Below are 121896 nucleotides of genomic sequence, written 5' to 3' on the forward strand. Positions count from 1 at the left end.
ACATACACTGGATAGTGCCCACCAAACAATGCCTGAGGATCTTTGCACTGAAAAATGAATGGGCAGTGGGGGCAAGGGGATTTAGAAAGTATAGTATTCAAAGAAAGGGACTTCAATTTAGTTTAAAGCAATACTGTGGCTTTGTTGAGAAGAAAAGTCCTTCCCATTCTTGTACTATTGGTTTATCAGATTCTTGCTAGAGTAGGTCTTTCTCCATGTTTTCCCTGACTGTCTAAAATACAGAACATTAACCCTAAAGAGGATTGAGCACAGTTCGATATCAGAAAATATCATCCTTGCTGGGAACATGCTGGGAACATGTGGGTGAATGCATTCCTACTCATAAATTTAGAAATACAGAGTCTAGACTGAGGCCTGCTTTTCACTGAATTGATTGATTGATTGGTTGGTTATGTGCCATCAAGTTATTTTCATCTCCTAGCAACCATATAGATGGATTTTCTCCATGACAATCTATCCCTGACCTGTTTTTCAACTCTGCCAATGGTGCACTCATTGTAACTGAGTCCATACTTGTTGCTGGTCATCCTTTTCTTATCTTTCCTTCCACCTTTCCCAGCATTAGAATCTTTTCTAGAGAGCTGGGTCTTCACATAATGTGTCTGAAGTAGGATAATTTGAACCTGGTCATCTGTGCCTTGAGTGAGAACTCCAGGTTGATTTGTTTGATGATCAGTTTGTTTTCTTGGCTGTCTTCTCCAACACCAAAGTTCAAAGGTATCAATACTCTTCCTCTACTTCTTCTTTAAAGTCCAGTTTTCACTTCCATAGAGCATCACGTGGGAATACCATGGCTTGCACGATTCTGATCTTTATAGGTATAGACAGATCACGGCATTTGAATATCTTTTCCAAGGCCTTCATGGCTGCTCTACCAAGTGCTAGTCTGCGGTGTATTTCTTGACTGCTTGTTCATTAAATTTCATGGAATGGGGAGTGAAATTCTCACTGAGCCATAGCAATAAATCTATATCTGGGCAGTTTCATGTGAGACTACAGGAAGAACTAACGTAAATAAACAGTCCTTCATAACACACAAGGGAAAAAATATCCCTGAAGATTCAAAACGCCTCAGGGAAGAGAGACCTAGACTACCTTTCTCACTGACCTACAAGTTTTCTCCCTACGGAAAAATTGGGTGGAGAGGGATGTAGTTTATAGAGCATTCAGTCATGAAAGATGTTCTTCTGCAGTGATCCTGTCTAGACACACATTTATCACTTCAGAACTAATGAGTCTTGAGGGTTCAAAATAAATTCATTTGATTTGAAGCTAAACCAAAAGATATGATTTAGAAACAAAACTGGATACTAACTAAACCAAAACTAATGACATTATGAGAATTAGCTTCCATGTTTATATATTTAATTTGTATTCCAACTTTTTATTCAAGCAAGTACTCAAAGTAGCTAATTCAAATTGGGTTCACTTGCAATGCAATTTCTTATCTATAATCTGAACAAATAGATCAGGTTTTTATCTTTCCAGAGTTAGTATGTATTATGTAGTCATACTTACAACTAGTTTTTCAGAAATTGTGGAAGAGGAGGAATACATTATAGTCCTAATGTTTTTTCAGTAGTCTAACGGAAATGCATTCCTAGGGTCTTTTTGGAGTTTATGTGTGAATGGAAACATTCTTATGGGCGTAGCACCATATTACACACATAAAAGTCTGAATAGCTACCATAAATATAAACCTATGATTTCACTGGAACATCCTAGCTGACACTTGGCCACAAGGTAAACACTGCATCTAAAATTTTCAGCAGAAGTTATGGCTGCAGAGCATTTCAAAAACTGTTTTTAATAGACTTCACAATAATCATAAGAATTAACAAATAGAACATCCTATTGAACTACACAGGGAACGGTTTCCTTAATGAATTAGAAGTTAGGATCCAACAAAAATTAAATTTTACAGGTTTATATATATCTACTCAGAAGGAAGTCTGATGGAAATCTATGGGACCATATTTACTCTCAGATAAATATGAAGTGTTGCTTGAACCATATTTGCTTAAATTACAAATTATAAAATAAATATGCTTATCTCAAAAAATAAAGTATTTAATTTTAGCTGGATCATTTCTATTCACAAAAAGAAAACTTTAAAAATCTACAGGGATAACTTTGATAATCTGCTGCAAATCCAAACAAGGAAGACTCCTGTGTCACCTTAAAATGTTGCATGCTTGTTGTGGTATATGTTTTTGTAGATAGATACTATAAGGCATAATTAAAGGGAGAAAGATATTGCAAGTAGCAACATTTATCTTAGGTATACTTGAACTTTATGTAGAACAGACAGAGGAGCTATGGTCCACATGCCTTCAATCTCTCTTTCAGTCTTCTGATCATCCTTGTTGCCATTCTCTGAACCTGTCCTACCTTGTCTGAATCATTCTTAAAGTATGATGCCCCAAACAGAATACAATATCTGAAGAAGGGTCCAGGGTCCAGTGTTTTGGAAAATTCAGAAGTACAGAGCACATCACTGGGGAGAAAAGAAACAATGTTTATTGCAATGATTGTTGGATCCCCACTTTACAAGAAAGAGGAAACCCAAACAATGGGAAAGCCACGATTTTTATAGAAGTTGAGGGCTACAAGCAGGAAATCCTAGGGATCTGATTGGTTGGCAACTTTTGATGAAGCGAGGCAGTTCTTGTCCATGTACCTGGGTTTATTTCTACTGTTAGGCAAAACTCTGTTTTCAGGAGCAGCATCAGAGCTGGGGAAACCCCTTGTTAAAGGAGATGGAGTGTGGAGGTCATCAGCTGATGAAGGATGGAACCTTGGGGGTTTCTCTAGGTTGCAAGTTCCTTGTGAAGGTTGCCCTTGGGCAGTACTGTGAGCAGGTGAGTAAGGCTTCTATTCTTTGCATTTGATGGGATTGCAGAGTTCTTTGTCTGGGAGCAGGGAAGGTCAGTTTAGGTCTGATAGGATTAGGCAAAAAGAGGAGCTGGGTTTGACTCTGGTCATGTCCAAAAAAGAGGGAGGAAAAGTGTGCAGCCTCCATTTTGTTTGTGACATCTATTTTCTCCACCAGACTACTGAAGTGAAATACCATCTGACCGTTTAATGGAAATGTTGTTGCTATTGATTGATTGATTGATTGATTGATTGATTGCCATTAAGTCATTGTTGACTCTTAGCCACCACATAAGATAGATTTTAAGCTAAATCCAAAAATGTGAGAGAATTCTTGGAAGCTTGGTATTCAGACAAGGCAGCCATCAACAAACACATAGAGATAAACAACATCTACACACTATTCAAAAGAGACAGTAGAAAGGAAAACAAAAGACCAGAACATCTCCTCACCAGAAATCATCAACCAGATAAGCAGAGATTAAAACAAGACATACAATCAAGCAGTAAACAATAACCTAATCGAGGAACTACCAGAGGAAAAAAATAAAACAAAACAAAACCCATCCCCCCACCCCCACCAACACTGGCAGGGCATGCCACAGTATATAAACAGAGACCAAACCCCATTCCATTCTAGCAATGAAGTTGTTACCTAACTGGGTAATGAAACGTTTGCAAGAAAACAACCAAGCTCAGAGAACCCCAAGGACTCCAAAGATAGATTTTTTCCATGATGATCTGTCCCTAACCTGGTCTTTCCGGTCTTCCAGTGGTTCACCCATTGTCACTCTGAGTCTATCCACCTTGCTGCTGGTCTTCCTCTTCTTCTCTTTCCTTCCATCTTTCCCAGAATTAGAGCCTTTTCCACAGTTAGGCTTTTGCATAATGTGTCCGAAGTAGGATCATTTGAGCCTGTATTGCTACTACTGTTTTGTTATTACATGCATCTCAGTTCAGTGAGATATTTTCAAGGTACAATACATTAGTTGACAGCTAATTACCATAAGTCAATCAGTTCTTTAGTACAATTATTGAATAGAATACCAAGTATAGTTTTCTTTGCAAGTAAGTCACCGGTGGGTCATTCTTTCAACAGAATGTCCAAACCCACTGTTTTATATCACAGAAACATGCACCACAATGCTATGCTTTTCAAATCTAAACTGTATCCATCTGTCTCTCTTTCAAACTACAGAGTTATATATCCTACACTGGGTTGCAATATCCTCACCTGGGACTTAGGATATACTGTATACATATGTTTCTTTCTGATACTTTCCTAGCAACTGACAAGGCAAGTCATATATATTTTTACCTTATCTTATCCCTGTCTACTGAGAAATGTCCCAGAGAAGTCAATGGACTCTTAGCTATATCAAATCCTCAAAGGGGTTCATTTGTTCAAAGAAGCAGCAGGGTTGTCCTGTTGGCTTCACACCCATTATTCTTAAGCTCTCCAGGTTGGCCTTATTATATACTGATTATGTGAACAAGGCATGTGTGAAAAGGGTCTGCTATGTATGTTTCCTAATAAATAATTCAGATACTTGAAGAAAGAATTAGTGTGTGGACCCAAGGAGACTGACGTTTTGTAAAAAGAGAGAGCCTGTTAAATATGGTGGTAGTATCTGGCAGGCTTGTCTAGGCTCAGAATTAAGCAAGGTTGGACCTGGTTTGTACTTGGCTGGGGGACTTCCAGGGATAGTAAGGCTAAAGGCTACTGGGAAGTTGAAAAAACAATTCAGAGGAAATGTAAAAACAGCTTCCATATTGTGGCCAAGAAAACTATTTGAAAGCATCCTTGAAGTCCCAGGCAGTTGAGCTTGCCTTGAAGAAGAATTTACCTTTTTAAATGTCACAGCTTGAAGTCCACCTATTTAAAAATAAAACATGTTTTAAATATGTGGACTTCAAGTTGGATATTTAAATTGCGGGGAAGGAAAAACCAGTCTGATTGGAACTGTGGCATTCTGAGGAAGGTTAACCACTCTCCTTTACATCCATTCCCTGATTCAAGTTGCAATTAGCAGCTTTGGGAAGGTTTCAGCAATGGAAAGTTCAAAAAAATTTCAAGCAATTATGATTATTATTTAAATTTGTCTGCTGCCTGACTCCCAATGACTTTGGACAGCTACAGAGAAGAAACATTAAAAACAAGAAAAAATACAATGGTAGACAAAAATAAAGAGTGAGGATAGGAAGGGAAACAAAAAACCAGACAGGAATGAAAACACACAAACAAACCCACACAATGGGTTCAAAGAGGGCTTCACTCCCCTCACCAAAGGCCTGGGCAAAAAATCAGGTCTTCCATGCCCTTCAAAACATCAGCAAGGTGGGGGCTGTCTGGATCCTGGGGGGAACCTCATTCTAGAGGGCAGGCACTGCTACCGTGAAGGCGCGCTTCCAGGGTGGAAGCCGGAGCACGCCAAACCTGCCAGATCGAACTGGCTGGGCGGATACTTTGGGAGACAGGTGGTCCCTCAAGTAACCAGGCCCTAGGCCATGTAGAGCTTTATAGGTAACAACCAACACCTTGAATGGCAACCAGTGCAGCTCGCAAAGGAGGCATGCCCATTACTGCCCACACTACTGCATTCTGGTGGTCTTCAAGGGCAGCCCCATATAGAGCTCATTGCAGTAGATCTAGAAAGCAGCGTAGCTGGCATACCAGATGAAGCTGGGCAAAGGCCTTCCTGGCCACAGCTGCAGTCTAGTCATTAAGCAGGAGCTATGAGTCCAGGAAAATGCCCAGATTGCCCAACACCCTTGAATGGGGAAGTACAATCCCATCCAACATCAGAGATGGGATACTCCTAGATCTGGGTGGTCCAAACACCCACAGATACTCAGTCTTGGTAGATGGGTTGGTTCCTCCCCATCAAAAAACACACAGCCTTCAGGCACCAGGACAGAAACTTGACAGCCTCACTTGGCTGGCCCAGGTTCAAAGGATATATCAACATATTGATCATACCAAACTCCAAAAGAGCGGATGATCTCACCCAGTGGTTTCATGTATATGTTGAAAAGGAGGGGAGAGAGAAAAAATTCTGTGATACCCCACAAAGGTGAGGCCTAGGGAAATATCTCCACCCCCCAACCCCATCTGGTACTGGCCCTGGAGAAAGGAAAAGAACCACTATAAAATGGTGTCCCCAACCCGCAACCCATAGAGCCAGCTCAGAAGGATACCATGGCTGATGGTATTGAAAGCCACTGAGAGATCCAGGAGCACAAGGATGGAAGCACTTTCTCCATATTGGCTCCGCTACAGGTCATCTACAAGTCCGATTAAAGCTCTCTCAGCACTAAATCCCAGTCTGAAACCAGACTGGAACAGGTCTGAATAGTGATGATATTTCTATTTAAACTTTTAAAATAGTAGGACATATGAGGATGGATTTTCCCTTCCTTCCTTCCTTCCTTCCTTCCTTCCTTCCTTCCTTCCTTCCTTCCTTCCTTCCTTCCTTCCTTCCTTCCTTCCTGTTTATAAGGCTGCCCATCAGACCAGTGAAACCCAGTCCAGTGAAAGAACAACAACAAAAATCTATCATAAAACACAACAAAAACCTAAGTCAAGACTTCCTCTATAGAAATTTCAAAAGACACCTATTACATACTGTACATCCATGACACATCTCCAGGAACTAACGGCTGGCCCCAATATCTGGGGGAAGAGCCAGGTCTTCACAGCCTTCTGAAAGGCCAGTAGGATCAGGGCCATCCATAATCTGGGGAGAAGGAGAGCCTATTCTATACGGCGGGCACCAAAACAGAGAAAGCACACCTAGAAATAATATACTGCAAACATGAAGGGATCAAACTGCACAACAGATCCAAATGGCAACCACATTGAAGGCCTAGGGGTGTTTAGTTTCTTACAGTGCAACTCCTTTCCCCTTTCCCCTTTTGTCCATTGTTTGTGTTACATGCTGTAAACTTACAGACAGATCTCTTTGATTTTTTTCCACTTTAAAGTTCCTGATTCTTTTAGGTGTTTGATCAACACACTGTTGGGAGCTTAGGAAATAATCTTGGAATTCTGCAAAGTTGTGGGGATACACATTAGAATTGGGCCGCACATCTACTTGAGTTGATTTAATTTTGTGGGCCAGCCCCAAGCTTTGTAGGTTAAAAAAACAAGGCTTTTAAATTTTGCCAGGAATGCTATAGATAGTACAGACACATTGCGAGACCTCAAAGACCTACATATATGGGAAGTAGCCAACCAAACAACAATGAAAGATTGTATTATGTCATCCTTAATTTCGTTTGCATTGTTCTTGTTTTTACTGTAACGATTTACGGTCACAGTGAAGCTCAGAGTAAAAAGCCAAGGAGAGACATGTTGAATAAATAAAAATATGCTAACCATATAATTGCATTCTAGACATGCGGGGTTTTTAATTACCACTGTTGTGATGGAAAATCCTATCTTTGAGGTATAAGTGGGCAAGTGAGATTAGGGTATATTTGTGACTGAATGCGCACAGACATAAACAGAAGGACCACAGTTTGTATTCTACAATTGCTTATCACGAACAGACATGAGACAATGCTGAGGAATTTCTATTCCACCAAGCCCTCATCCACAGGTAGTTTCCTGCTTGTTTGCTCAAATTTTTTAATGTCCTGGCTTGGTTTTTTAAATAAATAAATAAATGTAATTATAATAATAATACAATCATAATAGATATAGAAAGGATGAAGTGAAAAGACAAGTCAAGGCCAGCATCCCTTTGTGCAGCTCAGAATGGTAGAAAGGGGAGATTTATTACCCCTGAGGAAAAGTTGATCTAAAGAAGTCACATCTTCTTTCAAGAACAATCAAGTCATGCCAGATAATGGATACAGGACTGAAAAGGTGTCAGAGAGAAAAAGAGAGAGAAAAATGTCTCCAAACCCAAGAAGCTAATAAGGAAATACCCAGTTGGGGCAGAAGTTAGAATCTGTTTTGAACTCCCTCTCATATTTAGGAAAAGTAACAAGACATATGTTCCTTTGGTGGAATGTAATTAACATTGCTTTCTTCCTGTTTTGAACTGTAATTCAGCAAGTAAATTGAGGCATATGAATGAGGTTATATCCCTAGCTATAGTTTATGCATTTCAAATAATCTATAAACTAGATTTGTAACAAAAGAAGGGAGGGGAGGAAATGCCCAACAGACGTCTCTTTCTCTTCCTGCTGAAGTCCATAGTCTGGGAAGGAAACATGCAGCCTCTAATGACAGTTGGCTAACTGGAAGAAATTGGTTTCTCCCTCAGTCTATAAATGTACTTTTAGGGAGGTTAAACAAGAGACCACAACATGCATAGGCTTTGTGTTGAGATCATTGGCTTGACATAAATTGGTAACCTAGACTATGATTGTGTATAATTGCAATGCTTCTACCAAAAGCTTGATTGATTCAGAAATACAGCTGCCCTGTTCCTGAAAGCTTATTTCATTCCAGTTTGCATGTACAGGAGGAAAAAGAAAGTATGGGTGTGGGAAGGTACATCAAGGATGGCTGATGTGTTGCTCCACTTTTAATGATAACTAAATTCTCACAAATGTATACAAAACTAGGTGTGGGTGTAAGAGCTAGTATTTCTTCTCATGAGGGCCTGTGTGATGCATCAGCGACACCATTCTCTGTTGAATTTTGACCTAGCTGTCATCTGACATGTCCTGCTGACCTCCAGCTCTGATTGCAGCAGAATTATTCAGTGTGGAATTACATTTGGAAAAAGTTCTAAGAAGCATCAATCTGTCCAAAAGTCAGCAGAGAGGGCCCTTATTAGAACTCATATCATATGGAGAATATAATTCCTGTGCTTTATCATTGTGCCTCCAGGTACAATTCAGAGGTCTATTTTTTACCCTCAAAATGGCCTATCTGAAGGGCAGTAATCCTTAATACAGGTAGTCCTCATTTAGTGACCACAATTGGGACTAGCAATTCAGTTGTTAAGTAAAGTGGTTGCTAAGTGAAATGTTCATCCTGTTTGAGCCACCATTAGCACAGTTTTTATAACATTCTAAGCAATAAAACATGGTTTAAAAACTACAATGGCTGGGTTCCCACAAGATGTTAAGTCGAAACTTAACAAACCACAATATGGGTTAGTGTAATAGGTGAAGTAACAAGGACAGCAGGAAGACCAAGAAGAGGGTCAAGACAGCTGCAATGCTGGTGTAGAGAACCACAAAGAAAGCCTTGGAGAAAATAAGAGATGGTTATGAAAACAAAAGCATGTTGTAAGGAAACAGAGAAAGTATTAGAAAGAAAGTCAGACCGGTTCCATATGATTCACTAAGGAATAAAAAGGACGGAAGGAAAAACCTATTCAGGCTTTCAACATTCTGTTGCTATAGCCCAGTATTTGTCAACCTCAATGACTTGGAGGTGTGGACTTCAGTTCCCAGAATTCTCCAGCCAGCATGCTGGCTGGGGAATTCTGGGAGTTGAAGTCCATACCTCTTCAAGCTGCTGAGGTTGACATACATTGCTGTAGCCCATATAGTTTAGTGTTAGTCAAACTTGTTGAGTGTTTCCTGACCTGGCCTTTGTTGAGCAGCTGACTGCTGAAACCTCTTCTTCATCCATAGCTTAACTTGTGAGACAAAAGCCATGATAATTTGTTTAATCAAATGTACAAAGCTGATTAATTCCTCTGACTGAATTACATCATGACAAACATCCTTCTGAAAATGAGTTTTATCTGTCTGGTCAATTGTATGGTAAAGATCATGTGTATTAACAGTTCATATGTTCTTCTTAGCTCTGTCCCCAATACCTGGAATCTATCAAGATATTGGGAACTGTAAATTTTTTTGATTATCAGGTTTGGATAAGAAAATTATCATACCATACTGGAAGGAAAAATATACACTGATCTGCTGGAAGGAAAAACATACACTGGATTATTGACATGTGTTCATATTGTCCATATTTAAATTAGGGAGTCTTCTTTCCCCCCTTCTCCCTTCCTCCCTCCCTTTTCTTTTTTCTTTTTGACAAAGGGACAAGGAAGATTTTTTAGCAATATGATAAAATTTTGGAGTTGTTTTTATAATATATTTTCCAGTTTCATTTCTTTCTTGTTTTCCTTAATGATCATGAGGATCACAATAATTTGAAGTTATATATTTTTAATACAATTGTACTATCCTTTTTTAGTTTGGCACCATAATGTTTTTAATGAAGATATGGAGTTACCTAGCACACCTAATGTCTAATTCTGGATGGATTCTTGATATTCTTGAGCCCACATCCTGTTATCGACTAACAAATGCAGTGGAAGGATTGGAAATCAGCTGTGTAAATTGATGAATAGATTCAGTCTTACCTGAATATTCTTTGTTCCCTTATAAAAGCTGCTAGTTTTTCTTTTTATTTTCCACCATGAGCAGCAGGGCAGTGCCTGTCAAAACAACATGTCACATTTCATCTTTTCATTTTTCCCTCTTCCTCCGCCAAACCCCTAGAAAAGGACATCCAGCAACTGGCAAAAGGACATCCATGACCAACAAAATAAGTATTTTCCCTTTGAAATCACTGTCGAAGACTCTTGGTATTCTGGCTTCTGTATTGCTATACCCTGCTATTGAGTCAAATGCCAAAGCCCTATTTTTGATTTATTCAGCCCAGCTTCTTGGCGCAGTCACAAGGTTGCTTTACAAAGTAAAGATCCAAGTTTCCCTTCCTAGGCTGGGGTGGACTCTACACCAGGGTTCCTCAACCTCAGCAACTTTAAGATGGGTGGACTTCAGCTCCCAGAATTCCCCAGCCAGCCATGCTGGCTGGAGAATTCTGGGAGTTGAAGTCCACCCATCTTAAAGTTGCTGAGGTTGAGGAACGCTGCTCTGTACTAATCCTCATGTGAACTGCACTGGACATGTCCAATCAACTGAAGCTCAGTATGTGTGTGTGTGTGTATATATACACACACATACACACATACATTTGTATCTATCATTGCTTAAAAACTTTTATTGCATTGGAATAGAAGAATGCAGACAAATCTTAGCTTCATGATCAATCAGCTGGCCACTTAGCCCTGCTGGAAATGTGTGTGGGGGTGTGGGGCTGGAGGGTGTCATAAAATCAAGATGGTGGTTGTGGCAGGGTGATTGCAGCCCCGGGCTGATGTTGCACTCACATCCAAAGGGAAGAAGTTTCAATCATGTACTGCAACCACGATGTTGACAGTTTTTATTTCCTCTGCCCCAGATGCCACTGTGGCCATGAATAGTGAAATAATACGGATTCATGTTTCTTTTTATTACTGTTATAATTATAGAATTTTATACAAGTTATATGTGATGGCGTTATGGTTTATGCGTCTTTATTCCAGACATGCATTTAGCTGTATGGCAGAATAATCTTGCCATCATTATGCTTCAAAAAGATCTATGTTTCTTTCCCTTTGATAAATCTAAACTCCTTAAGATCAAATAAATATCCAATAGTCCATATAAAAATGTCATGGAAATTGAATGCATCAAGTAAATATAGGTTTTCTGGAATGCAAAATGTGTATATTTTAAGTGAAAGATACCCATTTTGAGCTCAATCCCTGGTCACATCCAAGCCATTTTCTTGGCAGAAATACAATTCCATTGCCTTCTTTTGAATCCTGCCCACCTTTCCAGTCCAACTGGCAACTCTGAGATTCACTAGTAATCTCCAGTCCAAGTACTATAATATAATTGGTATATTATAACAATTACATTCTAACAATTCTCCCTACTGTCTGAGAAGATGAAACTGGCATGTTTGTTTTATGTACAAATACAGGTAGGGAAAAATCGAAAATGCCAGCATTTTCTACAAATGCCGTTGGACTGAGTCCCCTTGCTTGCCAACTCTAATTGTTTTCCTTTTTCACCTGACTGTTGATGTGGAAAGAAAAGTACATCCAGGTGTGAGCTTCTGAGCATAGACAAATATTTTTGTGGATGAACCTGTTTAAGTCTGGCAAACAGCAGCTTAATTAAAAGAGGTTTCAGAACAATGGAAGAGACAGCAAACTGTTCAAAAAGACACCCAGAGCTTTATTTAACTGTTCATTTTCTCCTAAAAACTAATGTAGGAAAATACACATAAATAAGCATAATTCGAAATTCTGCCTGATGCATTGTGAACATAATAATCATACGCTTCTCTTCAACCCTCTTGAGAAAATTTCAGCCCTCCACACACAGACAGCTTACTTTACCTTTCAACCCACATTAGAGGTAAAACTCCAGTGAGTGAGATTTATGCCAAACTTTTACAATGAACAAAGACAAGCCTATTTCAATTCAGAGAGAATAAAGCAGGTACTGAAAAGTTTGTGCGAACATGAATATAAGATAATATATATTCCACAGCTAGGATGAAACATTTTCAACTAGAATATTTCCATATTAACAGGTAATTTCTGAGATCTAGCAAAGTTGCATGAGTTAGCACTGACTTTTCAAATATATAATTGCTTACATTCCATATCAATGCCCCATCTGTTTAACGATTACAGCTATTCTTTGAGTTTTCGACAGATTGTAAATCCAAATTAGTTCCATTAGTGATACTATTTTGGAAATTGCAAGTAGATATTTACAAACTGATCTCTTTGTGAACTTAGGGGACTCAATAGATTTTTACCCCAAACTTGCATGGTAGGATTTCCATACCACTTGAATGAAAATCTGCAAGAAAACCTTTAGTATGCCAGAAATATAGATGCTATCATCCCAAAATCCAAAGTATTACAAACACAGTTGCCACAAAATCATTGCCTTCGAGTGAAAGGGCCTCCATGCAGCAAAAAAAAAAAAAAAAAAAAGTGGGATTGAAACATGAGAATGGACTAAAACACTTCAGATTTCTGGGAAAATAGGCATCTTTAAAAAAAAAAAATCCTGTAGAGGAAAAATGTTTAAAGACAGTTTGGATAGAATGTTTCTCCAAGATGTATTTAAAAACAAAATCAAAGACATCTCTCTCTCTCTCTCCCCCCTCCCTCTGGAATTAAATGGATCCATTTAAATACTTTTATACACATTTAATAAATACTTTTGTTCAAAAGCTGCAAATTGTTCAAAAGCTGTCATTTCCCCCCATACATTTGTGGAAACAACAAGCAGAATGTATATATTTGGGGAACTTCCCTACAAAACATGAAATATATTCAGTTTGTATAAAACTGCATATTTTGCCTAGAGATGTATGCAAGATATGTACAACAGGAAAAAGGGAGTAAGGAAGGAAGATGGATTTTCTAGCTTTTTCTTTTTTAATCTGCCTTGTTGATACATGTCTGTCTCTTTGACATGTCTGTCTCTCTCTCTTTCAACAGAGACAAAGATGGTTCTAAGTTTGAGACTGTTTTGATGGATTTTTCTTGCTACACTTTGTTGACTTACTGGTAGCCAAGGAACTATTGAGTGCTATCAGGGCAATTAAGAATGACAAGCTTATAATGATTTCTGGAAGTAAGTCCCCAGTAAGAGCTGTCTGTAAACATTACTGTGTGCTATTAAACTACTCTAGACTAGTTGACATCCATTAACTGGGTGGAAAGAGAAGCAGACAGGAGTGTAATCCAAATCTCCGGATAGGTTAGTGGTTTGGGGAGGTTGGCTGGATGGCCTCCAAGCTTTCAAGATGCAGATGAACCACAAGTGCATAAAGAACAAGAAAAGTCCTATGTCTCGTTGAGAAAGATGTGTTTGCAGCTAATCCTTCTGGAAGCTTCATTAATTAACCACCATCAAGCTAAACACCTTGAAGATGAAGTCTGGCACCATTCTCTTTGACCAAAATCTCGGTCTCGTTATATACTGGAGCCCTTTATTCAGACAGTGTTTAGAGTGTTTCCTTCCAACTAAGCCCAGGGATTTATTGTTCTCAATTGTTCTCAATTGTTACAATTTATGTTAATATTGTCTGACATATGAGTTTCTTTCTAAGTATATCAGGCTTGAACAAAGTTGCCTACTAACTGTATATGAGCTGATGATGTAAGGTTTAGGAAATGGGCCAGCCTCCATAACCAGACCTGAGGGGATGTATTTTTCAGTTTTCTTTTTCTCTTCCTTCCTTCCTTCCTTCCTTCCTTCCTTCCTTCCTTCCTTCCTTCCTTCCTTCCTTCCTTCCTTCCTTCCTTCCTTCCTCCCTCCCTCCCTCCCTCCCTCCCTCCCTCCCTCTCTCTCTCTCTCTCTCTCTCTCTCTTTCTTTCTTTCTTTCTTTCTTTCTTTCTTTCTTTCTTTCTTTCTTTCTTTCTTTCTTTCTTTCTTTCTTTCTCAGAAGGGAGACAATTCAAAACTAATTCTCCCTGAAATGGAAAAATCACCACAAAACAGTTAAGCAAATTAAAAAATGTATATAATGGGACACACAAACTTCAGGTACGAATCAATAAAAGAGGCATGGAAAACCCCAAGCTTTACACTTCCCAGCATCCCTCTCCACAGATCATATTGGCTGAAGCCACTGGCACTGTAGTTCAGCAATATCTAAATGATCATAAATTCCCCACTCTGAAAAAAACTTTCCAAAACTTAAAAAAAGTCCAAATATTTGGGGATAAAAGATTCTTTATATTGAAGTATAGAGATGTCAGGATCAGCATTGGACTTTGCTAGGGTGGAACTACAGTGGTACCTCTACTTACGAACTTAATCCGTTCCGTGACTCTGATCACAAGTCAAGTTGGTCGCAAGTCGAAGTAAATTTTCCCATAAAGTTCAATGTAATTACCGTTAATCCGTTCCGGCGTCTGCGGACCACGTGTCAGGGGCAGAAAAACGGCCACTGATCACGCGGCAGGGCGGAAAAACGGCCGCGGACCACGTGGCATGGGCGGAAAAATGGCCGCGGACCACGTGGAATGGGCAGAAAATGGCCACGGATCCAGTTTGTAAGTTGAGGCGAGTTCGTAAGTAGAGGTAAATTTTTGGGGCCGGAGCTGGTCGTATCTCGAAAAATTCGTAAGTAGGGGCATTTGTAAGTAAGGTACCACTGTACTTTGAAACCCTTGTCCTCATTCTGGTCACACTTGATTTCTGTCATTAGGGCACATAGAGCCATGACCTGGAATCTTGGAATTCAGTAAGTAGCACACATATGACTGATATGAAAACATCATACCAGTTCTTAAAGATGGAAGGATACAGAAATATGCATAATGGAGGAATGGATTGTGAAGAGTTTGCAAAAAGGGCTAAATATCTTTGATTAAGGAGGGAGCAATAACTTTTATGAAAGTCTGGAAATCCTTTATGGACTTTTTGCTGAAAATGGATAAAAATGAATTGGTGATTTTGGGATTTATTGATTAAAAAGAGTTGTTTGTGGGAAGAAGGAACCAAGATATGTAATTTGGGAGAGTGGAGATGGTAACTTTCATGCCTATAACTGCTGCAAAGGAGATCGCTTTTTAGATATATTTTTTTCCTTTTTTCTTTATCCTTTGCTGTCCTTCACTCTTCCTTTTATTCTTTTATTCTTTTTTCTTTTTTATGTTTTTCTGTTTAAGTTTCTGTACTTTTTAAAACTTGTGTAAAATTATATTTTTTTAAAAAAATGTGTGTGTGTGTGTGTATATGTATGTGTATGTATATATATATGTGTGTGTGTGTATGTGTGTATATATATATGTGTGTGTGTACGTATGTATGTGTGTGTGTACGTATGTATGTGTGTGTGTATGTATGTATATGTATATGTATGTATGTATATGTGTGTGTGTATGTATGTGTGTGTGTGTGTGTATATATACTGTATGTATGTATGTATGTGTATGTATGTGTGTGTGTGTGTGTGTGTGTGTATGTATGTATATATATATATATATATATATATATATATATATACCATCAACAGATAGCTGAGGTAGCTGACATTGGGAAATCCTACCAGTGGCTGGAAAGGCTTGACTGGAAGACAGCACTGAGGCACTGATCATAGCAGCACAAGAACAGGCACTAAGCACCAGATCCATAGAAGCAGGGGTCTACCTCACTAGACAGGACCCAAGGTGCAGATTGTGCAAAGAGGCCTCAGAGAGAGTCCAACACATAGTGGTGTGAGAAGGCAGGGAGAAGTGAGGGCCTCAAACGAACCATGTTTGCTCGGGGAGAGCGCTGTGCACCATGGGGCAGCCTTGGGGGGACGGCAGGAGGGAGGATGGGCAGAAGGCACACTCGCACCAGAGTGGAGAGGGACGGCAGGAGGGAGGAAAGACTGCAGGCAAGAGGCACGTTTGCTCCAGAGTGAAGAGAAACGGCAGGGGGCGGCTGTCGGGTCAAGTGGGGATTGGAATGTGTATTGCGCTGATTGGATTCGGAAAGTGGAATGTCTGCGGTTTTGCGGTTAATTAGCAGCGCTTCGGGGCGGTAAAAAAGGTGAGATTGTGAGCCAAGCCCTCGTAGGAGGGGGAGGACAGATAGGGGGTATAAAAACCTGTCAGACCTTGCTTCGGGGTTCCTCCATTGCTGCGGGAGGGACCCACCTTTGCAAACGTGCCCAATAAAAACTTCTGTCTACTGGATAACCGAACCCGTGTCTGTCGTTTTCTGACAAAATTGGCGAGCCAGCCAGGAGTCCTCGACGTGGACCGGACTGTGGGGAACTGGTGAGTAATCGGCCGTAACACCCCGTTGAGGTGTCTCCCGTTTTCCCCGGAGTCGGGTCCAGGACGGGACTCCAATCGCCAGTCAGACAGAAGTAAAGAGGAAGTCGGCCGACGAGGAGACCTCCGGGAGGTCTGGTGAGTACAGCCTACCCATAATCTCGGGGAGATTAGCGTGGTTACGAGGCGTTGGACGCCGCAAGGGGACAGAAGAGTCCGGGACCTTCTGTAAGGTGGGAAACGTAGTCAGGAAGGATGGGTAAGGCGCAGAGTAAGAGTGTAAGGCCAGGGGCCAATGGGAAAAACGCAGTAGGGGGAATCCCCACGGATTCTCCATTAGGACAATTGTTGCAACAATGGGAGACACCCTGGTTGTGTCCATTCACCAGGGGTCTGGAAAAACCGACCATGATAACTTTGTGCACTAAAGAATGGCCAAAATATCCACTAGTGGACCCCGAATTCCCCTACCATTGGGATACTCTTGGAATCCCCAGTAATTACTGGGTGACCCAACTAAAAAACTACATTGTGGAGCATAAAATGTTAACACAGGAACCCTATGTGGAAGTCTGGTTCCATGTTCATTGGGAGGGGCCTCGACCCAAGTTAGCCAAAATTTTTGTCCAAAAAGAACAGGAAGATGAGGAGGACCTCTGGCTGACTGGACCTCAATGGGGGCCGCCACCTCCTCCTCCTCCTCCTCTTCCTACCGCTTCCCTCCGGCGCCCCCACCCTATCCCGGGCTGCGGAAAGAGCTGGACCAGCTGAACCAAGACATTCAGAACTTGCCCTTTATTCTAAGGTCGGCCAGTGCCTTCCCCGTCCGGGAAGTCCCGAACGGAACGAATGCACAGGGGGTGACCGTCACCAGTTACGTAACGGTTCCCAGTTGAGGGAATTAAAAAAAAAGACCCTCCCTCGTATGCAAGAGAACGCCCATACCGCCGCCGAACAATTGGAACTTTTTCTCGGCCCGGTGGAATACTCCTGGGGGAACTGAATTACATTTTAGCCCACCTCTATACGCCAGAAGAGAGGGGCCAGATTTGGCGAGCTGCGCTCGGGGCTTGGGAGCAAAGGAATGCAAATGTCCCAAATGCCCCGGCCGCAGATACTAAATTCCCTCTGGCAGACCCAAATTGGGATCCCAATAATGCTGAACATCGGGAGAACATGAGAGGAGTTTCCCCCTGTACAACTAGGGGGGTCATGGTTCCCCAACCGGGACCCACGGGGAACCCTTGGTAAACATCACGGTGGGTCCCACTGGCGAGGAACAGCAGTTCCTCGTGGACACTGGAGCCTCTCGAACATCGCTGTGCCAACCGATCCCAGGGATTGCGAAAATCCCGGGGCACGTCGGTATCGGTGATGGGGGTGGGAGGCTCTCCGGTCAAGGCAGACGTACTGGAGGGAGTGAGACTGGAGTGGAATGGGAAGGAGGTAACTGCAGATGTGTTACTGATCCCACAGGCGAGAGTGAACTTGCTGGGAAGGGATCTAATGGGTAGTCTAGTAGTGGAGCTGTGGAATGTGGAACAGGCAGAAAGGATGTGTTTGTTGCGAGAGGCGGACGTGGAGGTTGTGAACCCTGAGGTATGGGCAGGGGGGGGGGCGGGTCGGTTTCGCATCGCCCCAATTAGCATCCCCTTGAAACCAGGGGTGACGGGTTTGCGGCAAGCCCAATACCCGCTGTCCCGGGATGGGAGGCGTGGGCTGAAGCAACAACTGAGATGGACGGTACTGCCCCAGGGGTACACCGAGAGCCCCCTCTTGTTTGGACAGGCATTGGAAGAGAAACTCCAGGGGTTCCGGGCCCCTGGGGGTTCTCGGGTGCTGCAGTATGTGGATGATTTGTTGGTGTCTGGAGAGAAGGAAGTAAAGGTGAGAGAAGATTCAGTGGCTTTATTGAACTGGTTGGCTGAAGAAGGATTGAAGGTGTCAAAAGGGAAGGTCCAATTTGTGGAAAGGGAGGTCAAGTATTTAGGACATGTACTCCGGAAGGGCGAGAAGTTGATTGATCCTTCTCGGATACAGGGGATAATGCAGTTGAAGCCCCCTCATACTAAAACGGAGGTGCGGCGGTTTCTGGGTCTAGTAGGATATTGCAGGCTATGGATAGATGAGTACATGAGCAAGGCTCAGTTTCTGTATGAGAAGTTGAAAGGATCATCTGACAGGGTAGAATGGACAGACAGGGACACAGAGAAGTGGGGGAATTACGAAGGAGCCTGGTGACGGCCCCGGCTCTGGCTCTACCGAACTTGGCCCCCCTTTCACCTATACGTTACAGCCCATGGGGGAACTGCCATTGGAGTGCTGACTCAGAGACAGGCTGGGAAATATCAACCAGTGGCCTTCCTGAGCAAAGCCCTAGAACCAGTGGTGAGGGGATGGCCGACTTGTGTGCAGGCAGTGGCTGCCGCTGCTGTGCTAGTGACAGAAGGGAAAAAACTCACTTTTGGGAGCCCCGTGATTGTCCATTCAACCCATCAGATCTTAAGTGTGCTTAGTCAGCAGGCGGCTGCTTGGATGACAGAAGGAAGGATGTTGAAATATGAGACAGTTCTCCGGATAAGTCCTGATGTGGTGGTAGGAACAGACAGGAATTTGAACCCAGCGGAGTTTCTTGCGGGGGAGCGGAAAGAATGGGAGCCGGCAGAGCACGAGTGCTCCACCCTGTTGCAGCTGCAAACAAAGACCCGGGAGGACCTGCAGGAGGTCCCGCTGGAGGAGGGTGAGGTCTGGTTTGTGGATGGGTCTAGCCGAGTAGAGCAGGGACAAAGGAAGTCAGGATATGCGATAGTGACGGCGGAGGGAGAGACAATAGAGAAGGGGGCACTACCAGCGGACTGGTCGGCTCAGCTGTGTGAAGTGCACGCTTTGAAACGGGCACTAGAGTTGGGAAAGGGAGTGTCCCTCACCGTCTACACAGACTCGCGATACGCCTGGGGAGTAGTGCACACTTTCGGGAAAATTTGGCTGGAACGGGGTTTACTCACAGCTGCTGGAAAGGGAAGGTTGCAGGGAGGAAGCAGGTCATTGGGTTACAATTGAGGGGACCCCAGTAGTGAGCCGTGCTGACATGAGGGGGATGGTGGAGAAACTGCACGAAGGGTCTCACGGGGGGTGCAGGCTTTGGTAGACACTGTAAAGCTGTGGGAAGGGCCAACGGGGTGTTGAACCAACATCTCACCAAACTGGGGCTGGAAACAGGGCTACCTTGGACAAAGACACTTCTGGTTGCCCTGCTTCGAATGCGGACAGCCCCTCGCAAGGATGTGGGGGTCTCCCCATTCGAGCTGATGATGGGAAGACCTTTCCTGGCTCCAATGGGAGAGCCTATCCCCGAGCTAAAGGATGCCTTCCTGAGAAAGTATCTCTTGGTACTGTCACAATCTCTCTTGTCTCTAAGAAAACAGGGACTCCTCACTCAACGGCCCCCTTGCTGAAAGACCAACACCCCCACAAGCCAGAGGATTGGGTCCTGATAAAGACGTGGAAGGATGAGAAGCTGAAGCCGTCTTGGGAGGGACCATACCAAGTTCTCCTGACAACTGAATCAGCGGTTCGGACCTGACAGGGGGGTTGGACCCACTACCATCGGGTTAAGCGAGCTCCCGACCCCCGACCATGGACTGCCCAACCGGGAGACGGACTCAAAGTAAAACTTAAAAGGAACTGAACTAAGGCAGGGGAGGAGATGACCAACATAAAGGCGTAGAATTGGCACAGACAGCTTTGATCACTGGGGATGATCCCCCGTGGGGGGGGATGTTCTATCATTTTGGGTCTTCTCCCACTCCAAGACCCTGGACTAATCAAAGGCAAATGGCTCTAAATCTCTTGGGGATAACCAATGCAACTCAATGTGTATATTTCAACAATACCCAGAACCGTACCCCCCCATTGCCCTCAAAAGGTCCTGCTTTCACTTGTGGAGGGGTCTATAATATACCTTACGCCTCAACCCCTCTATACCTACCTAAAGGTTTCTTTTTGTTATGTGGACATGAAGCTTACACCTATGTTCCAGCCTATAGTTCAGGGGGCCCTTGTGCCATAGGGCGCCTGACCTCTCTATATGCCCTGCCTCCAATGCAAGCGCCCCCATCAAAAGAAAAAAGAAAAAGGGAGCTGCCATCTGATTGTGAGAGTGATGTGACACTCTTGTCCGAAACAGAAGCCATGGCTCTGGCCCTCTCCTTAGTAGGGGTTCCTGCACTAAGTGGAAGGGCTTACCTGGGCCTAAGGAAGGTGGCCTGCCTCCTGGCTAAAAGTGTCAACCTTACATCCTCTCTCATTGCAGCCCTCACTGAAGAAGTCACTGAGATCAGGAGGGCGGTCATTCAAAATCGGATAGCTATAGACTATCTCCTATTAAGGGCAGGACAAGGCTGTGAATCTTTTCAAGGTCTTTGTTGCTTTAACCTAACCAACAATAAGAATTATGTTGAAGCAAAACTAGCCAAGTTGAAGACCTTAGCCTCTCGCATATCCGAGGATCCAGAGGGATGGAATTGGTCGTGGCTCACTAGTTGGTTACCTAACTTTGCTTGGTTAAAACAACTTTTTGTACTAGCCATTGGTTTCATTGCCTTACTGGTCCTAGTATGTTGCTTAATGCAATGTCTCCCTGCTTGTGGGAATTACCTGTCCCAGTGTGTGAAGCCCCGGGTCCGGGACGAGGGAGCAATCCTGTTAGCCAGGTTTGAGGCCCAACAGAGGCGTGAAAAGAAAAAGGGGGATTGTGAGAAGGCAGGGAGAAGTGAGGGCCTCAAACGAACCATGTTTGCTAGGGGAGAGCGCTGTGCACCATGGGGCAGCCTTGGGGGGGTGGCAGGAGGGAGGATGGGCAGAAGGCACACTCGCACCAGAGTGGAGAGGGACGGCAGGAGGGAGGAAAGACTGCAGGCAAGAGGCACGTTTGCTCCAGAGTGAAGAGAAACGGCAGGGGGCGGCTGTCGGGTCAAGTGGGGATTGGAATGTGTATTGCGCTGATTGGATTCGGAAAGTGGAATGTCTGCGGTTTTGCGGTTAATTAGCGGCGCTTCGGGGCGGTAAAAAAGGTGAGATTGTGAGCCAAGCCCTCGTAGGAGGGGGAGGACAGATAGGGGGTATAAAAACCTGTCAGACCTTGCTTCGGGGTTCCTCCATTGCTGCGGGAGGGACCCACCTTTGCAAACGTGCCCAATAAAAACTTCTGTCTACTGGATAACCGAACCCGTGTCTGTCGTTTTCTGACAGTGGCAAGGTGTAAGATGCAGGCAGGAACAGCATATACTGAACGACACAACCCAGTAGTTGGCATTGTGCACAGGAACATCTGCACAGTGTATGGGCCAGACCCTCCCAAGTCCAGATGGGAGATTCCACAGAAGGTCATGGAGAATAACAGGGCAAAGATCCTGTGGGACTTCCAGATCCAGATGGACAGGCAGGTCCTGGCCAATCAACCAGACATCGTGGTAGTAGACAAAGACCAGAAGTTAGGTGTAGCAGTGCTAAGTGACAGCAACATCAGGAAGAAGGAGCATGAGAAGCTGGAGAAGTACCAGGGCCTGAAGGAGGAACTAGAGAGGATGTGGAAAGTAAAGGCCAAAGTGGTCCCAGTGGTGGTAGGAGCACATGGGGCTGTGACTCCTAAGCTGGGAGAGTGGCTCCAACAGATCCCAGGAACAACATCAGAGCTTCTGTCCAGAAGAGTGCAGTGCTAGGAACAGCTAAGATACTGCACAGAACCCTCAAACTCCCAGGCCTCTGGTAGAGGACCTGAAATTGAGGAAGACATGTACCACCCATAGGGGTGAGAGGGGAATTTTTTTTTATTATAAATATATATAAAGAAAATATTATACCAGTTCTTTATGATCTTCACTGGCTCCCAGTTTGTTTCCAGTCCTCATTCAAGGTGCAAATGCTACCTCTAAAGCCCTTCATAGCTTGGGATTACAGAATTTGAGGAATTAGTTTTCACTAATTGTTTTTAAATTGCAATTGTAAACGCTTCAAGATTTATATTAATGGGACTTGGTATAGACATTTTAAAATCAATACATAAAATGATAAAAACGTTCTCTCTTGGCCTGATTTTAAGACTCATGTTTGATCTGGCCAGTCCAGAGAACTAATACTGCCTTCCAATGATCAACAATGACAGCATTTACATCTTTTTCTCTTCTGTGTTCAAAAGCAGGCTCTGACGCTTACATACATTGACCTGCTTCACACATTCCACTTCATCTTAATGTCGCTCACTTGTTGGTCAGCTAACTGTATGAGTGAGTCCAGCCACTGTGGTTAAGTAACTATAATTTAGAGTTTGGTGCAATGAAATAAATCAATTGTGGTTTCCTTAACAAATCATGTTTAAACAGATTTGGCTTAGAAGGATCAAACACATTACCATTCTATGTTCCTTATTTACAAAAATCATATCAAAATTATGTTGTAGAAGTCAGAAAGAAATCCACTGGAAGCCCTGAGTCCCTCTAACCAAAACGTCTTTATTTTGATTGGTGCTGGGTCTCCACAGGCCTCAGGCAGAGACGGGCTATTCTGCACCCCTCACCCAAATGTTTTTTAAAATTTCCCAGGGTTCCATTAGGAGCCTCCAGCATGCAAACTGTGGTTACTCGAGCTAAAATGGATCCCCTTTTCCAGGAGCTGCAAAATTTGCTGTTTGCTGGGATGAAATGTAGCTTCTAAATCTGATTTTGTGGGAAATATGTGTATATTCCTTCATAACCAAACAAAAGGATATTTTCTGTGCATTTCATGCCCCTTGCTCACTAGATCTAGATGTTGTTTCTCCTCTAACCCTTTCTTAAATCCCTAGATTGCAAAGAAAAAAGATTGGAATGGGGTATTTCTTTCAAATTGCCTGGATTGGGTTGGAACAAATCAATACATTCATTGGGTGAAGCTTTAAAGAGATTTATTTGGCTTACTTTAACACTTTCTAAAATCTTGGTAGAAACTCCACTGATGCTGGAGATCAACCACTGCATACAGTAGAACATTCTACTGCCCTCAGTGGAGTCATACTAATTTTTATCATCTGTTTCTTGGGCAACAAAAAATACAAAGGGTACAATGGAAATAGCTGACTTGGATTAAGAAGAAAACAGAAGATCTACCATTTCTTCTCCACTTGTACATGAATAAAATTTTGCCAATGTTACGTATCTCAGATCATGATTTGTATTCCACTGAATGTGCATTTGAAGCTGTAGCTGCTTGCTCAAGAAACAAGGGAGAAAAAGAGAGGAAGCCGAGTGAAGGAAAGTTGCTCTGAATTTTAGGAAAGGATAATAACAGAATTAGCTGTTGCAGGGTCCTTGTCCATTCCTGAGTTAGTGCTATGTCTTCTGACCTTATGACATGGGGATGTGAAATCTCACTTATCAGACAGCATTAAGCACTTATCATTCCAAGGTTTTCTTAATGCCCTGGTGGGTTTTTCAGGATTATAGGGAAGACAAATGGGAGGGCCTGGATTGGCTAGAAATGCAAATACAGACCTTGTTAATTCACAACAGCTGCTGGTTGCTTCACAGGAGGAAATTGTAAGATGGCAAGAAATGATAAAATAAAAGCAAGCTGTGGCTTCACTGGTGCAGACAGCTCCTCATCTCTGTGATTGCATCTGGCTAATTCAGAACACACTGGGACCTCCTTGGATCAAGTTGCACCAGGCTTGGCTAACTAACAGAGTATTTTAGGATTTTAAGTGGCCGTGAATAGCACAATCTGTGCTGGGCAGGCTAGATGAAATGATCTGAGGTAACATACAGATGAACAGGGATTTGGGGGCAGAACTCTGTCCATCCATCCTTGAGTTGGCAAGAAGCTAGACTGGCATGAAATTTGCTGTCCTAGTTGTCAGTCCTGATCCTGCCTTTTTGCATCTATTCCAATGGGTTTGTCCTGATTTTGGTTTGTGATTGTTGATTCGTCTAGCTTTGCTGCCCCCTCTCTTCACAGCCAGTGGGGAAAATTTTTCCAGAAGGAATAAGCCAGGCAAGTTTTTTCTAGGCTTCTTCCTTTATCCTTCATCCTGTACCCCACTCTGTCATAGCCCAAATTGAATAATTAATAAACATACATATCAGAGTCTTGAAAGAAGCTGAGTCATAAGCAACACTTATGTAGGATTTACCTCCTTTTCCTTTCCTTTCTTTTTTTTAAAAAATTTAATTATATTTTCAAAAAGAGTTAAAATACAGAAAAATCAAGAAAAAGAAAGAAAAGAAAGAAAAAAAAGACATAGAAAAGAAAGAGTAGCTTCTGACTTTCCTTGGTACAGGTATAAATGTAAAATATATTCACCTCTTACTCTAATATCTAAAAGTTTACATAATAAAAAATAGTTTTTAATCTAATATTCAAGGAAGTCCTAAAATCAATCTATTTCATTAATACATATAATTTGTATGAGATTTTTCTATAACATCAATCATCAAATCTCAAGATCAAAATTGCATTTTTTTGAGTGCCAAGCAAAAAATCTAAGAGTGGTTTCCAATTAGAAACAAAGCTAGACAGTGCCCTTCCTTTGAGCGAAGTAGTCAGTTTCGCCATCTCTGCAAATTCCATTAATTTCAATATCCATTCTTCAGCTGTAGGTATTTTGAGACCTTCCATTTTTGCCCATATAAAAGTCTCACTGCAGTTATCATATAAAGAACTAAATTTCCGTGTTGTCTTTCCAGTTTATCCATCATACCTAAAAGAAAAGTTGCTGGTTTCAATTACAGGTCTAATTTCAAAATCTTTTGAATCAAAATACATATCATATTCCAATATTTCTTAGCCTTTTCACAAGTCCACCATAAGTGATAAAATGTACCTTGACATTGATTACATTTCCAACAAACATTTGAAATTCCTTTACACATCTTTGACAATTTATCTGGTGTCATATACCAACAGTACATCATTTAATAAAAAATTTCTTTTAACGTAAAATCAAGAGTGAACTTTAATCCTTTATTCCACATAGTTTCCCACTGGTCTAACATTATGTTATATCCAATTTTTTTTGCCCATTTAAGCATACACTCTTTAACATATTCGTCTTCCAAATTCATCTTTAACAAAAGTTTATTATGCATTTTAGCAATAAAATGTTCATCATTAGTACACAAAGCATATTCAGACTCAGTTTTCTCAGTGGTAAATTCATAACTTCTTTTATCTCATTTAAATCTTTCCAACAACTGTGTATATGTGAACCATTGGCAAGCATAACCTTCCAATTCTAATTCTTCTCTCTTCTTCAGATTAGATTCTCCTTCATGATAAGAGAATTGCATATGTCAGTCATGGTTGCTCCTTTCCTTTCACGGGTAACAAATACTGAATTCCAGATTTGTCCTGTTGCCATGGGTGGGGGCAGGGTGGGGGCAGGGTGGGGGCTAGGTTGATCCCCTCATTCCACTATTAAGAATTTCACCTTAACTGGTAAGGCCCATAAAATTAATGCACCTCCAGTACAAGTGACTGACCAGTCTAGTACAACCTCATGATTCTGATGTCACTCATATGTTTATTGGCATATTGTATTATATGAGTAGATGTGTATGCTTGTGGCAAGGAGCTATCTGCATGCCCCTGACTGGAGTAGTCAGAGGAATACAAAATGAACCCCATGCTAAAAATATGCCGGTTTATATTCTGTGTACTGTAAATCTGAGGGACCATCAGCACTATGCTGTTACAGTATGTCCAGCTGTTTCAGGAGACAACAGTAGAACGAAGACCAGCAAGGTTTATGTTAGTTATGGCTGGATTGATTTACAAAGCTAGTAGGAATGAATGAATGAATGAGGCTAACTGGGAATAGGGGCAGAGGATAATGAAAGCACCAGTCTGAAATGGTCAGCAACTGCATCTTTGATCACTTGATCTTGACTCCTATATAATGGGGACTGTAACCTAACAGTTTGTACATACTTTGTTGTTGTTAGTGGATGTTACTGGCTTAAGATGTTCAGGTACATCCTGACCTGTACTGTTTTAACACTGGTACAGGTAAGGATGATCTAGGTTTGTTTCACTCATGGGCTGAGGCAAGATAAAGGTGCTATAATAGAGACATAGCAGAAAAATAAATATTGCCAGGGCATGGTTTTGTCATGGTTAGGTGTAAATGGGGAAAAGCCCACAAACATACATGTCTTCTTTTTATATGTCAGGGCATTCTGCAAACTGGATGTGAAGGACTGGGCTGCTTGTATGTTGAATTACACTAACTGAGTGTGGAATCTTGTCTTGTGAAATTCCTGACCTCTTCAAGGATGAAGAGATTCATAAATCCTCTAGGTTTTAGATAATTTTTTTTTAATCTCCATTTGTTGTCATTTCATTATTTAGCATTCCCTCCATTTAATTATTCTCATACTTACTTTTTTCTATTGAGAATCCTGGCATTCAAACAGATGAACTCCCATGTAAAACAAATAATTTTCTAGATCATGCCTATGCTGTTTCTTCTGCAGAAATTCTAAGGACCACTTTTTTTGGAAAGGAAAGGAAAATAAGTGCTTTTTAAAATGATGGTTCTTTGAAATGCACAAGAGTAAAATGGCTTCTTGCATGGTTTCACTCTGGAAGACATGAAAATAAAAATTATGGAAGAAAAATCATATTTTTCCAGGGTCCAGTTGCAGAAATGAACCATGTAACCAGTTTAATTTGTAAATGGGTATGGCTCATACATATCAAGTTCAGTCTTAGATGTTCAGCAAAAATAACAAAAAATTAATTGGCTAATGAAAATGAGAGGTTGACAAACTGTAATTAAGATATCTGGTGAGTGATCTTCAGTCTGTTGTAGAAGCCTTGGTAGTCACTTTTACTGACTAGAGTTAGCAAATTGTAACTTACCTCATCAATAATTATTTTTGAAATTTATTTATAGAATACTCATATGGATGCCCACCTACCAGAAAGAACTCTGGGTGACAAACAGAATAAAAGCACAGTACCCTAAAAACAAAAAGACTATTTCAAAAATAAACAACATTGAGGGAGTGGGGAGACAGTTGAGCCAAGGCCTAGGGGTAGGCTTTTCCCACCCCACACACCAGCACCGATTAGCACTGACCTTGGAGGAAGAAGAAAAATCACTGAAGAACTGTGCTTCCCAATCCCAGCCTTTTGGCTGGCCCAGAAGGATGCCATGTTTAATATTTGTGTATTATTCAGTGCGCTAGCCATTATGCTACTGTATATCATCCGAGGCCACATTATCTATTTTACAAGTTGATCAGGCAGTTTATTTATTTATTTATTAAATTTATCCCCGCCCATCTCCCCCCAAACTGTATAAATATACAGTTTATATAGTTTTTACCAGTTGTTGATTTTATTTCATTTGGTTCTGCTTCTGTATTATCCTACATTTAAAAAAAAAGATATCCACATTAAATGTTTAAATTATAAATATTTAAAAATGCATTTTAGTATTTCTCTCAAGGTGTGTTAAAAGTATTTTGAAATATACAGAGTCAAAAATTGCACTGCAGAATTTGGAAAAGCCTGATGGATAACTGTGTTTGCACCCATGCTTTAGTCTGGATGATAAAAAACCCTTAAGCAATCTTGCCTTGTTCGTGATCTCTGATTCACAATAGAATTGGGACATCACTGAGACTATAGGATGGCTTGTCTGGGATCATGACCATAGTATGTTTTATCACTTGATTTCTCAACCCTTGAAGATTCTTTATCAAAGTGTACAATAGATGACAAGATGCCCTTTCATTCAAGTGAATCCCCATCAGCTTCCCAGGAATAATAAAATCTTATTCTCCTTTGAGACTGGAAGGTTCCAGCCTCAGAAGGAGAAGTCTGATATTGGTGCCTCCTTCCTAGCCTCAGCAGCCCCTCTTTCTTGATGCTGGAGTTCCAAGAATCAGGGCCTTGGTATTAATGGGATAGGGGAGGATCTGAACCTGAAGAATTCAAAGCCCTGCACCACGCTTCTAACCCAGAGGAAAAGTGAGAAACTCCCTTTTGTTAGGATAGTAGGACTACCATAACTAAGCTGCAAAAATCCACCTGTGCCTCTTTGCTGCCTGCTAGTGGTCTCCTGGGCTTTTGCAGCTTAAATATGGTGCCCCTGTAGTAGGGAGATTAGTACAGGTGGCAGGGATGAATGTCACTCATTCTTGAGGAGCCTAGCAGGTGTAGAATTTTTTTGAACATAGCTTTGGAGCTCTTGAGCAGCACAATAAACAAAGCACCAGGTGAATTTCCCAAAGGAACGAATTCCAAGAGCAGCTCTGGCTATTACATAAGCATCTTCAGCTGGCTCTTCAGCTGAAAAAGCTCAGAGAGTAACTTATAGATCTGCCCTCAACTTTATCATTCAAAAGTAGAACACAAGGAGAAAGGGAGGGGGAAAAAGGGACCCTTAAACAATTGTTACAGTGAACTCCAAAAGCCATTCAGCAAGAGAACAAGGCAGAAGCATTTGGTCTCTTAACAGAGAGAGATAATTTCCCATCTCTCCCTCTATTCTGCAGAATGAGGCCAAGAGTCAGATGAGGAAGAACTGGAGGTTGCTGTTATTTTCTCAAATAACTCTTTTAGAATGACTTTATTTTCCTTCTGCTCTGCAGCCTGCAGGAATGGTTGCAGTCAGTGAAAGAAATGGAGCCAGGGATGTTGCTAGTGTAGTAATCTTCTTGGCTGAGCTGTCTGATGTTGCCTTAGGTGAGGTTGATAATATCTATGCTGGTCATTCTGGGAAATTTCAACATCCAGTTTATGCTCTTCTTACATTTGCATCTCCTTCACACTTTTTCACTCCAACATTGTGTTTCCTTTCCCTTCCAACTCTAGCATCCTTAATCTCATCCACACCATCAGAGACTCCAGGCTAATCTCCATCTCACCACAACCACTTTGACTTCTTCATCTCAAACTAAACTGCCTCCATTCTCCACAAAGAATACTGTAATTATGTGAGTAAGAAAGGCCAACCTGGATCTGTGAAACACCAGATCATAATAGCCAAGATGGACAAGAGGTGAAACTATATCTAGTAAACTACATGTAAGCATCTTTTCCACATCTTCAAGTCTCAGAAATTGAAACAGATTCCCCTAATTATGACCCAGTTGGTACTCTGGATATCTCCCCTGAAACTGCTGCAACTGTAGTATCAAATTCTACATGGATGTGAGTAATTTACAATTATGGAATCTTTACCAAGTCAGTACTTAGTATCCCCTTCACAGTTTGAAATTGTTCAGGTAGATGATATCTTTAATATTCAGTGGAGGAGAGCTATTAAACCCTTTTTGCTTTCCTCATTTCCTCATTCCTACATATGTAGATCAGTACTGTGCTCTCACTTGTACTTCAGGTGTTCAACTTTAGACTTGGACCATCTGGGTTGTAGCTGTCTTATTCATTTAATCACTCAAAGGTGCTCCAAGAATCAAAGGTCATTCTAGTTGCCAAAGAGATCATTTATGGAAATGTTGTTGATGACCCTTTCCATCTCCAGGTTGGAATATTGCCTTTCTTACACACATGATTACAATATTCTCCGTGGAGAATGGAGGTAGTTTCCTTCCATAAATATAATGAGAAAGTAGTATGACAAAAGGATCACAGAGCCACCATCAGCCCTGACCCCCTTTTTCTTGACCCAGTTGCAGAAACCAGGCCCAAGGAATGATCTGCTATATGAGTTAGGCCATTGATGAATAAAGTTCTAAGTTGAACTTGTTAAGGGAGATCTCAGCATGTATGCTGTAGTTTCTCCCAAGGGTGCCAGGGCTGGTGGTGGTTCTGTGATCCTTCTGTCATGGAGACTTGGCTAAGAAAGACTGGAACAGTTCTAGCAGCTGAATATATTAAGTATAGAGGAAGTGCTGGCAAAATGAAGATTGTGGGGACCTTGCAGGCAAGTGCAACAGGACATCTTTAGCTGGGACAGCAAAAGATGAGCCTTAGCAAGTCAGTTTGGGAAGAGGATGCAGAGCTGGGACCTTTAGGAGAGAACTGTTTCTTCTTTAAAATTCCTGTTCTAAATAGGAACAGCTAAGGATAACTTTAAGCTGTCTCGAGAGCGGGTATGACAGAAAGCAACACCATGAAAACATGGCTGAAAAAGTGTGACCAGGGCATGTTTGTGCCATGGTTAGAGACAAGTGAGGAAGAGCCCTGAGAGATGCTATTCTGATTGCCTATAATTCTGTTGCTTTGGCACACACTCTCTCAAGGAGAGGTAATTCCATTAACGATACTAAGGCCTTTCATATAGGAATAAATGCAGTCATGTAAGATGGAGTCTACCAAAAGGTGTTTGTTGAGGGCCCTTGGAACTTAGAAAGGACCCTGCATTGGACAATTATGTAGAATAAACCTTCTGGAACTTCTGTCAAAATGCCATGAAGAGCACGACTGCTCTGATTCATCCTTCCACCCCTGGTACAGGCTATGGTCTGGAGAGGAACCACACTGGGTTACCACCAAACAAACATCTAAAGGAAAAGAAGGAAAAACGCAACCCTTGCCCTGAACAAATTGTTTTTCCTTTAAGTGTGTCTACACACAACCACACTGCTTACAGCTCAGCTTTTGGATTTATGCAGACAGACAAAAATCAACATCACTTTGTTGGTGGGAGGAAGGAGGGTGTGTATATCGTAAAATAAATGAATGCATACCAAATTCTCAGCCAAGTCAACACTGATCACATTTTATTGGAGTAGGGCAGTGGAGTTTGTGGTAAAGATGAAAACTACGTTATCCCCCCATTGCCCTCCAGTAAAGCTTTTAATGTTCCACAAAGCCAGTAAGAAAAATAAAAACAGTCTGTCTGGGTCTAAAACCATGAGTGTCATCTGTAACACTATCCATTATGGAAGAGGTCCTTCTGCTTAGGAAACAGCAGGACTGTACGTAAGAATTCTAGCATATTCCATTGACAGAGGCTTGTTCAAAAAAGTTCATACTTCTGGCAGATGTCTTATGCAATTTTAACATGGATTTGTTGAGTCTAATCTGAAATCTTTAAACCAGTGCTTAAGTTCAAGCCTTTGCTTCATGAAAAGCCAGGCTACATCTTGTTGTGTTAACCATATGATTGCTTCTAACATAGGCATGAGGCATCTTCTAGTAGGCAAGAGTAACGCTTTTTCATTGTCCACTGTTATGCTATGGACCCTCTTTTCTTTCCTGGCACTGCAGCATAAGAGGACATATTTCTTTCTGGTTAAACCTTGGAGGACATCAGTTAGAAGAACCCAATTTGGAAAATCTAAATGATACCCCATTCCTGGGAAAGGATATGAGAACATTCAGAAGCAAGATTTTCCTGCGCATGTCCCAATTGCAATGAATGGGGTCTTTCACAGGTAGAGCACTGAAAATAGCTTAGACCCACTTAGTGAATCTGATACTCAAAACAAACTGTTGTCTTTCAGGGCAACACAGTTTTGAAATTAGATGTAATATTTAAGGAACCAGACATCAAAGTAGTATACAGAAAGAACTCTGTTCTTTCCATGATGCTCACCAAGTACTTTGGGCTAGTCATATCTCTGGACAAAAGTCATTTTTGAAATATAGTGTTGCCCGGAGAAAGAATCATGATGGAAAAGAGAAATATAAAGAGTTTCAAGGGCTCAAGAGAACCATTCATTCAAGACAGGTGTAAGGCGACTGAATGGATTTCATATATTTTGGATACTTACCGAATCCTTGATCATGGGTCATGCATTTGGGAAATTATTATCATCCAAAATGTTAGGAAAGCACTTGTTTTTCTATTCCTGATTTAGGATATGTTGTAACTCAAGCTTAGCCAAATAAGGTTGTAGCTGTTTAAGGGTTGCTTAATTACAAGTACAAATTCATCTTTCAATGCTTCCCTAAGAAAACCATCAGTCACAAAACTAGAATCTTGCTAGTAAAAATTAGCACTTTTTAAAAAAAATGCAGACTGGTGAGGAAATAGAGCAGAATAGATGTATGACTGAGTACATGTGAAACTGACATGGACTGGAAAAAGACTGATTCAGCTTTCCATACCCGTGTGCACTTTTCTAAATAGCTGGACTGAGATTGTGACACCGCTTGCTCCCACCAGGACTCTGATTAGAATTCCTGCCCCTGTCCCCCTTTTTTCACTTTAATAGGAGAAATACTAACTCAGTTTGAGTCTAGTAGGCCACCACTTGTAAACGATGGGATTCCTTTGAAGCTTTTGATGACATATCTCCAAAAGGAAAGAATACATAGCTTAGCTGAGATTTGGGTCTCCTGGTTTCCCTTACTCTACTTTCTTCTGATTTATTTCCTATGCGTCTAGTTGTGGATGGGGCGGGGTGTCTGCGATAACCATTAAAACAAGAACTAGACCACAATGACTAAGGATCAGCTGGTGTTGCACAAAACCATGAAACAGTCCTGCTGAGATTCTTTTCCATCAAGTGGGATTGAGTAAATAGTTCATCCTCTTTTGTCTGTTTATGGCTCATTTATTAACACATTCCATTCTTGCCCTGCAATCATTGTGCAAACCAGCACAATGCATAAACTTGCCATTTTGTTGAGCATTAATGGCATTAAAGAGGATTGCATTGTCTCTCATTAAAACACGGCACATTATTTTGTCAAACTGTGGCCCTGATTATTCACATTGCAACAGATGTCTGTCCTTGCCTCAACTCTCTGCAGCAAAATCTCATCTGTGAATTTTTTCAGAAAGCTAGAAAGATAGGAAGAAAAGGAGACTGTTGGGTTTGCCAACTGGTTAAAAATGGAAACCAGAAGTGGAGTGCAGGAGGGATGGCGATTAATGAAGTTGGCTGGTCACATGTGTCAGATAAAATCTAATTCAGTACAAAAAAGCTACTGATGATCATCCCTTTTTAATTTCCTATATACAGTTATACATCTACTGTGTAACTCTATTAAAATTGAACCCCTGTTAATCAACAACAGCTGTATTGATTGAGCTATTGATTAAGCCAATTATATTTATAGGTAACTGAGAATTAAGCTGATGTTGCTCTAAAATAAACCATTGTTATTAACATGATTGAGTTCTATTGAACTCAGTGGGACTGTGATGGAATGTATCTATGAGGAGGAAAGTGATGTGGGAGATCAAGGCTATCAGGAAGGACGGGGTGCATTCCAGGAGGGGAAAGGAGGCAAAAGACAACACAGTCCACAGGGGGAGCATGGGAGGAATAAGAGGTTCAGGGTTGCCACTCCCTAGAATCTCCCAGGGTATATCCCACTAGTTGCTGTAGTACATAGTTAGTTTGGCAAGATTCTGTCTATAAGGTGTAAGCAAATAAAGGAACTATATTCAGCTGGACTGTTTCATCATTGTTCTTGGGCTGGGCCTGACAGGGACTTAGTCCTAAATAATTATGCATAGGAACATGCTTTGAAGGAATCTGGACCCCTTGAAAGGAGAGGTGCACACCCCATTTAAATCCTGGATCATTCTGCCTCCCCAGTTTACCCCATCTTACATCCAGCCTAAGCAGAAGTGGGGACTAAATGCAGGAAAGGAAGCAGAGCAGAAAAGCAGTTGAGAGTGCTTCCAGACTAAGGGTTAGAGTTAGAAGCAATCATCCTCTTCATTCACAGAATTTCCCAGAGAGGTAGCAGTGGTCATAGTTTTATATAGTTTGAATTAATTTGTCCAGATTTTAAAGTTCTTCAACTTCAGAGGAGGAGGAGGAGGAGGAGGAGGAGGAGGAGGGGTGGGGGAAAGGATGTATCAACTGAGTAATCAAAAATGAAAAAGGAGAAAAAAGAGTGACAGAAAGAAAAGAGAAAGATAACAGTGTGAACAGGAACGGAGTTTTATTGCAGAAGATGCTTATTTCTGTTTGAGTTTTGAATCCAATTTGATAGTGGTTTTATTCTTTCCATTATAGCAAACCATCTTCCCAGCAGCTAACAAGGGAGCATCAGTACTCTGTTAGGAATGTCAAAGATTTTTTCTGCAGATTTTACAGATAAAGCATTCTTTTTTTCATTCTCAGCAGTTTGTAGCAGGGCAAATGCTAACAGAAGTGAAGTCTGGCTGGCATTCATCTGTGTAATCTTTTAAATCATTTTCATGTTGCTGACAGCAATGGAGAAAACACCCCAGGCTTATTCTTCTTCACTGCAACACTTTCTGGAGTGTCCAGTGCTTCCTGGAATCCAGAAAAAAGCAAGTGCCCCCATCACATTGTACATTTTACGCAGCATATAAGCTTTCCCTCTGTCCTTAAACAAACCAACACATTTATGCCTCAATATTTTATGCTCTATATTTTTAATGATTCTACAATTCTCAAGTTATGTTCAGCTTTAACCCACCTGTCATTTGCTTTCATTAGCCTGGTCTACCTTTATAAGACATATGGGCAATTCTTGCAATTATATGTAGTCAAAATTTGGTCTGGCAACCAGAAAAGTATTATTTTCATGTCCAAGCTGATTCCCACAGGAATGATCCTTGGATTCAGAAATAATAAATAATCACCTAGTATTAAAAGCTTAAGCTTAAAAGTTATGGATCAGTTGCTCTGAGGCATACCATTACATGCCAATATACATTTAAAATCTAGAAGAACATGATTTTTAGTTGTATCTCATTATTCACCCATTCCTGTTTTAGGAAGGAACATCTGGGCAAATATTTTATTTCACCAGGAACCAGAGAACTTGTAGGATTGTAACTGCTCTCTTATTACCCACTGTTCATCCTTAATTTATATTGTCAATATACTAAATTGGATGCAACTTTGTCAGACTAGGAATTAATGGGATGTTAGTCATGATTACCTCATGGGCTACTGATCTCACTGGATCCGCTCTGAGCAAGGCAAAATAGCAAAAAGCAAAGCACACATTTTTATTTAGCTGTTGCATAAATTACTATGATAGCTATATACGATGCTTGCCAAGTTATTTAGTGTTTCATGTCACATTGCTCATGTCTGTTTTTTTCCACCAGGACTTTCACCATCTGAGTGTGGGCAGGATTTAATGATTACTCAGGTACGCAAAATAGCATCAATTCGCTTTTGCATGGTATGTGTGGGAAGCAGGAGGAGGCGAATGTGGAAACAAATGAGAACTGTTCATTGACACAAGCCTATCTGTTAAATGTGCTCAAGGTTAAAATTGGTGACTGGATGTACTGATGCAATAACACTATGGAGGAAAGAAGCATGGATGGTGGCTGGATTTATGTGTCATTTAGTGCTTTTATGTAGAAAGAATCCATATAAGAAATATCCATCTAAATTGAACTAAAGATATTGCTGCACCAATGAACTGCTTCCAGACTTATACATTAAGCCAGCATTTCCCAACCTTGGCAACTTTAAGATGTGTGAACTTCAACTCCCAGAATTCCCCAGCCAGCCATAGAATAATTTCCATTGACTGCTACCGAAATGCTGCTCATTTCCTTATGTGAATTCCAAGTTTTAGTGCAACGTTTCCCAAACTTGAGAACTGGGTGGGTTTGCTGGGAAATTCTGGGAGATGAGCTTGGTTCCAGTGTTATGAGACAGTGTTAGGCCCACCATATTTCTTTACATGTGACACAAATAGCATGGTATTTATAATACCATGATTAGCAATTATTATACAAACTTCATTAACGTTCTGGTCTACCGTTCTATTTTTTCTGAAGCAAAACCACTTCCACTGAGTATTTCAAAATCTCTTGTAAAAATAGACAATAGATAACTGAATTTTATTCTTCTCTCCCAAGCTTTTAAATAGGGACTGGTCAAATTACTAAAACAAAAAAATTACATCAGAACGAACACATGGGCCTTGAGCTCTTAGTCAAGCCTAGCATAGGACTTTGGTCCTATGACTCTAATGGAAAACCTGTTTTTTCCCTTGCTCTAAATACAGAACACATATTTGCTCAGTCTTGGAAAAAGAAGAGCAACGTTAACTTTAAATTGAAATCACTTGATCTAAGCTACAATACTCAAGTTACTTGCGTTGGAGTTGCCACGAGCACTGAATGGAAAAATTATCACATATATCTTATCATATATGATATATTTATTTCTGTCAATTCTCATTCAGTTTGATGACAAAATGTGATTTTAGAATTTCTTTCACATTCAAAACAATTTTTGGTGAAATTCTAATGAATGGAGTACTTGCATCTATCTAAATATATAGGTAACCTGGTTCCATGTGAATGCTTTGTCTCTTAAAGCTTTCCCTGAACCAGGTAATGCCATCAAAATTTGCTAGCATATTGGCTAAATTTTGGCAATGTAATATCAGCCCTTTTTTTTCCTAAAAAAAAAGATTACTTAAATATAAAATAGTTTTAAAATGTACAACTATTTATACTTATAAATGTTTTCAATCAAGATCACTGCCTACCAGTTTTAGATTTTTTTATAAGGAGAACATATTTTTCCACATCTTAGTATAACAAACTGATGGGTTTTTTTGCAGGTTTTTTGATTGGTGAAAAATGTCAAATGTTGCCATGTCCCCCAAAAGGAATAGGATTTGAATTGTCTTGTTCAAAAGTATAACAAATGGATTTCAGCCTATTTTCTTGATTTCCATGGGGTTTTAAAGAGTGAGAACAAGACTGACTAGTCTTTGAAAGGTCTTCTACTTCAATTCTTACCTTGAAAAATAGCACAAAGGCCCATTTTTCAAGGTTTAGAGTGCTTTTAAGGATGGGGATGTGTAAGGCTATTTTGTCTCTAAGTTCTCCCAGTTTATTTCTGAGTTCAATCCCCAGAAAAACCAAACACACACACACACGTAGAAAAACTATTCAGTTTGGGGGTTTTAGAGAGGGGAGAGGCACACAAGTTAAAAAATAGACTGGAAAACACTGGCCACAAGTCTTTTTGTGATATCACAGCATTGCAAGCTTGCCTCCTACAGCTCTTCACAAGGTCAGGAACTGGGGTGTCTTCAGGGACAATTAAGAGTGTCAAAGTGGTGGGCATGACCACATGAAGTCCAGTCCCTTTCAAATGTGCATGACAAGCATGTAAAAAGGGTGTAGAGCTTTGCTGATCTCACCACACCCATCAGTTTGATGTTGAAGATCCCTTTGATTAGGGGCTAAGTTGCAGCCCCTGATTTCTCAAATGTTGCCTCTCTTGATATCAGGGAACTCTTCTGTTTCTTTTGAAGTTGGTGAAGGTAGGCAATGAGGGAGGGTTCAAGCTAATGGAAATTTACCATCAAGGATACCCTCTACCATGTCCAAAAATAAAATAAGCTTCAAAACACCACTAAGCAAAATGTGACGGAAATTCCCAAGCATTCTGAAAAGTAGGTAAAAAACCAGAAGCGTATTTTGTAGAGGAAGAAGACATTTGAGAAACTGCAAGGCAGCATTCAGCATTCTGTATTCTGGCCATATCAAAAAGAATGGAGCTACTGGATAATCCACAGAATCCTGCTGGCTCCTATAAATCTGTAGCCCTGTCTGTGCTCGTAGTGTTCATCCCAGGACTGCAAATTAGATATGAATGTTTCTGATATGGGAGAAAGGTTTGAAAGGTCAGCAGAGAAATACTGGTGTGATACTCAATGGGAGGCTCTGTAAATACACGCTACTGCTTTCTAATTAAACTATGGACAGCTTAACCTCTCCACTAGGTTTCAGGAAATGGTGGAAAACCTGGGCAGCTTACAGTTTGTCTGACAGTGCAAAGGGCATGGTATATTAGAGGGTGATGATATCATTGCCAGAAGACCACAGGCAGCATCACTGTTTTCAATTCAGGAAGGGTTTTGCAAGTTGGGTTGGTTGCGGGCCTCTTTAGCAATCGATTGCCAAGATCACAGGTTGATCCTTCATACAGATTTAAGATCTGACATCCTTTCAGTGCTCTAACACAGATGATTTCATACTGTATAAGAAGAGCATTTGCTTTGTATGCAGAAAGTCCTGGATCTAATCCTCAGCATCTCCCAGTGGGAACAATCAGTTTTAGACACCCAGGGCTGTTTCCTATCAGAAGAGGCAAAACTGGATGAAAGTCTGTTCCTATGTTATGTGACATGAGTTGGGTTTTAAAATGTTTTTTTAGTAGCTGATGCCCCTATATTTCACGTTAAGTCCCATAAATAGTACTCCACTTCTAGATTTCTGTGTTGAGAACCAGAACCAATATGGTGTAAAAGCTCATATGCTGGAGAAAACCAGGAAGAGCCATGTTCAAGTTCATCTCAGCCATGAAAGCTCACTCAATAACTCTGAGCTGGTCACTGTTCAACCTACCTCATCAAAGTGTTGGTGCAAAGAAAACATGGGAAAAGAAAACATGTATATGCCACCTTAAGCTTCTAGAGGGCAAGACAGAAATACATCAAATTAATACATTATTCATATACACCACCATGTCACTCCCTCCCCTTTTTATCGGGCAGGAGAGGGGCCCTAACACAGGATTATCTGTAAAATAATAATTACAAGTAATTCCTTATAAGGGTATTATAGTATAGAAATCAATATGATTACAGTGTCATTGCAAACAGTATTATTTCCCCTACTTTAAAATATTTAATAAGAAAGCCCGATGTCCTGGATTACACTTCTCACAACACCTGGTGACTGAGGAACATGCCAGTTGTAGCCCAGCATCTCTGGAGGGGACAGGTTTTGGCAGCAGCATCATGGAACTTTTCAAAATTTGCTAACCACTTGGGAAAGGGAAGAAGGATAATAGGAAGCGAAACCATCTGAGGAGGATGTGGTTTGAAGATTTGACCCAAGACAAACGTTGTGAGATATGAAATCCGGTCATTGCCACACAGTCACTGTCCACAACAGCAGCCCCATGTCTCTTGCCAAAGCTCATTACAGGCTTTTGCTTCGGTATCTTGTATAGCGTCTCTTTGAGTGACTTTAAAGAGAGCTTTCTCTTCCAGTAAATTACTGCCTACATTTGGGTTTGAAGCAAATTGGTAAACTTGTGTTTTCCTGCAGTCTGGCTCATGGGCTGTGGCTAAACATTGAATGTACACAAGGCTGGAGCATATAGCAAGGTGATTTGCCGGTAGGAAAACAAACCTACGGATTTCTGGTTCCCTTTGCCCACAAGGGACCACAGCTTGCTAAGAAGAATAACAGGGGCATCAGGGTTTGCAACTGAACCACCTGTGCAATTAGAATTTTATTATGCAGGCCATTACTCAATGCAAACTCATCAGGCCCACATTCCATAAAAGTTAAACATTAAACATGGAAAAAAGGGAAATGTCTGTTAACATTTGCGTAGAAAAGCAACGGGACAGTGCAGGTCCAATATTACAGCCTATCGGGTCATTACTATCAACACTAGTCCTTCCGAGATGCATTGGGAGTGCAAGTCCCAGAATTCCTAGCCAACAGACTAGATTTATTACTAGCTGGAATTCTGGGGGTACCAACACATGTTGAGGTCATCAGATGTAGAAAATGTGGAAGGATGGTAGTCCAACCCCCACATTGCATAAGTTCTCTGAGTTCTTCAGAATCAGAGAGAGAAACTGTCTCTGTTTGTCTATCTATATAGGCTCTCTATGTTCTTTTATACCCTGATTTCTTCAGATTTCTGTATTTCTCAAAAAGGAATCTTGTGGCACCTTAGGATATATGGCTTCTGTTGAGAGGGGTAGTTAAACCTATTAATCTGCAACCCTTTTGTATCTGTGTTGATAGTAACTTACTCATAAGATGTGTCACTTTCCAGTAGTCTCTACTCCAAAAAATTGTATAACTTTTTATCCTGAAACATATTCTTTAGGCACATCCACCTGAGAGCCAGTCAAAAAACAGCTCTGAACTGATGTGATTCCACAATGTCAGCTGTGTTCCAAGATCTGAGTTGATTTATTTCTAGCTCAGGCCCAGTGTACTTGAATATGCAGTAAAACAAAAAGTATTTGCATCTCTGTGGAACTTGGGGATGACCCATTTCTCTATTTGTAAGTACTATTTCCTCATTTTTTATGAACCTCTTCCCAGTTCGTAACCATTTCAAGGGTAACCATTTCAAGATTGTCTTGATGGCTTTTCAGTTCCTCTTCATAAGACCTAGTGGGACTTATTTTATTTTTTGAGTACAACCAAAGGCACATGGAATAAAATAAGAATGTGTCTGTATGAATGTGACTGTATGTATTTCATTTCCCTTTTGCATGAAAGCTCAGGGCAGGAGAATGGTTAAATGCCACTCTTATACTATATGAAGTCCAGACTATCATAGATTATCTTTAAACTACATTAAGGTTAATAGGAATGGTGGTGGTATCAAAGTGTTATTCCCAGCAGCTAAGAATTAGAAACATAAGTAGGTACTCCATAGGTTAGTATCAGAGAATATGGTTTATATTCAGAAGGTCCCAGATTCAAGCTATGGCATTTCCAGGAAGTCCTTATCAGGTGGGCCTCCACACCTGAGAAAGCCTTTTCTGCTGTAATCATCTACCTCACTTTACATGTGGGGACATCTGAGGCAGGTCTCTGAAACCAAAGGATTGTGTGAGATACCTAAAAGTGGAGAAGTTTTTGGAGATATTTTGAACCCACGCTATTACAAACTCTAAAAATCAGCACCAACATCTGAATTGAAAACAAAGGTACAGTTTAAGGGTACGATTCTATCTCTAACACTTCACCATTTCTCCTCTTATCCAGCATTAGCTGCCTAAAGCAGAAGCTTTACTTAAGGTACTAAACAATGACAACCTTTTCCCTTCTTGTATAGTTTTCTTAGCATTTTAAACCCCAAGATTTTCCAGGCTGACAAAAATCATCATCGTCGTCATCGTAAATTTGTCATTTTCATTAGCTATGAAATTTGTTTGTTAATTGAATAACTACATACACAAATGTCACTTGATCACTGCTGGCCAAAGTTTTTCTGAGCATTTAGAAAAAGTTCACAAAGCCACTATATGTATATATTTTTGAATCATTTAATTAATGAGCCTTAAGATTACTAGTTAAGTAAGCCAACTGCATTTTAGAAAACCTCAACAGGGGGAAGTGTTTCATGGTGAAAAATAAAAACAGTAGTGTTATATTTCTGGATCTTATTTCTTATTCCTAAAAAATAGTCACTGTGAATCGATGACAACATTTTAAAAGCATCTGGGTATGTTATGTTTTATTTGTAATTATTGGCCATTATGTGAATAGGTTGTACAGCTGTGACAGTATCTCTTTGTGGACTACCCAACAATTCAATTACAGAAAACAGGATGTTGTGCAACCACCCCAAGGCAGTATTTTAATTTATAAATAAGGAGGTCATGGGTACAGTAACGAAAGTATCCATGAATATTTATGAGTTTTGTTTTGGGTAGGAAAAAAAATCTTTGTTCCTGGGAAGGAGCATATCAAATAAAACTAACTGGTTTCTGGAAAAAAAATCCATATCCATCTTATATATTAATAGGACTAACCAAAATAATTCATAAAGGTGTGTGAACTTGGCAGAAAGATATATCTAAGTTTCTATGGCGAGGGAAAAAACCAAGGATTAAGTATAAAATAATTCAAGATGTAAAGGAAGATTGGGACTGTCTGATTTGAAACTGTACTTTGTAGTACAGTCGGGAGGAAAAAGTGGGTTCTTCCTTAATTCAGAATTTGTACTGTTTTTAATTCTGTTGAAAAACTTCAATAAAAATTATTTTAAAAAAAGATGTGTGAACTCTCCATTTCTCTACAACAGTTGTCCAAACTTGGCTATTTTAGGATGAGTGGACTTCAACTCCCAGAATCCTCCAGCCAGCCATGGTGGCTGGGGAATTCTGGGAGTTGAAGTCCACTCATCTTAAAGTGGCCAAGTTTGGACAACACTGCTCTACAAGGTTTCGTAGAGCGTATCCTGACCGGGTGTCAGTATATGCATATACAGAGCAAAGGAATACATCTAAATTTAAAAACATCATTTCTCCCATTGTTCAGGATGAAATATTGAGAGTTAAGTGGTAATCAGAGATTGGGAATATAGGGATAGATCATTATTTGGTACTGTTAAGAGTGAATCTTGGAAAAATGGATATAGGAAAAAAAAGAATGAAAAATGAATGAAAAAAGAATAACTGCAGGAAGAAAAAGAATTAGTACTGTATATTAAAAAAAAATAATAGAAAATTGATTAGTTATCCACCAGAATGATTTGAAAGTTGAAATGTGAAAGATGATAGAGAAGCCGCTTGGAACAGTATAAAAGAAATTATGATACCAAGTGCATCAGAAGTGTGTGGAGTTACGGTAACTGGAAATATGAAAAAAGAATGCTTTGAGGAATGATGAGGCAAAAGAGGTGGCAGATGAGAAAAATGCATATAAAAGAATGATAATTGCAAAAACTGTGGAGGAGGAAAAATATTGGATAATAGGCATAGAAAGAAAAAGATAGTTGAAAGATTGAAGTCAAAGAGGTCAAGGAATGGTTAAGATTAAAAGAGGCAGAATAATTTTGATAGAAATAAACAATTGTTTTCTCTGTGGTGGAGCAGACTAAACAAGGAGCCTCCAGAAGAGTGAATGCAAATAAAAGTGATAAAATTGTTTGGCATGAAAATGAAGTGAGGGAATGTTGGAAGGTGTTTATTGGAGATATGTATCAGAATGATAGTAATATGCCAAAAAATGGAATTGAAACAAATGCTATAAATGTTAATGTTTAAGAACAGTGGATGAAAAGAAATAATAACTGCTGTTAAAGTGTTGAAAAATGATAAGGCTATAGGTGTAGATGGTGTAACTAGAGAAATATGCAAATATGAATATAGTTTCCTTATGGAAGAGCAGTGCAATTTATTTAACATCTGTGGGAAGCTTGCATATGTGCATGGTCATTGGAAGAATGCCACCGGAAGAGTGTCACTATTGTTCCCCTATACAAAGAGAAAAGTAGCAAGAGTGAATGCCAAAATTTATGGGGAGGGTTAGTTTAAGCATGCCTGGGAAGGTGATTGGCAGAATTCTGATATATTGTAAGTATAAGAGGTGACAACCAAAATTAGAAATGCAACTTTATTTTGGGCAAAGATCTACAGATCTGATGTTTGCTCTTCAGCAAGTCACTGAGAAAAATAAGAATGTCAGAGAGTTTACTATAATTTTGCTGATATTTGAGAAAGAATATGATAAAGTCAATAGGTTTAAATTATCAAATATTTTGCAGGAGTATGGATTTGAGAATTTGTTGTTTAATATGATAAGAGTAGTATAAGATGGAAGTAAAGCATGGATGAGAAAAAATGGAATGCTTAGCAAGGGTCAACACTGAGCAGTTTGTTGAATGTATTTATGGGTAAAGGCATAAGGAATGCCTGCTGTGACATTAGAGGTACACTGCTTAGGGCATCGACATACTTTTATATGCAGATGATGCCAAGTTGTTGGCTGAGATATGTCTGTGTGTCTGTCTGTCTATCTATCTGATGTTATCATCAGGCAAGATATTAGAAAAATCAAGGAATATGGAAGACGAAAACCCAAAACTTATGGCAGATGGTTTAAGATTCAGAATCCGCAACATAAGTCATATCAATATGGAGTTGTGGACTGCGGGTACACCAACTACTACATGTTGCTGGAATCAGATTACACCTAATCTTCAGAGATTGAAGGATAATTTGCACTGCAGACTTTGTAGCTTCATACAAAGGAACTGATTTTGGGCACCTCCATTTTCAGTCTTTGCGCTGTTCATGCACCAGTGCTACACCTCTATGATGCCACAATATCTCAACTTGGCAGTTTAGCTGATTGATTCCAGCCCTTGTTGTGATACATCCTAAATTCTTGGTAGTCCAGTTTTCTATTCTGGGGCTTCACTGACCTTGAGGGTGGGCTATTTTCCCATTAATGGAGCTCCCACCTTCCAGCTCCTGACTTCTCATCATCACCTAGTAGAGGTTCAGCCATAGCAGTATCATGCCAAGATACTACTAATGCATAACCATCAGGAGCAGATACTACTAATTCATTGTCCATTGTGAGCAGAGAAATAACGCCAGGGTGGCTTTCCACCATCATAACCACTGCAGTGATTTTTTACAGATCACCCAGAAAGTAAATATGGCCAGGGAGAGGAGATTCTGACTAGGTGTTGTTTTCACTATCTCCCATCGGTCAGTTGGAGAGAGCACAGATTGAAGTTCTCTGCATTCTGAGGGTGCCTCAAAAATGATTCTGCGGGTTTGAGAAATGAAAGTGGTATCTGTGTGGAAGGAACCAAAGTTTGGATTGGAAGTGCATTGCCCTATATTCAATATTTCATGGATAGATTTACAAAAATATTTCTGAATTGTCTTTCAGCCCCACATTAAGAATTATAAGCAACTTATACAGTAATTTAAAACTTTAGAACCATCTAAAAAATCAAAATGTCACGCACAGAAAGGCAGAAGAAACACAGCCCTTAAGAAAGAAGCAAAAGACAGTGGAATCATTTGAAATCCCTTCAAAGAGTTGAAACCATAACAATAAGAAAAGTTGTAACAGCCTGCTCCAAATTAAACCAAAGTGCTTCCAGTCTTGGATACAGGGTCAAGCAGGATACAGAAATCAGTGGTCAGCTATAAGAGCAATAGGAAATCAATTAGGTCATAGTTCATTAGCTTACATTCCAAATAACAGGTGAATGAACTTTGACACACTTTACACTTTACAGGTAAAAGCAACTGAGCATTACTAAACTTAAGTTTTGCAGTAAAAACAGCACAGAACTACTGGACAGGAAATGGCTAAACATACCTGGAAGGTACCAGACTGAAGAAAACTGGATTAGAGCCAATCCTGTAATAGGGATACTAGAGAGCCCTCATATGTACTGGTTATATTGTGTTTTACTGAAATACAATTTAAAGTAAAACCACAAGCATATTAAAATAAGGGCCATTTTTACTACCACTGAAAAATGATATTAGTTCCCTTTCAAAGCATCCTAGTTTTATGGTTGATAAATTACATTGTTGGCTGAATGATTCCACATTCATCAAGTGAATGTTTTCATCAGCTTGCGCAACATAATTTTCACCGTCTAGAACTGCATTTGCACATTCCAGGCTAATAGTGCTTCTTATAAAGGCATGCTGGGTTCCATACAAGAGTACTGGGTAACATTAATATCTGAAAATGTAAATAAGATTGATAGAATTGCCACTTTCCCCCCTCTTCTCTCTTATCTATATCCATTACCTTAAAGCACCTAAATAGAATATTAAGAATCTAAGTATATAATATAAATATAATTGTAATGAAATAACATATTGTACCAAAACTGAGAAGATGGAACAATGGATGGTCTATATGGCTAGATTTAATAATATGCTAAAGGTTTGAGCAAGCTCTATATTGATGTTTTATGGATATATATTTTTAGTTTCTACAAATGTCACTTATTTATTCATTATTCTATAAATTATTTTCTGATTTTATTAGCACTGTTATACTTTTGGTCATACTTTATCATATCCTCTGGTTGTTATACTTACCAATAATATATATATTAAAAGAAAAAGAAAAACTCAGACCTAAAAAAAATATATTGGGAATGAACCCTGAGGAAAGTTCATAAGACCAAAAACATGAAACCATTCCAAAACACCTCCTGTCTTGGAGGAAATGAAATGTGGCGCGATCGAAAGCCACATATGAGAGTCCTTTAGGCTTTGTGTGTGTGTGTGTGTGTGTGAGAGAGAGAGAGAGAGAGAGAGACTGTCTAAGAACATGCTGGCAGTGTTTATCTAGACATCCTTGTCACAGCACTGTTGTTACTGGTGCTTTTTAAATTAGATTCCAGGATGAAACGTTTGTCCTGATCTTAGTGTGTTGATAAACATCACTGTCCTTTCCAAAGTCTGCTGCTATTCATTTGTAGCTAAGGCTGAAAAAATTTCTTCATCCATCCCAAAAAAGAAGCCCAGACAGGGCATCTTTATTCAAGTGAATGTATCTAAATATCTAGTTTTAAATGTGAGTCCAGAACACCAAGAACTTGTGAGCACTTAAGATAGTAACAAGTAGAGCCTAAAAGGTTATTTTCTCTTTAGTTCTAGGAAACATTTCAGTGGCAAAAGTTGTCACAACCAGTTTGATCTTTGCAACAAGGTTATCTTGGGTTGTTTTAGGTTTTTGCTAAAGCAAACTCTGCATAGACAGGAGCATAAACAAAAAATAAGGATGGGAGATTTAATTACGGCCTGTATTCTGAAATATCATTTAGAGTTCTGGTAAAGCTTCACATTATTATTTTAGTCTTCAACCTCAATCCAAATCTAGCTGGGTAGAAGAACTTGTACCAAATGCTGTTGGAGTGAGGTACTCTGTGACATTCTGTTAATTACTAAGCTAGTCAAGTATGGGGTGGCTGGAGAAAGGGCTGGCTTGAAAATCATACTGGAAGAACAAATCTGAAGGAAGTGTTGAGTGGGGTGCCACAAAGTTCAGTCCTGGCTCCTAGATCCTTCAAGATTTTGCTTATAAAATTTGGAGATGAGACAAAGTGGTATGAAGTAGCTAATAAGACAGAATTAAAGTTCAAAACAATTTTGGAATGTTAAAGAAACCAGCTGTACAGTACAGAATGAAATTTACTTATTGGGTGTGCGTAATAGAAGCAAAGGCAAAATTCTTCATAGAACCCCAATGTACAGGTAGAGGATAGGGGCTCCCTGGTTTGGTAATAGTACTTGTGAAAAAGATCTTGGAATAATAGTGAATTGGAAATGACATATGAATAAGCAGCTTGATATGGCTGCATCAACAGAAGGATAACTTATTCTGCACTGGTAAGAACCTGTCTCAAATTTCTTGTTCAGTTCTGGCTTCACACTTTAAGAAGGATTCAGACAATTGGCATATATTCAAAGAAGAGCAGTGAGGTTGATCAGGAACAGAAGCTAAGTCCTATGAAGAGAGTTTGAAGAAACTGAGAATGTTTAGCCTTGAGAAGACAGAGGTGGGATATAATAGCATTTTTCAAGCATGTGAAAAGGCCAAGGCTTATCATCACAGATAGCAGGTCATAAAGTAATGATCTTATGATACAGGAAGGCAGATTCTGACTGAATTTTAGGGGGAAAAACAGCTTTGTAACAGTAAGAGCAGTTCGACAGAAGAGCCCATTAAAAGGTGGTGAACTTTACTGGATATATTCAAGTAGAGGTTGGACAGCAAACTGGCAAGGATGCGTTGATCTAGATTCCTGTAGCCAGCAAGAGGTTGGACTGGATGGCATAACTAGTCCATTCTAATTCCACGATTCTATCATTCTTCTCTGTAACATCCATTGATAGAGATCTGTACAGTACTCAGAGCTTACCACTAACCATACAAATCATTGAGGCCAGGATAGTATAGCGACTCAAAACTTCAGATCATACAGCTTATCAGATGACCTTAGACTCAGCTTAACTTACCTTAAACAGGGGCTAGTTGCTCTCAAGCTGAATTCAATTTTTGGGGACTACATGGATGCAACATTATAGAAAGGGTTTGTCGTCTTGTCTTCTTCTAGGGTGTTTTCCAAATTCGAGTTTAGCTTATACAGTAACCCTGATATTCCCTGGTAGTCTCCCACCATATGCTAACCAAGCTTGATGTTTAACTTCTGAAACCAGCTGCCCACATTGAAGATTTGCAGTGATGCTAACAGAGCAGTACAGCTGATTGCCATGCACTTCAAGAAGTCCCAGATCCCTTTGTGCTATGACCCTGCAGCCAAGATTTCCTCAGTGAAAATTGTCAGCAAAATCCTGAAAATGAGTGGAGGTAGCTATGGTAAACCTCTGATGGGCTAACTACAGTATACCTATAAAACAGATGCTACAATTGCTACTGACTAGTGGAAGGCACAGTACAACTGGTTTCATCTTTATTGAGACTTATCAGGCATAGATAATCTCCAAGTGCTCAAACTCCTTTACCAGGACTTGAAATCACTGGGATTTGCCCTGGGTGACTATCTAGTGCATTAAGCTTTAGAGCTATCTTGGCCTGATGGTTAGTAGCTTGTGCAAAGCTATAGATGCTACTACAGATTTCACAAACTATTGACACCCAGGCCAAGATAGCTCTAAAGCTTAATGCACTGTATAGTCACCTATGGTCACGGTACAAGGGAATCTCAGATTCATTTAGTTCAGACCCCTGCTTCGCGCAGGATCTGCTAAAGCATTGGTTTGGAAAGTCCAGCTCTTGAATGCTTACCTAGAGGAGTGACAGCTATTCCTAGCTGTAGAAAAACATGGAGGGGATTTGGTCTATATATCAGTCACCTTCTGAGCTGGCTAAATGCACATGAGTAACCAGCTGATTATGAATCTCAGCAGCTTCTCTAGATCTGGCCCTTTGCCTCTGCCAATTCTTAGATTTCCAGTGGTTGTTATGACTACTAAAGCCATTGCTAGTGACTTTTCCATGGGATGTTCTTCAATTAATCGAGGTAAGAAAATTTGGCTTGATGAAAAATCCTTTCATAAAGTCCAGTGCATGCAATTTGATCTTGGCCCCATGTAATTGTAGGTCAGGTTTGTACAACTGGTATAATGTAATAGCGGTGTACTCTTTAAATAATTGTGAATTGTAATTGGCTGTTCTGAGAGTCCTAGTGGATTGAAGAGTGGATTAGTAAATTACATCATTTATTCCATCAATCCAAAATGGAATTGTTCCAGGGAAAGTGGTATCAAGAGCTATTAACTACAACTGGTTTTTCTCTTCTCTTTCCTCAAGAAACAGTGATTTATTACGCTTTTGTAAAGCCTTGAAGGAGCACTTCCCTTCAATTGAGGTTTCCACAATGCACTCCTTTGTTATGGCTTCATAAAATGAACTGGTGCTTTGATTCCAGATACTGCACCAAATGGGCTGCTTAATTTGCCTTAATTTGCCTTCAAGGGATTTCTAAACATGAATGTGTGGTTGCAGAAGACATTTCCACCAAAACAAAGCCACCAGGCTAAGCAAAACAGTCTCATGCTTTCAAATGAAGACATTGAGCCAAAGTCCCTTACTTGTCTGAGGTGCCACCATGAAGTAGTTACCTCCAGCCATCAGAATTGAGATGGATCGTCTTGCACAGCTGTTTTATTACTTGTACGTTTTACTCACTTTCAATAGCCTTGGATAAAAACAGGATATGCCTGCCCTCTAGTGGGGAATTAAATTGCACTTATTTATTTGAATAGTTCTCAAAACATTGCTGCTTCAAGGATTTGTGAATGAATACGTAATTAAGTGTTCTCTGCCTGGCCCCATAGGAATTGTTTAATTGTAGTGAAATCATCTACAATTAGCTTTCTCACCAGTCCCAGAAAGACCCTGATTCAATGGTCTAGCACACATAGTTTTAAAGCAAGCTGTTCTAGGTTTGATCTTTGGCATTTCCCAATGGGGCTGGGAAAGATGCTTGTTTGAAGCTCCCTAGATGGGTCCTGCTGACAACCCTGAGCTATCATGACTGCAGGTCTGGCTTGGTCTAAGGCAGTGTTGTCCAAACTTGGCCACTTTAAGATGAGTGGACTTCAACTCCCAGAATTCCCCAGCCAGCCATGTCTGGGGAATTCTGGGCTGGTCTAAGGTAACTGTTTAGTTTTTGAACTAAAACTCCTAGTTTTGACTGCTAGGTAATTTGAAACTAGGACAAAATCATCACATACAGTTTGCCTTTAACCTTGGGGTCCCCACCATAGCACAAGGAGAAACCAACATGCCCATGGATCTCCTTGGTTACCCACTAAACCCCCTGCCCCACCTGATTTTTCACTTTTTGGAAAAAAGGGAAGCTGTCACTCAGCTAAACAAAAGTATTAGTCTCTAGCATTGTCTTGATTTCCAAGAATGCCTCTGAGAACTAAATATGTCCCATCCAGTTTTTTTTTTTTTAATGATGGGCAGTCATAGACCACTGCTTTATTTGTGTGCCCACCTACTCCGCAAAAGAAAAGCAAGGGGGAGTTAGGAAGGCAAACAGCTTAATAAAACTGAACGTGTTCTGCCCCCTGACTGAAGTGAATTTCATTGCTTTCCTCTCTTAGATTGGTAGAAATTAACTAAAACAATCCTTGGTTTAGAACTGAAAGGTGGTACAGTATAATAAGTACAGAAACTGAGGTGAGAAGTTCCCGTTTCAAATATGTTTATGAAGATTCTCAGTCATCCAGGTGGAATTGTCTGGAGGTTGAGTCATGGCAACTGGACTTCTTTTCTTTTTGGTTAGAGACCTTTCACTACTTGTCCAGGCAGCTTCTTCAGTCTCTCTCATGTAATCAACTCTTTACAAACTTCATTTGTAAAGTTGACAACTTTCCAGCAGAGGGAGCAAGACTGAAATAGAGAAGCTGTTATGCAGCTACTAAATTCTATCTTGTTATCAGAATCTGAATAACGCAAGGCTTTCGTACCAAAGCTCCTGGAATCAATGTCTCCCTCTCTCCCTCCCTTTCCTGAACTTCCAAAGAACAGCACAATTGGATACCTGCAGTTAAGGCCAGAAGTCATTTAAGGAACTGAAGAATGACCTTGAGACATACAATCAATTGTTATTTTGGGGGTAGATAGAAAGAGGCACAAGCATCTTCTTCATAAATAAAAAGTGCATTTGCATCATACTCCCAGAATGCCAAAATGAAGGTTCCTTCCCTGTCAATCAACAAGGAATAACAGCCAATAACACTATTTTTTAAGGAGGACAAAATGAATGTGAGACATGAGATATGATTGACCACTGCAGGAGGGAGGAAAGGAACTTTTCTTCACCAATGTAACATAAAAAGACATGCCTATTTCTGAGTGAAAAGGTTTTGTTTCTGATACTTCCTTGAGAAATATTTGGAGGGGTACCACTTTGAGACTACTTCTTACTGTATCTATTTTCAACTTTTCATAGCCACATAGGATTCTCTGGATTGGTTCATACAGCATGAACATGGGACATGCTATTGAAGTCAATGGGAAAAATTGAACTTGGGTCTATATTCTTATTTTTAAAAATGACAAAAAGCTGGAGTTCTTAAATACTTTATTGGTATGCAACATCATTGTAGTACCAGTTATTAAGAAATCTAGTATATTGACAGATATCTAATATTTCATTATATAGTTTTTTTAATAGAAAATTAGTATTAAAAAAATGTCTGTTCTATGTTTAAGATTACTTTGGTATCCTACTATCAAATTAAAAGTTAAGAAGTTAGGGTCAAAGAACATAAATGCCACATCTATTTTAATATTTTTACAGATTGGGATGAGTAGATTTCATCCATGGTTCTAAGGGATTTGATGGAGTGGAAATGCTTCAACTGTACACAAACATTTTTTCAATCAGTCATTTCTCCTGGATGACTATTATGCTTCCCTTCTCCATCTATCCACACACCCAGTCAACTTCTTTCATCCTGGATCATGGGAATCTGCCAGGGGGGTAGAATCTCCAAGATGGGGAGCATGGTCTTATGGTGTAAGTCCCACCCCTTTTGTATGGGCATGTATCAATTTATATGAATAAGTCAACAGTTTTGGTTTCACTCTCCTTCCTTTATCTAATCCCTGTTTTTTTTAAAACAGGAGCCATCACAGTAAATATTTGTAAGTCTTAATAATGGCTCCTAGGCAGCCATCGTATATATCTAAACCTGGGAGAAAGCCCCATTGTACTCAGTAGGGGAACTATGTCTAGGATAGCACTTTAAGTCTGACAGTATATAACAGATGGCTTGATTATGTGCAGTCAGGTTAGAGTTGACTGCTAGTGACCATAAAGAGAGACCTTGTCCGGATGATCTGTGCCCAACCTGACCCTTTATGTCTTCCAATAGTGCACCCATCACTACTGTAATCGAGTCTTGGGTATATGCATCAGTGCCCAACTAGGTTGCAACACCTGACAAACCATGCCTGATGTTGAAAAGCTAAGTATTGTGAGACTTGGGTAGCACCTGGGTAAGAGACGACCAAATACTAGCACGGTAGGTTAGACTGGGAAGTCCAAAAGCATCGAGGAAGAAGGCAGGGGCAACTATATTATTGCCAGAACCCATCATGAAAATGACTAAGAAGTGACTGGGACTCAAGCTCAACTTGAAAGGATATATATATATACTTGATAAATACTATATTATATATATATATATATATATATATATATATATATATATATATAATATTTATCAAGTACAATTAAGCTTTTTGAAAAAAAAACAAATTTAATCAGTACTTCTGAGCTCCTTGGAGTTTTCTTGAGAAGCAGTCTTTGAGTCTTCCATGTGGCTGTGGCCATCCCTCTGGTTCTTCTCAGCAGACAGGCCAATTTAAACACTTTCAGATGAAAGCTTGTCATTCTGATAATCTTCATAGGATTGGCGACTGTCACTCTCCGATGATTGGCTGCTATCACTTACGTGGACTTTCTTCACTGATTGCCGCTTTTTATTAGGCTGACTGCTCTTTCTCCTCAAAGTGCCATATCTATAATGCTGCTTAGCTGCATGGCGTCTGTATGTTCCAGTACTAATCTCAGCAGGTTTTTGGCCTGTCTTTGGAACTTTTTTCTCCTTCACAGGGGACAAAAAATGCCCCTGAGCTTTAAGGTGATCATTCTTTGGAATATGAACAGCGAGTTGTATATTGTTATGAGATCCATGAGATAAAGAAAGGGCACTTTTGAACTCAGCAGCTTTTTCACCATGATATTCTGCCTCCGGGTTGGAAGATTCTATAATATTACTCTTCCTGAGTTCTGCAACAATTTCATTGCCTATATTGGAATTGGCATTTTCTCTGGCATCTCTGTCAACATCTTGAAATGTAACACCAAATCTATTTTGGCCTTTCTTGTGTACTTGTGGATCATTCAGTGAGACTTTATGATTTTTTCTGTTGATCTTTTCATGACTGCCAAGTCCTTTTTGAAGAGCTTTGGTGGAACCAACATCTTCTTTAGCCATATTAGACTTTCCATAAGTGAAATCAACTTTAAGGGTACCTTTTTTGCCTTGTTCTTTTGCATTAAGATCTGATCTATCATCGTCAGAAATTATTTTAAGGAAAGTAACTTCACCCTTCAGAGGTGGTTTAGTAACTTCAAATCTACCCGCAAGACTATTAAGCTTTCCACTCAATGTAACTTTAGTTTTGTTTGTTTTACCTGGATCAATCTTCTCTTTTATTAGCCTTCCTTTGACATCAACTTTCCCATAATCCTTTTTGTGTATTCTGGAAGTGACAGCTACTTCCATATGTTTGTTGGACTGCCCCCTAATGACATCTTCTGTTGCTCCATCTTTCTTATGTTCCTTGATAGTATTAGCTTCTTCCACATGGCTGTTACTAATTATATGCACTTCAACTTTTTCATGTGGTTTGCTAATTTTAGATGTATTCATTGACCTATCCAATTTCCTAATTATCACAGTGTATTCACCACCATGTTTCTCGTACACTGTTGCATTGCTAATACTTTTTTCATTAGGTACCTTAATTCCACTAGACTTTGAAACATCAGTGTAATTGTTTCCAGTTCTTATGGGTTCAATTTTCTCCAGAAACTCTACAGAAAGATTGCTTTGTATATCAAGATTATTAGATAATTTGGAAGTTCCTCTATCCTTTTTGCCCTTCTGTAACAAATTAATGTAACCGTTTTCCTCTTTGTCTGGCTGCTTCTTGGGAGCATCAGTTGACCCTTTCAGAAAAACCTTTGAAAAATCTTTCTTTTGTGGGTCCTTAGTTTTCTCAGATATGATTTTTTTAATTTCCTGGGTGAGTCTGACATCATTCTCTTTTACCCCAATTTTGATATCACTATGTTTTAATGACGTGCTATTGTTAGCTATCCCCGAATGAATTTCTTTCTCTTTCACTATGACTTGGTGGTCTTTATCTTGGTCATGATCTTTATTGTCACTAGTGACAGCATGATGGATGGCAACTTGGTCAGGAACATTATCCCCACTTCCTTCTATCTCACTGGTAATATATCCTGTAGAAAATTCATCTCTTCTTTTATCTACAAAAATTTCTAAGGCATCTTGGTCAAAATCCCAGTTTCTAGTGTTTCCATAATGTCCACTCAAATTCTGGTGGTTTTCAGTAGTTCTTTCCAGGCTGTCATTTCCCATTTTACTTAAATGCTTTTGCTCATCATTTGTCACTTGGGCAATTTCAGTAAGATTGTCAACTGGATCTCTAGATTCCTTGTTTCTGACAGTAACATGAGTAGGCCTGGAAATATGCTCACCGTCTTCCTTCTAAATTGCATTTTCCAAAAGAAAATCATTAGTTTGGCAGGAGAATGCCATTATTTGGTTTATGTTAACAGTGAACAAAAACATTATTAATCATAAAGGTTAAGATGAGGTATAAGGCACAGAGTGAGAAAACAACCACCTCTCATTATTTCCACAGAAACAGTTCAGCCTGGATTTTTTTTTAACCAAACTAAATGAACATTGTAAATAGCAATATCATTGCCAGGGTATTGCATTTCTGTGTGTTCTTCCTTTTCTATTCCAGATAACTCTAGTGGGAATTGCTTTGATTCAAAACAACTCTAGAACCTTCCTGGCCAATGTGCAAAAGCAAAAAGCTCTTCAAACTTTTCAGGGCTACTGTATTGTGAATTAAAAGCTACTCATTTCAGTTTCTTACACTTCTATTTTCTCCTCTAGCTTGCTAGTTGTCTATGTAGATAATTATGGTTTTACATCAGTTTCTTTTGTTGGGAAGAGAGAACTTTGATTCAGACGTGTGAATCTCTGGCCTGCAGGCTAAATATCGCTTCTGACAGTTCCCCATTTAGTCTGCAAATATCTTCCGAGCTGCCATCCTGTTCTCCTCATGTCCTAAAAAGACCTTTATTTTTGATCAAGCAACAGATCAAATATAGCTTTTTTTTTTTTTGGCCCAAGCCCCAAAGAGACTTAAAAATCCTGAATGCAACCTGGGGGTGGTGTAACAGTTGGAGGCATTGCTGGGAAGAAAAGGCATTACTTACCCTTACTAAATTAGATAAGCCTTTTAAAAAATCACCTTTTTGCTTCAGTCAGCTTTTAAAATACAAAAGATTCCCCGACTAGGCTTTAAACTTTGGAAACCACTGCAGTCAAGGCTGCAGGTGAATATACTTGGCAGGTGCTAGAAGTAGTACCTGCATAGAAATTCTTGAATGAAATTATATAGCCGTGGCATAACACATGGTGATAAAGATAGAGATAAAGGCTCATGCATAAAAATATTATTTTACCTTAATCTGTGTTTGGTTCTCTGGCTCTGAAGATGAATACATATAATTAAATATGTAAAACCCATGCTTGGAATGATGGCCTTTGACTGTTATCTGGGGACAAGAAAATCAAGCATTAGAAGTACTTTTTCAGCTGTTTAGTGCAGAAGAGACCAACCTAGTGGCCTCCTTTGGACTAGAAAACACCAAGTCACCTTCCCTTGCTTGGACTTTCAGCTTTGGGAAGGAGAAAAATAAAACAGAGATCAAAAACCCCAACAGATCCACTCAAGTTTTAGCACAATGATCATAGTTTGTATTATTTATTTATGAATTTAACTTTCCTCTGATTTTTCTGGAAATTATTAGAACCACTAGAGGGCATACTTAATCTTTCTTTAAAATTCCCCAGGCTTGGTTTTGTTGTTCTAGTAATATGTAACGGAGTCTTTTAAAATCTAATAATTTAACTAAGACTTTTTTTTTTTTACTTTCAGAGAATCCTATATATTTATCTGATTGGTTTTTTTAAAGATAACTCTATTTCTACATTTCTATAATGTTGCTGACACTTAGAATTTGAACATATCTACTAGCCAGCTATGTAAAATAAATGTGTTAACCTAGAGATGTAAAATAGCTAGAAAAAGAAGCAAGCCCATGAACAAAGATAGACTCAATCCTTCCTCCTCTTCTAAAAATCAAGGCCAGTGTCCTTCAGAAGAAGAAATTCATTCTTATCCTTGGATTTGAGACTTGTACTCTACAGCAGTTGTTCCCAATCTATAATCCAGGGACCTCTCTCTGAAAATCCATTGTAGAGTTCCTAGTGGGGGCACCAGAATACATTTTTTAAATGCCCTAAGTCTCAGGAGTTTGTCAAGTCTGACAAGATTTTAGTGAACCCAACCAAAATCACCCCAATTTTAGGAAAAGTAAGTGCTGTTGCTGTTTCAAAATGCAATACCCTCATTGTTTTGCCAGAACAAATACATAAAAAACTCCAAGAAACTTGCAAATAAATATAAAATGCAGTGTTAGAGCCATTTGAAATGGTTGAAATAAATCTTGAACTCTTCAGCGTTCCAACTCCCACACTAGCAAAACTGTGGCCAGGCAGAAGACTTGCTGTCACTTCCTCCATCACTGAAAAACTACACTCATAGAGATAACTCGGAAGAGATAGACTCAGACTCAACCTTGACATGGAATTGTTTGATTCAGTTACAAAATGCATTGAGTGAATCAGCCTTTAATGAACTCAGATTCAGAATGTGGGACAAAGTATTGGGATATATAATTTTTTCTCCCTTTTTTTTGTTTGTACAGACTTAACCTTTTCCTTATTTCTTAATTACCAAGAATTAGAGGAAGGCTATGTTTTTGTCACAGTGCTTGTTAAAGTTACCTGATGTTCTCCAATACATTTCTGCTTTACTTTTCTGTAATGGGACTGAAGCTCCTGGAAGAAAATGGAGGAGATTCAGAATGACAAATCATTCATCCCCAAAGTTAATAACTTCCTGTCTTGTACTAAAGCTAAGATGCATAAACTTTTGGGGCTGAGGGAATGTACTCCAAAAGTTGGGTGTGACCAGGGTGAAGAATTGGACATGGTCAAAATAAATATTCAAATTTGATTTAATCTCACTGTAAATTAAGGATACTTCCACTATATACTTTTTGCATTTTATAATCCTACACAAAACAGTTTGAAGCCACCTTGCAATCTTCTTCATTTCTACTGAGATTGAACTGCTGAAAACATGGAGAGAATCCCTCAACCAAATTAGTGCTACCTCCAGCTGATCAATAGGAGAGTGCAAAGAACATCCTTTAGTCAGGGCCCTGCTTCTAGCTATTGCCAGTCTTGGAACGAGAAAAATCCCATCATATTCATTTTCCCTCCCCCTGAAAAAATTGCTTACACACACACACACACACACACACCCCATCCACACGTTCAGTACATGCATTTGTCTGGTCATCTGCGAACAAACCAGCTTTGCACTGTTGGATTAGAGGACGCTTCCTGCTTGCAAAGATGTTATCCTTCTGCATTCAAAAGCCTCTTTCAAGCTCCGGTGCTGAAATTCATTGAATCTGGCTGCTGGAAGGCAGAGTGAGGAAGGCAGAGCAAGGAAATAGAAAAATGGCCCCCCCGCAAGTTCATCTCATAGTTAAGGTGTTGGTCTAGGAATGGGGAGATCCAGGTTGTAGTCTGTTCTCCTCTGTGGAAGTTCATTTGGGTCAGTCATTCTCTCTCATCCCAGCCTAGCTCACAGGGAAAAATAGGTCTTGCATTGTACTCAGATATAAATGTGTGCCAAATAAAAATGCTACAACGATACTGCTTTTGCTCCAGCACTGCCAGTTTTGCTCTGGTTTTAAACTATCACAAAGCTATAAATAAGTCATTTTAGATTTCCAAACTAGTCAAAATTTCTTAAGAGATCAGACAGGTCTGGAGCTGCTTCTGAATTCTGCAAAGCTCTTTTGTAAAGATACCCTACATTTAAATAATAAATTCTGTTCATGTGACCATTCTCTATGAATTTAATGATTTCTGTCCTCTAATTATAATTACAATCTGGCAGCAAATTCTGCGTGTACAAACACACACACATATACACACACATACACACACATACACATACAGAGAGAGAAAGAGAGAGAAAGCCAGTGTAATATAGTGGTTAAAGTGTTATGGTCTGGACTAGGAGCAGGGAAACCCAGATTCTAGTCCTCCCTTAGGCTGGGTGACTTAGGGCTAGTCACTTTCTGTTGACTGCAGACTGGGAAGACATCTGTCTATCAACCCACACTAGACCAGCATGGTAGACTATGGTCCATAACCCTTAATGAAGAGGCCTTCATCCTGCAGTGGATTGATTTTGGCTGAATCATCTGTTCTGAAAAAAAGAGAGCCCAAAAGGACATATTTGCATATCTGATCTCTCATTTCCTGTTTTTCTGAGAAGGGTTTTCTTTTTTAGTGTAGTGCTGAAATGGCTTTCCTATTAATATTCTTGGTTCAAAGAAGGAACGGAGAATTCCATCCAACCACCATCAATCTGCTCACTCACCTACATGCAAGATTCTGGGTCTTTTCTCCTCTTCCCATAATCATGGCACAAACATGCTCCAGCAACATCTTTTTTCTACCATGTCTCCTTTACATTGTCAGCATCTCACCCCTAGCCCATGACTGACACAACCTTAGAACATCCTTAGTTTTTACCCTTTTCTTTCACCATCTAGGGGCAGACTCATGCATAACCAATTCATATTACATAATTCATGTCATTTGCAAATGACACTATGGTGCATGTAATGTCATCCAGTCTTATACCAGATATGACATCCTTCAGATATGTTAGATTACAACTGCTCTACTGACTTTGCTGGTCAGTGGACACTTACACTGGAAGAGTTACTGTAGATGGGAACAGGAATTTTAGGTCATGTACTGTAACAGTGTTCTGGGGACACATCTAAAGAAGCCTTATTGGATATAAACCAGACATACTCCTTTGCAAGTGCACATAGGACTGCAGCTTAAAATTAGTAATACTCACTGCCTGGGCCCAAGTGAGGCTACAGAAACAGAAATACAGCAGGACAGTCTTCATGTTAAGAACTCCCTAAGGATAAAGCAGAACAACAAAATATTGTTTACCATTTCATGTTAGTCAGCTGGTTACATCCAGGTGCTTTCATTTTTCTGTTTAATTATCACTAGCATGGAATTCCTTCTTTTGATAAAATGATTCAACAAGGCAATCTGAATCCACACGTAGAGAGAATGGTTTGCAGGATAAGGAGTCCAATTGTATGCGTATTCATTGATTTCTTACATTTTCAACTGACTTTTCCTGCATAGGTAGGTCCTCCCCACTTTTAATCTGTACGTGGTAAGGTAAGTTGAGAAGCATCCAATATTTTCTATAACTAAGTGGGAATTTGACACATACACCCCCTCCCCCAGTTACTGGGTTCACATAGTATGTTAAGCCATAGTTCTTCCTATGGACATAACTGTTTCACATGACAAAGATTTCTGTGACTTAGATGTGTCAGCCTTCTCAGGTAGATCAGACAGGAAACAGGACCAGATGAGCTAATTCTATTTTACTGTAAAGCTACATTAACAGAATCTTGCAAGTCTGAAAGTACAAATCTCCTGCCATCTCCTTTACAGCCTGGGAAGCTAGGGAGGGTCCCTTCTGAGCCTCTTTCTCCATCTAATATGCAGCTGCGGGCTATGCCCTCTCTTATCTGACTGTTCCCTAGGCAGCATCTCTTCGCCCTGTCTTTCAAGGTCTTTCTCAAATACCATTATAAGACAATTGAGCTATGGTTTGTTTTATGTCAGGTAGCATCCATAGATGTGGATGGAAGGTAAGATTTCTTACTCCATGGGTCAGATTCAGACAATCAGAGCAATTGTATGCATTGTCTACCCAGGTAAGCATGCACAGAATTGCTTAAGGAATATAACTGCTAAATATTTGACAGCAATATTTCTCTACTTTGGGACTAAGCATCTAATACCTTCCAAAACACGTTGAATTTCAACTTCCATCAGTCTCAGTTAGCATAGCTAACAGTGGGAGTTGTAGTCCAAAAGATCTCAAGGACATAAGATGGCCTCCCCCTGCTTCAAATTATTCAAGTTCATAAAATTGCAGAGTTGTTGAAAAAGGAAGTTATTCAGGCTACAATCCTATACATCCTAATTTGGCAGTAAGGGCTACTTTTTAGTTCTTTTTAGTATACCCGTTAAGGGTTCCATTCTTCATCTCACAAAACCTTCCCACATTAAGCTGTATCTACTAACTATAACAGTTAGTTTGAATATACCTTACAAAAATGTTAAGATAATGAAAATCTAAAAGACCACAAACCATTAGACATAAATCACAGCAACAATAAAAGAAATAAATAACCAGTAGCAGATACATTTCAAAACATCTCTCCCCAAACCTTAAGCCCAACAATTAACAAAAGCAGCAACTTATCTATGGAATGTTGATAGATGCTCATTGACATATATAATACTACAGAAGTTAACCTATTTGCACAGATTCTATTTATCCTTCTATTTACCTTGCATGCACTATCCACAGAGAAATGTTTTGAGGCAACTCGCCCCAACATATTCTCCTTATGCTTTGGAGTACAAATCCCAACATTCCTAGTAAACATGATTAATAGCAGCTAGGACTTGATGATCCAAGTCCAACACATGGTTCTGTTAAGAGGAAGGTTATGATCCGAGCAGTGAAGGGGCATTATTTTAAAGGCAATTCAGCTCCTGTTAGTAAAATAAATGAATCAGGATTAAATCCCTAGTTCAAGTTTCTGTTATCAGCATTCAAGGTAGTCATAAATTTGCAGATGCAGAAAGACAGAGTATTGCATTTAGCCTAATCAGAGGAGAAGGCAGCTTTTTACAGAACAGAAGGAACAAGGACATTACCTTCTGTTTTCTGAAGACAAGATATCTCCAGCAGTTGTTTGCAGTCGTTTGCACACCTTGTTGAAGTTTAAATTATATTATAACTGCGATGCTTAATCTGGCTACTTTTAGCACTTGCCCACAGATAACTGGAGGAGGGTCAGTTTTCACCTAAAAAAGGTTTTGTGGTGGAAGACAACCACCTAATGTTCCATCTGGTTGAATAAACAAAAGGCAGGTTATAAATATGTATTGTGCAGCTTAAGAGGCTTGATTGTAAGAATGGCAATTGGGGTAGAATCATCACGTTCTTCACTTAATATTGTGGCAGAACTATGTTTAAAAGAACAGAGTGCTGTCACTAGAAATGGCAGGCCTGTATCATATTTCCTCCTGTAACAACAACATATATTGAGTGATGGGTATTTCTGTTTCCCCGTCCCTCTTGATGGATGCAGAAAAAGCAGTTGTTGCTGTAAGATGTAGAGTCAAGGAGATGACTTGAAGGAAATAGGCGAGAACTGTTACATAAGCAAAGAGGGCTGAAACATACCTTAAGTCCTGGGGAGCAAGATAGTATGTGGAAAAGACTCAGGCAGGCTCCTCCTGGTTTACTAGGCTATAAGCAATATAATGTGTAAGCTGATATTAGATATAGATATAAGCACAATCAGGCTTGCAAGATTTGGTGATTATAGCCTATCTCAATAAAATACCACTCTAATTTTCCTGTGGATCAATTTCTTGATTTGGTCTACCTCATAAGGCTGACAAACATGAGTACCTGTAGTAAATTTAGGTTACAGAGGTAGTGGGGAGTGGACTGGGTGATTGGTGGAGAAGCCACCAATGTTCATGATGCATAGGTTCATCCTAAATAGGATTTTGTAACTTCCAGCCAATTTCTCAAGGGTGTAAAGTAAAGCTGATTAAGGAAGGATAAGGATAGAGGAAGGAAACTATGATTCAGAAGGCATTACTGAAACTGGTAGGACAAAATTCATGATTAGCATGCAAGGACTGAAGGGTCTAACATTCAGAAAGAATAGGGCAGACGAAAAAGGAGGAGGAGTGACAGGAGTATGGAAATCCAGGAATCTAAGCATGAAAGTCCAGTTAAGAGTATCTGGGTAAGAATACAAGGAAGGGTAGATAACAGATACTATACCCATGTGGTGACAAGGAGATCAAAATCATTTTGCATGTATTATTTCATTGTAAATTCTACAGGGATATCAGGTCTGCTTATATTCTGTCCCTAATAGGTAAATTTCCAGGAAGACCAGACAATATCTATGTGAATCATCTTCTAGAAGATTTGAAACTCTTTATCACTTCTGCAGTAGCCAAATTCTGTGATGCTGTGATGAAAATAAGGCATCACTGGTCACAGAAATAATCATTTCTGTTTTATTCATCATTTCAGGTTCAATACCTGTTAGCTATCTTGTTTTAGGTGATTTTTATTTCATAGATTGTAATGTTTTAGATTTACATTTGCATAGGTAATTAACACACCATTATAGTAGTGTATGTTACATTTTTGTTATTTTATTTTTGTTATGCTAGTATTTTATCTCCTCTATTTTAGTTCTGTGTTGTATTTTTTTCAGATTTTGCTGGTTATTGATGAAATAAACAGTATGTCATTTCAGATACCATCATAAGGATGTGCTATAGGTTCCCAAGCGAGGGAGAAGATCTGGATAATGTTGTCCTATATGAGATTATAGACATAGAAATAATAGGTGGAATACAATTACCTGGTCATTTATTGGAAAGTCAGCCTGGCCAAGGCTGTAAGCTCCCCCAAATTCCTCAGTGGTCTTACTGATTGTTTTCTTTTCTAGAAACAATCTAGAAACAAAAGACAAGAGATCTTCCTTCCTAGCTCTGATCCTAGCCAATAGGTAACAGCTGGTGGAAGAGGTAAAAGCAGTAGTAACTTGGGAGGAAGCAAGAATTATATCTCGGGGTTCAAGATATTTCTTAAAGAGAAATTGGAGTAGATGCATTCATGCTAGACTTCAGAACAGCCAACTTCAGAACACTTTGAGAAGTACTTTGTGGGATCCCATTGATAGAAACCCTCAAGTCAAAGGGAGCACAAGAATGTATGTGTGTGGGGGGGCAGGTTAGGAAAAACTTGTGGATGGAAAGAAAAATTTCAGTTGATCTAAGAGTTAAAGGGGGTATGTGTATGAAATGAAAGATATGTGTAATCACCAAGAGAATGTACCAGCAGATAACATATGTCAGTGGTAAAAAAAGAAAAAGATAAGACTGGGCCTGCTAAGAGATGATAGTAGGATAGTAACAGGAGACCATGAGGGGGCTGAGTTCTTCAACTCTTATTTACTTCAGTCTTCTTTCTGAAGAGGAACAGTATTCAAGTGGAACTAAGCAGAACAACTGAAAAATGAAGGAGTGGCCAACCAAGATAAATAAAGAAATGGCTAACAAGAATGAGTTTAAGTCTTCAGGATCAGACCAGTTACATCTGAGAGTCTTGAGGGACTTCACAGATGTCATCTTGGATCCCTTTTCTGTGACAATTGAGATATCATGAAGGACTGACTTAGCATCAGAGCCTGAGGACTGGAGAGGGCAAATGTTCATTCCTATCTTCAACAAAAGAAAGAAAGAGGACCTTGATAATTAAGGCTGTGCAGCTTGATACTGACACCAGGCAAAACTCTGGAAGAGATGATTAAGTAGACCATCTGGGAGCATGTGGGAAAGAATGCATTGGTTGGTGGGACTCAGCATGGGTTTAGTCAGGAATGAATCATGCCAAACCAATGTTTCTCAACCTTGGCAACTTTAAGATGTGTGGACTTCGACTCTCAGAATTCCCCAGCCAGCTATGCTGGCTGGGGAATTCTAGGAGTCGAAGTCCACACATCTTAAAGTTACCAAGGTTGCGAAACACTGTGCCAAACCAATCTGACACCTTTTTTAAAAGAATGTGTGATTAGTTTAGTTGGCTAAAGGTGCGTGATAGAGCATTCCTTGACATTGTCAAAGCATTTAACAAAGTCCTCAGTGAGATTGTATGGGGTTTTAATTGAAATCACGGTCCTATCTTTGAGATAGGCAGCCATATAAATGCTTTAAACAAAAAACCAAATAAATAAATGTAGAAAAGTAGAAGAGTAGCAAAATCCGGGATGGACTCTATTCCTGTAGATCAGTGTTTCTCAATGTCAGCAACTTTTAGATGTGTGGACCAGAATTCCCCAACCAGCAGTCGACGCATCTTAAAGTTGCTGATGTTGAGAAACATTGCTGTAGATGGATACCGAGTTGGCTGAACAATCATACTTAGAATACTTTAAGTATACCAAAGTTTCTGCATCAAGCTGGAAGAAAGTGTCAGGTTTAAAACTTTTAGAGGCCCAGAGGCAAAATATTCATTTGAACGGTTGCTGGTTGCATTCCTTATGACAGTTTAATTTTTTTACCTCCCTTGTTTTTTCTGCATGGATGTCAATAGCACGTATAGAAACCAGGAATAGCGTCTGACATTGTATTTTAGCTAATGAGTTTTGTTATCTTGAATTAAAAATATTGATTCATCGGATCATTTCAAAGAATACATTTTACTTGGAAGGAGACCCTCTCCTTGCATGTTCTTGGAGCAGTGTCCTGCCTTTTTAAAAAGCCCTGTTCTCCCCTACTTTGTACTGTTTTGAGCTACTATTCTTTCACAGCTCTCTGAAATGCAATAAAGGGACACTTTCTAGTGTTTTCAACACGCCAAGCATCTCCAGCAGTGAAGAGAGCCTTGGTGTAGAGAGCACTTTGAAGGTACTGAGGAGTAGAAACAGTAGCAACGTGGACATGCCCTAAATGTATCTGTGTGTGTATGATTGATAGATAGATAGATAGATAGATAGATAGATAGATGATGGTAGGTAGGTAGGTAGATAGGTAGACAGATGATTGATAGATCTGATTAAATTGAGTGGGTCAGAGCAATTGTGGGCTGTGTTTTGACTGCCAGGAAGGCATCTTTTGCCTCATACTTGTTTTCCTGAATATACAAAAATAGCTATTTGTGGAAGCTTTAGACACTAATTGGTCTGCAGTTGTCTCTTTTGTCAGATACATATGAATCAAACAGAGTTGACATAAGATAATACAGACATTGGCTGAAAGAGTTGACAACTCACTGGGTGGAAAGAAGAAAAATACTGTTTCAAATAAAAATGGAACATTGGCAAATAAGACATAAGATGCCTTTTAATGTGAAAATATCCATCACCTCAGAGTTTAGGAAATACTGGCAGCTTTTTAAAAATTATTATTATGTAGTCTGGTTCTGCAGTTCTACTTTCATTAAAGTATTGACCAGCTTACTGTTTTTACCAGCAGAAATAATTCCTCTGGCTGTCACTAAGAAGTATAAGATGGCGACCAAATGTTATATGAAAAATGTTCAGATCCACTGTTATTCAGGCATAACTGTATGTATACGTACTCTTTGAATTCACACATGATGCTAGAGCAAGCCATGGGAGCCTGATTCTCACCTCACACTATGCCAGAAACAAGCCATAGTAATATAACGTGTGAACAAAAATCTTTGGTCGTTGCAACTCATGTTGGGGATATCATAGAACATCTTCAATCCTAAAATTTTTAGGAAGAAGAAACTGCACATAGTCTCAGCTGGACTGATTGATTTCTGCCAGGAGCTCCTAGTCCAAACACAGAGGAACTTTTTCAGCCCAAATTCCAGTAACAGGATTGTTTGGGGGTAGGTGGATAGGATTAAAAAATGTAAGGGCATATGGAGGTTTCCTGCTAACGTGCCATGGGTCTGGTTGAAAAAACAGGGATCGACTAAAGCAAATACACAAGTGGAAAAGAAAATACTTAAAAAACAAAGAAAGTATTACAATCTATGCAATATGTTATCCTTCAGCTTGTTCTTGTTCCTGCGTTCATGACACAGGGCCTTTTTGGTGCCAGTGAGTCTTCCTCTCTCTCAGCTCAAGCTGTTTTATAGGGTGTCACCATGAACTCTTAAAGAAGCTGCAGGTTATAAATGTAGCATGTACACACACATACACACACATACACACAGGAATAAAAGTTATGAAAGCTAGTGTGGTTTAATGGATATTCTGTGCAAACATTTACCCTTCCCCCCCCCTTTTTTTCAGAAGTTATACCCTGCAGCAGTATTTCTCAACCCCAGTGTTTCTCAACCCAACCAGCTTTAAGATGTGTGGACTTCCACTCCAAGAATTGGAGTATTGGCTGGGGGAATTCTTGGAGCTGAAGTCCACACATCTTAAAGTTGCTGAGGTTGAGAAACACTGCTCTACAGAGTATACTGAGTCTATTCTGTATTTTTAAAAAGTCTTAATTTCAAATTCTACCATTAAAGTAGCCATTCTGCATTGTCAAATGAGTATATGTTTAAAATTTAGCAAATTTGTAACCATTTTAAATGTTGTAATATATTCTAGATTCAAGGCAATATAAATTGGATTACTAAGTACTGTCTGGTCTGAGGAGTGTGGCAGATTCTGACATTGCTTGCATGAAATCTGAAATGTACTGCCAAATTCTCAGATCAAATGCCCTGATGTAACTCAGCCATAGTAAACTTTCCTGGGATTGTCTGATGCTGGCAGGAACAATTGTGCATAGATGTATCCAGCATGCTCTTCTCGTGGCTATCCTGTTTATCCCTGCTGGCAGACAAACGTTGGACGAGGCTAGAGCTGGGCAATGTGGAATTTTCTAAAATTTCTTGAGCTCCATTTTCCACCAGCCCTAAACAATAAAACCAAGGAGGAGGTATTATGGAATCTGCTGTCCCACCACATCTGGAAAGCCAGATATTATCCATCCTGCTCCTACATACATATTCATATCCAAGATGGTATTTCTTATGATATTATTGCCTTCAGAGCATAATAGTAAATATCTAATTCAAATATTTACTTTCTTTTTGACTACATAATGAACTTCACTAGCTATAAGCCTTGAAGTAACAAATTAATGGAAAGCCTGGCGCAATATGGTTCATGGGGTCACGAAGAGTTGGACACGACTTAACGACTAAACAACAACAAAGATATTTGACTGGCTTACTGTGATTTTTAATCACATTGATTCCATCTGTGTGAGGAATTAGAACCTTCTACTATCACTTCTCCCATTGAACTATGCTGTCTTACCTGATTGCTGCTTTTCCAGTGCTATTAATAACCTTGCCTGCTAATAATGATCTAATTTAGTATATCTCTTGAAAAGAAATATGAATCAGTGGTCCAGTTGGAGGTGTTTTTAGACTCCTGACACTAATATAATGTGACCACAACAAGAGCTTGTAACTCTTTTGTAAAATGAGTAGTTTCTATATAAAAATGTGTCAGGCCTGATCCAATATGTGTCTCTACAAAACCTTTGGTGTTAACCCCAAAACACTTCCTAAGTTTCTGCTAAATTGTGATTTCAAATGAGACAGAAAGACCAAAGCACTATGAAAATTATTGATTATATTAATTGTGATAATCATATATACTGAGATCTATGGTACAGATATTCCTGAATAAGATGGGCTAATATTCTGAATGAGGAATAAGGTAGCTTGTTCAGTTTCTTAGCTATGTCCATGGCTTCCATTCATAGAAGCTTTGAGTTATTATGTGATCTGGTTATTGAGATAACTTCCCTTTGATTTTCCAAGAGCAACTTTGATTTTAAAAATCCCAACAACTTAAAATCTCTACTAGTGTCCTACTTATTTCCTGAATGTTTTGCATCAGACAAAGATTCCATCTTTTTGGTGATCCACCAGCTTTCATTCATGCTGACATTTTTCTTTGTGCCCCCCCCAAACATATTTATGCCATATGGTTATAATCCATTTCCAAACAATAGTGTCAGTATCATTTGAAAGCATGTAAACTAAAGCCTAGTGTGTATTGCTACATGGTATGTAAGTTCCCAAGTAATAATTTAAACCTCATGAATTGACAAATCTCATGCACTGACAAATGTCAGGGAATTCTAGCAGGTTCACCTCTGAGTTCTTGCTGAAATCTCAGCAAGGCATCTCCAGATCCCTGGTGTAGAGCTAATGAATTAATTGCTTCAGAGCTAATTCATTCAGAGCAAACGAACTAATAATCTGACAGTATAAGCTTTCTATATTTTATATTCCACTTTCTATATTCTATATTCTTAGACATGCAGCATGTCTAAGAGCAATGACCAGAACGAAATAGTCATGTCCAAATGTTGTATGTGTGTGTGCGTAAGTTTTCATGAATTTTTAATTTTTTTATTTTTTAAAAAACAATCTTGCCTAGTGAAACTTTAAATGAAACCATTTCTCAGTGTTCATAAGAAACAGTTAATAACTTTTCTTAAGCCATAAAATTGTATGTATATGTTATGAGTTTTTAGAATGTTTTCTTATTGCTTAACATGAGCTATGTGGTTCTGGAAATTTTTCATGCATATAGCTGAGATGACCTTGTTCAGATTTATGATCAAAAAAGTACATACATGCCAGGAAGTATCATGGGGAACTTATTACAAGTGGGAGGGGTATGCTCAGCCCCTACACCTTTTGTGAAACCCTTCATAGTTTTAAAAATGTTATAGGGAACATGATATGATGATTATGGGAATCAACAAGTGGGGTAGGATTAGAGTCAGGGGATATTTGCCTTTTTTCTAACCTAGGTTTCCACCGATAACTTGAGGATGGAGATCGTACCGTTTAAGCAGATTTGAACCAGAATCAATACTTGAATGGGAATATCATCCAGATACCCTATAGAAGTTAGTCTGAGCTTTCAATGCAATGTAGCAGTAGGAATGGTTTTATTTTTCAACTATAACTAGTGTAACCATAACTGTAACCCTAATCAGTACAAAATAATTCAGAATAAAATGAAATTAGTCTGACAAGTTTAACTTATTATGTTTACTTTGAGCTGATCCAATTGATGTATCTCAAAACTCAGCTTTCAAATAAACACAAGGATGGGCCATCTATTTTATACAACAAATTTCAGTTTGATAATATTTTCATTGACAAAGAAGTGGCTAATATGGAGCCTGGTCCAAGTTCAGCACCAAAGAAAAATTGAGTTTGGTGTTCAGCAACAAAATAATATTCATCTGCAACATGATTACTCCTTCAAAAAAAAAAAATCAAAAAGTCCATGATGGATACATGAATATTGATCAAAGGCATATCTTTAAAAACAGCATATTTTCATAGTTAGCACTAATACCAGATATTAATCTTCTATCTTGTTTAACAAGCACCATTCTATTGTGATGCATTTTCCTGAGTAGACTTTGTGAACAACTGACATGCAAAAATGTATAATAAACATGTCAAGAGTTGGCTTATTTTCTTCACTGATTATAGTAATAATCTTGGCCATATACATCATACCCATGCCCTTTATAGTAACTATACTCATCCTCATAAGTTCTGAAAGTATCTCCTCGTGGGTATCCATTCTCACTGCCATAATAATCAGTTTGGACCTCATACCCATTTTCATAACCATTTGTGGTGGTGACATCATGCACCCATGGATCTTCTGTGGTAGTGTCAAACTGGCTCTGATCTGCAGGGGTGGTCCCATCTTGCCACTGTCCATCTGTAGTAGTTTCATATTGGTCCTGATACACCGTTGTAGGGATGACAGTAGTGGGCAGGGTGGTGGGACTGATGGTTGTTGCTCCATTTTCTTCTTCTTCCTCTTCTTCCTCCTCTCCATTGCCACCATTTCCAGTTTCTTCTATGGTGCTGTTTGTGTTGGTGGCATTAACACCACTTCCATTTTCATCTACTTTCTCCTCTTCTTCCTCTTCATTCTCCTCTTCCTCGTTTTCATCACTGTCTTCTTCCTCTGTACCTTTTTTTGGAGCATTGTCCTTTTCAACCTTTTTATCACCTGCTTCTTTCCCAGGTTTCTGGAGAGGCTCTTTTCCTACTGGCACCTATATTGATGCAAATAAAAAGAGGGGAGAGATTAGAAACCTAATTACAGTATGATCAGCAAAGGCACTCACTCCAAATATTTATGATCTGGTTTTAACCTTCCTCAACATGGACTGTGTAGAAATTATGGGAATCTTAAATTTCCAAAGTTGAAAGGGCCACTTACACACTGAATGCATCAATATACATTCAATACATATATACTGTTGCAAGTCATAAGTTTTGGAAATAGACAAATCTAATGAATAATCAAACATATAAAGAGACACCATGTTGGGTGAGAGTGATCTAGGGACAACTTCTGAAAAGTATACTATTCCCATATGTAATCCTAAACGTATGGGTTTGTGTAGCCTGAACCTTGATATAATACAATTCTGTTTCTCAAAAGCAATTTCTGAAAGATTTTCTAGCACAATTCCTTGTTGTAAACTCCTGTAAAATAATCCTACTTTATAGCTATCCAGTTTTTACCATGGTCAAGACATATTTTTGATTCAAATTGTTTTTAACTTTTTAAAAATAAAAATTATTTTGGGAAATAAATATCCTGACACCTAATATTTAGTACTGCATGGTAAAATAATATTTTAGAAGTGCTGTAGAGGAAAAAATAAGAATACAAAATGTTTAAAAGTGGTCAGAAAAAAAAATTAGCCTGAACAGCTGCTGATTAGCAGTAATGCACAGTGAAGTGAGAGAGAGAGAAAATTATCTCTCTTTGTGCTGTTTCATGACACAACCTTCCCTGCATCTCTCAACTGTTGTGTAGACTCCTTTTGAATATGGGTTTAGCACTCTTCTGGAATAGCACTAAAATTATGTTTAGTCCCATTCAAACATGGGCTTAGACCAGTGTTGTCCAAACTTGGCCACTTTAAGATGAGTGGACTTCAACTCCCAGAATTCCCCAGCCAGCCATTCTGGGAGTTGAAGTCCACTCATCTTAAAGTGGCCAAGTTTGGACAACACTGGCTTAGAATTTTTATGGAACGTGATTGATTATGTGCCATCAAGTTGATGTCAACTCTTATCAACCATATAGATAGATTTTCTCCATAATGATCTGTCCCTAACTTGGTATTTCAGGTCTTCCAACTTTTTCTGGAATAGTATTAAGTCAATGTTTAAAATAAATACCAAGGATTGAAAGGGGGGCTATGGAATGGGATGACTGGTGTTAACCCTTAATCTCTACCACAGTCCCAGTCAAGATTTGGAGGAGGGTACATAAGCTGTATACAATGGGAGAAAAGTTCTCACTGATGTCACTGGAAAGAAAGCATCTGATTGGATGCAGATAATTCTCAACTTAAGTAGGAATTTTGCTGTTTTTTTTCAGTTAAGGTACTGTATATTAAGGTGTATACCTTGAGTGATAATTTGCAATCCAGCTGGAAGAACACCCTTATTCAGAAAATAAGGTAACATCATGTGGCTATTCCCAGCTATTGTCAAGTCCACAATGTCCAAAACCCAATTCAGAAGCATTCTCGCACAACCAGGCTTGGTTCAGAAAAATACTTCTTTATTAAGGGGTACATGTAGCTTGCAAACAGAACATTGCTAAAACTAAAGCCTTGGGTAAACTTCCCTCTATTTATTCCCCCTCCCCTTATTGCCTGGCGTCTCGATTCTTCTCCACCTGGTGGTGACCTCTTTTCTTCCTCCCCCTCCTACCTGAGCTCCTTCCTGGCTCTTTGGGCCCCAGCTGCCTTGCCAGCAATCAGACCAGTCTAAATTGCCCATATATGGTTAAGCTCCTTCCCACCGCCCGTTACTACACCAATTACAACCATTAACAGCAACCCCCCTCCTTAGTTACAAGTGGCAGAAACAAATCAATCCAACTCCCATTGAATGCAATACAATGGAAAACAACAATAGTTGGGTGATGCAGGTTCTGACAGCTATTTTATGTACATTAATTAGGGACCAAGCTAAGAAATGCCTCCTGGATTTAGAGCTGCAGTTCAGTCTAGGTCAGTTTCCCAATTTCTATAGGATACCAACTATATTTGATGGGAGAGTCATGGCATCTTTATCTTTACCCACTGACCTATTCCAAATATCAAAGGCATATGCATTTTACAGGGGCATGTTAGAATGCCCTTCCTTCTGGGCTGCCACAGGTCAAGTATCACAAAACTCCTATAACGTGCCACATGTGGTATGAAAGAAATTGAAATAATTACGCAACTGTTTCTGCACTGAAGATTTGATTTGGCCTTATATCAGAATTTAGTACAACATCTCCTTTTTTCAGTAATAATGCCAGGGGAGTCAGATGGTTATTATGTGGTTTCCTATTAGTCAGCAAGAACTTTCAGGTGGTTTTTAGCATCACTAAATTGTTATATAATCAAGAATGTGGCAGATGATGCATCCTGAAGACCAGCTTCCTCCTATGTCTTTTTATATTTCTCTGACTGCTTGTTTTAGTGCTCTTTGGACATGATGAAGGTTTTTATCTGATTTGGGGTATTCAAAATCCTCATAACTTGTCACCTGTTTGGGAGGTTTGGCATTTCCGTCACCCTTCTTATCTCCAGCCCCAGGTGCAGTGGGAGCCTCAGTGGTCTCTTCACTCCCCTTTCCACCCTCATTTTCCTCATTTGACTGTCCCTGTTGAGACATTGAACAACAAGAATATCCTACTGTATATTATTTCAAAAGATGTATACATGAAAATCTTTTAATTATTATATTTACTATACATATTTTCATAGTACTAATACCTATAAAGCTATAGAGGCAAGGTAGAGCAAATCTCAACTTAACAATAAATCATTTCAAATACGTTCAAGCCATTAAAATGACAACAATAAATTCTTGAATCTAAGGCATTAGATACCGCAAATGGATCTTGATGCCTTTTCTAAAATCAGAATGAGGTTCATTCATAGGTCTCAAAAGAACAAATTCCATTATTAAGAGAGAGAGAGGTGGAGGGAACCTTTTTTCCTATATACCAAACAACCTGATATGCACAAAAGGGCCTGTCATACAAATCTTAGATAGGTGACTAAGCTTACTTACAAATTTCTAGAAAAAGCAATTCTCAGTGTTTATTCACCCTGGTTTTCTTTTGTTTCTGGTAATAGTGATCATGAATGGTGTGAAAAACAGAAGAATGTTTTCTGAAGTTGTTCTGCAGAATCCCTTCCCCTAAAGAAAGGATTCTCAAATGTGTGACTATGTTTTTTCAGAGATAATTTAATGTCAGTATTCCAATTTTTAGTTGTAATTTCAAACTACATCCCCCCAAACATATATTAACATTTAATTGTAATTTGGGAGGATATAGGACACTTATATCAGCTGTAAATCCCATCAATTCATGACCTGATATTTGAAGGATAAACTGAAAAATTTAATCTAAAGTCCTGTAAAAATTTGGATCTCAAACACTCAGGCAGCTGCCTGGAACTCTAGCATTATCTTTCTGCAAAATTGGCAGAATGTCATGTTTTGCAACATTGTTCTAGCACACTGCTGGTCAGACCATCTTAAACATTTATATGTGAGTGTAGCTGTTCTTAAGATCAGATGGTTAGAATGCTTAAAAATAAATTGTAATGTGATGCCAACAAAAATTGAAGTTATTTTCCTCACAATTGGAAGAACTTGCAAAATTGCATGGTGTGGCTGGCTATTTGGATAGCTACCAGAGGTCACTATGTCCTCTATATAACAGCAATTATAGGGCTATTTATTTAAATGTTGTGGAGCTTCTGCCTATGTCAAGGCAGGACATAGCCAGGAGTAAAACCACTGAAATGGATTTGAGAAAGACAATAGCTTCACGGAGTCATGTATCTGAACGTGCTGAAAGCTAAGTTGGGGGACAATGGGACTGTACCTGCTGTCCTATCCATGTCTCTCCCCAACCCCTACATGTTTAGGTGGGAAGTCCAAAGGGATGATACACACATGATCTAGGACCCCAATAAAATAATATCCCAGATTGTGGCTATATTCACATCCAACTGAATATGGGATAGTCCCCCTTTAGGCCTTCTGCTTGAACACATTGAGGTTGGCAGGAAATGGAGGTAGAACTGTGTACCCATCTTCTCTTTCACTTGGAATTCTCCACTCATTCACGTGAATGTTCTAATGTGGAATATTGTCTGTAGGGATTTTCTAAAAGTCCATAAGGGAAACTCTAATTTGGGACACTTTAGAACTTCTAAAGAGCAGTCTCCAGCTGCCTATAGCAACACCTGATCACAGGCCTTTGAAGAGGCCTTTCTCTACTACAACACCACCAGTTACTAATAATCCCACTTAAAATCACCTTTTGCTAAAATAAACTCAGAAAACAAACAAACAAGCAAGCCTTTTAAAAACATATTCAAGCACATTTGACCCAGTAAACCAATATGCTGTTGAAACCACTGGGTGAGGTCATCTAATGGCACCGGGTATGGTATCATCAGTATGCTGATGATACCCAGCTATACATCTCTACTCCTGGCTGGACAGGTGATGCTGCTGTGGTGCTGTCCAAGAGCCTGGAGGCTGTAAGGGTCTGGATGGGGATGAACTGACTTTGGCTAAGCCCTAGCAAGATGGAGTGGCTCTGGGTTTTTGGCCCCCCAGGGTCTGGTGACTTGTCATCTTTGGCTCTGGATGGCATTGCACTTCCCTGGACTGAGCTGGCACTCAGTTTGGGGGTCCTCCTGGACTCATGGCTCCTGCTTGATCAGCAGGTGGCAACGGTGCACAAATCTGTCTTGTGCACCAATTGTCCCCTTTCCTGGATCAGGAGGCCTTGCTCACAGTGACTCACACCTTAGTCACTTCCTGTTTGGATTACTGCAATGCACTTTACATGCGGGTTGCCCTTGAAGACCACTTCAAAGTTACAACTAGTCCAGAATGCAGTGGCGCGAACAGTAGGTAGGTTTGTCCAAGTTACCCCTCTCTTGCTCAGGCTGCACTGGTTCCCAGTTTCCTTTTGGGTGTAATTCAAGGTGCTGGTTATCCCCTTTAAAGCCCTACATGGCATGGACCTGGTTATTTGCAGGACTGTCTCTCCCTAAGAATATCATAGAGGGTAGGCATGCTCCAGATCCCTTCCCTGAAAACCTGCTGCCTGGTTGGACCCCAGAAACATGCCTTTTCTATAGCTGCCCCTACCTTGTGGAACACCCTCCACTGGCGATTCGGCAGGCCCCTACCCTTTAAGCCTTTTGGAAGGCCATCAAGATGTGGCTTTTTACAAAGGCGCTGGGACAGGATAGAATAGAATACAAAGAATGGAATGAGGGTGATTGGAGCTGGCTGTGGGGTATCCCCTAAGGGGATGATTATGGCACATAGTTTTTGTTTTTGTTGGATCGTTTTACTGTTTTATTGTTTTATGGTTATTTTATAGTTACTGGTTTTATTGTTCTTGTGAGCTGCCCAGAGTTGCTTAAGATGGGCAGCCATATAAATCCTTTAAATCAATAAATAAACTTAAATAAAGAAATTATTAATACTGTTCAGGTAAAAAAAAATACATTCCCTAAATAAACATATTCCAAATTATATATTTATTTAGGAGACTTATATCAGCTTTCATCCAACAACAGTGTGTAAGTTTGTTGTGAAATTTAGGGATTTTCATCATATCTTCATGACTGCCAATTGATGCTCGTGGATGCATTCTGCCGATCTTCTACCTGTTTGCCATATGTGGTGGTTTTCATAATGCTTGCATTATATGTTCTATATGATCCCTGTTTTGTCTTCTTTGGCTGACAAGTTTGGCTGATACTGACAGTTTCAAATGCAATTTCATTTGAGAAACTAGACATTTTAGACTGAGCCAGGTTCAAAAATGGAAGAGAGGTCCTAGACACTTGGCACTTTGACAAATCACCCATTAAGAGACACATTGAGAAAAGCTCCATCTATAAACCATTCAAAAAAGGAAGCAACCAAAAGTCAAAGAAAGGGACAAAGAGCCCTAAACACATGCCTCCTCATCACACCCTCATGAACCAACATCCAGTTAAACAGGAACCACCACCAAATAAATAGGAAGAATCAAGAAAGAAACACTATCCCAATCAAGACTGGTAGGACAAGCCACCACATGTAAACAGACAGAAAACTCCACTTCTCCATGCACTGATGAAGTTACCTAGCTTGGTAATAAAATGTCTGCAAGAAGAAAAACAAGCTCAGAGAACACCAAAACCCAACAACTCAACTCTGAGCTACATATATTCTCCGCTATATGGATGGGTGCCCAGCTACCATTTTATGTAAAGTCCCTATGAGTCCACACTGGTTTGATGTCACATCATCAATTAAAATCAAGCAAAGGTTATGTTGCCTTTATAGTAGGCTTAATATTGTGAGCTATCCAGAAGCTTGTGAGGGACAAATACTGTAAAATAAACATTGTAAAATAAATAAAATTTAAGCTTCTTTTTTCAAATCTGTTTCTACCTATCAGGATCAGTCTGCCTGTCTATCTATCTATCTCCTTAATTCAGGCCAGTTTAACTTGCCACACAATTGAGCAAGCCACTTACCACTCATGTTTGGTAGGGTACCCAGAACGTTGGAAACCTCATGTTTGTCGCTTGCAAGGCATGACAAAAATAGAAATGCTTCAATGTACCTGCAAACAGCCATACTGTATGCATGACTGTGACCACCATTTGTACAGACCTGCCTTAATTCAACCTCGGGTTTTCTTAAAGGATGACTATGGATCGTATATTATTTTTGTGGTGCTTTGGGACCACAGCAGTTGTTCTTGAATAAATGGACAAAAATACCAAACCTATGGATCCCAATAGTGTTCATTGTGTCTTCAAGCTGCTGCTTGTTTAGATGACTTAGGCTTAAAAAAATACAGCATCAAACCAGAATAGAAACTTGTGGTCGGTTAGTAATCTTCACCACGGGCACTCATAGACTATAGGGCTAAAAACAATCCTCCTTTGTTTTAATGCTCTTTGGTTTGTTTTGAATAAAACCAGACACTTTCCTTACCCCTTCCTCTTCCTCTTCCTCCTCTGAACTGTTGCCACCAAAACCTTCTTCAGATGAGTCACTGTTAAACTAAAAAGAGAGACAGTTCTGAGGCATTTGCTCCAAAACAACAATGAATGCTCATTTACAGGAAAGCGATCAACTTCTGCTCTCCCGTATGAATATATTTATACTGAAGTCAATGTAGTTTTTCCAGTATTTCAGAGCTGAGACTTCAGAAGTTTCCTTCGTGTGCTTGAGAGAAATGAAATAGAGGCAATAAGGAGATATAAGAGATAATTTGGTGAGGTAACCAATGATTGCAGGTTTTGAATGTTTTACCTTCATGCAAACTTTCATATTGTAATTTTTATCTAAAGCAATGTTTCTCAACCTTGGCAACTTTAAGACGTGCGGATTTCAACTCCTAGAATTCCCCAGCCAGCATGGGAATTCTGGGAGTTGAAGTCCACATGCCTTAAAGTTGCCAAGGCTGAGAAACACCTATCTAAATAGCTCAGTGGTGTTTGCACTTGCTCCCCAGTTAGCCTCCTATCTGGAAGGTTACACAGGAAGCTAATAAGCCTAGAGAGATGATTTCATCACAGAATCTCTGGATTCTAATCCTCATATCTCCAACCTGCCCTGGAAGGATTCCTACCTGAAACCTATATTATAAAAACCATTGGCCTATCCTGCTAAAAAGGCCTTTTAAAGACTATTTCCCAGCTTAAACACCAATTAGCAGCTTTGCAGTGCTCTAAATAAGCCACCTTGGATGATATCAGTTTCTTTCATCCTGTCTTCAAAGGCAGGAAACATGATTTCTTCACAAAAGTAGGGGCTGAATAGACCACAGCTAAAAGATCATCTAGGCCTTTCAGGAAACTATAGATGTTTGGGCTTGGTGTTTGTATTATCCATCAGGAATAATAGGACAGGCAAGATAGATACAGAGGAAGTTCTCCAGTGCTGCAAAGACATTGATCAATATAAAAATATCTCTGTTCCTAACAGAGAAGCCAAACCACTGTTCTGTTGAGGCATCATTCCCAGAAGACAATTTTTAGTTCCTTACATGATCCATATTTGAAAACATGTAATTAACAGGCCCCTCCATCACTCCCAACTTGTCCATAAGAAACCACCACTTATGGAACATCCCTCTTTTTCCCTTAACAATGGAAGAAAGAGAAAGCTGTAAAAAACTAAAATCAGTCCAGAAGCGTTCGATTTTAATGGACCAATAATACTGATATTTGGCCATACATGCAAAAATTAGCACATTATCAACTTTTCTGCATGCTGTGTCTTTGTCAGGTGCAAAGGAGCTGAAACAACAGTAACCATTTCACTGCCAATGGGATTGTTAGCTGTGTGAAGTTGAATATGTTATGTCTGGATGGCTGTGCCTAAGGAAAATATGCCATATATTTTCAGTATTCTTACAGAATTATTTGCAGGAATTACACAGTCACCTACTTAACTCCTGTATTCATCTTTGTACTGCACCTCAAGACTCAGTACTAACACTTTAAAAGATTTGAGTCCAGAGCAGGGCTGTCTGTGTTGTTGTTTAGTCGTTAAGTCGTGTCCGACTCTTCGCGACCCCATGAACCATATTGCGCCAGGCCTTCCTGTCCTTCACTGCCTCCCTGAGTTTGCTCAGTTTCATGCTCAGGGCTGTCTATAGTGATGGCAAAGAAGTCAAGATGGCAGCCACGATTGTGCAATCAAAGACCTGCTCCTTTATGCACATGTGTTGCACATAAAAAAGAGAAGGCTTTGATCATGCTATTGTAGTTGCCATCTTGACTTTTTTAACCTCTCCCCCTGTGGACACCCCTGCCTGGAGTTTAAAAGTTTTTTAAAAATTGTATTTACCTGGAATCTTTTCATAGGTGGGTAGAAGTAAGGATATCTATAAAGAAAATGCCTATATCTGTCCTTGAACACCTGCCAAAAAAGAAAGGCATTTCAATAGTTAAATCTAAGAAAAAACATTGGCATGCTTAGTATCAGAATAAAAATTCAATGATGTTGCCAACGTACTGCATTTTCTTCTGAATCCTCTGACTTAAATCTTCTTCGGAAGTTTTTTGCCTACAACAAAAGAGGGGATAACTTAGAAAAGTTACAGTGTGTTTTTATTTCCGTATTGCTTACTTAAGTTTGGTGTCAGCCTCCGTGCCTCTTTGCTGAAACAGGCCTCCCTTGTGGAGATGCGCACTGGATATTCCATAACCTGCTCTTTGATCCTGTGCTGTAATGTTGTGTTTTACCTGTAGATGTTGCTGTTGTGCTGGTGCCTTCTATGTTGCCGTAGCTTTACCCTCCAGGTAGAAAGCATTAAAGTGACACTAACCTGGTCATCACAGAGCCAAGTGATGATATGCTGAGCGTGAAAACCACACTGTTCTATCATCTACGCTTGGTGAAACCTGTCTATATCTATAGGATCTGAATCTGCTTTTTAAATCTATCTTGTAACCAGTAGGACAGAGATAGTGGGGCTCTAGACACAAATTCCAGGCTGGGAAACTCCGATGCTTAGAACCAGCAGAGTTACTTCTGGCTAGAATTAGCAGGACTTGGCTAAAGGGATCGGTGATCTAACTTAATATTACGTCACCTTATATCTTCAATAATAATTTAGGAGCACATGAACCTGCCTTATAATGAGGCAGACTATTAGGGCTGGACTGTTTCAGGCAGCAATTTTCTTAGCTCTGCCACAAGAAGTTGGGGATTGAAACTAACGCTTTTTATATGCATGGCCTGTGCTCTGTAATAAAACGATTGCTCATTCATAGTAGGCATGAAATGAAATTGAGTAGGAATGTGCATAATTCATCCATTTGTTCCCAAATCCCAGATGGTTCCTGAATTGACACATTTTGCACATGCCTAAAAATGAACTGATGGAGAAAAGACAATGGCCTTACAGCTTAAACATGTTCATTTGCTGTGTGTATTTATCATGGCTTTACTTAGATGACAATGAGTCATGAGTGACCGTCCCAAGGGATTTTTAGGTCCCTAACTTGCACTAACAATGTATAGCACATAGCTTTGTATATAAGGAATGTAATCCAAAGGAGAGTTGTGCAATTTCCTGATGAAATACATAATGCTGGTGTGCATTATGTGATCCAACAAGAGTTTGATATTGCCAATCAATATACAAAGTTCTTGTTCTTATTATTTCTACTTTCCACTAGGTGGCATAGCTAACTGGCAGAAAATTCAACGGCTGGAAAGAAGAGGGTTTTTTTTGTTGTTGTTTTGTTTTAGCTTACCACTGAAATATAAGGTCACGCTCTTTGGGATATGAATAATTACCATCCCATTGCTTTACCTTTATCATTCAGTTATATTCTATATATAATGTAACAACAAGTTTTTTAAAATAAAAATGTGTTGATGATCCAGTAACTGTTTAGATTATGGATTTCTATTATGATATGTAATCTACTACTTATAGACTAGTACACTTAAATGATCACTAGTTATCTCGGATGATATGAATCTTATTAAATTTGGACGATACAGACAAGGGAGTACAGAGTAGCCAGCTTGACTTGTTCTCGCGTTTATCAAACCATGTCAAGCTGGCAAAGTTTAAGAAACTAAGTGAAGTGCGTTGACAAAGCCCGCCATGGAGATTCAGAATTTCCCATACCCTTTCAGCGCAAAGTGCAAAAGGAAGCAGTATGGCTCACACTTGCTCTGATGAAGTTCATGTGTGACATTACCCTTGTAATTCATTTGGCATTCAGTTCCAATTCCTACAATGGAATTGAAGATTTGGTCAAAGTTTCTGGCTATCTAGTAGGTTTACTTGAAGCCTTGACAAAGTGGCTTGTGCTGTGTAGGAAAAACAGTTCACCTGGTTAAGGCAAAGATCCAGCATCATTTGCCTCAAGGAGACAATTCCTGTTGCCTTGAACTGTCAACCAGTCCTTGAAAAGGCTATTGGGACTATCACAAGATCCTTAGATGAGAGACACTGAAACAATGAGGGAGCTTCACTTTTAGAAGTGAATGAGCTGTATTGTTCCCTAAAGCAGCTTTGAGGGAATGCTTCTCTCAGGTCTCTGTCAAAGTGAAGCGTCTCCGTGAAGATCTGCACAACTGCACTCTGTTTCAGTATCACTGGCTTAGGTCATTCATGACTAGAGCATCTGCTTGAAAACTTACAGGAAGAGAATATTTCTGCAAATATTCAGCTGAAAGCTGATCTGATATAAAGTAGGCCCACTAGGTAATCGTGCTGTCCTCCCTTTTTCCCTCCCTCCACCATCCATCCATCCATCCATCCATCCATCCATCCATCCATCCATCCATCCTTCCATATAACAGTCCCACAGGGTCCCTCAAGAGTATTATCAAGTGCTCTTTTTTTTACCAGACTAAACCTACCCAATTCCTTCAACCTTTCCTTATGATATTTTTTCCCATGGCTTGCGTCCCCTGTATCATATTAGTCTATAACTTTCTTGAAGTATGGCACCTAGGACAGGGCAGTGTATCCAGATAAGGTTTGATTAATATGGATTAAAACCAAACTATGATTTGTAGTGACTTGGAAATTATGACTCTTCAAACAGAACTTGCAACAAAATGATTCACTGAACAATGCTCTTGTTAAGAATTCATGCTCAGTGACAGCTGGGAGTTTGTAATCAAAGTTCTGCCTGTTTTTTATCTGGGGGTGCATGTGCAATGCACTTAAATGCACTTAAATAACCAAGATTTGATCCCACCACTGCAGCCACTATTTTGACTTTTTTGACAGTACCATGTGGATACTTTGATGCCCATTGAGCAAACTGAGCCCTCATTGGGTGATTTAAGTTTCTATTTTCTCATTTACATTCCTACCTAGCTGCACACAAAGATTTTTAATAGTTCTGCAAACTTCTAAGTTGCCTTAGGTATGTTGATATTTTCCTTCTGCGCATGGGTAGTAGAATTTTGGCTAGATGAAGATTGGCACTTACGGGTTTGAGTTTTATCATAATTGTTCTACAATTAATATATTTTTATGATTCATGTTTCCTAATACGATATTAGGCTCTTTGCAGGCATACATATCAAGTTGCTGATTCACATTTAGATTGCACAGAGCCAATAATTCCATAGCCAGCATCCTACCAATTTACTGTGCTTATTTGATGATGATGATGATGATGATGATAATTACTTTAACTTTAAAATTAAATTAAATTTATATGCTGCCCAACTCCCAGTGACTCTGGGTGGTTTACAAATTGATAAAGACATTTAAAAACAAGGAGCAACACAAAAGCAACACAAAAAGAGCAGAGATAGTAGAAAAAAACAAACCCACATGGGAACAAGGAAAAGAAAGAAGGGGGTGTCAGTAGTTCTCACCAAAGGCCTGGGCAAAGAGCCACATCTTTAGGACCTTTTGAAATACCAGTAGGGTGGGGCTGTTCAAATCTCGGGAGGAACCCCATTCCAGAGGGCAGGTCCTGCTGCAGAGAATCAGAGGACCGATAGGTGACATTGTTTAGTCGATGAAACTTGGAGCACGCCAACCTTGCTAGATTGAACCAGCTGGGCAGAAACTATGGGAGACAGGCACTTCCCCAAGTAACCAGGCCCTATGCCATGTAGGGCTTTATAGGTGGCAACGAGCACCTTGAATTGCACTTGGAAGGAAACTGGCAACCAGTGCAGCTCATGAAGCAAAAGCATTATATGGGCATACTGAGGCATGCCCATCACTGCCCGTGCTGCTGCATCCTGGACCAGCTGAAGCTTCTGGGTGGCCTTCAAGGGCAGCCCCACGTAGGGCACGTTGCAGTAATCAAGCCATGAGGTGACCAGGGCATGAGTGATTGTCTGAAGGGCCCCTGATCTAGGAAAGGGCACAATTGGTGCACCAGATGAAGCTGGGCAAAGGCTTCATCTTTTTGATGAAAAACAGACTGGCCTATGAATTTACATTACTATAAATTAATTTCAGATAATTCTGTCTGGGCCTGTTTTGCTCCTTAAATCTATTTTTACTAAAGGACAGTATACAGCTGTGCTGGGGTGTAAATATAAATAACAAAAAGGAAATGCTTTTTGAAATCAAATGCCTACTCTAGCCAATTGCCAATTGCTCCAGCAAAAGCACCATGCATAGAAGCAATTTTCTGCAGACATAACCAATATGGATCAAGATGTTCACCTCGACTATTCAAAAACCTGAATTCATAGCTAAATGTTCCCCATCCAGGATCATCAGTTGAAAGCCAATAGATTAATAGTGTTAATTGTCAGAGATGAAAGCTGATTGAAGCAAATGTAGAGAAGGCTATTTGTAATGTGTAAAGGGTTAGAAAGTAGAAAAATACATAAAAGCATAAATAGATGAACAGGTGACTAAAAAAGGGCCAGAGGTAGTCAATGGGTTATAATTTGTCATATAAGAACTTTACCTAAAACAGCTTATCATTTGGGACAGTTTCTTTTACGTCAGGATGATAAATTACTAATTAATTGATAGATTTTTAAAATCAAAATACTGTAATGGGATTCAAAGTCTGCTAAGTTGTGGAAAAAATTGTGAAACTAATTAATAATGATCATATGTCACCAGTAATAACACAACCACAATGAATGGATGTTAAAATGAATATTCACAGTACATCCTGGCCTAGATAAAATATTGCTATTTTTACTCACAGAGAAGGCACAAGTTATTCCTATAATGCAGAGAAAGAGTAGAGCAGTCTTCATTTTTCTGATGTCTGAAAAAGAAAGAAAGGAAAAGAAAATATACTTCTAAATAGGAAGATAAGGAAAATTGGAAGGTATTAAGATAAACAAATTCTACAATTCTGTTCAAATAATAGCAGAAATATATCTGTTGGGCCTGGTGACTTTTATAGGGGTCTGAACAAACAATTGATTCATTCCATCAGGCCTTCAGTTAATGACAGGGAAAGTTTTTACCATTAGTAATTCCGTAATTATATTTAAGTGAGAGACAATTTGGTGTAGTGTTAAGGTACTGGCCTAGAAATCAGAAGACTGTGAGTTCTAGTCCTCCTTTAGGCATGAAAGCCAGCTGGGTGACTTTGGGCCAGTCCCTCTCTCTTGGCCCAACCCACCTCACAGGGTTGTTGTGGGGAAAATAGGAGGCAGGAGTATTAGATATGTTGGCTTCCTTGAGTTATCTATAAAAAAGGTGGGATAAAAATCTAATAATAATAAGAGGTCCATCCTTGCAAGCATTTAGAAATATTCTAAGATGAATTTAGAAATATTCAGATTTATATTAGCAGTTTATGTATCATAAGATCTAGATTTCCATGGCTAAGTCATGGTAACGAAATTATCTATATTTAACATGATGGATGGGAGAGACAAATCATGCCAGTTCATGAATTTTGAGTTCCTTTCACCTGCTGGTAGAGCCAATTCTGTGAGATCTTGCTGATTATTGGCTGGTATGGCAGTGAGAGAGTTGTAGGATAGAAAAGTGGAGAGAGAAACTCCCCATCTCTCCAAGTGACATGTCTAGTTTCTCCTCATGATTGCTTTCAGGTTTACCCCCATAGGTCTGCCTCACAGCAAACTTTCAGGCTGTGGCAGTGCCTTGAATGAAGGGGGAAATTCATAGAGGACTTTATGTCTTTCATGTTTATTTATTTCTGCCCAGAGGTGGCAGCAAATGGGCAGCCTTGCTGGAAGAAAGAATGGGCAAGGGAGCGTGAGTATCCCTCTGAACAGTATCAGAAGGCCGCCATTGCAGCCTTCCTAGAGTGTCCCGTGGTCATGTAATGCTGCTTCAAGGACCTAAGGACAATCTCAATAATTCCTTGGAAACTGGAAAAAAAAATAGAGGGCTGAGCAAAATGCTTTCAGGAATTGTAAATCCTTGCTAAGGACTGGGAGATTATTTCTGGTTTACAAATGTTACAGCCCTCGCACTAATGTATTCATTGATAGGTTCATTACAGTTGTTGCTCATCATTTTTGGTTCATCATAGTTGCAATTTCAATGCAATCAGCATGCATTCAATCATTTCACAAACAACGCTAGTTCTTGTTTTGCAGACTTTAATGGTATGTTTCTCTGAACCCAAGAAAACTTAAAGCCAGCAATGTTGTATTTGATGGCTTAGATGCTATTAAGATGGTATTAAGAAGTATGTTATTTTGAAGAATGACTACCAACCCTTGCTTTATATGAGATAACAGGTTTTTTTTAATTATTCTGGAATAGCCTTCCCCAACCTGATTGGACCCAGATGTGTTAATTTCCAACCAGCATTCTGAAAGTTGGACACCAAAACATCTGCAGGGTTCCAGATTGAGGAAAGCTGTTCCAGACATCAGAGCCTTAAGTGGCACAAGAGATGCCTATTATTTCTCCATTGCTCAAAACTATTAATTAAATTTCAGAATTTGTCCAGGAAGCTGCCCTGGAACAATTTCACCAGTTTCACTGGGGTTGGTGGCCTTGATCTACACATCTCAAAACACACATCCAAATGTGGGAAAAGCTGACAGAGAGTATCAGTAAGTGGAACAAACCTTGTTAAAAGAGTGATATGTTAATCCATATCTAAATTGCTTTATTACAATTTGTAATTAAATCACTGATTGGAAGGACAAAATTAAATGAAGCATAGTCTATAAAGGATTATGAACATGTACAAGTAAATACAAGGATTACAGTTTTATGTATATTCAGTCCTTCTGGAAAATAGCCCAAGACTTAACATAAGCAATATATTTAATTGATGACTTAAAATATTTATAGTTTTGTTTCTACAATGTGAATAGTAAGCTACAAATCTCATGTTATGTGTATTATTTTGTATAACAGACACATAGTCTTGCTTAGACCATCTAGTAATTTCATGACTGAGGAATATTTGAACAATAATTTTTTGGAATATGAAATCTGTTGGGCTCGTCCCTATTTGCATTATAGAAAACTACCTTTAGGGATCATCATAAGGATTTTATAAATCAAAGATGGTGGTAATGATGGCAAAAATCTGGTCCTCCAGAAGCTGATGGGCAGCAATTCCTGTAATCTCACAGGCCATACTAGCTGATGGAAGTTGGGGTTTAGTAATTTTTGGAAGACAGCTTGCCCATCCCTGAGACTTAGATAATGCAGGATAAGGGCTATGAAAACATACAGTGTACTGAATAAATGCCAAGTTTCTTTCTTATAGTAAGGTGACTCTACAAAATCATCGTTCTCTCTCAGCTTTCCATCACCATACCCTCTTCCCAGTTCCCACAAGAAATCATTTTAAATTAAATCCAGCTAAGCATTTTTAAGAAAAGGAGACTCGAATGTCCCTGTATTATAGCTGGTACAATATAAAATCCTACCCTTGTTTATTTAATAAAAATTATCTAAAGCAAGCAAAATAAAGTGGTGGAGTAAATCACTGATTTAAATCATAGAAATAATGCTCCTGAGAAATTCACACCTGCAAAGCAAAACACAGTTTATCTTAAAAACAGAGTCAAAAATTTAGAAATGCGTAGATTAAGAAATGTCAGAAACCTCACTGCTTGCCCAGGACCAATATAGCTGCCCGTCACTTACCAAGCTGCAGTCCTGCAGGATACAGATTGGCCTCCAAGGAGTCAGGGAACAGAGATTTAACAGAGCATCTGTTTGTTCTTGGCCAACCTACTGGGATATGCACACTATTTTTACCCTCCACCAGCCAATCAGCACTTTCCTTGCATGATGTCAGCAAGTGGACTCTTACCAGAAAAATTCAACCAAACTTCAACCATTTTTCTAGTCACAGATGTCACTTTCAAACATAAAGAGCTGTTTTAGTGCCCAAAGTTTTGGATCATTCCACTTAATTGATGGGTTGAGTTAGAGATGAATAGGTTTGGATGCTGAACTCTATAATAATGGTCTGGGTTTGATTTGAACTAAATATTGGGATCATTAGTTGTGTGTGTGTGTGTGTGTGTGTGTGTGTGTTTCATTCTTCTGTGGGAGAGAAGTGGACTAGGCAACAAGTACAGAAGGAATGTTTCATTCTGTTGTAAAACTGCATAGAAAAGCAAGGGAAATGTTTGAGGGACAATTCATCTGAACATGGGTTACAGTTGGCTTTGCTGTTGAAAGGTCACCTTACCCTATATTTGTCTTATTTGAAGCTCTTTGAATAAACAAAAATGATGACACATGGATAAATCTGTGTGATTATTATTATTTTTTTAACCTGGCAGTTTACTGAATATTTTGTATTCACTGTTCTTGTGTGGTCAGTGTATTTCATACAATATCCCCAGAGTAAAGGAGACGTAAGGCCACAAAAATGTAGCAAAAACATTTTGAAGCAAGCAGTCACAGGCACTCCTGGTAAGAATATTCAGAACAATAAGAAGAAGCTGAGCTGGATCAACTTTTATTTATTTATTTATTTATTTCCATCTATACGGCCTCCCGTTTTGCCAAAGCAACTCTGGGCAGCAGAGTTTCAATAACAAGAGTATAAATAAGTGTAAGAACACCACACACTATCAAGACAAAAGGGAAAAATGGTGGCCAGGAGTAAAAGCCTCAGAATAATAAGAAATCCCCTGAATTTCATTAACTTCCTGATTCAAATGCCTGGGTGAACAGCCAGATTTTAAGTGCTTTATGAAAAGCCAACATGGTTGGGGCCATCCCAGTTTCAGGTGGTAAGGTGTTCCATGACAGAAAAGGCACAATTCCTGGGTCCTTCAAGTTGGCATTCTTTATTTGATGGGATCTGAAGTATGCTCCTCCAGCTGATCTCATAGGGACAGGGCAGGGACAATTGGAGAGAGGCAGTCCTTCACGTATTTTGGCCCCATGCCATGAAGAGTGACAACCAGCACCTTGAACGGTACCCTACTGGGAGCCAGTGCAGCTGATGAAGCAAAGGTGGGACATGGAATCAACATGAATCAAGAAACGCCCATTATTCCCCACACTACAATATTCTGGACCAATTGCAGCTTCCAGATGTTCTTCAAGGGCAAGCCCATGTAGAGTGGATTGCAGTAGTCCGTTCAAGAGATGATCAAAGCATGAGTGACCATGCACAGTGCTTCTTGATCTAGAAAAGGGTACAAGTGGTACACAACACAAAGTTGTGCAAAAGCTCCCCTGACCATGGCTATTCCCATAGGGCAACAGCATTCTTTTACTCGTATTGCCAACTCAGATATCTCTAAGAAGCTAAAATAGACACAAATTGAATTAGTATAAACATCTGGAACAATTTCTTTCTGAAACTGTGGAGAGGTAGTGTTTGTCAATGTTATTCATACAGAGTTAGATGGGCCTATATTTTGACCCCATATATTGCAATGTTCTATGTTCCTATATAAAATTTCTCTTGTCTTCATTTCTCCCCAGAAAGCAGAAATCAGTGGCATAGTGACTCAAAACTTTGAAGTTTTGTGTACTCAAATATAAACTTCTCCCTTAAAAGAAAATTGTTTCCCATTTTCAAAGCATTTCACCAAGCTACCGATCATTAGCATATCCAGCATATCAGCTCCCCTTCTTTATCTGAACTATATCTTGGATAAAGAAATATTTCCTTTTGATAAAAAATGATGCCCAAGATGCTTCAACATCTTCTCTATGTTTTTTGTTTCATTCAGAATTCTTTGGCGTCCTTGAAAGTATTTATTGTCCCCATTGAAGAAGGAGAACGCAAGAAACTACAGATCTGTCAGCTCGATGTCAATATTGGGCAAAACTTTGGAGAGATTGTAAGCATGGGTTTGTGGCCAACAAATCATGGCAGATTAAATTTACCTCCTAATTTGATTTATCAGCTTCGTAAATTAGAGGAATGTGATAGAACTCAGCAGTGTCATTTCTTAGATGCTCTAGGCATGAATGAAATGTCCTTACCTTAAAATCATCAGCTTTGTTACAGGTTCTTTTTTATTCTCAACCTGGAGGCTTATTTTGAAATAATATTAAAAAATACTGGCAACCAAAAGGACACTTCTCTTTGCTAGCCTTAAACTATCTCTCCTCAGATGGGGTCTTCAACTTTGCCTCCTATTCTACAGCAACATTAATCTCTGAGAGCAGAAAACAAACAAAAAACCCACACGTTGTTCAATGTAGAGTGCCACAAAAATGTGGAACATTGGAGAACTTTAAAATTTGCCAGGTCTTACTCAAAAGAGCAAGGTAATCAGGCCATGTAAGGCCCCAGAGTTTGCAAAATTTATCTTATTAATAATGTTATTAATAACAGAAAAAGATCTGCAGAAAAATGTGTAATATTTAGCATATGTTGAGCAATAGTCTTGTCTTAAATTGGAGAGTTTGAATGTTCCACTTGGTTTTGGTTAGGGTACCAAGGGTTAGCAGTCATTGATCTTGAAAAAATACATTTGACCACAAGAGGACTGTGGTTTTTCTGACTCCTTTGAAAAATGCCACCTTCTCAAACTGTGTTCTTCAACACTATTCTAGGTTTGAGACTCCATGCTGATTCAGAAGCAAAATGGCCACCTATATTCAGTACAACTTTCAGCAGCATTCCTTGGTGGTCTGACACTTGACTGAACCCCTAGGGAAAAGCATGTGCATGTCTGAGAGTGGGGTTTAGGATGGACCCAGAAGTATTAATATGTATTGTATATGCATACACTTGTCCCTTTAGACCTCTGTCTTGCAGGCTGAACATACCCAGTTCCTTTAATCAATCCTTATAGGACTTGACTTCCAGTCCCCTCATCATCCTGGTAGCCCCTCTCTGAACTCACTCCAGTTTGTCAATGACTTTTCTGCAGTGCCCAGAATAGAACACAGTATTTCTGACCAAAGCAGAACATAGTAAGCTGGAATTCTGTGAGCTGGACTTGGTCTTCTGTTAATATTTCCCGAACTAGCAATTGTCTTTTTAGTATATTTTTTACTATATCACCCTGTTGCTCAAATTCAACTTGTGATCTAGAGATCTAGTTGCATCACCCAGATCTTTTCTACATGTACTTCTGCCAAACCAAGACTCCCCCCATCCTCTACCAGTGCCTTTTGTTTTTTCTCCCCAGATATATGACTTTACACAACTCCCTGTTAAATTTCATTCTGTTCATATCAGCCAAGTGTTCAAGCCTACCTAGATTTTTTTGAATCTTTTTTTCCCCCTTGTCTGAAGTGTTAACTGCTCCTCCTAGTTTAATGTCATCTCAACCCCTTCATCCAAGTTATTAATACAAATATTGAACAGCGCAGGAGAGAAGCTTGTGGCAATCCATTTGATACTACTCTCCAAGCTGATGTGGAGCTATTTATGATTACTCTCTGGATGTGGTCATTCAGTCAGTTATGCATCCGTCTAACAATGGTATCACTTAGTCCATATATTACCATTTTATTAATGAGGATATCATGAGATGTTTACTTTTTTTCTGAGAACAAGGCACACTCTGCTGATACCATTCCCCCAATCAATTACTGTATGTTAGTAACTCTCAAAAAAGGAAATCCAATTAGTTTGGTGTGTCTTGTTTGTGATAAATCCAAGCTGGCTCTTGTTAGTCATAGGATTCTTATCCAAGTGCTCACAAACATGGTATTTAATTATGTGCATGAGGACCTTGTCCTGTAATTTCCTGGGTTATCCTTCTTCCATTTTTTGAAGATAGAGACAACATCGATGTCCTCCAGTCTTTTGGAATCTCAAAGTTTCTCCAAGTGGTCTCAAAGTCAGCAGTTCTGCAGTCAACTTCACTAGTTCCTTCAGTATCCTAGCTTGTAATCTGGTTTTGGAGACTTGAATTCATTTAAATTAGCCAAATTATCTTACTCTTTTTGTCTATTCTGAGCTGCAGCTGTTTCCTTCTACTAGTGACAAAATGATAACCAACTTGTGCTTCATTTTTTGTCTGAGGGAAGATGCATGCAAAGTACAGATTAAGGCATTCTGCTTTCTCACCATCACCTAGTACCAATTCACCCCTTTTCCTGGCAGCAGACCTATAATTTCCCTCCATCTTCCTTTTTGCTTCTGATATACACACAACAAAATCTTTTGTTGTTGTTTTGGACATTTTGCACAAGCTTCAGCTTATTCTATACTTTAATCTTCCCTAAAGTTTCTGATTGCTGCCTTATATCCTTCTTTGATCACACACCTCTCCTTCTACTTCCTATTGATGTCCCTTTTTCATTTCAGCCTCTTAGAAAGTTTGTGTGTACCCACAGTGGTAACTTTGGATATCTCCGTTTTTTTCCTAGTAGGAAGGATTTCCCATCCTTCCTGGATACTTTTCTCCTTCACTATTTCAATCCACTGGATCTGATTCAGCTTTCTTCTTCATTCATTCCAATCTGCTGTTCATAGTTCTAGTATACAAGTCTGACTTTTCTCTATTCCCCTTGATATCGTGAACCCAAGGGTCACACAGTCACCTTCCCCCAGGTCCCCTGCATATTTTAAACCAATTCCTTTTACTTGGTAAGGATTAGATTGCCCCCTATGTTCCTTCTACTACCTTCTGCCAAATGAAGTTGTCAGCAAGAGAGGACAGGAATTTGTCAGATCTTTGATTCTTGGTATAATTAAATTTCCAGCAAATGTCATAGTACTTAAAATCTCCTTTTGTCACTGTTAAGCATCTCCTTGAAAGTTTGGTCACCTGACACAGAGAGGTCGCATCCAGGCACTCTATAATAAATGTCCACAACAATATCACTTTTGTTTTCTGTCCTTTTATTTTCACCCAAACATTCTCAGCAGGATTTCCATGTTCTGATTTGTGAATTTCTATATTTTCTCTAACTATACTCCCTCCCTCTTTGTCAAGTCTGCTCTTTATGAACAAGGTGTATACTTCCAGGGCCATGTTCTAGTTGTCTATCATCCCATCGAGTCCCAGTGATGTGTAAGTTCTCTTTGTTTCTCATACTCTGTGCACTGGCATAGAGACGTCTAGGAATGTGAATGGTATATCTACTGGCTATGCTGTTGTAATTTACTGCTAATTTCTATGTCCTGCCTTCCACCTTATGCTTCTTTCTTTATCTACTATGATTCTGGCCCCAATACTTGGTGGTACAGGTAGTTCTCAACTTACGACCACAATTGGAACTGGAACTTCTGTCACTAAGTGATGAGGCTGTTGAGTTGCACCTGATTTTATGAACTTTTTTGCCACAGTTGTTAAGCAAATCACGCGGTCATTAAGCAAATCCAGCTTCCCCCATTGACTTTGCTTGTTAGAAGCCCCCTAGCAAGGTTGCAAATGGTGATCATATGACCCCCGGGACATTGCAACCATCATAAATACATGCCAGTTGTCAAGTGTCTGAATTTTGGTCATGTGACCGCAGGGACGCTGCAGTGGTCATAAGTGTGAGGACCAGTCGTAAGTCACTTTTTTCAGCACCATCATAACTGTGAACAGTCATTAAATGTATGGTCATTAAGTTGAGGACTACCTGTATATCAGTTCTTGGCATTTGACATGCTCCCCTTTTTGCAAACATGTCCTTCCTAATCTTCATGAGATGTAGCTCATCTCTTTCCAGGAGTGTTTTATGTAAGCAATGCAGTCAATGGTCAAGGGACTCAAACCCTTTTTGGTGGCACCATCTACATAATCATTTGTTCACTTCCAGGAACCTGTACACTCCTTCTGCACTATGAATCCCAACTGGAAGGACTGACAAAAGCAGTACTTGAGCTCCATTTTCCTCACCTTCCTACCCTGAGGACCTCTGGAGACCCATTCCCATTCTGGCAGTGTCATTTGTCCCCATGTGAATCAGTAGGAAGGGATGATTATCAGTTGGTTGGCAGAGTCTTGGCAGTCCATCCTTCACACCCTAGATATGGATCATCCATCTACTGCAGCGTCATATAAGATCTGCATGCTGCAGCCTTGGTTTCTCTCAGAAGGAAATCACTTTAACTTTCTTAATTTAAATATACTACCCTGTCTGCAAAATCCATTTGGGAAAGTCATGACCTGCCAAAGTCTTCACAGTAACCTCTAGTTATACTCATTACAGAGTCCACTCTATAAAATATTTCTAAAAATATTTTGTTTCTAAAAATAAGATTCTTGTTTTTATAGCAAGCCCAGTGTAAGGGAAAGCAATTGCAATGGATGCTAAAAATATGACTTTCTCTTCTCCTTGGAATTTAGTGTCCAGCTGGAATAAGAAGAATCTTTATAACAGGATCTTTCCTAAACACTTTCATCCTGGGTGTTCTTTTCTGAACTAGATTTAAAATGGAGAGCAAGAACAATGGTTCACTTTCTGTTGTTAAATGTCAGAGCCAGTTATTAGACTGATAAGCCATTCAAGTAACCATTCCCCAAGCAATCACAGCTCTGGTTTGCTCCTTCTTCATACACACACAAGAAAAAAATAAATCCCAAACCAAGCTTCCACCCCTTTATCTAGAAATCATGTCCCAAAAAGAGGCAGAATTGTCCTACAGTAATTTCCTTGTATCAAGGTTTCTCATTTGAGATTAGAATACTCACTGGAATTGTGGCGTTCTTTGACCTTAATAGATACTACTAATCAGAGCTCTTGGGGGTAACCACTTTTTGCCTAGGCTGCTACCAGAAGCATGATATTAAGCAGTTCTTCACCCAGCCAATATCTGGATGTGTATCTGTTTCAGACTTCTCCAACTAAGATGTCCACCAGCTGTGTAGGTTTCAATTCCCAGAATACCCATTGCTGTGAATTTACCAAAACTGGGAAGTGTAGTTCTATAATATCTATCTATCTATCTATCTATCTGAAGAGCAGAACACAATGCTACCAGGCCTCCTATCAGTACTACCAGGCATCCAGGATTATGTCAAGTATTCAAAAGGGGTGCTTTGCATACTTTGATAATATAAATAAAACATCCCTCCCTGAAGTGTGAAAGCAACCATGCCCTGTAGAAGGCTCTTCTACAAAGGTCAACAGCTGTCTCCAGCTGACTGCATGTATATGTATGCACACTGAATATTTCTATTGGGATGTTAGGGTTTTTCTTAATGTGGTACAAAACACCGTACAATTGTGTTTGTTTTTCCCACACAAAACTGTTTTACTGCACAAAATTAAACTCCTATCTTATTATCTTCTTATCCTTATCTACTATCTTCTTATTACAATAAGTTTACTACTATTCTGTTTCTATTCTTACTTAATCTATGCATTTCTGACCCTATATGTTCCTATTCCTATGTTAGCACTATGTTTACTTTTTATTTATTTAGTTATTATTAAATTTATCCCCACCCATCTCCCCCTAATGGGGGACTCTGGGCAGCTTACAACTCATTATCTTAACTATTCCTTCTTTAAACCTTTCCTTTTCCCCCAGGTCTTCAGCTCTTGTAGCCAATCTCAGCCTATTTGCATGTGAAAATCATTTTCACTCCTTTATGCACTTGCGAATGGGCTTTTCTCCCCCGCCGCCCCAGCAACACTCAGAGGCCTCTGTTCCTGGAGCAGGTTTGTAGAGCTCTGCACCTGGGCTGCTGCACACAGTGGGCTTGGTTCAGTTTGCAGACTTTCCTGGGTTTGCAGACTCTAGTCCACCTCTCTTCCTGCCCTGGTTCTCAGCTGCCTCTCAGCGGTCTTGCAGCTCCAAAAATTGAAGTTTTCTCTTGCTGTCTGAAGACCACTGCTGAGGTGCTCGTCTTGGGTTGGAGTCTTCTTTTTCCCGAGTCTCTGCTATCTTCCTGGTTTAACTCCTTTTGTGACACACCTATGCATACCTGCTTGTTTTCAGTTCTTTTTCTATAAAACAAGCTCTCCAATTAAGGAGAGGTGGGGCTGTTTTAACCCTCCTTCCCAGGTACCACCAAAACTCTGAATCCCAGGAAGAAAAATGCCCGTTCACTCCAGGTGGTGAGTTCACTCTTCCACAAGGGACTGCTAGTGTACATGCACAAACTTACACAGCCAGAGACAGCCTTCATAGCTGTCAAGCCTCCCCAGGGATGGGCTACTTAAAGTGACTTCAAAGGAACTTGTGTAGAAAGGCAGAATAGATACTGCTGAATATTATTCATGGTTAACAAGACACTGCAAATATTCACTTTGGAGTTCATTTCAAAAGTGATCTCTGAATCAGTTGAGAAAGGCAATTTGAATGGTTGAATCAAATCAGGCACCTCAGAATCACTTTGGATGCTTATGTGCTTATACCAAGAACTGGCTATTTTTCAAACTGATTTGGAAATCCAAATACAAGCAACCTGACTGAACAATTTGAATTTAACCTCCAAACCAGAGTGAACTGATTTTCTGAACTAATGATAAGTTCACCATGGCTACCTTTTAGTGCTGCCCTCCCCATTCAAAAAAACCCTACTAACATTTGTTTCAAGAGGCAGTCAAGACAGAGGGCCTCATGATAGGGATTTTCTGAACAGGAATTTTGGAACTCAAAGAAAAATTCTTCTTTCCATGGATTACATTATTTTGAGCCTATCAAAAATCAATTTGACAACTCTTAATTAACTGCATTATTAAGACTTGAAAGAGATGGCATATAAAGCAAATTTTAAAACAATAAGATTTGTAATACATGCAATCTAAGAGAAAGGCTATAATATTCATTTTTGTTATTCTGAACAGAGAAAGTTCAAAATAATTATATTCTGCATAGATTGCTTTGTTCCTACAAAAATGTAGACTTCTGACTTTATTCATATTTTTTCTGCCTCCATAAAATCTAATTAAATTAGTTTGACTATAAATATAACATGTTTCTAATTAGGTTTAATCAGCTGTCAATCTGGAGACCACTTAAGGCTCCATACAGATGCCAATTCAGTTGTAAGAACATAGGAATAGCCCCTCTGGAACAGGTCTCCCTCGCAGTCACTTTTTTTTTTCCAAAACAAAAAGTCCTAAACTACAACTTATTTTTTGTAGGGATGAACAGAAGCAGGAGTTAGGATTCTGCTAGAAAGAGAGAAAGAAAGTAAACATTTTATGTATTTTTGTTGTTTTAAATAAAGTAAGTTATTGCTATATCAGCCCCTGATTGGATCAGGAAATCAGCTCCATAGGAAGGCTAAAACTATTTTTATTGAGATTGGCTATAAGAACAGAATCTTGCAAATCTGATTGTGCTGAACCTCCTCCTCCTCCTTATAATTCAGTGAGTTCGGGAAGTGTTGGCCTGAGGAGCTTCCAAATATTACCTTGTTCAGGATCTGAAAATGTTTCAGTCCCTTTTCCATAGGTAACTGTTCTGTATCTCCATCAATATCATCTTCCCTACTCTTTACAGGCTTCAGGCATTTTTAAAAGGAATGAACCCTTGGTATGCCCTCCAAATGACAGGTCCAGTCTTCAGTCTGGAAAAAGCTGTACCTTTAGGAATCCCTTGTATAATTATTTGTTTTCAGTTATGGTGTTGAACTAGGACCAGGAAAACCCAGATTTATTTTCACCTTCAGCCATGGAAGCTCACTGGGTGGGAGTGGGAGTAACAGTATGTGGGAAAGACCTTGGGAGACTGGGCCAAGAGACATTGCCTAGGGAACAGTCAGATAAGAGAGCATAACCCACAGCTGGATAGTGGGTGAGGCAAGAGGCTCAGAAGAGACCCTCCCTAGTTTCTTGAGCTGTAAAGCAGACAGGGGGGTTGTACTTTCAGACTTGCAAGATTGATGTCAACCTTACTAGATAGACCAGATAGGAAACACAACCAGATGACCCAATTCTACTTTATTATAAAGCTACATTAACAGAGTCTCCCACACACCATTACACTGAATGACTTTTGACTGGTTACTCTGTCTTATCCCAACCTACCTCACAGTATTGTTATTTTGGAGACAGTTGGAATAAGGAATGAAATTCTTGCCTTGTACGCCTCAGGAAAGGTGAGATATAAGTCTAACAAACAAGTCAATAATAAATACTTATTGTTGCTGTTGTTTGGTGAAGGAAAAGGGAGAGGACCAAATCAAGCTGCTTAATATCTTTACAAAATGTTATAAAGTAACATTTAAAAAATTCTTAGTGTTCCTTGAAGTATTCCATTACTTCGATTGTGCACTTAGAAAAGAAATATTCATGCTTCTATGTATTATATTCATGTGATAAAAGTGGGAGTTAAAAAACTGAATAAATATGTATCTGAATAAAAAAAAATTACCAGATAGCACAAAGAGAAAAATGCACATTCAAAACTTTTCAGACATATGGAACTAGTTGCAGTGTCTGTTAGACCCTGGCTAATGTGCATTTGAATGGGTGACGCAGAGTCAAATGTTCTGCATTCCTGTGAAACAGAGCATATGATATAAAAGCCGACCCTGAAATAACCAAGTCAGCCAATAAAATGTTAGAAAGAAGGGGAAAAAATTATAGTTTCTCCAAGGTAGCTATGTCAACACCTCCAACTGGTTGAGCAATTTCTGTGCAGGGATTTGTAGATTTTTATCTTGTTTTCTCAAAAGCCAGCGTTGAAGTAAGGTTAGTGTGAATTTAATTAAAAAGCACATAGCAATGAAATCAAAGGGAGCTTCTAAATGGAATGGGTTGAGATAGACTGTGCAAAGAGATGAACAATCCCACAGCGATAGCTTTACGATGTATATTCTTCAAGTTAACAAAGAAAAATATGCAAGGGAAAATCCTTAAAAAGTTAAATAGGAAAACCCAGAATCCAAGAGTGGGGCTGAATGCCAAGTGGACAAATGAAGATTTTTATAGAATATGGAAATAAATGTTATGTCACTTCAGATTCCTCAAGCTTGGGAAATTTCTTCAACAGCAACAATTATAACTCCCTGACAAGGCACGTAATGTTAGAGAATATAAAGTGTCTGCTTGCTTAAGGATGGAGCATTCCATAAATCGCCATTTGCCTTGTGCTGCCATTCTTGGGTTAAATTACATCACACATTATTGATTATGAATTTTCAAGACTGAAAGCACTGTCAGGCCTCCCCAATAAGGTCCGTTCAGGATGGTAATAAGAATATAAGAATTCTCAGGTCAAGTCAGAAGCCCAAACTGGTGCCAACAGTCATCTAGTGAGATCTCTGCTGATGCACTCTCAAGATTTCAAATATATCCAGGAGTCCAAAGCATTTTTCTACTTTTCCAATTCATTGTAATAGTGAATTCTATAATTTAACAATGTGTTGCATAAAGAAGCACTTCTTGTTTTTCATAAATCTTCTTCTGAATTATTCACTGGATGATCCAGCTCTATTATTGTGGGAGAGTTATTGTAGGTGAATGTTGGACTATCTGGAAGACCTGAATCAAATGTTGACTCATAGCGGCGGCTACCCATACCTCAAGCAAGGTGCCTCCAGTGGGAATCATTGCCCATAAGATACAATGAACCTTTGGTGGTCCCCCATGCATTACATTGTCTACTCCATTCTGCTGCAGCATCAGGTAAGGTCATTTACTTAAACAGATGATGTGGATATTTGATATAAATCAAATACACTGGATGGTCTTTTATCTAAATTCTGCAAGAGTCAAAAGAATCTTTATTGTTTATGTTATTGTGTTGATCCAAGTATTGCTGGCAATTGGATGGATTTGTTTATTTGTTTGATGGACCAAGGTTTTCTTTGTTTTTTACATTTCTTGCAGCAGTTGCAATTTTTTATTAAATAAATAATAATAATTCTCTACACATTTATTTATTTTTATAAGAATGTTCTTGTTGCCTTTTCTGTAACCTACTTTGAATAATCTAATCTTGTGAGTATGTTCTAAACCAATCTGAAGAAACATGCTGAATAGCTTTCATATAATGCAACTGTTCTAATACATTAGAACATCAGCTAACATTTTCAGGCCCATTCCAAGGACAGCTTAAGAATTTTTCATGTCGATGCTTTTCAAGAAGGATTTTTAAATATTTATTTGATTTGCATCTTGTTCCCCCATCCCCCAATTCTCAATTATTGACAGCATTTGCAGTACAGGTAGTCCTTGTTTAGTGACCACAATTGGGACCAGCAACTCGGCCCTTAAGTGAAGCAGTCACTAAGTGAAACTGTGCTTATGATCTTACTTCAGCTTTCCTTTGCTTTACAGACCCACAAAGATTGTAAATGCAAGGACTGATCGCAAAGTTACTTTTACATCACTGTCATAACTGCAAATGGTCACTAAATGAGTCAAACACTAAATGAGGACTACCTGTATTTTGTCGATTATTTAAAATATGTCATCCTTATTTGTAAACCAGCCACATCAAATAAATGATGGAAGGCTGCAATTACACAATATAATTTATCATTCTGAATAGTGTATTTCTGAAGCCTCCAGTAAATGACTTTGACATAAGAACTGCAGTGTTACCTGCATATCAATTTATTAATCATTTCAAGTATTGGCAACCATTCTAGAATCAAATTAGTTATTTATCAAGTAACCAGAATCTCCACGCATCCTACCAGCATCACTTTTAGGGCACCCAAAATGATGGGGCCATTGGAGGATGGCAGGGAGGTAAAGGGACCAACTGGATGTCCAAAGCCTTTCAGAAGACATCCCTTTCACTCCTTAAACCTGGTATGGCCTGTGAGCCAATAGACACTGTGCATTCTTGCACTAGAGTATTCGGTTCATCCATTTTTGGTTGCCAAGTATTTTCAAGGAAGGCATCATTTCTTTTCTTTCCCTCCAAGATACTAATTTCTTAGTTTAGGTAGGAGTGCTGTTATTTCCTTATGTTAATTGGCAGTGGCATTTCCCCATAGTTTCACGGGTTTCATATTTGACAAATTTAATATATATTTGGTAAGAGTTGTCCATTACAATGTGCATAACCCCAAGGGATATCTTTTCAGAATCCTCTGCCAAGCTATCTTTGCCATGCTAGTGTTAACAGTGACATAAAGCTAAACCACTTGGGTTTGCCAAGGCATTAACTTCAAAGCTCCTTATGCTCTTGCAGTGAAGTTTAATTACAAGGAAGGACTGAAGCTCAGTTTGGATTTCAAATGAAGCTCCAGGCCAAAAATACCCAACCAAATCAAAAGTTGACATTGTCATATGATGCCAACTCAGCACACTTTAACTGAAGATTGAAGTTGAAATTTCCTTTTTTGTTGTTGTTGTTTGTTGTTTAGAACATTGCACAAAGTTTGTCTCTTTGACAAATGCCTAGATGATTGTAACTGTGTTGTTTTAGGACCTTTCTCCTCTTCACAAAACAAACACATCCTGGCAATCTCTTTTTTGTACCTTGTCCCTAAGATGTTGCCTTTATCTCCTCCCGTCCATGGGTGAGACAGCCTTAAATCATCTTTTGCTGTACCAGTGTTCAAGTAGTGTTTCCCCCCAGATTCCTACACCATACAAGGGCAGCTTTAAGGCATTTCAGATTGGCTAGGTTTTGTCTCCCGTTACCTTGGAGGGAAGTCAGGTGACTAGCAATGACTGGGATCAGAGGTGATAGAGACAGGATACAGATCAGCAATAGGGACAGCCAATTTCATACCAGTATAGTTTTCTGCCAACCAAAGGAAGACTAGATAGCACTTCAACTTAGCAGCGGCAAAAGAACCTCAAATGAAAGTCCATTTCACTACCTTATCCAATGTTTTGCAACATTTGTGAACTTTTCAAGCAGCAATGTTTTGTATGCATCATAAATAATGAGCTAGTATTTTGTTGCCTATTGAGTCTTAGCTGTTAAATTCAGATTCTTCAAAAATATTGGCAAATAATCAACTTTATTACACTGAGTTTTACTTAAATCCAGTGAAACTTTCTTGTAATAATCCTATGGTAAAAGCCACGGTTACATAAAAGACTCGCCGGTGAAGATAAGGTTAATAAAAGTGTGGAAATAACTATCAGTCTTGCAAGAACAGTGACTTGTTGAAGCTTATTATATTCTATAATGAAACAAACTAGCCCTAGCCACAATTACTAAACTGAAATCATCTCATTGATTTCACTGGGCTTATGTCTAAATAATAACTGTACTCTTATAACACAGACACGGAAAACCTGTGGCCCTTCAGATTTTATTGAACTACTACTCCCAACAATTGTAACCAACATTGCAGTGATGAGGAGCTGCAGCCGTACTGTACCATAAAGCTCATTATCATCATCATACTTGCTTCCAAGCCAGTTCTCTTTCAATTACTAGCTTAATCCTAAGCAAAATCTTGGGACTGGGAAGGCAAAGATTATGGAATGAAATATAAAGCAAAGCTAACAGTTAGAGAAAAACCCTGACAAAAATCCAGCTTGGATGTTTCCAATAATAGTAAAGATCAGATGTTGCAAAAATATCTTTGGACTCACAAAAGATGCCAAACCATGGTGCCGCTACTGCCATTCCCAGAAATCAGACATTTTTAGCTCCTGCAGAATTTTCTAAAGGTTCAACCATTGGTTGACTCTGCATGTAGCTGCGTTCCAGGCTGAAAAAGGGCAAATTCTGGCTAGCTTGAAGGTAAGCATTTTAGTCAGAATTTTAGGAAGGGAAAGATAAGCAGCTCAGTGTTCAGATTTCATTCTTCAGTACTAGATCAACTTTCTCTAATCTAGTGCCCTCCAGATGTGTGGGATTGCAATTCCCATTAACTCTGTGCAAGACAGCACTTCATCAGAACAGCTTCTATGCTGGAACAGCAAAATCCAATTCAGAATCCTACTTTCAACTACAGCCAGCTAGAAACCTCTGGGAAATCAATACTGTAATATCCCAAGTTCCCAATATTGATGGTATATATTGCTTATGGTATTGATAGTTAGTATTTGGTTAGTATTTTCCTGCTCGGTTTAAAGATTTTATTTTCTTTCCATGCCTAATAAGGAATGATGAACTTCTGATCCCCATTTAAAGATTTCTAAACTAAAAGAATTGTGCACTGTGTGATAAAGGTATTTCTTTTCCACTAATAACTTCCATTGGATGTTCTTGAGTTCCTGTACTGGGAACAGAGATAGAAACTGCCTTTCTTCATGATTTTGCAGAACTTTGTAATTTTATAACCCTTCATCATGCCCTCTTTTAGTTACTTTTTTTAAGGAAAAAAAGAGAAAAAAATCAGTGCAGAGTCTGCCCCACTCTGTAACATATTGGTCAACTTACCCATGTTCTGGGTCATAATGTTCACCATTTTCCTAGCCTAGTATCCTTTCAGTGTGTAGCTCCTGACTTGATTTGTCTTTTACAGTGTTTCAATGTATATCAGTTTGTGTTTCATCTATCTTGGATTTCATTGTAATGAAATGATTAGCAGGGACTTAACTGGGCTGGTTACTACCTACAGTCTATAAATGTGGCCAAGATATGATAGGATATTGTTTTGTCCAGTTACAGCAGTCTGGGAAAAGAAGAGATGAGGTTACACAAGGCCTTTTGCTGATGGAATAATTTGGATATATGATTATGATTTCTTAAACATGTTGGAAGTGACCCTGTTGTACCAGAATATTTATAGCATAATCTGAGCTTGTCTTTTTAACAACCTTGCACACTAGCTTTGATGTGCTGTCAGGATTCCACACCCTAGTTCTATAATAAGAAGCCACAATCCCCAAAATTAGAAAAGAAAACAAATATCAAAAAAGAGGGGAAAATCACAGAAAACACAAGAGAGAAGGGTTTGTTTACTGTAGCCTTCCTCAATCAAGCGTCCTCTGCATGAGTTAGGACTGTATTTGCCAGAATTCCTAGCCAGAAAGCTAGGGATTCTAGCAATTGTAGTTTAAAGACATCTGGAGAACATCAGATGGGTAAAGTTGGCCCACCATTTTCATTTTTGACAGTATATCACTTTTGCTCTGTAGCATTTTTCAGTGCTTAAGGCTGTGTCCCTAGAGATCTGGTGATGCCCATGTGTATGACCCACCTGAGAGCCATTTCCATTTTGTATTTAGGGAAGTACACATTATCTTTATAACGGTTGGGTTTACACATTGCGCTACAGTTGTGTCCATTCAGTTCTTGAAGCCGTCAATCCCAAAGGCAGGATTCACACATTATGCTAAATCAAATCATAAAAAATCAACCCACATTATGACAGTGAGTGCAAAGGTGAATAAGCAATTGATTTTAGCCCACCTTAAATGTTGTGACAGTCCTCAAAGAATCATAAGGAGCTCTATTCACACACATGTATACACATAGAACTACAGTTCCCAAATGGATGCCTGGAAAAAGAGTACTGTTGTTAATTCAAAGTGCGGCATTTGCTCACAAAACAGTTTGGAACCCGTTGTAACTGTTTTTGTGTTACAGAGAAATCTGAAAATTGTTTAGTTTTTTGGAGAACTCTGGGTTTTATCATAATTGTGAATATTTGTTTTCATGATGAAGTCAGTGGAGCAGCCAACATAGACACCAATTATGCATAAAAAGGTTTAAGGATTTGTGATTGCATTGAACTTCCCTGCCTAATACAGCAAAGCAGCTATCGAAACAAGAGTGAAATGTATTTTTCACTTCGCACTTTTGCCAACAATGCTATCATTTTTGACTTATTATGTTCAAAAGCTTCAGCTTTTTCCTGTTGTGTCATCTGTACCTCTCAAATAGTTTATTTGGAACTGCTGGAATTACTAGAATTGCCAGAATCACTGGAGCTGCTATTGCCATTAGAACTATCAGAGGCATCAGAAGCACTGGAACTGTTGGAACCACTAGAATCACTAGAGCTGCTGGACTCAGAAGAATCATCAGAATCACTAGCACCACTGGAATCACTTGAGTCACTGGAACTGTTGGAGTCACTAGAATCACTGGAGCTACTTGAGCTGCTGGACTCAGAAGAATCACCAGAATCACTAGCGCCACTGGAATCACTGGAACCATTGGAGTCACTAGAATCACTGGAGCTACTTGAACTGCTGGACTCAGAAGAATCATCAGAATCACTAGCACCACTGGAATCACTTGAGTCACTGGAACTGTTGGAGTCACTAGAATCACTGGAGCTACTTGAGCTGCTGGACTCAGAAGAATCACCAGAATCACTAGCGCCACTGGAATCACTGGAGTCACTGGAACTGTTGGAGTCACTAGAATCACTGGAGCTACTTGAGCTGCTGGACTCAGAAGAATCATCAGAATCACTAGCACCACTGGAATCACTTGAGTCACTGGAACTGTTGGAGTCACTAGAATCACTGGAGCTACTTGAGCTGCTAGAAGAGTCACTAGAATCACTGGAACTGCTCGAATCACTAGAGGCACTAGAACTGCTTGAATCACTGGAGGCACTGGAGCTGCTTGAATCACTGGAGTCACTGGAGCTGCTAGAATCACTGGAGTCACTGGAGCTGCTAGAATCACTGGAGCTGCTAGAATCACTGGAGCTGCTAGAATCAGTAGAGTCACTTGAACTACTGGAATCATTAGAGTTGCTGGAATCTTGGGACCCATTGGAATCATTTGAGCTTCCAGGGTTTGCTGAATTGCTGGATTGTTCTGATTCCTCCTCATTTGAATCACTTGAACTATCTGGTCCCCCAGAGTGCTGGTTGGAATTGCTCTCACCAGAATCAGAGTCATCAGCATATCCTGGGTCATCTCCTTGCATGCCCTCATCATATAAATTGAAGCTGTCAAAACTGTAATGATCAACATCTTTTCTTGGCTTAAGATCACTCCTGGTGTGAGATCCCTCAATATACTGCTTTTCAGCAAAGGTATCTGTCTCATGAATGTTGGGGCTTCCTGTTGTGGATGCTGGGCCATGAACTGCATTGTTCTCTTTCTGACGTTCAATGTAATTTTGTTCAATGTTGCCAATCTTTTTGAAGAGATCCACCTGATGGCTCTTAAGGTATTTACCCAGACTTTCCTGCGTATTGTACTGATTATTACTTGTGACTTTTGCAAGTCCTATGCTATCCTGAAGCAGCTGTCTCTCACTGGCATTCTGGTCAACTCTGTAGGGATTGATAGCATCATCTGTAGAGACTTTTTCAGCTACAACATACTGTTTCTTGAGGTTGAGCAATATTCCTCCTTCCTGGTGATCACCATCTCTGCTTTGCTTATGCTCATTTTTATGGGCAGTATTAACTAATATTTCTTTATCTACATTAGTAGAATTAATATTGTCCCCGGGGCCTCTTCTGAGCAAAGCATCACTCCTCTGGATCTGTCACAAAGAAGCATAAATATTAGCATGTGAATGTACTTAGAGGAATGTTAGGCAAAACTGTGGATTTTGGAGCAATGAATCTTTTTTTTTTTTTAATCTGCCTTGAGGAATCATAGGATGTCAATAATTCTTTAGTTTGAATGCAAAAGAGAATCTCCAGTACAAAAGAAGTTTGTTAAGGTTATTATATAGACAGAATGAATAAGGATCAAATCACAAAACAAATACAAGAAGGAAGAGCAAATGGGATAAGGGAAACAGAAAATTGAGAAATCCAAGATTGGATGGAGTTGATGAGATCCTCAGAAAGAGAGAAGTTGAAGAAACAAAAAGCTGTGTATGATACATTGTACAAGACACAATAGAAAGCTAGTTGATTTTGAGCTATAGAGAATATTTTTGGTATAAACCAGATTTACATTTCCTTTTCTTATCTCATGATTATAATTTCTTTATCTTATTATTTGTTACACTTCTTTTTTGCACATTGCACAGTGTTGCTACCCCTGAGAAGAATAGCATAATGGGAATAGCTATAATGTATTTTATTGCAGTCATAAATCAGCATAAATATAGTACATATCAAAATTTGAAACCAGTCCAATAAGGACAATTTTAGCTACAAGATATGACAAGATAAAACTTTATAAAACCAGAAAGCAGTAACTATAAAACTGTAAATACAATAACATAAAAATGAAATATAAAAAGCTATAGTAATTTAGGTAAATAACACAGTATACAAGAAAGCAATTGTCTACTTAAATATTTAGAAATTCACAAAAATAATCAGATTGTTAGAAGGCAAGAAAAGATTAAAATAATAACATCAATTAGCAGATAAAACCAGACTATAAATAAAAAGACTACCATTAATATGAAAACTACATAAATGCAATAACATCGATAGTTGATATATATGCATGTATGTATGTGGGATAGATTACACTTGTTAATGCCTAATTTGCTTCTTATTTCTCTATCCTTTCCAATACTGCACCACAGATTTTCAGTGTAGAGTAATCTGTGAAATGTCTTGAGACTAACCCCCAAAAAAGTCTGGTAGCTGCATATGCTCAAGGACCACAGGTTGCCCACCCACATTTTAGAGTGGACAGAAAACAGAACTAGCCAGTCATCACTGGGGTGGCATGACATCGTCTTCATTACTGACAGATTATCTAGCAACTGCTGAATGATGCTATTAAATCACTAGCATGGAATAGCCAGTGAAGTAAGAAGAAAAGCTGAATTCCCACAGACTTGAATTAGTACTCGTGTTTTTTAAAAATGTCTGCAAAACATATGGTGAGACCTAATCAGTTACTATACACCACAAAGCCATCTGTTGTCAATATAGCAATTTCCCAAACTTAGTATCCTCCAGATGTATAGTCATTAGCATTCCCAGAATTCCCAGCCAGCATGTCCATAACTACAAAGAACATAAGCAGATGTTCTTATTCCAAGCATGTGAGTCTTGAATGACTCAGGATTTTAAATTTGTTCGAATCTAGAACTAATTGTCTTTGATCTTTGGAGTTTTTATGAATTAGGGCAGAACATTATTTTCACCAATTCCCCTGAAGCTTCTTTTCTATTTTCCATATTTTTTCTAGAGTGTCTCCAATATGAAAACATATCTGGAAAGATATAATGCCATTAAAAACAGCCCATTCTGCAAGTTTGCTCACAAAATTTTAGATCTTGATCATCAGCCTTATTTAAGCTGTGGTTGTACAGCCCTACATCACATCATCCTTTTAGTTATGTGGGGTTAATACTTATTATACTTCAGTTCACTTACAGGGGAAGCAACGACTAGTCCAAGAATACTGATAAGGAGAAGCAGAGTCTTCATACTTGGTACTGTTACCTATGAAGAAACCAAAACACATTTTAGCATTGATACTCAGACATTCATTCCATATTACAAGTGTTGACAATATTTCTGACAATAGTTCTGGCAGTCCCAGTTGCAGTCGTTAAGCAAGATATCATGTGACTGACTTGTGACCTCCTGTTGGCTTCCCCACTGACTTTGCTTGTCAGAAGCCAGCTGGGAAGGTCGCAAATGGCAATCACATGACCGCAGGATGCTGCAACCGTTGTAAATGTGTGACAGTTGCCAAGTGCCTGAATCACAATCATGTGACCATGGGGACCCTACCACAATCATAAGTGTGAGGACTGGTCAAAAGTCACTTTTTTCAGCATCATTGTAACTTCGAACAGTTTCTAAATTAATGGTGGTTAAGCGAGGACAACCTGTAGTTGGAAGCCTTAAGAAGTAAAGTGTTGTTACTTTAGCCTCAAACACTTTTAGTTCATCTGGTATATAATCACCTCCTTTGGTATGGAAAGACCTTAAGATGGCAGCTGTGGCCTTTTTTTTACCATATCCTTTAAAGGCTGAACTTAGGCTATAGCATGAAAAATAATTTAAAGATAATTAAAGGCCTTAACCTGTTCAACAAAATTCCTTTTAATTTGCATTTATATTTATGTCTCTTTGAAAAAACCATAATTGATAGTTAATAAACAGGTAATTATCTGTGCAATAGGAGGCAGTTGAACTTAATGCTCTCCTCACTCCAAGTTGAGAAAATGGCTTCATCATCTATATATAGAAGTAATGAAATATGTCTGTCCACCAGACCTGGCAGGTGATGTTCCAGTTTTGTGATTTTTTCCACCATATAATTGATACAAAAATTAACTAGGAAATGGTTTAAAATGCACCCTTGTTTAACACTTTGGAAGTAGGCACCACAGCAGAAAGCTGATCTTGCTTGTCAAACCTAATTTAGACACAGGTAATATCATGCAACCTTTTAATAAGGAATGCCAGGAGGCACCTATGAATGGATAAGATCTCCAAATTGTTCCACAGTTCTCTAGAAACACAGTTAAAAGCTGCTTTGAAATCAATGAATGCCATATGTATAGGACTTCTCTGGAGGTTTATGGGTATTTTGTATAAGATGTAAGCTAACACTGATCCATGGTTGATCTCCCCATCCTAAATCCACTCTGCTTCTCAGCAAGCATGTTTTTCTGCTCCATCCAGTCCACTAGTTTGTAAAATAAGTACCTAGCATAAAGCTTACTAATAATATTTAAATTGATCAGTCAATAGTTAAAACAGGATGCTATCGAAAGGGAAGCTACAGGATAGCAGAAAGAGAAGTTTCACTGGGGCTGCTGAGAATTATGAACTCTTGCTACAAAAATCTTGTTGAAGAATTTTGTACTCTCATTGCTCTCAGATCAAGGGGGTGTTGGTGGTTCTTATTACAAACAAGAGTTTTTTGTTTAATCAACCCAGCTCTCTAGTGAATGGCAGTTGTTTTAAAACTGAATAGCTTGACTAGGGGAGAACTACCTGCCCTCCTCTTCAGTTATGGGACACAGGTCTTCCATTCATGTAAAATTGGCTCCGGGCCATTGCAAGATGCTAGTACTAGGCTGGGACTAGCCATGAGAAGTCTAAAAATATACTGGTCTTTGCAAAAAGAGACAAAAATCTTGGAGTTATGAAAGACTGCTATATATAACACAAAGCCTTTGCAATTACATGAGTACTTGCTTGGGCAATATAATTCATACAAAGAACAGAACTCCAGGGTGGCTTAATCTCAGCTCTGTGTCCAAGGGCTCTAATCTGTTATTTCCTCTTTTTTTATTTTCTTTTTTGGGGATCGTTTTACAGATATTGGAGTTAGAACTTACTCTGGCTAAGGATAGGGTCTTTGTAGGTAATCCCACAAAAGTCCTGTTTGTCTCAATAGTCTCAGTAAACCTACTGAGAAGAAATAATATTTAAATAAACACACAACTCCTTCCTACCTAATATTCTTTCTTATGTTAACCGTGCAGTCACTAAGATAAATGAATCATTACATATAAATATATATATATATATATATATATACACACACACACACACATACACATATACATGAGACAGACTGTATTCTCTGCATTCTGTGCATAGATATAACTTACAGTATCCCAGGAACATTTGGTAGTGATTACTGTGACCACTATAGCTGGCTGAGGGTTGTTGGGTTTTTTATTCTCAAAAGGCATGGCAGCAAATATACTCATGTAGGCCTTAATTATCAACACCAGGCCTTGGGCCTGATATGCCACCCAAGACCAAAGAAGCCACATGAGTTGTTAATCATCTCCTGTATGTTGGTCAAGTGATTCTGTCCCAGGCAAGAGCTATCTCAGCTGCCATAAAGGTCCAGGCACTGTGAAACCACCAGAGAGGTGAGAACTCATAATAATAGGTTTCCACCAGTCACAAGATGTGACATCCCAATTTAGGTGGGAAAAGAGAAACATATAGAATAAATAGATGGGAAAGTCCAGTATATCATAAAGTGAAAAAAACCAAAATTCTTTTTTTAAAGTACTTAAGAGTTCATTATTGTGCTTGGTTAAACCCAAGGTATCTATTGAAACATTCTTTTCAAACCACTTGGGTTTTAAGTTTTCCACAGAGGGGTGGAAACAGGCAATTGCCAAGAGACTGGAGTAGGTTCTCTCAGTATTAAACATCTTTGAAAGCATTGTTATAAAGGTAAAGGAAATGACCAGAGGCAACTTGCAAAAAAAGCAAGAGGTTAAAGTATCATACTCATAAAGTATGAGTAAATGGAAAGCATTTGGGTTTTTTCCATTAAAGGAAAAAAAGGGGGGGGCATGGAAAAGGCTTATAAAATTGTGCACAGTAATGTGACGAAGGCAGAGATATATTTTTCGCTGCTAAAGTTAGACATTTATTGACAATAGGTTCAGGGCAGGTAAATGAAAATGCTTCTTCACAGAATGTATTAATTGATGGGATGTGCGTCTCCAATGATCTCTTTCCAAAGTCGATGTCATGCGAATTGATCCACCTAGCACTTCTACTCAAGAGCGAAGATGGAAAGCTTGTAGCCATCCAGCTGTTGGCCTTCTCAGTAGCTTTTGGCTACATGATAACTTGGGAACACCTGAGTTATATAGTTTTCCCATACTTGCTCAAAATGGACATATGGAACCATTAGGTCTATAGATAATATACAACTGAGGCCAGGGTAATGGTGGGGAAAGGCTATAGCCTTCATACCTTGGTTGCAAGCTATCCAGAACCAACTGTAAGAATGTAGAGGAAGGACCACGTGGATGTTGGTCAAATTGAGCAGAACTTTGCTTCTGTAATTGTTCAAAACGCATTCATACCAACAGCACAGGACAACCAAACTTGGTTAAGCTGTGGAAAGAAACCCAAAAGGTATGTGAGAGGAACATTAAAATCATCCTTTTCAGCTTTTTCATCTGTTATCTTTTCCTCCTAGGCTTCAAAGCAAGTAGAATAGCAAACAACAATCAGGGAAAATGCACCAGATGTAAGTGTATTTTTCATATTAATACCAGCTGTCCAAACCAGGGAGAACATATCCAGTAAATAACTTTTTTAACATGGGGTTGCCAAATATTATTCCTTTCACCTCTGTATCCCAGTGTATAAAAGGAATTCTCCTTACATCTTAATCACCTTCTAGTAACCTATAGGGATTTCTCCTAGCAAGCCATCTTATATATCATTACTGCTTTTATTACAGTTTCTTCACTCCATTCTGCTCTACATCTCATATTATATTAAGGGAGAAGATCATGTCCCTATTTCTATTTGTCATATTTTGGAAGAATATTCAGATAGCAACAAAGGAGATGATGATGATGATGATGATCTTTTCCTGTTGCATAAATTCTATCAAGCAATCTGTTCAATGCATGCGTCATTTTTCTGAAAAATTAGCTTCATCTAAACTTTCCAGAACAAGAATTCAAAACATTTTATGATAGTCCAATCTCATATTCTACATTCTAATCATTTCCGGTTGCTGAAAGAACAGTCACAAAGCCATCACTTTCTGACCACTAAATCCATACAGCTGCTGAGATAGCATTTCCCCAAATTCAATATGCAGCTGTTTTGTACATAAGGACTAGACTTGACATTAAGTTCCCTCTCTGCTGCAGCTCCAATAATTGTCAGCATCCCCAGCTGAGGCTATTTGCATTTTGAAAAACCTGCACATTCAATCGAAAAATGCATTTCATACCACATTTAGTTTGGTCCTAATTAGAACTTCTAACCCAAGAAGTTTTATTCACACTGCATTATCAGCATTTTAAGTCCTCCAAACATAACCATTTCTGCTTCAGCTTCCTGAATTTGTTTAAAACTGAGGAAGTTAAAGTTCTCTTCCAGTAACATGTCATCACTCTCAAAAATAAGGAAGGACAAATATACAGATATACAAATTTCAACTTCTCATTTCTTCTCTCAGTTCCTCCTATTCCACTGTCTTTTTGAACTAGAATTTTTAAACATCTGTATGCACCATTCTCCAAACCTATGCCTTTTGTTTGCAGTTATGCCTAACATCCACAGGTTTGGCAGACTATTATAATGCATAGTTCCGCATTATTTTCATGAAGAGAGAGAGGCTGTTCTGTAATATACATCACTTGATTACCAAGCTGCATTTCAACTTTTGGAAAAGTGTGGAATTCAAAAGATAAAATGAGTTTCACTCTGCGTCTTGTTTGAAAATATAAACTTGGTTTGGTTCATATTTCAAGATGAGCAAGTCAAAATGGGGAACATTTGTACTTTCAGTCACCAGGAGTTGAGGTCAACTGAATGGTACCTATTTAATTAACAAAAATTAATTGTACTCTGATCCCTACCAAAAACAATGTCACAGAAGCTATTCTTTCTATCATAATTGTATAGAACATCCTTTTTTTTATTTTAGCTTTTTCACAATTAGCAAAAATCCAGCAGACAAGGTAACAACACTTTTGTACTAAGAAATGTTCCAGTTATTCAGATTTCTAGTTGGAAGTCTGTCTGTTGTACAGAAATTTATGAAATATAATTCTGTGCAAATCCACAAAAGAGCTTTCGTACAGCCAGAATGCTGCTAAACCACTTTTAGTCTTTCTCACATTCTCTTATTTGCTTTTAAAATGGACAAGCCAGTTCAAGAACTTCAAATAGCCATTTGATTGGAGACAAGATGTACTCAGCAGTCTATACACTTTATTCATCCACATTTTTAATAAAGCAATAATATTGGAAACTTTTGGTTTTTCATATTTTAAAAAAATCCACTCACCTTTTTCGCTGGACAGCAGTGAATAATTCAAAAATTATTTGACATTTGATGCCTCTGTGCCTCAGGTCTTTGAGATAAAGACCTAGAATGGTACCTTGCAAGAATTTAAACTGTGGTTTAGCTTCTAAGCAACCAATTGGAGCTTAGCAACTTCACATGGTCTTAAATGAAAACCCACTAATCCCTCCTTTTGTCCTTGAAATTATTAGGTACCTTTGTACTAAATTGAAATTCTCCTTATCCCATTCTCCCGCAAAATACCAGATAAGTATATTTTATGACTTGTTTGTGCAAGATAATATATATTATGAATGCCAGATAAATTCCTGGTCTGTGATTATAGATTTATTCTCCTACATTTTCCTTTTGAGATGTTCAGGAGGTGATTTCTAACCGAAAGGTAACATTTTAGTGACACCTAGATCCGGCTATATGTCACATCAGTTTACTCTTAATAACTATTTTTACGATGCTTCTAATCACATATTCTTGCCTGCCTATTGTCAAAGGCTCCTATTTATTCAGTCTCAGGTTTTCCTTACCAACCTCCAAGTACTGATTTTTGCTGTAATGAAGAACTTCTTTATTCAACATAGACATCACATACCTTCTTGTAACTCAGAGACCTGGATCACATATCTCAATAAGCCTGAATGTGAACAAGAAGGATGTAAATATACACACTACCTATTCTGGTCTTCTCCGACATTGAATATGGCCAACAGTTTCTGCACATAGTCAATGGACCCTGTATAGGGATTTTTGCTACTTAATTTATTAGGAACAGAAGCAAAGCTTGTCTGTGGTGGTCCAGACCATAAGGAATATGTTGCACCTTGAAATGTGTAGCCCCCCACACTTCTTAAGGCCATGGCTTTTTAGTAGAACATTGAAAGTATAAAACTGCAGCACAAGTTATTTTCCTTAAAGATTTTTATGATGTTTAGTTGTTTATGCTATGTTATATTTATGTGGTTGTTCTTTTTTATCATATTTTGGAAAGTGTCTGGAGTATTGGGAATGAGGCAGATTACCGCTTTAGTAAATAAATAAATATTAACTTTTGAGTTTGAACTTAATTGTACTGATTTTATTTTTATGTTTTATATGTTGTGCTTTTTAATTCTTCTAAGCCCCCAAATACTATTGAAATTTAATAGTAACTAAATAAAATCTAATCTTTTATTTCATTATTAAATGATACAAGCTGGCAAACATCTGGAAAACTTGGTATGCTTATAGTAATCAACAAACATTCAGTAATGTTTATCTTTGAAATTACTGTGTGTTTTACTAATAGGCACCCTCATCAGTTGCCAAGAGTTTCAAATATTTAGGGGCCCTCAAAATCTAGAAATAGTAGGAAACATCACAAGCAGGAAGGTGGGTATGAATTTTTCTTTCGTCAATCAAAAGCAAAACAGCAACAGGAGAGACTTACTGTAATTCCATTCAGATTTTAAATCAGTCTTCCACCATTTCTGCATCCTCCAGATGTATGGACTACAGTTCCCAGAATTCCCCAGCAAGCCTGACTACTGATGAGAATTCCAGAAGTCCACACCTACTGTTCAGTGGATTGGTGTAATATATGTGCTCACTGTACCTTTCCATCTGCTGGTGGTCACGGTTCCTGAGTAGCTGCTATTCTGCTCCAATACAATCCACGCTGCTGACTAATTTTCAGTCATCTGCATCGCATTATATTGCATCTAGTTGCAAGGCAAAGCAATATTTTCGGCCCTCCCTCAAAGGCAGACAAGGATTTACTTAATAGTGGTATAACTGTTAAAGGGACAAATGTGGAATTTTCTGTCCGATTGCTGCTTGCGACATCTCCTTTTTTCATGAGAAGGAGAGCCAAAGAGATTCATTTGTTTTCTCATTCCTGGCCTTACTTAAAACAAAAACTCTGATATGACAAAAAACCTGCTAGAAAGTGTTATTATGTAATATATTGTTGATTTTGCAGGTATACAAATAACCAGCACTTTTGCTTGAGAGTAATTATTATAGTATTGGAAAATAGACCGTAGAAAGCATTCAGTTATAATGAAATTCCAGATTTGTTTTCTGAGAGAAACCAGGGCTCACATAAAAAGGGAAACTTGCCACCATCCAGTCAGTGGACAACTGTGCTTGTTCATAAGCATCACGTCTGTTAGCAAACAACTATTTTCGATATTCTGTGAAGGCAATGCAAGGCCAACCATCCACAGCTGCCCAAAGTCTTCTTCTGGTAGAACATAGGGAACTGATATCATGCCAAATCTGTGGCTCTCCAGATGTTTGTAAATTACAGCTCTGAGCAACCCTACTCAGCATGGACAATTATGAAGGGTTCAGCAACCTTTGGAGGCCATCTCTAAGCCCAGATGCTCATCTAGTGCAGTGTTGTTTATTCATACACAGAGTTGCTCTTCAACTCTGCTACTAGAGGATTTTTTTTGGTTTGGTTTTGTTTGTTTGTTTTTGGTACTTTCCTCCCAGGATTTCAGGTGAAACTTGGGATTGATTTTGTCTACTTGTGTACATAGGAGTCATGTTCTACTAGTTTACTGTAGTCCCTACATTTTTGATAGAGTCAGTTCCAGAGGTCTACCTCTTACATATTAAGAAATTTGGGCAAGGAAATATGGATAGCTCTTCAGCTTCTCACTCAGAGGATCTTCCACTTTACCCAGACTTGAATCCATTTACTTACAGTCCATTGAAGTACTTTATAAATGAAAAGTGCATTCTTAGGAGCAGTTCACAGTTAAAATAAAGCTGAGACCAATCTCACTAATCTCATGCAGTTAGCAAATAGATGTCTGTGTGTGTATAATTAAATAGATTCTGAACCCCAATTTATCCCAAATTCTGTTGGGTGAAAAGGAGGCATTAAACTTTTTCCTCTTTATAGTTCTGATCTGGTTTATGGAAACTTTCTATCCAGTGAACATGTCTGAACTGGGAAATGGTATGTGGGAATGACCTTGGGGAGACAGGAGAAGAGCCACAGCCAGACAAGAGGCAGCTTAGCCTGCAGAAGGATTATAGGTTTGGCATCTCAGATGGGACCCTCCCTAGTTTCTTGGGCTGTAAAGGTGATGGGACAGAACTATACTTTCAGACTTGCAAGCTTCTGTTAATGTAACCTTAAAATAAAGTAGAACTAGTTCATCCGGGTGTGCTTCCTGTCTACACTACCTTGCAAGACTGATACCTGCTTTTCTGAAGGAGGACATGTAGAAGTAAATCAGAATCTACTGGAAGATCTCTGGGTGATTTGCAGGAGATCAGCAAAAGATAATTCATTGATTAACAATAGGAGTACCTCCCTCCAAATTAGGTTTCTGAAATCAAGAAAACTTGGAGATGATAAGAGTGGCTTCTCTGTTCTAATTCTGGTACTGAAAAGATATTCCTCAACTAAGCTTCTACTCAATGCACTTTTTCTACAACCATATCAATCTTTCTTCATTAGGGGATCAGTCATTGTTGTGGTAATAGAACTAGCAGCAGAAAGATGATTTCTCTGACTCTCTACTTCATTTGTGACTGGCAGATGTTTAGTACAGAAAACAGCAGGTTATAGCTGTGTAAACCTTGGCCCAGCAAGTGGTACAGATTGGGAATAAATTGGGCTTGCCAGACCATTATAATGATGCTGGAAAATAACTAATGAAGAAAGCTCTGTGCTTTCATCTTGAGCCACAGTTTTGCTTCTAGCCCCAGCTGGGAGTTCTAGTGAAGGGCAATAAAGAGTGGAAGGCCACTCTTCCTTTAAAGAATTTATGTGATGTGAGACAGGTGGTATTTTAGGAGCTGGTGTTAAATTTGCTTAAGCATTTTAAATATACCTTTCTAAGCTCTAGGTTGTTTCTCCTAGCTAGTAAATATTAATTCAGGATAAGGGCTTAAACAGAAGATGAGTACAGCAGGAATTAAAATATTTGAATAGCCCTAGGGCCAAACCCAAAAATATATTTTTATGCATGTTTAGATGTTCACTGCAGTAGGAAATAGTGTTTCATGAAACTGTCACCTCCTGAAAATATGTACAAACCAAATACAAGTGCTTTTCTGAATAGATGTGCATTAGAGATGGGCATCCATGAGCCACAGGTTGCATGAAGCCCCCAGCTCCTTTTTTCAAGATCCCTAGATCTCTCATAGTTTGTGCTATTGCAATTTAGTGCTATGATTATTCAGGAGTCCTCTGTGCTAGAAATAAGGAACAAAATAGCCAAGATTATTCTCCAAGCTTCCCTGCCATCACCCCAAAATTCATTTCTTTCTTTCCTGTGATGTTACGGTGTTACTTCCATGCACCTTTTGGCCTTCCAAGTAAACACAAATCCCCTTTAAATCAAATGTGATTCCTAGTGACTTCCCATAATTTTCTTTGCCACTGAATGGAATGGTTTGCCATTGTCTTTTCTTGACTTCCTTTTCTATAGTCTTGGGATTTCCTAGAGGTCTTTCATCTATATACTAACTTTACTTAGCCTTTTTGAGAACAGTAAAGATTGGAAACTCCAGGACTGTAATCATGACTGGGAGGACCTAAAAAAAAAAAAAATCCTGGAAGAGGAGAAACTACTTTTGTCAGAAGTCAACATGACCTGAGGCTTCTTAGAACCAATTTAAAAAAGACTAACTTTCCTTGATCTATCACTAAATGGGATATACAGTTAGAATGATACAATTTTCAAAAGGAAAACTCACTATCACACTGAGCTTGACCTCTTCTGATGGATTCTGGGCAGGTTTCTTGACATCCTTAGAGTAGAGCTTTGCATTCCCACCTTCTGGAATGGTCCCAGACTAGCCTACAGACCTCAAATTTCCAGGCTCTCTCCTATCCAAATACCAGTCAGTCTGTCTCTGCTTAGTTTTTCAAGATCTGACAAGGTTGCCTGAGTTCTGACAGATTGAAAGTGAGCACAAAACAGGACATTCATGGGTCTTGGTCATATAGGAAGAATTGGGACGAATGAACCAATTAAGGGAGGAAGAGATGGCATTACATTCATAAGAAATTCTGAGCTTTAAAAGAAAGAGAGGATGCTGCAAAGGGGAAGAAAAATGTCATCTGATTTACTTCCCTGTGTTTCCATTCTTCTACCAACCTTTTCCTGCTCCATCTATTTCACCCTGAATGGTGAAAGACATTTATTCTGATTCAGGAAGATCTTATTATTTATTATTATCTCAATTTATATGGCTTCCCATCTCATGTTCATGACTCTGAGCAGCCAATAATAATTAAAATAGCATAAAACAGATAAAAACAAAGAGACAACAATACACTTGTAGCCTGAGAAAAAACAAACCAACCACTAACAAATTAGCACAACCGTTGCATGGGTTCAGTCACATCTCCAGATGCTCAGGCTTGGTGGCAGTCTTAAAACACTTTCCGTCTGGCTACCTTCCCTTCCTCCTTGTCTTTTCCTATGTCCTCTTCCCAACGCGTGTATAGGCTCAGGTATAACAAGTTGTGACCATTTGCTGACTTTCAAGTAGAGACAGTAATGGCTGGCTTTATGTAAACCTTTTTAGCTTTTAGTAAACAAGAGATTAATTCTGATTGGTTCTTGAATTTCTGTACATAAGCTATATGAACAAAGGGGAATGTAATTTAGATGTATGCCAGTGGCATGGCCATGTTGACAGAATGTAATTGTGTATGTGTTTGAATAAGAAAAAATCCCCCAAAGCAGGAACTGGTGGTTCCCATTCAATGGGAAGAAGATTACTAGTCCCTTGCAGTGATGAATCCAGGGGCATGAAATTGATGATCCCCAGTCACATGGCAAAAGGTCATCAGTCCCTCTGTGATTAGAAGGTTCCTAGAAGGCAGACAGCTGATAATCCCCAGGAGAACTGAAGACATCCAGTCCCTTAGGAAGTGGTGTGAATGAAGATGGATGAAAACAAAAAGCCTAAATTAGACACAATAGCTATACCTTGATACCAAGAGGAGAATAAAAGAAATGGAAAAAGTTTCCTGTCTTTAAGAGATAAAAAGCAGACCAGTCACTAATAGGTCAAAACTCAGGTCAGATAAGATGGTAGCCAGGCACCACCAACCAAGGTTGATTCTGCTTAGTTTCTAACATCAGCAGAAGCTGTCAGTATTTCCACCTGTCAAGGCCTACATATTTCTACAGACTTGCAACTACTGTTAGAAAGCTGCAACTTTGCAACTTAATGTTCCCCACATCATGATTGGAGAAGCTAAATATGTGGTGTAACACTATTGCATTGGGGAGTGTTCCTGCCCATACCCTAATTCATATGACACGACGTTTAGTTTTGTCCTCTCCCAAAAAGCTACAATGAGGCCAAAGTGCCTCATCTAGAAATAGACACAAAACTCTGTTGCTGCTTTGTTTGGATTGCAAATACATGGAAGCCTTCTGCAAAGTAAACTCTTTAAAGAACTAGTGCTGAAATGTGACATGGAAAGGCAAGCTGTGAACAAAAATAGAACAGCAAGCAAACATCAGATGGCAGTTGCTCTTTAGATCCAACAGTGGGGACACTTTTTTTTCAGTTTAATGAAAGCAGTGTAGTGCTGGAAGGAAATAACCTAATAGATGTGCAAACCACCAAAATTGTTGAAGACCATATAATCACAGCTTTGTGATTAAAAAAATGTGTGGGTGTTTAGCAGGTCAGGCAGCATGATATTGCTTAAGATTCTCCAATAGTAGAGGTGTTGCTTCTGTTTTATATATAATAATCTTCAGTATAATATAAATTGACGTATGTTCATCCTTTGTGCTGTTTGAAAGTCTGGCTCCCTATCTCATATATGCCAGGAAGGAATACTTTTTTATATGTATAAAAATGAGTTTGAAGCCTTGTAACTCTTCTTCAGTTATGGCTCTGCAAAAAAGCCAGCTTATACTCAAAAGAGGGAAGGGAAGAGAAATGTTCACTGTGTGTATTTGAAGTATACAAATGGCCATCAGAAATGGGTCCACTTATAGCTACTCACTCCAGGAAGGCCCTCAGATTGCTTATACTTTACAGTGATCTGTATGTTTGTTTATACACATTTTCATTGTCTCATTTCCTGAGGCTCAGGGTGATTTATAATCAAATGACAGGAAGCAATTAAAAATAACCGTAACAGTGTCCCCTAACTTAACTAAGCTAAGATGGTCCTTGTTTCATTGATGCTCAAATGCTCTGCAGAAGGAAAAGGTTTTCAGTGCCTTCTCAAAGGCAGCAGATGAGGGGTTCCAAAGAGTGGGAGGTAGTAGAGGTGTTCCACTGCCTCTACTTACATGGAGAGGGACCCTTAGCATACCCTCTCTCAAAGAAGACATAGGGTGCGTGGAATCTAGTTAGAAAAGACAATCCTGCAGGTACCTGGGTGCCAAGCCCTGTAGGGCTTTCAGGATAACCATCAACACTTTGAATTGGATCCAGAAACTAGAAGATCCAGTCACAAGAGATCTCAGAAGGAGAGACCAAGCAGCAAGGTGGAGAAGAGTGATAAACTTGCTACATTTGATTTTGCAGACCCAGCTGCTTGAAGTGGAGGTCAGTTTAGTATGTTCTGTAATATACTGTGCCTTTAATAAGTTCTGTCCTTTACAACTGCCTTACTTACAGTATAATAAAGGGTGCTGAGAGCTCTAAAGGCAACTCTGGGAAAGGAAGTTAACTGTGGGAGTGAAAAGGTGAATTGTTACCTCAGCACAGGTTTGTCTGAAGAAAGAAAGGAATTCATGCCTTTGAGTTCAAAACTGTTGTTTAAACCTACTTTTACTCTTGTGTAATTGTATCATTTTTTTTCTATTTAACTGTTTGTAATTTCTATAAAGTAGTTTTGAATAATGCTACTAGTATCTCTGTTTATCTGTTGACAACCATAAAAGTGACTTTTATTTTGTTTAGATTTCAAAAGTACCAGGGAAAGAAATTAAACCATTTGTCACTGATGTATCACTTCTTGTCATGCGTGTAGTTATTTGGGCAACCTTGGGAATGCCATAAATTCTGGGTCATCAATGTAGCACCCAGGAGCACCAATTTGCCCCCAGACACTTAAATCCACTCACGGACAAAGTAGTCATTTGCAACAGTATGACCTTTTTAAAAAAAATCAAGTGGAGCTTTAATAATCTTGCAGGAATCAGAAAAGAAAAAACTTAATCACATGGATGTGAACCAAGCCATCACCAAAGGTAAGGTTAGATTGACCCCAGTCCTGCTAGCTTTTCAGAAAGGTCTGAAGAGATGTTTTTGCCATCATGCCTGGGAATTCAGTGCATGGAGCCTATGAGTTGGTTGTACTTTTAGTGATCTATGGATTGTACTCTCCCATAGGTTATGTTTTATGGTTCTCAATTGTTTTTATTTTAGTTATTTGTAATTGTTTATTATTTAATTCTCTGATCTGCCCAGAGTCATGTATGTGAGACGGGTGACTATATAAATTAAATAAATAAATAAATTCTGAGCTACTGGTTGAGCTGAGCAGAGAGACAAATGAAATGCAAACACAATCAACTGCAGATGTTGAAGTGAGATGGTCTGCAAGGATCAACAAAAGTAAACCACCCTTGTGTCTGTCTTACAAACCAAGTAGGCTCACTGATACAGAGTAGAGAAAAGCAAAAGAAGAAACGAAACAAACAAACCTGGACATTGCCTCTATTACTTTCAAGCAGAAGGATCATAGATTGTAAGTGAACATTTAAAATCAAGTATCATGCAGAAGGTGAAAGATGCAGCCTTGAGTAGCTGTGGCATGTTACTCACAAAAATACAATACAGGCTATAATAAGCTCCAGTAATTAAACACACGACAATCAGAGTGCTGCTGAGCCTAGCAGCAGCAAAAAAGGATGCAAATGAAACATCTGACATGAAAATGCCATTCCTACATGTTGAGCTAAAAGAAGACATCAATAGGGAAAAACTGTCAAACTCAAAGACCCAGAAAGACAAGGTCCTGTGTGTAAATTACATAAGAGGATATATGGATTCAAACAAGCCACCAGAACATGGGCCACTAAATTAAAGTACTCCCAAAAGAAGAATTCACCCAAACCAAGGCCAATCCCTGTCTATACATAGAATGAATAACAGATGGACTTTTATATTAATTTATGTTCCTGAGTTTGTGATGTGCTTTAAGCAAACAAGAAGGAGATGGCTCCAGGATAAGAAAAGTACTAGCCCAGAGAATCCATATCTGGGAATATGGATAGAAAGGGAAGATGTTGGAAGATTTCTAAACCCAAAGCACAAAATAGAAGTAAAAGAGACCAATGAAGGATATTAGGACTATGTGAGCATGGATTATCTCAAAAAGAGCAAAGAACAAAGTGATAATCAGCAACCAATAGTACAAAGTGGATTGGATCAATTACAGTGGGGATGGTGTGCCACTGGAAGACCGAAAGGACCAGGATGGGGACGAATTATCCTGGAG

At 39.1% G+C, this 121896-nt stretch overlaps 3 protein-coding genes and 1 long non-coding RNA gene across 6 annotated transcripts; 1 reads left to right on the top strand and 3 right to left on the bottom strand.

The window, feature by feature from the left end:
- Positions 1-52774: 52774 nt before the first annotated feature.
- MEPE (matrix extracellular phosphoglycoprotein) lies at positions 52775-59370 on the bottom strand. The gene is made up of 4 exons (XM_025173518.2): positions 59311-59370; positions 57141-57194; positions 55754-55846; positions 52775-54758 (listed from the first exon to the last, which is right to left on the bottom strand). Exons 1-4 carry the CDS (start codon positions 59362-59364, stop codon positions 52821-52823), a joined length of 2139 nt encoding a protein of 712 aa, XP_025029286.2. The 5' UTR covers positions 59365-59370; the 3' UTR covers positions 52775-52820.
- A 2868-nt stretch (positions 59371-62238) lies between these two features.
- On the top strand, positions 62239-89112 carry LOC112541969 (uncharacterized). Its single transcript, XR_003085889.2, has 3 exons — positions 62239-62323; positions 85591-85707; positions 88816-89112. It is a non-coding gene; the product is annotated as an uncharacterized LOC112541969 (long non-coding RNA).
- IBSP (integrin binding sialoprotein) lies at positions 69160-83925 on the bottom strand. Its single transcript, XM_007438734.3, has 6 exons — positions 83866-83925; positions 79216-79266; positions 79048-79119; positions 77185-77253; positions 72694-72810; positions 69160-70184 (listed from the first exon to the last, which is right to left on the bottom strand). Exons 1-6 carry the CDS (start codon positions 83917-83919, stop codon positions 69591-69593), a joined length of 957 nt encoding a protein of 318 aa, XP_007438796.2. The 5' UTR covers positions 83920-83925; the 3' UTR covers positions 69160-69590.
- Positions 89113-100520: 11408 nt separating the features above from the next.
- On the bottom strand, positions 100521-120634 carry LOC103067409 (uncharacterized). 3 transcript variants are annotated; one of them, XM_025173519.2, is made up of 4 exons: positions 114058-120634; positions 110390-110533; positions 107075-107143; positions 100521-105264 (listed from the first exon to the last, which is right to left on the bottom strand). In XM_025173519.2, the coding sequence occupies exons 3-4, from the start codon at positions 107126-107128 to the stop codon at positions 103696-103698; spliced, it is 1623 nt and encodes a 540-aa protein (XP_025029287.2). In that variant the 5' UTR covers positions 107129-107143; positions 110390-110533; positions 114058-120634; the 3' UTR covers positions 100521-103695. The 3 variants fall into 3 exon arrangements, with proteins under 3 accessions (XP_025029287.2, XP_007438793.2, XP_007438794.2); XM_007438731.3 differs by having other exon boundaries at positions 113893-120634; XM_007438732.3 differs by lacking the exon at positions 114058-120634 and adding an exon at positions 112452-113481.
- Positions 120635-121896: the final 1262 nt, after the last annotated feature.

Source organism: Python bivittatus, unplaced genomic scaffold, assembly GCF_059951505.1.
Source record: "Python bivittatus isolate LINGU-HERP-01145 unplaced genomic scaffold, Pbiv_v1 ctg000070_np1212, whole genome shotgun sequence".
Classification (NCBI taxonomy): Eukaryota; Metazoa; Chordata; class Lepidosauria; order Squamata; family Pythonidae; genus Python; species Python bivittatus.

Bases quoted from the DNA above. Each gene is read 5' to 3' on its own strand.
- MEPE (XM_025173518.2), bottom strand. From the start codon at position 59,364: ATGAAGACTGTCCTGCTGTATTTCTGTTTCTGTAGCCTCACTTGGGCC. The intron at 57,195-59,310 runs GTGAGTATTACT...ATTTTCTTCCAG, and splicing joins GCCTCACTTGGGCCCAGGCA to GAGCTTCAGTCCCATTACAG. The intron at 54,759-55,753 runs GTAAAATAATAT...AATGCAATTTAG, and splicing joins AGAACCAAACACAGATTAAG to AAGGAAGACGGTGAGCATAT.
- LOC103067409 (XM_025173519.2), bottom strand. From the start codon at position 107,128: ATGAAGACTCTGCTTCTCCTTATCAGTATTCTTGGACTAGTCGTTGCT. The intron at 105,265-107,074 runs GTAAGTGAACTG...TCTTTGTGACAG, and splicing joins GACTAGTCGTTGCTTCCCCT to ATCCAGAGGAGTGATGCTTT.
- IBSP (XM_007438734.3), bottom strand. From the start codon at position 83,919: ATGAAGACTGCTCTACTCTTTCTCTGCATTATAGGAATAACTTGTGCC. The intron at 79,120-79,215 runs GTACGTTGGCAA...CTTTTTTGGCAG, and splicing joins AGGATTCAGAAGAAAATGCA to GTGTTCAAGGACAGATATAG. The intron at 70,185-72,693 runs GTGACAAGTTAT...GCATCAATATAG, and splicing joins ATGCCAAACCTCCCAAACAG to GTGCCAGTAGGAAAAGAGCC.